We start from the raw sequence: 144179 nt of genomic DNA, 5'->3' as shown, positions 1-144179 counted from the left end.
TTGGCAAGCGTGGAGGCATCCGCACTGATATCAGGGATGCTGTTCAGCTCAAACTACTTGTTTTATGTGAAATTATCACCAAGATGATAGACACGGCTATTTGGAAGAGAAAATGTATGTGGAGAGTCAAGGCTGCCTGAAGAGAGTCTTGATGTACGGTCCCACTGTGAGAAGAAGTTTGAGGAAAAGAGGAAGACCAGTGCAATAATCCGAATGTTAACTGGGTTCGGGGTTAACAAACCATTAACTTCCCTTTTCAGGATCACTCACTTGCCTAGAAAAGACATACTCTTTCAATATTGCCCCAAAAGTTTGTGTGTTTTTGTCTTTGTGTCGTATAAGTGTTTACTTGTGTGTATGTAAGCAAACAATAAATGCTTAAAAGCCCTTTATCATTACCCTTCCTATGTAACCCTCTTATGTTAATTCAGCGTTTGATGCCATACATGTTTAGCTTAAAATACATGTATGAGGTCATACGAATCCCAAGTGGCACATCTAACTACTAATTTGATCCATGAATATGACCAGATTTTCATCAGAAATTTTGTTCAAATTAACTTATTATGAAAAATTTAATATCTGCTTGACGATCTTTGAAATTAGACACTATCAACATAAAGTATATGAAGTTTACACGTAAGAAAGTTACGCTCATAGATTTTCGTGACTATAAGACTTAAACCATGTAGCAGGTAATAAATCTCGAAGTAGAATGTTTTGTGTCAAGCTTGCTGTGTAAAGGGATTATTCGGTACAATATGACTTAGTAAGATTATTTACCCATTATCAAATTGTTGCGTTTTCTATAGCTTTGGAATATGAATAAGGTTTTCAAAGGACACTTGACGTGATTCTGACATTGGCATCCTGCCTATGACAAGAATCCATGCTTAATACATATGGTTACAAAGGGATACTTGACACAAGACTGACATTTACATCCTGCATGTGACACAGCTCAGAGTGTAATGAGTAGGGTTATACAGGATCGATCTCTACTGATCTGGTAATCAATGTGCAAAGTAGAATGTTTGTGTGAAATGAGAAATTGTAGATTTGATTAAAATGTATCTAGCAATCGGGCAAGGGAGTAAAATAGTTGTCTTCTAACATCCCATTGAAATCTGCGTGAAGGGTGAAGACACATTTTATCATTTTGTTTCGAAGTAAATATTAATTATATGTATATGAAGTATATGAACATAAAAAGCAATAAATATTAACTGTCTTGTCGTCACATCTTCAAATCACATTGTGTATTCTATTGACATTTTCCCATAAATAAAATAATTAATAATGTAAAACTAAATGTAAAACTAAACTTTCGGAACTGTATTTTTCTACCGTGTTTGGTTTGTTTCACATTTTTCTTCTTTCGTTTCATTTGTTTTTCTTTGTTTTAAGACATTAGACCTAGTGGTTATTTTCCTACATATCTGAGAGGTAATAAACCAAAACCTGAAGGGCTTGGCCAGAGAGAAAACGTAAGTAAGGGTGTATATATTTGGCAGATGATAGTTTCGAAAACGTAGTGGATCCGATATCCTTATTTGATAGGGAACACTGTGATGTTACTCCATATACCTAATACTTCAGGAATTCATAAACGTGTCAGAAAAGTATGACTTGATAATGCTTTCAGAAAAACTATCAGGTCATTTGATTTTTTAGCTTAAATTTGAATAGATGCCGTATATACCTAGCTAAATCTCGACCATCCATTCAATGGAGCAAGAGGCAGGCATGGAATCTCTCTCTCTCTCTCTCTCTCTCTCTCTCTCTCTCATGAAATCCGCATGGAATATGGCATGAAAATCATATACAGAATTGAAAACACTTAAGCAAAGCTAGAAACTACATTACAAGAAAAATATACAGGAAATTTCATCTGTGTCTAAACCATGAAAGAAAATGTGACCTTGAATTTAAATCTGCTAACGCAGAAGATTACAATAAACTTTTCAGTCTGACAGATACTATGAGAAAGATTAGAAACACTTGCGCTGTGTCCAGCAATGAAAGAAACGGTTCACTTAAAATGTAAATCTGCTAACGCAGAAGACTACTAATTTGTTCACTCAGAGACGTAATACGCGATTGTCTAAACAGAGCCCATGATACCTCAGCGGGATGTCCTTTATGAGCTTCCGACACAACTGCATCACAAGGCTGTCAATATATATTACACATCTGGAATAAAATGGCAAGTGGCCAAAGCTATGCCGGCACTCAATCCAAACAAAACCCATACTCATCCTTCCATCTATCATCCCATTGCATAACCTAGGTACATTAGAAAAACCATCGTATTAATGAAAAATGCCAGAAGTCAACTTAATCAGACTTCCAAGGTGGATTCAGATGTCAGATAGTGCAATCGACCATATGAATCATTTATTAGAGTAGCTCCCATATTGAAAGAACATATAGAAACTATAGAAACCAACTGTTCTGACTAGGAGAAAGCTTATGGCCACGTTGTTAAATTGCTAGAGTTTACCTCAAAACATGTCACTGTGGGTATGTACGTGAAATCCTCTGTTAACGTTGTCGATGTGGTTGACATGCGGGTAGTGGGGTGTGTGTATAGGCATGTAAAGGAAACTCCGGAAGCATCCAGGATGACAAATTTACGACTACGATCGGGAAATCATTAAAACTGACCAGAGGTTTAAAATATAGCACGAGAGGGGGAATACTAGGGGCTTGTATGGGAGATCTAATATGAAAAGTGCCTATTGGCTTTGCATTTGGTGGAAATGGCAACATTCTTACACGCAGTTGGCCTAACATGTGAATATATTGTTATAATGCTCGAATTGTTCCTAGATGACAGGAATACTATCCAACATACCGTGTGCATTGCCCTGCCGCGTTGTGGCTAATATACAAATATACGCTCTTTACATGTAAAACATTGTTTATGCTTCATCATGTTGGCGGAGTAAGTAAATTTACATATATTGTACGGATGCTATAAATAATTTTAACAGGGGGACCAACTCATAATAACACTGAAATGGGCGGGATTGAAAGTTCTACTAAAATTTCGTTACAGACTTAGAAGAGACTGAAAATGATATGGGATCAATTTTACTAACAGCCTAAACTAAAACAGTACCAAATGTTCAAAAATGAAAAGGACTTTATCGTCGACTGAAAGATATCTGGATTAATTTGTAAAATTTATCCAATAATAAAATTTGCACTAAATTACAAACTCGTAGTAGACACAGGCTGACAATGAAAATAGTCAGAAAAAATGTGTTGCAAACAAATTAGGCAAGAATGGCAGTAGTAATAAAATTTCGACAACGACGAGAACCAGGGCATAGTTTAGGATATATGTCAAAATCATATTTTTGCAAAGTGGCACCCATTTTCAAGTTGATGATGACTCGAGGATTGCGTGCGTTAAAAGATACAGCTTTGAAGCAAGGAAAATAAGTTTTTCAAAACGTTCTTATGAACCAACAAATTTATAAGCAATCCATCGTTGAAGCAAGATAGAATATTTGGATTCAAAGTAGGAGAGACCCTTTATGTCGCCAGTACACCCCTATATATACGCTTCACGTTTCTGGCGAAGGCATTCATGTCTCCTCCACATTGCTGCAAGGGCAAGGCAGAAAGTTACGTCGAAAATATTTCAAACTTAATAAATACATTCAAAAATGAATGATAGCAATGAACAGCAGCTGTCAGAGCATCGTGCGGTTTTGATTCCTAACTAAAAAGGAAAATGATACACCGAGATTCTTGCCAGTGTTCCAATTCAGGAGAACTCGATTTGTTTGCCATAACAACAATGATGATTTACGATGCAAGGAACCCAATGGACAGAATTACGTCCCATGTCGTCTTTGGAATCGAAGGACAAACACAAATGACACCAATCTGAATATCAATTAGTTGTACCTGACAGTCAAAGTTCTCAAAATGAACGTCGAAGAAGACAGACTTTAGGTGGGCAGTGTGCATGTTTTACGTAAAATGGGAAATAACAGCAGTAAAAGTCTGTGCCAAGTATCATCTGTGGCAAGTGAAAGTGAAACCCTGTATCACTGGTTTTAGTCGCCGATCCATAATCAAATGTTTTCCAATGACAGCTACCAAAATGTTAGCTCACCGGCATCGTCTGTAATGCAGTCATCAAGGGGGCCATCGATCAAAAGCCATTTGAGTTTTAACACTTCAACACGTCCATTATAAAAATCATTTAAGATAGCCAGACGTTGTGCACCAGATCTGATGAGTCGATCGTAACCCAGACAATGCAGTTTGTTCATTCAATGGCAACAGTAACAGCAATATCAGATACCTGAACATTTTACTGTCCAATGGACTGGGAAAGTATGGCTTCGGAATATATGGTCATGGAGATACCCGACCAGGGAGGAGTAGTCACTAATGGAGAGTGGTAGAAGAGTTCAAATGGCTTTTTCAGGGAAACAAACATCTCTAGACAAGAGATATACTAATCAAAATTATTACTGCTTTTTATTTATGTTTGTTATGCTTTGTTTATCTATGTTTACAACAAGATCTTCAATAAAACTCTAACAGCTTATGATATGTGAGTCATCATCATCATTGGCGACTCGGTCTCGAAAGACCATGCGAATAGCGCCCTTGGGGTGTTGTCTGTCTCTGTTGGCAACGTCTGCTGTGGCTGTGCAGGCCTATACGTGAGTGACAGTCCCTACTGCAGTTGGTGCAGACATACTGGGAAGTCTGCGTTACTATGGTTGTTGTTGCGTTCTTCTTTCTCTTACGTTTCTCTGCCGCCAACTGGCCTCTCCTCGCATCAGCGACTGATATGCCATTGTTTACCATCAGTCTCCAGGTGCCTCGGTCCTCAGCCAGCTCTTCCCAGCCATCGGGTGAAATGTTGCATGCCTTCATGTCCCTCTTGCACACATCTTTGAAACGGAGTGAGGGGCGTCCGACTCTTCTCATGCCAGTGACCAGCTGTCCATATAAGATGTCCTTTGGCAGCCTAACATCCTCCATGCGTCGGACGTGACCCAGCCATCGAAGGCGGCGTTTAATTAGCAGGGAGTACATGCTGGGGGTACTTGCACGCTGCAGGATCTCGCTGTGTGGAACACGGTCTTGCCAGCTGATTTTCAGGATGCGTTTTAGGCACCGTATATGGAAGGAGTTGAGCCGGCGTTCTTGCCTCATGTAGGTACTCCACGTCTCACTTCCATATAGAAGGGTGCCGAGAACGCAGGCCTGGTAGACTCGGACCTTGGTGTGCTCTGTCAGCGCGTTGTTTTCCCAAACCCTCTTTGTTAATCGAGCCATGATGGTGTTTGCCTTTCCAAGCCTTCTGTCCAGCTCCATATCAGTCGAGAGAGTGTTGCTGATGGTTGACCCTAGGTAGGTAAAGTTGTTGACTGCTTCCAGGGTGACACCGCTGATTTTGATTGAAGGGGCAATGGTGGTATCTTGCACGCTGACATTTGTTTTTTCCAAGCTGATTGTGAGACCAAACTGCGTGCAGGCAACAGCAAAACGGTCTCCCAGTCTCTGGAGGGCTTCCTCGGTGTGGGCCACAAGAGCTGCGTCATCTGCAAAAAGCATCTCCCTGATGAGCACAGCTCTCACTTTGGTCTTTGAGCGCAGTTGTGCCAGGTTGAACAGCCTCCCATCAGACCTGGTGTGTAGATATATGCCATCCATGGACGTGTCGAAGGCGTAGGACAGGAGCAGGGAGAAGAAGATCCCAAAAAGTGTTGGTGCCAGCACACAGCCCTGCTTCACACCACTGTTAATTGGGAAGGAAGTTGAGGATGATCCATCATACAGGACTGTTCCCTTCATATCTGCATGGAAAGAGATTATCATGCTGAGGAGTTTTGGGGGGCAACCGATCTTACTCAGAAGTTCAAAAAGGCCCTTCCTGCTGACCAAGTCAAAGGCCTTGGTGAGGTCGATGAACATCATGTAGAGTGGTTGACCTTGCTCTCTGCTCTTCTCTTGGAGTTGTCGTAGGGAGAAGATCATGTCTGTCGTCGACCTGCCTGCTCTGAAGCCGCACTGTGATTCCGGGTACACACGGTCTGCCAGCAACTGCAGCTTGTTGAGTATGATGCGGGCATACACTTTACCAACAATACTCAAGAGCGAGATCCCTCTGTAATTATTACAGTCACTGCGGTCGCCCTTGTTTTTGTAAAGGGTCACAATTGTGGCATCACGCATGTCTTGGGGGACTACTCCTTCCTCCCAGCAGCGGCAAAGTAGGTCGTGCAGTGGTTTAATCAATGCTGGTTTTCCACGTTTGATAGCTTCGGGCGGGATGCTGTCACTACCTGGTGCTTTGTCGTTTGGAAGGCAGTCGATTGCTTTGCTGAGCTCCTCTAAGGTTGGCACTTTGTCGAGCTCTTCCATGGTGGGCAGATTCTTTATGCTGCTGAGGGCTGCATCAGTGACTGACGTTTCTCGGGAGTATAGTTCTGAGTAGTGCTCCACCCATCTGGCCATCTGTTGCCCACGGTCTGTGATCTTCTCTCCCGTCAGGGATTTCAGGGGAGCGACCCCTTTCACTGTAGGGCCTAGAGCCTTCTTGATGCCACTGTACATGCCTTGGATGTGTCCGGACTCGGCACTGCGTTGGATTCCTTCACACAGTTGTTGCCAGTACTCGTTCGCACACTGTCTAGCAATGCGTTGGGTGTTACTTCGGGCACTTCTGAGAGCAGCAAGCGTCCGTTCATTAGGGCATTTTTTGTAAGCTATGAAGGCTTTTCGTTTCTCCTCGATTTGTGGTTCCATCCTTGATAGGTGTACATTGAACCAGTCCTGGCTGGGTCGTTCCTTCTTGCCAAACGTTGACATAGCTGTACTGTAGATGGCACCCTTCATGGCGTTCCACTTGGCTGTAGCGTCATACTCAGGCAGGTCCTGGAGAGCCTTGTTCAGGGCAGACACATACTCCTCCACCTTGGCAGGGACTGACATCTGTGCAGTGTTTATGTGAGGACGTCCTTTTGGTTTTGAGCGGTGTAGCGCGTGTGGCTGTAGTCGCACTCTGCTGCTCACAAGGGCATGGTCGGAGTCACAGTCTGCACTGTGGTAGGTTCTGGTGGAGAGGACGCTGTTAAGGGCAGAGCGCCTGGTGATGACCAAGTCGAATTGGTGCCAGTGATGAGATCTGGGGTGTTTCCATGACACTTTGTGTTGTGGCTTACACTTGAAGAAGGTGTTTGTGATGCACAGGCCATGGTAGGTGCATAGCTCCAGCAGTCTCTGGCCGTTTTCGTTGGTCTTTCCAGTGCCATGATATCCGAGGCAGGTAGGCCAGGACTCCTGGTCCGCACCTACTCTGGCATTAAAGTCGCCGAGGAGGAATAGTGGTTCATTTTTGGGGCATCCTTTGATCTGTTCGTCCAGCTGCCCATAGAACTGATCCTTCACGTCTTCTGATGACGTGAGGGTTGGGGCGTAGACACTGATGATGTTGACAGGACCTGAAGTAGTGGTGAGGCGGATGGACAAGAGACGCTCAGTGCCCCCTGTGGGAGGTTCAACCGAGGCCAGGAGATTGTTTTTGATGGCAAAGCCCACTCCGTGCTGACGGGGCTCCTCAGGTTCTCGACCCTTCCAGAAGAAGGTGTAGTTTTCCTCTCTGAGGGAGCCACTAGAGGCGAGCCTGGTTTCCTGGAGGGCAGCTATGCTGATATTTAGTCTGGTGAGTTCTCTATCAATGATGGCCGTCTTTCTGGTGTCGTCCACTTCTCTGAGGTTGTCGGAGATGCCTGTACACATGGTGCGCACATTCCAGCTTGCAAATCGAAGAGCTGGAGTCTTCTTTATTGGTTTCTTGTTTCTTTTGTCTGGTGTGGAATTACCGTCTGCTTGTCATGCTGAACAACACACTGAGCTCCAGACACCCACTGGAGCAGGCAGACGATGGCGGGTCAACACCTTATTGACCGGGGGCTGCCCGGCTTGAGGCGGGCAATAGTTGGCCAGTGGGACACGATGATCCCTCCCACCGTCAAAGCTGACCCGTGGCGCCCCTTCCCTACGCCAATCGGGTGGGACTTATAACCGGTAAACTGTCAGCTTCCGTGTTGTTTCCTCACTCAGTAGCGAGACTGGAGTGTCCTCTCCAGCGCGCAAGCCTGGGCGTGGAGTATGGAGATCCTGGGCTGCCCAGACGTCAGGATCCCCCTCTCGTCCTTGCTGGTGGGGTCCAAAGGAATGCTGAGCATGACATTTGGCACCAGTTTGGATGCAGGAGCTGCCGGAAGGAGGTTGTAGTCGACCCCCAGCCGCCTTAGGGGCTCCACTCCTGATTTTCTGTCTGGGTTTACTCCCATAGCCTTTCCTTCTCCCGAAGATATCCACAAGGCAGTGGAGCCATAATCCAATGGATGGGACTTGGTTGGTTTTGAATCAGAGTTTCCTTCTCCTAGATGAACTGCCTGACAAGGCTAACGAGCTTCATCTGCCCGGGTTTGGGGTCAGAGTTTCCCTTCTCTTAGACTGGTTGCCTGCCAAGGCTAATGAGCCCAGTCTGCCCACCCAGTTATACCGCCGGGTACTCGGTCGCGCCACACAGCAGGCTCTGTTAAAAACAGGGGGCACCGCGTGAAGGTGCTGCTGTGGACACATTAGTGTAGGAGAGGCCATATGCAAGTAACCTCCTGCCCCGCAGAGCGAGACAGTGGTCCTGCGGCGATCACTACACCTGGGAAGGAGAGGCTATGAGAGACGCTTCACTTTCCTTTGGCAAGCGGGACGTCAGGCCCAGGCCACGCACCCCCATGCGTGATATATGAGTAAAGTGTATATATTAACACACCTGCAATTTGCATGTGTGAATACATCATCCCCCATCTTTTACAACCTACACCAGCAGTATAGTAGGACACCCTACGGACAATGGAAAATCCAATCAAAAAGGTCCTGGGTAACTCAATGAACAAGGGTCATTTAACATAGGAATGTAAAGGGACAATGGATTGGGCCTGTCTACGGACAATGGGATTTACCATTACAATACCCCTTGGGCCTGTCTACGGACAAGCCTTTTCATCACACCCTGGGCCTGTCTACGACAACATTTTTAGGGACAAAAGGTTGGGCCTGTCTACGTGCAAGAGAATGAATTGAGTTTGTATAGGACCAATTGGCGGGGTGGGCAAACAAGACATATATAAAACATACAACATACATAAATAGATGGATAAACATCACACACTTATATAGCAAAGAGAATCTTCGAGGCATATGAGTGGCACTGAAAAGAGCCTTTGTTTTTATGTTAGCATCATTTTGTTAACATTGATGGCATCGCATAGGTCTTCTTCTCTTTCTGAAACTTCTTCTGACTACTGGGCCGTAGATAAGAACTCTCTTCAGACAGCCTTGTCTCTCCACATAGAGTGTTATTTTCCAAATACTCGTATCGGTGATTCGGATGACTGTCCATGATGATTTTACAGACACGGATAAGTCTGTACGGAACAGCATCGACGACATGAGGGTAGATGTTTCTACGTTTGTTTACATCTTGTAACGAGAACAGGTGAAGGAAATGAAGTGAACGGGGTTATTTATAGTGAAAGATGGGATCGAAACGGATTGAGATTTTTTTGTACCAATCCTAACACGCGTTACTAAATTCAGTCACAGTGTGGAGTCTGTCTTCTAATCCGAAGAGAGCTGCCTGTGACGTCACATTCCCTATATAGGTGCGCTAGCGTCTGTCCGCAGTGAATCAATGCGACAGAGTTATCAAACAGGACGGAAAATAAGAAGACGACGAAATGAGGTGCACCGGTCGTGGAGACGAGAAGTGATGGTATAGCAACGGCTACCAAAATCAACACAGTCTTACTTCCAGAAGAGGTAGATTTTAATTGGGATTTAGTCTTCGCAAGAATTTGTTCCGGTACCAGTACGTTTGCCATATACTCCTTCGTTACCACGCGTCAAGGATTTTAAACAGAGACAGACAGAACAATTGGAGAAATTTTTACAGCAGCAGAATGAAGCAGAACAAGCTTTTCTCCTTCAACAGCAACAGCAAGAAGAAGAAGCAAGAAGGAAACGACAGGAAGAAGCAGAAGAGACAAAACAAGGTCTAGGAGACAAGGATAACAGTGAAATTCAAACGGTGACGGTACTCTTAGATATTTTGGCAGAGTTAAGGAGTCTGAAACAAATGTATCAGACTTATTTAATACGACACAAGAGAAAAAGAGCCGAACAGCCCAACCCTGTTGCTACACCTGAGATACCACCCCTGGTGATTTCTACCAAATCATTAAAAGGAGCAAGTTCAGAAGTAGGCCTTGGCCATGGCAAAAGCTTAAGGCAGTAAAGGCGGATTACGTCCCGTTCCTGAGTTTTTGTTGTTGTTGTTTTTAAATCAAGCACCCAACAGTCCTTTTCATGGCCATCCACTTCTCTCGAAAAGAGATACCATTCATTTTGCCAAAATCAATTAAAACTCAAAATCCCTTTTTGCCCCATGATGTACGTGTGTGAATGCGTGAGTGCAGGTTCTTATTATAAAACTTTTAAACCAAGACACACTTACGTTTTCTGTCTGGTCTATTATTTAACAAATTTTACAATCCAATTCACAACTCAACACTTAAAACAGTTCATAGATTTCTTTTTTATCTTTGATCACTCTCTCTCTCTCTATTTTGTTAATTTCTTCACTTTCAAAACAAATGTATTTGCTCATCTTCTTCCTCATTTTCTCCTCGTCTTCTTTTCTTCTCTTTTTTCTCTTTCTGAACGTGTCTGTGTTCTTCCTTTGGGGAAGGTACCTTTTCTTCCTGTTCAAGACCCCTCTCTTCCTCTTACTCCTGTTTTTTCTAAAGGGCATTCTGAATACCAATGTCCGTTCTCTTGACAATGATAACATGTATCTTGCTTTTTTCACAGTCTGGACACTCTGTAGCCAAATGCCTTTTCAACTTACAGATATAGCAGGTATCTTGACTTTTATTTCGAAAGGAGGGGAGTAATCCGTCGACTTGTCTGAAGACACCTTTTGTATGACACTTCACAAAGCTTTCATCAGAAGTTCTCTCTGTGTCGGCTCTTCCATCGTTCTGGTCGGTTTGAAAGTAAATTAATACTGGGAGGGAAGACACATACCCTTGTTATAGGACAGACACTGGTCTCAGATGGATATAGGGACCCATGACGTTTAAAATGTAGTCATTTGACCTTTTGCAGTCAAAATGAAACGATAACATCATATCGTGAAGAGAGGAGAAGAAAGTAAGAGGCAGAAACGTGACTTTTCACATTGCATAGTAGCTGAAGTATTGGCTCCGATTCGTGCTAGCGATATTGAAGATGACATGAGTGAGCCAGAATCCGTAGTCAGAGAGTCTCCACCCAACCAAAGTCCACCATTAACTCCTCAAAAATACTACAACATTCGAGAGACGGAAAAGCGCTCCTCTACACAATTTAGAACTACGGCTTACACGTACATGGTGCACTTTAAAGATTCCAAGTCCGACGTACCCTTGAATAAAGCAGAATGGCTCATCACAGATGTGTTGGATATTTTGTTAACCACATTGAAACGGCAATGTGAAGCCAAAGAAGACGATCCCTTGAGACTTTCCATTCATCAGGACTGTCTAAAGTGCCCCGTTTGGATCGAGTTTAGCAGCCCAGCAGAATTGTCCAAAGTCATCAACAAGATTCAACACGTGCAACAATCTAACGACAAGTATCACATCACTGACGGAATAGCGACACTGTTCATGACCCACGTGTCTCTTCCCCAAGGGACCAGACGCACAAAAGATTTATTGGTGGACGATTTTCGAAGTACCTAAAGGAGCCTCGTCCTACTTAACAACCCTCAAGACAATATGTGTTAAGCCCGTGCCATCGTGATGGGACGAACGTATCCTGACAAGAACGACACGGTATAATGCAAAAGAGCCTAGCAAACTATTGAAAACTCGAACCGTGCCAAACAACGAAGTGAAGCAGAACTCCTGTTACAGCAAGCGGGGGTATCCAAGACACACACTGTGGCATTCATGAAATGCAAACATTGCAAGACGTCCTGGCTCCACGCTACACCTTGAAGAACACCCTCAACAAGTACGTGGACCTTTGTTGTTTCAAGGCAAAGATTTTAAGGATGGAAAATACATTCACGTCTATCATCACGATGAACATTTCGATGCCATCACCAGTATCGCCGAATTCCTGGGATGCGGTTATTACTGTGAGGAATGCGACTATGGCTATAACAATCGAGAGCAACACAAACATTGTGGATCGAAATGTAAGGAATGTTTGGCCTCTAACACGGAGGGATCGATCCTTTGAAAGAAGCCTGTACCATTGCCAAAGCGTGTTCCTTGGTGCAACAGACTCTTCAGGGCCGGATCGGACTGATCAGCCATCTCCGGACCCACCCCCGGTGAATCGATGACATTAAATGGACCTCATCGACACCGATGGACGAACATCATCATCATCCTTGGTGTACCTTCAACGATTCATGCCCAAAAACACCCTGGCTATCATCAGCCCTCACAAGATAAACTTTGTTTAACTTCAATACTCGATCAAATCCCAACGGTTGCTATATTAATTGTGCGACAAGGAAGACAATTGGATCCAACATGCCCGCAACGGAGGAGGAAAGTAATACCATCGGAACGTATTCGGTAGACGGTTGGGACTTAGAAAACCCCAAGATCGTGTACGAGTTTAATGGTTGCCTATTTCACGGATGCCTATCTGCTACCCCGAACGTGACACTTAAAATCAGTTTTTACAACGGACCATGGAAGACTAGTACCAGATCACTTGTCAGCGGCGCTTGAAGTTAGAACAGCTAGGGTACCAAGTGGTAGAAATGTGGGAACACGAGTAAGATCACCGTTTGAAAACCGATCCCGAGTTTAAACGCATCATTGAAAGTTACAAGTTGGTGGACCGACTGAACCCGTGGAACAGTTTGTACGGAGGACGGACGAATACCACTTGTTTGCTGTACCAAGTTGACGAGGAAAAAGAAAAAAAAATCAAATACATGGACTTGTGTTTGCTGTATCGTTACGTATGCAAATATTGTTACTTACCTGCAGGGCACCCTCAATTGCTGACGGAACACATCGACCTGGAAAATATTTGGCAATACGAAGGGTTCATCTAGTGCAAAGTCTTGCCTCCCACAGACTTGGGCCATCTATTTTTTTTTTACCTCACCATTGCCAAGGAAAACTGATGTTTCCCTTGTGCCGTACTTGTGCCGAAACGTGCTTTTAAGATCAGCCTCATCAGCACACACAGGAAGAACGCGCCTTGACAGGAACGAGGGTCAGCGTAGAATTGTTTAAAGCTCTGGACCAGGGATACGAATTGTTAAAAGTGTACGAAATTTAATACTTTCCCCAGACAGAAAAATACCACAAGGGTGATGAGACTCAGAACGGCAATGTTGCAGACTACGTTGATGCCTTTTTGAAACTGAAACAAGAAGCATGTGGCCCTCCTTTTTGGTGCCACTCATTCGAAAACCAAAATAAATTCGAAGAGAAATACTGGGAGCAGGAAGGCATAATTTTAAACCACGTGGAAAAAAACGAATGAAGGCGATCGTTTGCCAAAGTGATGTTAAATTGCTTGTGGAGCAAAATGGCACAACGACCTTGTTTACTCAAGACAGTGTATTCGACAGAATCTTCCCGTTACTTTCAGATGATTCACGACCAAACCAAATACACGTAACACGTGGACGTCGTTCGAGAGGATTTGATCTTGGTTAATTACGATCTAGAACTGGACTTTGTAGAAACCGACGTATTTAGAAATTTCATCAATGCAGCCTACGTAACAGCCCATGCTCGCTTAAAATTGTACAAGGCTTTAGAACTGTTAGGAGATCGCATCCTTTACTTTGACACGGACAGTTGCATCTACATTGATCGATTGGGCCAACGTCACCGAGACATCGAAGGAGACAGTTTTGGTTTTCTAATGTCGGTCCTAAACATTACGGCTAAGAATACCTGGATAAACAAGGAGAAGTGCACGCGGAGTGCAAAGTGAAAGAATTGACTCTCAATTATCGCACCAGTCAACTGGTGAACTTTGGCGTGCTGAAAAAAGCCTTGCAGTCTGGACAGGATGGAAACTTTAAAATGACCACCTTTAACCACACAAGATTGTACGTTTACCCACTAACCAAATCGTCAGTCGACCTTTGGAAAAAGTGTATCAAATCGTGTACCAGAAGAGAGTTTGACTTCCCGTACGGACACGTCGATATTGGTCAACATAGTAAAAGAGACAACGTTCAATGCCAATAGTTCATTGTAACTACCAAGACCAAGCGAGAAAGACAAATCCTTTTAAATAGATATCATTCAAGTTCGGTGATTCTCAAGTGGAGTGCGATGCTGTGTCTTGCGATAAGAGCGATGCCGTACGCTCTGACCTCAGCGACGCAGTAAAACATCATGGGAGCTTCGTTATAACTACTATTACTACTATTACCACTACTACAATATCTACCATGGAAAGTGATGTAGTGCGTGTCAAGCTTGACATATGCGAAAGTGATGCTACTCGTTATCGTGGACTCTTTACTGGTTTTCATGGTGGATGTCATTCTCCACGTGACACTATGCAGCTACCACTCTAAGGATGTTACGTAGCCCTATGTAATCTCTTTATGATTGCACCTTAATTTATATGTAAAAGACAAAGTGAAAAGTCACATAATGTTTTGGGGCCCCGAGTGGGCGAGTAGTCTAAAGCGCTCTTCGTTACGGATCACTGCCATCTCACCTCTGTCTGCGTGGATTCGAGTCTAGGATTCGGCCTGTGGGTATGTGAGAAAGCTTGCCAGTAGCTTCTCGTGGGTCGGTGGTTCTTCTCGGGGTTTTCCAGGGTTCTTCCTCCACCATTAATACTGGCCGCCATGCATAGCCTATCGTGTGATGAAATATGGCGTTAAACCCCACAACAACAAGCACCTTACCCTCATCGAAATGAACCTGTAAAAGACGAATTTTCGTTCCCTTGCGTTTGCCTGTATACTGAGACTGTAAAAGTCGATTGCAAACTTTCCAAGGAAAATGGCCTAAATATCTGGGAGGACCTTCCCCCAAAGAATTAGCCAGAGCGGGATTTATCTACTTGGGCGCAGAGGGACAAAGTCTTGTGCCTTAGTTGCGGTGGGAGCATAAAGTTTCACCTTACCTGGAACATATGATGGTCTCCCAATTGTCACTAACTACCATTAGCGGCACACTAGTCATTGAAGTGGCATACAATGTCGTTTAAGAAACCAGCTTGCCTAGGAGGTAAAACGTTGGACAACACCGAGACATGTATCTAAACACCAGTTGACAAATAATATTCAAGGATTACCAAACAAACTAGATCTACAAGGATGTTTGGAAGGGACTTGCGAGAGCAAAATCTCAATTGGTGACTGTATAACTTTTGTGTCGAGAAATTCACATGAGGAAAGTGAAAAGAGGTCAACAAATTCGTCAGATTTCTCGGGATCAGTTAAGCGTTCATCCGATTATTCCGCTTTAGTCCGTTTACATTAAAAGATTTTATTTTACATTCTTGATCATTACCATGAGTGGCAGTGGCCATAAATTACAAATAATGTCCATTACATTCGCTCTAGGAGACGATTTTAAATAAAATAATACTGACTGACATGATCACCGATACTTTACAAGAGAACATTCGTGGTTCGCCTGTGGAGTTGAGTGAACGCATTTACCGAGAGCTAATCAAAATACAAGTGAAAAGCGAAGAACAATTGCATCCTTTATATCACCGATGTTTAAACCACTGGTACCTGAATGATATAAGAAGACTGATTCAGAAGAAAGTGTTCCAGTGGTCAGACATTGTTAAACTGGACGTGGGCGAAAGGATTGGCGTGTCGTGGCTAAATCGCTATACTACAAGGTAGACGTACTGCAACGAATTCCAGAAGAAGTGTTAGAGGATTACCAAATTCTTTTACACAACTTTACACAATGTACACTTAGTTCAACAGGAAACTTCTAAACGGAGTGTGATGTGCAAGTTAGTGACTAAACCATTTATATTCACACTGGAGCACAGTCATCTCTGGGCAGAAAGTACACTTATTTCCTCCGACAAAAAAGATATAAAAACGGGATACCATGCCATGACCTTTATCAGTGGTGATTCAACAGATTTCGTGGAAGGAAATCGATGAGAGTATTCAAACGGTGAAGGATTACTAACACTTATTACATGAACTGTGTCCATTGAATTGCGGTCGTCGTGTGGTGTGTGTCTTAGTGTCTTACCTTCTGGAATTTCGTTTTCCGGCCGATTCCTTGTGGACTCTTTACGAACAGTACTTACTACCAAACAAAACATGAAAATGGTCCCTTTAAATGTCCACGAGAGACTCATTTTGTTAAAAACCTTACTTTTTCACCTGGATACTTCTCGACCTCTACGGGAAAAATGATTCGACAACTTTTAGGCACTGAAGATGTGTACGATGTTGCGTATGTAGCTTATGACTTACACCCTCATTGGACACAGGTACGTGGCTGGAAAAGTTGGGGTTTTGAGGCTTGGACCAAAGAAGTGGCCAATTATGCCCAAGAGTTGTGATTCTCAATTCAAACGTCCAGTGAAAAAAGAAATTTTTAAACCCGTGTTTGTGATAGCGTCAGAAGGAGAACCGAGCACTGAGGACAATCACTCCCTTCAGGACAGGACTGTCATAGACATTCCCGAAAGACCATTCCAGGAGGACACCTGTGTGACTGTACCCAATGAATAGACTGTAAAAGCATTACACAATGTCCCTAGGACACCTTGGTTTCCAAACCCATGTTGTACAGTGACTTGTTTATATTCCACTTTGATTGTTTTGATGTGTATTTTATCGCTGTACTTAACCATTTGACTTTTATGTATTTTTGTCTTTCATGTTGTTCCATTTCAAAATATCAATAAACTTGTCCTGATGAAGTATAAAAACTCTTGTATTGTCTGTATTCGCGTCTGATGTGACATTCACTGCACTATGGATACCTCTGCTGCTACCTCCTCCTCCACTTTCAAAGTCATCGACCAACACTAAGATCGTGATAGTAGGGAAGGGAGTTCTTGCATCTTCGCCATCCTTTTGACATGTCTATTGCCGGACCTACGGTTCAAGCAAAACTGAATTTGTCAAGCGTTTGATTGAACATTAATACCATTTGATCGATCTTTAACCTCAACGGATCGTGTGGTGTTACAAAAGAGTGGAAATCGGAGTTCAGCCTCTTGCGAGAAAGTCAAGGCGATTCCATTGTGTTTGTGGAAGGCATTCCTGGCGAAGACGACGGAGTCGTCTCTGGGCACAGTCAAACCCATCTGGTCATTTTCGACAACATGTTAGGAGAAGACGAAGAAAAATTAAACTGTGGTTTACGCGCAAAGGGAATCATCGTAATGCCAGTGTCATTCACATTATCCAAAATTTGTTTCAACAAAGTAAAGCCCATCGCACCATCAGTCTCAATGTTCATTACGTGATTTTGTTTAAAAGCCCTAGAGATAAATCGCAAGTGCAAGTCTCAGCCAAACAGTTAGGAACGCCTTGGCTAAGCCATGCGTACGACGATAACACTGAAACCCCACACGACTATTTACTATTGGATTTAAAACCCACCCACCCCGATTATTTGCGACTTCGTACCAGTCCGTTTCACCTCTGGTCCCAAGACGGAGGGCATGTCGTGTTCACGTCCTCGTCGTCGACTTAACAAATAAAATCTATAAAACCCTCGGCCACTTTGGTTCTGTCTCACACATCGTCAACATGAGGCTCCTTCAGTCTCATCTTCCCGTCAGACTGATTCGTGCTTTGTACGGCATCAGTCGCAAAAATAAATCCACAAATACGTGCTCGTGTCTTAGAAGCCAGTCTCAAAGAAGTCTTACGACGGTTTACGGTGACAACACGTCAATTACTGCAAGGCATCATTCACATTCCTCATCAAACCAAACTCTTTTTTGACAGAAACAATGTAGCCTTGACGCAACTTGCTGATCCCAGTGTTGACCCTCAAAACCAAAACGCAAATCATTTTGAAACCTGGAGGTAGCGGTTCTCTAGGAGGTGTCATTATTCGCCCCCCCCCCCCTTAAAATGGGATCCTAATGCCACCAAAGTTTTCCACAAGAAAAAAGTCACTCCCAAAAAAGCCAAACGATCCAAAAGAAGTAAAACAGCAACGGTGACAAGACCAGGTCACAGCCCCATAAAAAGAAAAGCATACACAAAAAGAAAAAGAAAAGTCCATAGAAAAGAAAATCCCACATAAAACAGTTTCTACCCGCATGAGAGACACCTCGGCCAGGATGCAACCTTGCATTCGCAAACCACGCCCTGAGGCGATGGTGACCGCGCCTCCAATAGCCACAGGTTCTTCCACTTATCCGTTAATTGTGATGCCAGCCAAACCCAATTTGACACCCGTTTTTTCCTCGTTTGATGAAACAATGGAAACACGCGTATCCAAAATCTTCTCCAGCGGTGCCCCCTCCTCCTCTTTAGCTGCATTGACAGCTGCTCACAAGTTACCTGCTCCTAAAATCAAAGTCCAAGAGAGTTTGGGCATGTTACACAGTTGACTGGATTTGTCCAAGCAAGAACTCTCCCAATCTAATCCGTTGTGAACCCCTCCACGAAGTGTGATGTCTGTCAAGTTGATTCGACGTAAGGACAATCAGTGGCGATGCATTCCAGAATAAAAAGAAAATAAGGCATAGAATGGAAATCAGTGATTTTGTGCTCCTGAACACCCAAAGATGTCACCTACCCCAGGACCCATCCCTCTTATAACCCCAAAGGAAAGAAACAGAAAAGACTTCCTCCTCGTTTAGTCAAACATGGGGACATATTGTCCGTCCTGTTCAAACCTTCTCCACTCATGCGAAACAAAAACTAATTCAAACAGTCTCCAAAGATGTCATCGATACTGTGTGCGAATGTTGCTTGAACGTCTTGAAAGGCACGATACCTTTGTCTAAGCACCAGAAAAAATGCTTAGCCAAACATCGTCACGTTCTGCACCAAATGGTTCCGAAAAAAATCCCAATTCGTCAAAAGAAAACAATGTTGGTACAACGCGGAGGAATTTCGCCCATGTTGTTAGGACCCTTGCTAAGAGGAGTATTGTGAACAATGCTGAGATGGCTCATGAGAGCAATATAAAAGGGACCTTTTTGGGTCCAAAAATCTCAGGCATGATCATTAAAAACCGATGGAAGGACGAAAACAGACCTTAGTGCCTTACAAACGATGGATGGCATGCCATAGTTGTCAAGGACAACGAATCCCCTATTTTCCTCCCAATCCTCATTTGACCGAGATGTCCCAGTTTCAACACGAATTGCGATCGTTGATGGATCGCAACGATTTGACCGAAACGGAAAAAATCGTAAAAGTATGGTCAACTATTGCAACGACTTCAACTTTTTAACCAGAAAGCTTTAGACAAAACAGCTCTGCCCACTCTAAAAGATTTCAAGACCCTGATGAGAAGTCCATCACCACCACCACCAGAGGTCAAGACAGACGCAGTGCCACGAATGTCTGAGGAAGAAGAGGTACGAGAAGTCTTTCAAATACCGTCAGCAGCTTCCATTCCTAGTAAGATTTCAGCGATTGTGTTGACCACTTTCCCCACTCCACAAAGAGAAGAATGTTAAGTTTGTGTTAAAAAGATAATATCCAGTCCTCCTTCGACAGAAGTCAATGTAAAGAAGGGAAACCAGAAGTGAAAAAAGGAAAGAAGACCAAAACCATCCCATTACCACCCACCACCAGTATCCTCGACTTCTACTCCCGTGGCACATCGGACACGTAAAGCCGTTTCCAAACCATCATCTCGCCCCATCCAAAGCAGCATCAGCGAAGAGTTGATGACTTATTAAAAAATGGAGAAGGTGTAAACCAGCATTTACTAAGATCCTTCCCATTCCCGTCACTAACACTTTACACAAACCCATTCGACGAAAATTTTCCAGAAGTCGCAACCGAGTGGCGGGCATTAATCATCAATGGCAAACTGATTTAGCCGATGTCTCACATTTGGCCACCTACAATCGTGGCTACAAATATTTTTTTGTGTCATTGACGTCTTTTCCAAACTTGCTTGGGTCGTGCCATTGACTTCCAAATCAAGCAGTGAGTTAGTGTGAGCCCTCAAACTGGTGTTGAAACAAAATGGTCGTCACCCTCTTCGATGGTAAACCGACAAAGGCACCGAATTTCTGAACCAAGCTTTCAAAAAAGAATTAAATAAACGTGACATTAAATTTTTCACCACCGAGAATCCCGAAACCAAAGGCAGCATCGTGAAACGTTTTCAACGTACCTTGAAAGAATTGATGTGGAAATATTCTGCGCATCAATACGCTCAAGTACATCGACGTCTTACCGCATGTGGTTCAAGCGTACAACCAATCGTACCATGAAAGCATTTGACGTGCCACCCAAGAAGTGACTCCCGACAACGAAGTGACCGTTTCTGCAGTGACCGTTACTTACCGAAATGGACCAACGAATTGATTCGTGTCACTGGACGAATGTGTGGCCGTTATCCTACCGTCTATAAATTGGAAGACATGAACGGGGAAGTGTTAAAAGAAACGTTTTACTTGCCCGAGTTACAACACATGACCAAAAAAGAAGAAGAAGTGTAAGACATCGAAAGCATTCTCGAACGAAGAACCCGTGAAGTGGGAAAACGCCGTGTCAAGGAAGTGAAAATGCGTTAGAAAGTATATTCTCCCAGTTTGTATTCTTGGATCGACCCTTCGCAAGAAATAGACTATGAAAAGAAATGATCATCATGCCCTTCCACACAGCCTCGGCTACCGCTACCTCTGCAGTGACCATGCCTTCACCAAGTTCTTCTCTGCAAGATCTACAAAAGCATTCATTGTGTGTGTGGTTTGGAGAACGTGTGTCTAAAATGCAAATCGTCTTTTTCTGCCAAATCTATCTGTTGTATTGTGTTATCGGTGCGGCAATTGCCAATTTGAGTTTGCAACAAAGAGAAAAACAATTGTGGACTATTTTACTGAGCATTTGCATCAGTTATCTTCTTCCCAATCCTTCCCTGAAATACTCTTCAAATGGGAACAACGAACTTCTTCCAACGTTAGTCACCACCCAACAACAACAACTAACACAGCAATCCTCTTTAGACACTCCTCTCACTTCCAGTGACCCCTCGCACAGTAGAACTCTGCAATTATCAACAATAACAACCAATTTTACATAACGCTACCCAGTGACAGTTCAATGGAGGTGTTTGCCTTTAACAATTTGTGTTGTTACACGTCCAAATTAAATCAGGCCATCCAATTAGATCACGAAGCTCATTGGGAAGTGACTTTGGTGGAAACGATTTACCCTACACAAATAAAAAACATCACTGAAAAGCAAAACACTTTCCAGGTCGAAATCCTGAACGTCCAATTGCAAGAAGAGATGAATGAAATCGGATTTTAAGGTGACACAAAGTTATCATTCATTCCATCATTCAGCATCTACACGTTGAATATTCCGACAGGCTATTATTTTAGCGATAAACATTTGGTGGACAAAGCCCTGAACATAGCCCAAAAAGTTTTAAGACTGAGTTCCATAAAGTGGATCGTTGCCTACTGATGAAATTTCGGGATACCGACACGTTGTCCATCAGGTTTAATGGTAGTTTGTTTGACGTTTTTGGTGGACATTCACAGATGGTAGCACAGAATCTGAGCCCGAAGTAATATAGATTTTTACAGGGTTTTTGGATCCCCTGTAAAACTTGACGAAGGACTCAACTTGATATTTGTGTACTCCCATGTTGTGGAGTACAACGTGGTGAGACAAACATCCGTATCGTTACAGTGTGTCATTCATTTCAAAGTGGATTCTACCATGGCCAATTACCAGGAAGGTGGAAATACTTATCACGTTCACCATGAATATGTACCTCCTCACTATTTACCCAACAGTAAGTCGTATTTCGACACTGTCAACATTACTTTAAAAGGAGATCTGGGACAAAATATTCCATTCTTCAAAGGAAAGGTCACGTCTCCATTTTCGAAAACTATTATCTAACGAGTTGTAAGTCATGTATCCAGTTTACAGAGGAGTCACTCGACAGGACGAACATGGTTTATGAGATATGTTGAAATCGGCCTTTCATTCGGTGGCCCCCGTTTTGAAACCGATGGTGACACAAGGATTGCACGGCTTGAAAGATGTTGCGTTGACACACGGTAAAGAATTTATCCAAAAAGTCATCATCGACAAACAAAACCCCAAAGAAGCTTTCTTGAGAGCAGGCAAACATGTCTTGCTTCAAATGGGCAAAGACATTTTGGGCCGACGAGAAACTCATATAAATGACCTGGATGCTGGCGAGTCAGGCATTCCTTCTTCAATGACGCCACAGCAATGACAAGGCAGAAAGAGACGACGAAGAACCCTTCCAGAGGCCTTCACACTCATAAAGCTAGAAAGACGAGGAAAAGAAGAACTGCTCGAGACTTAGACGTTTTTGATTATTAAAATAAAATCATATAAAAAGAAAGAAAGAAAGAAAGAAAGAAAGAAAGAAAGAAAGAAAGAAAGGAAGGAAGGAAGGAAGGAAGACAGACAGACAGACAGACAGACAGACAGAAAGAAAGAAAGAAAGAAAGAAAGAAAGAAAGAAAAATTATGCACCGGGAGTCTAACGCCTGTTCCAAGTCGGAACTGGCTCTGTTTGCTATGCCACCCACCATGATGACGATGCAAGAATCCCAATAGATCGAATTTCATCCCGTCTCCTCTGTCAAGGACTCATGATCAGCTCCGATCCAGTTTAAAATCAAAGATTTCATTGATCTGAATAGAGTTACTTGTACTTGAAAGTGAAAGTAATCGACGCATTGAAGGACGGTCCCGATATAAAGGACGTAGATCAAGTAGCCCCCGTCAACAATTTCATGCATTATTTGTTCAGTGGAGTGGATTTGTACTTGAATAACAAACTGGTCTGTAGCAGCATGGACACTTACCCCTACCTAGCGCACTTGGAAAATCTCTTGACGTACGGAAAAGAAGCCAAGAACACCTATCTGGATGCTTGCGTGGTATGGAAACCCGACAAGATTGACGATATTGATTTGATTACAGATAAAGAACCCAACCACAATCTGGGATTCAACGCCCGACGAAACAAAATCAAAGGACCCAACAAAGATTTAGAACTGATGCATCACTTGCCTTCAGACATTTGGTTACTAGAGAAGTATTTGCTGAATGAAGTGGATGTCTGCCTGAGACTAAAACGTAGCAGTGCCGCTTTCCATTTGATAGATGATGCTGTCTGTTACAAAATCATCATCCAAGAAGCCAGTCTCTACGTGCGACGTGTGGGAGTGTTAACTCAAGTGGGAAACCACATCAGTCACACTTTGAGCAGAACGATCGCCAAGTATCCGATACGACGCGTGGAAGTGAAAACTTTCATCATTCCCGCTGGACATCAATCCATGATCGAATATCATCTGTTCCATGAACAGTTACCCTAATGTTTGGTCATTGGTATCGTCAAAAATACAGCCTTCAAAATGAGCCTTCGAACAAAATCCTTTTGAGTTTCAGCACTACAATGCGTCCAAGATAGAAGTCAGTCGAGATGGCAAAACTTTGTGTACCAGGCCTTTCGAACCTGACTTTAGTGGCGAGAAGAAGAATTACCTGAGTTCGTACTTGTCCCTTGACGAAGCCACGAGACAGTAAGGAACCAACACCAGTCACGGCATTACGTACGAGGATTATACAGAAGGTTACACTTTGCTGGCCTTCGATTTCACCCTAGACCAAGGCAGCGAAGAGGAAGATTTCCACCCTATAAACTCCAGCCAGATTTGTGTAGAACTTCCGTTTGCAAAGCCAATACCCATAAAAACACGGTGAATTCGATCATGCCATAACAATCAACAGTTTGAAAGAAGTCATTCTAGACTATTAGAAACTATGGAAGTTTGTAATCCTTTTTTGAATAGTGGAGAATCTATGGAAAAGGAATGAGAGGATACCGTAGAAGCGAAACCCCAAGACAAAGACAAAGAGAACATAGTGATGACGTTCAGATGGCCAGAACAAGAGCAACATTTCATCTCCTGTTTCGCCAAACACCTGGCAGAACAAAATACGGAATTGATCAAGAAATACTGCTATGGATGTCACAACGATCATCCCAGTAAAATTCAACATGATAAATGTCTGATGCTGAGTCTAGAAGAAAATTGGACAAGTATCCAAACGAAGCTTGGAGTCTCATCTCGGAAGAAGCCGTGTTGCATCAGTGGTATAAAGACTTGCGTATTCATTCTTCTCCTCCATTGATGGCTCTAGAGATCCATCATATCCAAGCTCTCTTGGCTCAGAGTGCGGAGACGAAACGACGAAACTGTTACTTTTCAGACATTTTCAAGCAAAAAGTTCGGATTGAATTGATAACTTTTCATTACCTGTGAAGAAAAATAAAACTAAAAGAAACAGAAAAATAGATAACTTTATTACCGTTTGAACCACAGTTCGTACACTGCTTCTTGGAATCATGTCGTGTGTGCTAAAGATGAACTGCCTCATCGCAAGGACCATCAAGCGTATGTCCTCAACACGGACGAATGTCATCTCCTAGGAAACCACTGGGCAACCGTCTACGTTCCTAAATAAGGTTGTGTGAAGTATTTTGATTCGTATGGAATACCACCTTTGGAAGACGTCATACCTGACTTTATGAGAAGAAATGCCCGGCCAATACGATTCAATAATGTGAAACTATAAGGCACAGATTCCACGGTGTGTGGTCAATATTGTGTCATCAACGCACTCTTGGATATTCTTTAGAATATTTAGTAACTTATTTTGATCGTCCCTCTTCTAGAAAAGATGACAAAGTAGATCGATGTTTTGTGACCATTATGGTTATTTAAGAAACGTAGTGTACATCAATGGCCCAATGACTTCCATCAGTGGAAGTCTAGCTTCACTTCACAACGTTGCCAACCTTGTCAAAAATATTGTTTTATTGTTAATTGTTTTTTTCATGGTTGTTATTTGAATAAAATGTGTTTTGAAAAAATGTGTCTGTCGTTTGTTTTAAAAAATTTATGATGATACCTGCTCTTTGGCTTCTGTCTGACCCCCTCCTTCAAATCAAACTATCCTAGCGTTCCGATCCAACTAACATTGTAATGGATGTTTTCTATCGCGTCCGCGCTTGAACAATATGCATTGGGGTAGTCTCCAGTCTGACCATCCATTGTTGTCTCATCCTCCTATGAAGATATGTTCAAGACTAGCCAAGCTGAACGAAGCCAACGTGAATTTACATCGTGTCAGGCAAAGCCTGATACCGAAGCCTGAAGAAATAGAGAATGTCAGAATGTTGAAAGTGACCGAGGACCTGATAAAGAGCTCTTCAGAGAGGAACTCAAGAAAGAGAAAGAATCATGGACGAAAAAGTACAGACTTCAGAAGCAGAGAGAGCAGCAGCAGCAACAACAGCAGGAACCAGACAGAGGATTTGTCAACTGCCGTGTAGACGCGAAAGAGTTCTCCTTCTATTTCTGATGAAGCAGACCCTCTCCTGTGGGAAAGCCTGCCGCCAGACGGGGACGCAATCTTAGGCGGTACAAGATTGCCATAACTCCCTGTGCACAAAAACAGCCCTTTTCAGGGCTACCTCAATAATCTAGAAAAGAGATACAAATTCATTTGCCAATTATATGTTAGGAAGTTTTGAAAAATAGAACTGTGTCTATAAGCACTTCGTTTGTTTGACTTTATTAGAAGTTTGTCTATGAGCACTTCTTTTCCGTAGCTTGTCAAAAAATTGTTTGTAATTTGAATATTAGTTAGTGTTTGTAAGTAAAATGTGTGTGAGTGACTCTTTTAGGTCCGCGCGTTCCATGTTTTTTTTTTTTTTGTGATAATATGGGTCATATATAAAGTGAATGCGTCAGTCTGACTACCCATTGTCGACGAGACAACTAAAAGAAGATGAGCAGGTTTTCAAAATTGATCGAACTTCAAATGCACCTGGAGTATGCCAAATGCCTCATGGATGAGCTGGCCATGGAGGCAATACAGGAGGAAGCCAAGCTTAATGAAGAGGGGGAGAAGAAAAGAAAGAAAAGTAAGAAAGGACCTTACCTCATTTCATGCTGAGACCATTGTGTGAGGTGAAGCCTGAAGTGAGGACGCCTCTACAGCCAGTACCAGCACCACAGCCACAACCACTGCCACCAGTACCAAGAGCCAGACTGAAAACTGGGAGAAGGAAATAAGGAGGCCACAGAATCCACGAGTGTGGCATAGGAGAAGGGAACAAGTCTTAACTATCCCTCAAACGGAGGAATTGGACAGTGAAGCCACTTAAGTCCCGTCTGCGCTGTCAAGAACAACTGTGAACTGGGAGCAAGATTGGAGCCGCTCTTGTATCTGTGGTGCCCGGCTTGGGAGATGCCAGCATTAAGCTGTTGCAGCTGAAGTTAAAAACAACAGCCCTTCTCAGGGCTACTCAGATCTCTAGAAAAGAGCCTATTCAAGTTGCCAATTCGTGTGTATGTGGAGCATTGTGATGATAAACACTCATTCCTTTCCTGATATGTTTGTGTGTGTGTGTGTGTGTGTGTGTGTGTGTGTTTGTATGAATACACGTACGTTTGTATGGGTGGTAGACATTGTGTTTGTATGCATTCGCGTACGTGTAATAGTAGAGTGTGTGTGTGTTTTTCCATTCCCTTCTGTGTGGATAGTAGATATTGGGGTTTTTGATAGTATATTTTGGGGTTTGTATGAGTTAGCGTACGTTTGTATGGACAGTAGATATTGGTGTTCGTTTTATCTACATTCTGTGTTGGTAGTATATAATAGTTTTCTTCTTCCCTCTGTGTGGTTAGCATATTATGGTGTTTTCCTCTTCCTGTGTGTGGCTAGTATATTTTTTTGGTGGGGTCTTCTCCTTCTCGTGTGTGGATAATATAGTTTTGGTTTGTGAGCGTTCGCGTACGTTTGTGTGAATAGTATATATTGTGTTGTTTTTTTTTTCTCTCTCCCGTGTGTGGATAGTATATTTTCGGGTTTGTGAATATTATATGTTTGGTTTGTAAGCGTTTGCGTACGTTTCTGTGGATAGTAGATTATATGTCAAGTTATTGTAAGGGATGTTTTCCTTCACGTCAATGCTTCAAGTATATAAGTCATAACGGTCATCAGTCTGTCTACCCCAGCGTTAACATAGGAAGATGAATTTATTTAATGATTTAAAAGACAGTTGGTACTGGATGGTGGATGGAGCCTATGTGGTGGAAAGGCTTGAAGATGAATGTGAAAGTAGCTAGAGATCTGGTGAAAGGCATGATAGAGGAAAAAGTGGAGAAATTAAGAGGCTTTATTCAACATCAGTATGTGAGAGTTGGAACACTGAAGGAGGCACTTGATGGTGTGATGAAATCAGGTGCTATTAATAACAAATAGAGAATTGGACAGCGTGGTCTTTTGTGAAGTGGGGATTAGACCAATTAAAAAAAGATGAAGAAATGATGAGAAAGGTACTGAAAGAGGAGGTTAAGAAGATAAAAGATAATTGGGCAAAGGAGAAAAAAGACAAAGAAAACAGAAAGAGAAAAGAGGACTATGAAAGACTGAATCGAAACTGGATCAAGGTTCAGGAAAAGTTTACATTCATGGGATATCCGGACTGGATGGCAGAGAAGGAAAATAAGGGAATACTAGAGAAAGTGAGAAGATGGTGGAAGAAGTGGAGAAAATGAAAGAAGAGGAACCCAAAGGCTTATTTCAGGGCCACTGATATGCCTCAAAAATATATTTATTTCTTTGTCATATATGTGTGTGATGATCATCCATCTATTTATGTATGTTGTGTGTATTATATATATTTGTTTACCCACCCCGTCAATTGGTCCTATACAAACTGAATCCATCCCCTTGTCCTTAGACAGGCCCAACCTTTTGTCCATCAAAATCTTGTCCGTAGACAGGCCCAGGGTGTGAGGAAAAGGCATGTCCGTAGACAGGCCCAATGGTTTCGTAATGGTAATTCGCATTGTCCGTAGACACATCCAATCCATTGTCCCTATACGTTCCTATGTTAAATTCCCCATGTTAAATTCCCCTTGTGAGTAGAATTGCCCAGGACCTTTTTGACTTGGTTTTTCATTGTCCGTAGGGTGCCCCACTATACTACTCACCCCCTCTTAAAGGATCATATCTATATGTAATTATAAGTATAATGTTTGTATAAACACCCGTGCCCTTTACTATGTTTAGGTATTGAGTGTTTAATAACACTCCTACATGTTTCGTTATATAATATATATCTTGTGTGGGACAATAATGAAAAACTGGTTATAGATAATAGTGTGGGTGCGTCTGATTCTAATAAAAAGCGGATACTGGATAGTACGTGTGTGTGTGTGTGTTTGAATGTAAACAAATAGCAGGTTTGGAAGAGTAACAAAAAGTTGGTGTTTAATTGGTTTTGGATAGTTACAAAAAGTGATAGTTTAACAGTATGTTCGTTTGGTTTCGTCCCCCTTAATTTATATAACAGCTTTCGACGGATAGTAGGGTGTGTTTTGGACTGTAACCAAAAAGCGTGTGTTTCAAAGTACATAAATGGTGTATGTTGAAGAGTACTCAAAAAGTGGGTACTGGATAGTACTGGAATATTGGATGCTAATTGACAATTGAGTGTTGGATACTTTGTTCGTGTGATTGGATACTTTCACGAGCGTGATATTATGTTTGCATGTATGTAAGCATAACCTATGTATATAATCACTCCTGCTCTTTCCATCAGGTTGTATTAGTGGGTTTTGAAATGTAATCAAAACTCTACCTATAAAGAACAAATTAACATAGCATAGGATTACATACCCAGAATGGCATATTCTGATGCCAATTTTAACACTGTAACAATCTGATTCAATTTGAGATCAGCCACTTCTTACAATGTTTCATTGTAGCGTCAGTTTTAAACCTATCCACGATTTTAACATATGATTTCCCGTACGTACCCGTACTCACCCCACCCCACCCCGCATGTTAACCGACGGGCGTAAATTTAGTACCCTTACGTAACCAGTTCACCTATACAACTACTGATTCTAAAAGGTTCTGATTTTGAAAACGCCACTACCAACACAGATTTGGTAACAAACCAGAACATACACTGGTTATGCAGTTCAGAACTTTTTTAACTTCACTATGACTCGACTGTCTACGAACCAGCTCATAAGGGTTATTGTTGCTGTGTTTCTTTATTGTTTTGTACTTTTGTTTTGTTTGTTTGCTTTGCTTTGTTTGCTTTTTCGTTTCGTTTGTTGTTGTTATTTTTTTTGTGGTGGAGGGTTTATTTTTTAGTGGAACTTATAGTCGATGTACCACCAGACACAATCTTGGAAATTGTAAAAGAATACAAGTATATAACAAAGATTGACCCACTATTTAATGGACTTTATGTGTGTTTTGCTTTCTGGTTTTGTTTTTTGTGTGCATTTTATAGATTTTATAAATTTTTAATATATTTGAACTTTCTTCTTTAAGTAGGATTACACATTTACTTTTCTGTTAAAGGGTTTGGCTTTCGATTTTTAATCTTTAAAGTTTGTACCTTACATTTTGAGGTTTTGCTGAAAACTGGAAATGTATTCAAGGACTGTGCTGATGTGCATTAAATTTAACACATACATTACTAAACTTGTTTTTTTGTTCTACTGAGACGTCGTCTCTCGAGTGGTGTGCTATCTGTGCATGTCAAACTTGTTGTAATCCATACCAAAGTAAAGTCTATGTCAACAGTGCTAGGAATATGAAATAATTTCAAGTGTCTCTTTCTATTATATCAAGTTAATGCTATCTAGTAATTATATTGACCTGAACCCAACCTCACAGTGTCTCAAGTAACTGAATCAGACAGCAGAAAAATGCATTTCCAAAACATCTCTCGTGAATCTCAGAAGATCCCATATTGAAAGAAGTGCAAAGGTGTTAAGCAATTTATACCTAACTGACTGCATGAATTGGCAGAAAGCATTGTACATATCGACAAATTACATCACTCTGCACACACAAAAAAAAACAGGTCGTGCTTTCTGTTTAACCAAATGTTTACTTACATAAAGCTGTTTAAAATCTTAAACAAACACTCCGAATCAATTGCTCACATCAGATTGACATATTATACTTCGGGAGGTAAATGAGTTTTTAATGCGACTTGTATGTATGTATGTATGTATGTGTGTGTGTGTGTGTGTGTGTGTGTGTGTGTGTGTGTGTGTGTGTGTGTGTGTTTGCGTGCGTGTGTGCGTACGTGCATTTCCCCCTAACAGAATTATCTCGATTGGGCGACATAGGTGTATCTCGATTTGGAGACAAAGTCTCAATCTGGCGACATGGTGCTCAATACATATCTAGATTTGGCGACAAAGTGTAATACGATATATTATCAGTCTGTAGAACCAAAAGACCCAGTAACTAGCTAAATAAATTTAGAAGCCCCCACATAAAAATCCCATAACATATTATTCAATTTTATAAAAATATTAATAAATAATTCAATTACGAAGCACCAATCAAAAACTAAGGAAACCGCAAAATCGGATGTCCTAGATGTCCTTAACGAACCGAGTAATCAGCTAGGACTCCGGTCCTAGATGTCCTTAACGAACCGTGTAATTGGCTAGGACTCCGGTCTCTTGCTAAATAAAGTATAAATAACATTCAATCTCTAAAAACATTAATAAATAAATAAGTTAAAGAGGCAATATCTAAAAACTTATAAATAACAACGTAGGAAGCACACCCTAAACACCTCGACTAGTAATATCATAATAACCTTGAAAATCTCTCTTTTCTACTAACAACCTCTATAAACAGCATATAACACCACCACCCCTTTTAGAACATTTTGAAGCAGAAAAGAAAGCAAGAAACACCTGGCAAATGCAACAAGAAACCAGCGATGTGAAGCAACCAGGACCGTTCCCGAGTGTGTACGTGAACGCGCGTATGTAACACCTTGAAAGGTTATACTGCAAAATGGAAGACCTTAATGCCTGACTAGGTTCTTTTCCAAATTCAAGAACTATCAGCATCATTTAGGTTCAGCGCATTATGGACTGTGATTTTATGGGTATAGTCACGCCCGAGATAAATTATAAAAGGGTTGAGTTTGGCAGAATTGCAAATGTGCCACATTCAAGGACACTTTTCTTAGAATGCCGAGGGAAAATCGCTTCAGAACTAAATGTATCATCTCGACAATGACAACGTGTTCCAGCTTTGTGCCTAAGGAACGCGAAAATGAAGTGTCTGGCAGCATCCTATTCAACTAAAACAGCCAACCACGCCCTAGCAAGGTTTTCTTTGTATTTCATATTAAAATATAACATACATGCACACAAGTTAAATATAGTTACTGATTGTATTGTAATAGTTTACGATACGTTTGGTAAGGTTATCAATTTTTGTACGAATAAATAATCCCAAGAATGCAAATTCCGATACTCCCAGAGAAATCTGGGAAAATAGCAAATCAAAAGTGAGTGACCACGATCACTTAGTAGGCAATTTACTCATAGCAATAGGAAGATAGATTTAAAAATGTCCAAAATGCATCCTATTGTGTAATTCATAACTTGCCAGTTCATGACAGTCATCTGTTCATTAGGACATTAATTAAAAAGTTTCAGAGCTAAAATCAAACCAAACAATAAATCCTAAATATATTTCTTTCAAAATGTTTTTTTTTTTTTTTATAGCTGAGAGGTTCATGAAAGAAGAAGAAGATACAAGAGTTAAAATGCCAGTTTGATCTGCATATAGGCTTAGGTTCTGGAAACAAATCTATAGAAAGCTAGCAAAATCTATGAAACAATTTACACATGTGCCGGATGAAACTTGTACTAGAGCAGCAATGAAAATATGTTCAGATGAAAATGACTTTTTAAATGTCAGATATTGACACGAATGAGTACCTGACAGTATTAAGATGCACGTAAATGAAATAAACAAAACAAATTTCCGTTGTTATAGTTCCCCACTTGATCGATGAAAGAACACAAGATCAAAGACAGATACGGTGGTAGAATAATTGATGCCAATTCATTGTGGATCTATGATGGATCAGAAAACTTTAAATGACAAGAAAAATTAAACCTAGTCACTATTTCATAAGCAACGCATATTTCCTTCTCAATATATAAATAAGAACGATCATGAGCTTTATAACGGTGTTCGAAGTGGAATATTGTGTGTGTCAAGGTCAAACAGATATAGCGAAAGTCTGTAAAGAAACCAACTATGTTTCATCAAATGCAATTTAAGGGTCTAAATGTTTAGAAATTGTTTATTTAATCACAAGAAAAATTACCTGGGATAGATTTCCTAAGATTCTACAAATACAAGAGGCATCTCAACAAAACAACTACAATAAAATGCATTATCTCTGTATGGCATCACGTATGTTTGACTTAACGACGAAAGTACATTACCATACGGACACGTGTGCATATTAAATTGAAAAGAAAATTCAAATCTCATGAAAATTGTGTTTCGTTCCTTCTGTTTTAAAGTAACTATAACGTCTTTTTATATCTTTCTCACTGGCATGGCTCTTCTCAGACACATCTTCCATCGCCTATTGTCTGTCTTTGCTGTAAACTAATATGAAAAATTTATTTTTTATTTACGGAAAATGTGTTTATGTTCAGTCGCCCATACCGATATTTGAAAATGGCTGCTACTTAAAACCTAGTTTTGTAGGCTAGTTGCTTTCTTTTTAACGTCGTCAAATACAGCATTAGCTTCTTGACAGACACCAAAGTTCTACACGAATCAGTGCAAACGTATTCTTCCGCCAATAGTTCACTGAGATATTGTCGTGTGGTGAGCCTCTTACACAAATATTCATAGGTTCCTAAATCTTAATTGATATTGTTGTTGGTTTTGAATGTTTATCTGAACATCAAATGAAAAAAATATTAGCTGATTTAAAATCATTTTTACATAGTTGATTCTGTAAACTGTGATATCGTTTATAGACATTGTAAAATCACAACATTGCACAAAACCTCATATCTCTGGATCCCTATCGCCACGTTTACACACAGTATCAATACAATTGATTGAAGAAGAATCGGGTTTTATACTTGTACAATTGGTATGTGGCGCTCTGTTGGTAATTCTTTCTCCAGTGATGTAAAAATAAGTAAACCCAGTTTATCCCGGGATAATCGTGTAATACGGAGGCAAATATGCCCACCTCCTGGACTTTGTTAGTTCCTTCGATAATTTTAGAGACTTCTGCTAGTGTTTAATTAAATTTAACATCCGGGGGAAGAACACAGGGTATAATGGACAATAGTCCGTTAGTTTCTAACAGTTGATTCAAGTGGTATTTCTAATCTAATTTCCATACACAAAAAGACTTGCACGTATTTTGCCCATTACCGCATCTGATCGTAACTTTTTCAATGTATGATTCATAATGCACTGTTGCATCCTGTTTTTCTAACACATACAGATAACGACAAGTCTTTGTAGTTGGTGAAGACATTGTTGTCATTCATCTAGCGTTTTCATTTATGTATGATATGGTGATGTTTTCACAAACGTTCTACTCATTATTGTTTACCGGTGCATTGTCAGCGTTATCTTTTACTTTTATATCAGACGACATGAAAAAATAAACATTATAGTCATGATATGCTGCGCTTAAATTTGATGAATAAAATTAAAACGTTTGCTCAGGTTTAATAGTGCCTGGCGTGAATGTGATACAAATGATGTGCTTGGACTGTGTTATTAAATTCCTTATGGTATTACATAATACGGCACGTTGCCACTTGGTATGAATAAAATTATATTGCCTACAAATTGGTAACATTCATAATAACACCCATCACAAGTGCTAATGACTTGGTAGTCGTATTTTACTTCATAGACAAAAATTCAGTTACGGTTGTCTTCTTTTTGCTAGTTTTACCTTATTTTACAGCCAAGCAGATGTGTCAGTGCGAACTGACGTGTCGGTAGGATCAGATGTGTCAGTACGAGCTGATGTGTCGGTAGAATCAGATGTGTCAGTACAAGCAGATGTGTCAGTACGAGCTGATGTGTCGGCAGGATCAGATGTGTCAGTACGAGCTGATGTGTCGGTAGGATCATGTGTGACAGTACGAGCTGATGTGTCAGTACGAGTTGATGTGTCGGTAGAATCAGATGTGTCAGTTCAAGCAGATGTGTCAGTACGAGCTGATGTGTCGGTAGGATCAGATGTGTCAGTACGAGCTGATGTGTCAGGAGGATCAGATGTGTCAGTACGAGCTGATGTGTCGGTAGGATCAGATGTGTCAGTACGAGCTGATATGTCGGTAGGATCAGACGTGTCAGTAGAGTTGATGTGTCGGTAGGCTCAGATGTGTCAGTACGAACTGATGTGCCGGTAGAATCAGATGTGTCAGTACAAGCAGATGTGTCCGTACGAACTGATGTGTCGGTAGGATCAGATGTGTCAGTACGAGCTGATGTGTCGGTAGGATCCGATGTGTCAGTACGAGCTGATGTGTCGGCAGGATCAGACGTGTCAGTACGAGCTGATGTGTCGGTAGGATCAGATGTGTCAGTACGAGCTGATGTGTCAGTAGAATCAGATGTGTCAGTTCAAGCAGATGTGTCAGTACGAGCTGATGTGTCGGTAGGATCAGATGTGTCACTACGAGCTGATGTGTCGGTAGGATCAGATGTGTCAGTACGAGCTGATGTGTCAGTAGGATCAGATGTGTCAGTACGAGCTGATGTGTCGGTAGGATCAGATGTGTCAGTACGAGCTGATATGTCGGTAGGATCAGACGTGTCAGTAGAGTTGATGTGTCGGTAGGATCAGATGTGTCAGTACGAACTGATGTGCCGGTAGAATCAGATGTGTCGGTAGGATCAGATGTGTCAGTACGAGCTGATGTGTCGGTAGGATCAGATGTGTCAGTACGAGCTGATGTGTCGATAGGATCAGATGTGTCAGTACGAGCTGATGTGTCAGTAAGATCAGATGTGTCAGTACGAGCTGATGTGTCGGTAGGATCAGATGTGTCAGTACGAGCTGATATGTCGGTAGGATCAGACGTGTCATTAGAGTTGATGTGTCGGTAGGATCAGATGTGTCAGTACGAGCTGATGTGCCGGTAGAATCAGATGTGTCAGTACAAGCAGATGTGTCAGCACGAGCTGATGTGTCGGTAGGATCAGATGTGTCAGTACGAGCTGATGTGTCGGTAGGATGAGATGTGTCAGTACGAGCTGATGTGTCGGTAGGATCAGATGTGTCAGTACGAGCTGATGTGTCGGCAGGATCAGACGTGTCAGTACGAGCTGATGTGTCGGTAGGGTCAGATGTGTCAGTACGAGCTGATGTGCCGGTAGAATCAGATGTGTCAGTACAAGCAGATGTGTCAGCACGAGCTGATGTGTCGGTAGGATCAGATGTGTCAGTACGAGCTGATGTGTCGGTAGGATCAGATGTGTCACTACGAGCTGATGTGTCGGTAGGATCAGATGTGTCAGTACGAGCTGATGTGTCGGTAGGATCAGACGTGTCAGTATCAGCTGATGTGTCGGTAGGATCAGATGTGTCAGTACGAGCAGATGTGTCAGTACGAGCTGATGTGTCGGTAGGATCAGATGTGTCAGTACGAACTGATGTGTCGGTAGGATCATGTGTGTCAATACGAGCTGATGTGTCAGTACGAGCTGATGTGTCGGTAGGATCAGACGTGTCAGTACGAGCTGATGTGTCGGTAGGATCAGATGTGTCAGTACGAGCTGATGTGTCGGTAGAATCAGATGTGTCAGTTCAAGCAGATGTGTCAGTACGAGCTGATGTGTCGGTAGGATCAGATGTGTCAGTACGAGCTGATGTGTCGGTAGGATCAGATGTGTCAGTACGAGCTGATGTGTCGGTAGGATCAGATGTGTCAGTACGAGCTGATGTGTCGGTAGGATCAGATGTGTCAGTACGAGCTGATGTGTCGGCAGTATCAGATACATATAGAGCAAAAACAGCATCCAGTTTAAGATGTAGACCACCTAATAGTTACTCGTTCTGCGACCATTTTTTTTCTATCTGAGTGCAACACATTTTGAGACTGCTGAAAGTTCTTAGTGTATATCCTGGCGAGAGAAGTCCTCCTTTGCTTGTGACTCCAAAACATCATAACTAAAGATGCTTTTCATCGTGCGTCTCTCCAATATATTGTTATGCATATCGCTTGGTACGTGATTATATCTATATTTTGTGTAGTGTTCATTCTATTGTTATGTATATCGCTTGGTACGTGATTATATCTATATTTTGTGTAGTGTTCATTATATTGTTATGTATATCGCTTGGTACGTGATTATATCTATATTTTGTGTAGTGTTCATTCATTACTATAACTTGTAATGATCATCTATAGTCAACATATTACTTCTTTTTGTACACCTTTGTAAAATTCTATTTTAGGATATTAATAGTGTCAAGAGTTGTTAACGTAGGTTTTTACGAAAATAAATATAAAACTTGTTCACAACTTTGGGCTAATTTCTCACTGGTTAGTGGCATCAGGTGGGTTCTTAAAAGAATGAAAGTATTTCCCATTGGATGGGATAGGTCAAGTGTGTTCTTTGACGATGCGGGATATTTGCGAAAAGTCACGTAGCTAGTAGCATCAAACGGTGCTTTGCCTCTTTTGCTTGTGTAAAAGCATGTGGAGCTAGACGTTTTAGTCAATCGTATTTCTTATGTTCTTGATGAAACATCACTCTTCAGACGTATGTAATGGTGTGTGAAGATATTACTTAAGAGGAAACATTTGTTTAAATTATTTATTCCAGCTACAAAGTGCTCATTGGATTATAATATTATTGTTCTGGGACTATTTTGAATTATTCAAAGGAGTTCTGGACAATGCCATTTTGATACATCAGGACTGTTGAAAGACCAGTATATTCGAGGATTTGAGATTCATTCGGAACATTAGATTCTTTTGGACTTGAATATAATATTGTTTTGATTATTTTGGATTCAATAGATAATATTGTAAGCCCCTCATATTTTCATTTCATAACTTTGATAATTAATTTTTTTAAGTTTCACAACACGGTTTAGTTTTGTTTCTTTCTCTTAATTAGTTTATGACTATAGAATCGTAACAGAAATTGGAGGCTCATACGAGTTACCAAATTCTGAAATATTCCAGAAAAAAAATTGAAATTGATTTTGAACATTTAAACTAATTTCATCTCGGAAATTTCTTAAACCAGGTCATTTGATTTAAAACATCGAAGCCAGTAAGCTTTCTCAAAGTCATGTAGAATAGAGAGGGTTGATATTTTACAATAGGACCCAAGGAAGAGTTGGGGTGTTTAAAAGAAAGATAAGTCGCTGGAGCTTGCCTGTCGCTATTTTCTTTTGGACGTATAACCGTCTTTGTTAAAGAGAAAATAAAAAATATTTTTGTCAATTATTTGGTGGAAAAGAAAATGTTCGATGCAAGCGCTTTGGGATTAATGAGTAGGTCGCTATCTAGCTCTGAAATGAAATTAAAAGAGTTATATTTTATAAAGCCGACAGAACTATAATTTTTAAAGCTTCAAAGCGAAATTATGGATATTCCAAATCAGAAGGAAGTAAGAGAGAGACATATGCAAATTCAGAAAGAGAAAAGAGGAAGAGAAATTCATACTCAAATTCAGAGGAAAGAGAGAAATGCAAACGCAGAATGAAGAATGGGAAGAGTCGCAAATGTAGGTGCAAATGCAAAATGAAGAACTGGATAGTCAAATAATTTTATTTTGAAAACAAATATGAGTGACCAGAGATTCAAATTTACAACGTCCACATTCCCGCCAAAAACAATTAATTTAAAAATATCACTCTAAGTAAATATGGTTTGCTGTGTTTGCATATCAATGCGTAAGACAACACCCGTCTATACTAATAATTAGGGACATGGGATACTTTTGTTTTAATATGAGTGATCAAGAGATGGGTACTTAAGAGACATTCGGTTTAAAATTACCAAAAAAAAGTATTGGTCGATGGTTATACAGCTATTCAAACAATTTGGTGATCCTGAAACGTTTTCGTTAAGGAATTAGAAATATAAAGTAGTTGTAGTAAGCAAGTGGGCGGTTGGGCTTTCTTGTCCCCTTTAATTACTGACTAGTCTCCGTAACCTCTATCTCCCATAATTTAGCAACCAAGCGAAATACAGAATTGGGCAACAACGATATAGCGATCTCAGTGTTTCTGCTATTCTTCTTATATCCCACTCATTTGGTTGTTTAATGCCATTTCTAGAGACCTCAATCAACTCCTTCAAAATATAATTAGCTTCAATCTGATATTTTGTCATTATTTTTCACGGTCATTCTTTAATACTACAAAAAAATCTTGCATTCCGAGCTGTGATTATATACGCACCAGCTATAAGGCTTAATTATCAATCGTTTTGATACAATCTGCCTCAGTTTTAATCGCACCGCAAATAGCCTGGAAAGTTTCGATTCAGCACTGTTGGCTGTATAATTGCTGGTACAGTCTACAAATTGTGTATACGTTTATAGGCATTCGTGGATTTATCATTTACGGGCTACTCATTTCTGTATTTCGCTTGCTTGCCAAATCATGGAGGGTAGAGGTTGCGTTGACTAGTCAGGAATCAAAGGGGCAAAAAAGACAAAGCGCCCAACATTTTTATCCTACTAAGGTCAAAACCATATGAATTTTAATCTGTATATTATTAAAGAACCCTAGATTACGGTGACAATAGCAACACTGAAGAAAATTTAGTAGCATATCTTTTGAATCATTGGAGATAATTACAACCTTGACTTGAGTAAATGTTCGGGTAGAACTGTAAAATTCCCAGTGACAAAGGAGCATACATGTACTGTTGGTCCCAGGTTATTTATTTTAAAATTGTGATTTTCGGACACTTCACAGTGATTTCGAAAGAACCCGAAGTAATTTGTTCTTAGGTTTAAATTAGGATTATACAACATTTGTAATTGGTCAATAAAGTGAGCTTCCTCCATGCTATAAGATGAAAGGTCCAATACGGCAATTTTGTAATAATTTAGAAGCCATTTGTGCCCATTGCTAAAGCTCAAATTGTATGGTCAGATCAGCTCGGACTTGCGAATGAAAATGCTAAGGTTCAACTGCTACCTTCTGATCACCTCGGACTTGAAAATGCTAAGGTTCAAATTCTACCTTCTGATCACCTCGGACTTGAAAATGTGAAGGTTCAAATGATACCTTCTGATCACCTCGGACTTGAAAATGTTAAGGTTCAAATGCTACCTTCTGATCACCTCGGACTTGAAAATGTGAAGGTTCAAATGCTACCTTCTGATCGCCTTCGACTTGAAAATGTGAAGGTTCAAATGCTACCTTCTAATCACCTCGGACTTGAAAATGTAAAGGTTCAAATGCTACCTTCTGATCACCTCGGACTTGAAAATGTGAAGGTTCAACTTATACCTTCTGATCACCTCCGGACTTGAAAATGTGAAGGTTCAAATACTACCTTCTGATCACCTCGGACTTGAAAATGTGAAGGTTCAAATGCTACTTTCTGATCACCTCGGACTTGAAAATGTGAAGGTTCAAATGCTACCTTCTGATCATCTCGGACTTGAAAATGTGAAGGTTCAAATGCTACCTTCTGATCACCTCCGACTTGAAAATGTGAAGGTTCAAATGCTACCTTCTGATCACCTCCGACTTGAAAATGTGAAGGTTCAACTTATACCTTCTGATCACCTCGGACTTGAAAATGTGAAGGTTCAAATACTACCTTCTGATCACCTCGGACTTGAAAATGTGAAGGTTCAAATGTTACCTTCTGATCACCTCGGACTTGAAAATGTGAAGGTTCAAATGCTACTTTCTGATCACCTCGGACTTGAAAATGTAAAGGTTCAAATGCTACCTTCTGATCACCTCGGACTTGAAAATGTGAAGGTTCAAATGCTACCTTCTGATCGCCTCGGACTTGAAAATGTGAAGGTTCAAATGCTACCTTCTGATCACCTCGGACTTGAAAATGTAAAGGTTCAAATGCTACCTTCCGATCACCTCGGACTTGAAAATGTGAAGGTTCAAATGCTACCTTCTGATCACCTCGGCCTTGAAAATGCTAATGTTGAAATTCTACCTTCTGATCACCTCGGACTTGAAAATGTGAAGGTTCAAATGCTTCCGTCGGATGAGCCTGGACTTGCAAATGAAAGTGCGTGCCTTTAAATGCTTCCATCGGTTCAGCCCAGATAAATAGCATCTATTCAGGCAAGGAACTTTACTCCAACTGGCTTAGCACTGAAAATTATACAGATGTTGCTTTGCCGTGAAACACGAAACCAAACCCGAAAATTTTAATTATTAATAGTTTAACAATATTGATTAATAAAGGTTCAGCCCATTACATATGAAAAGGATTGTGCTACGTACCAGGCGTTATGATGTGAAACATAGGAAACACTGAAATTGGATTATCTCTCTCTCTCTCGCCCCTAAACATGATATTGCCTGAAATTGATAAATCCTATTAACAAATTAGAGTGTGCATCACCCATTACATGCCTCTTTTCAAATTTTACTTAACTTCATTGATTTTTTTATTATAATTTAAACTTGCACGCAGCTCTATAATCAGCACTCAGTTCGCGCATCCACGAGTACTGCTTTCTGTACAGGAGCAATGAATATTGTGTTGTGATTGTAATGGTATTGATAATATGTTCAATGGAGAACCCGGATGAAGCTTGATCTCGAAAAGTGCTTTCTCTATGTCGAGTCCTAATTTAAACGCGTATTATGAGTCACATAATGGGAACAATTTAATCTTCGTATTCTTTAGGGCTGGGGGGAGGGGACTTTATGCAGTGGTTTGGGTGAATCGAATCCAAACAGCAAATCACGGTATTATCTGAAGGGTTTTCAGCAATATTTTATACGTTTTCATTTAAGATCTAAACAGTGGACAGAATAGAGATTGAGCTAGTAATACCAATGGGTTTTTCAACTACCATAACTTCTTTGGCGTTTGTATTTGAGATCTTATAAACTGTTCAAGCCCCTTATTGTACTACTATTTGTAATAGAACGTATTTTGATGCCCCAGACAACTGTGTGAATTATGTATTATGTGCCTCTCGACAAATACTGAAATATGGATTGCCACCACTTCTACATCAAACAATGGAGATATGTCAATACGAAACATAATCTTAGCAATTGCCTAGACACTATGTAAGGATTGACTTTAACGTCCTCACATATCTATTTCATGACAAGATGAGTGTCGGACTTACCAGTTAAGCACAAAGGTAGGTATAATCAATCTACCAGTAACATATTTCCACATGAAGATCGATTTAAATTTACTTTTACAGGTATTTCGGCATTTAATTTTCTGACAACTCCGCTGTTTTGTCAGTTAAGACTGACCTTAGATGAATAATTGTTGCATGGACAAAACTATACATTTTTAAAACATTTTATTAGTTACTGTGAAATATTTCCTTCATTTAGTTGACATATTTCATGATCAGCCATTTCACTATTATTATAATTTTTGGCGAGGTGGGGTGAGGTCAGGAATCTATTAGAGCTGGGATTATTCCTTTTATCTTTTACCTCAAGATAAAAATATTTCAAACCAATAAAAGGGGGTAGGGGCATGCTATAGAAATACTATTTTATTTCAAGCTATTGGAGAGCAACAATTGTTATTCATATAAGAAAATGATCCCACCCCCACCCCCATCCTGAAAATTAAATGATCGGTTGCTTACCCAGTCTACCACGTACCTATTTATTATTTCTGCATACGGATCTATAGCACTGCTTTCAAATGTTTTATATATTAATGTCATTTAAGAAAAGACAAGATCTATAATTCAAAACATCTTAATAATTGTATGGGGGCACAACTTTAACAATAAAGGAAAAATGAGGCGCAATTTTTAAATCTGTATTAATCGTTGGCGTATATTTTCAATACACGTTATATTTTAAATAATTTAGTTAACATGGCGCTGATTTAGACTCTACCTGCTTTTGAGACTTTAGACTGAGCGTTATTTCGTTCGTTCGTTCGTTAGAGAGAGAGAGAGAGAGAGAGAGAGAGAGAGAGAGAGAGAGAGAGAGAGAATTAGCAATTAAGACAATGTTCATTCGCTTATCTGTTTACTTTTATTCTATTTCAAAATAACTCATGTATTTATGCACGTTCAATATGCTTCATAGATCTCAAGGTGTTATGTAAATTAGTTGATTGGATGGGTTTTGATAATTAATCTGACACTCTGATTAAAGACTCCAGGGTGTTTTTTGATAATTAACCTGACACGATGATTAAACACTCCAGCGTGTTTTGATAATTAACCTGACACGATGATTAAACACTCCAAAGTGTTTTGATAATTAACCTGATACGATGATTAAACACCCCAAGGTGTTTTGATAATTAACCTGACACGATGGTTAAACACTCAAGAGTGTTTTGATAATTAACCTGACACAATGATTAAACACTCCAGGGTGTTTTGATAATTAACCTGACACGACGATTACACACTCTAGGGTGTTTTATAATTAACCTGACACGATGATTAAACAGTCCAGGGTGTTTCGATAATTAATCTGACACGATGATTACACACTCTAGGGTGTTTTATTATTAAGCTGACACGATGATTAAACATTCCAGGGTGTTTTGATAATTGACCTGACATGATGATTAAACACTACAGGGTGTTTTGATGTCGGGGAGTATTTTCAAACGCATACACCAGTCAAAGTTGACTTTACACTTTTAGGCAAACAATAATTGCTTTAGAAATTATCAAAGTTGAAAATGGTAATGTATAGATCTTTTATTTTTAGTACAGAAAAGAAAAACAGATAATACATAAAACTGAAGAGACAAACTACCAAATGAATGAATATTGTCTGCACTTCGACGTGCAAAACTTTTTTCTCTGAGAATAAATACTATGTGCATGTTTATTTCTTTGTTGATCCCCATTTTAGTTAGAGAAAAATATAGTGTTCATGTTGTTATTAATTGAGCAGTGTGTTGTTATTGAATAAGTAATCAGGCGACATTGTCTTAGTGTGCTGTGGATATGGATTGAGCAGTGTTTTGTTGATATTGTCTGAGCAGTGTATTGTTGATATTGTCTGAGCCGTGTGTTATTGATATTGTCTGAGCCGTGTGTTGTTGATATTGTCTGATCTGTGTGTTGTTGATATCGTCTGATCAGTGTGCTGTTGATGTTGTCTGAGCAGTGTGTTGTTGATATTGTTTAAGCAGTGTACCGTTGATATTGTCTGATCATTGTGTGCTGTTGATATCGTCTGAGCAGTGTGTTGTTGATATTGACTGAGTAGTGCTTTGTTCACATTGACTAAGTTGTGTGCTGTCGATATTGACTGCGTGGTGTGATGCTGATATTGTCTGAGCCGTGTGTTGCTGATATTGTCTGAGCAGTGTGGTGTTTATATTGACTGAGCAGTGTGTTGTTGATATTGACTGAGTAGTGCGTTGTTCATGTTAACTAAGTAGTGTGCTGTCGATATTGACTGCGTAGTGTGCTCTTGATATTGACTGAGCAGCGTGATGTTGATATTATCTGTGATAAAGTTCTGAAATCTCCTTTATATTAACATATGACTAAGAATAGTGAAATATTAAAATAAAAACTTTGTCACGTTTGCCCAGCCCCAGTTAGTAAGTCGTGTATAAACAAAGGTATTATTACAAGGCATGGTTTGATGTCTGAACATAGCCGCAGGCTAGATTTAATCTCTTACGCAAACTTACCGTGACCAGAGAGAAGATCCGGCATCTTGAATAAGCAGCGTTAGATCGAGCGATCTCCCACCTATTTGTTACAGCTTTGTCCAAAGATCAAAGGATCCCGCGAGGAACGGAGTGCTTCCTAAATCAGTCCTCAGTTGGACAGACAACAAGAAGGACATTGTCCGCTAAGTCTGAACGAATCGGATCAAAGCGACATCCAATCGGAATTGAGACGGAGTGATAACAATTTTGATCTGACTTCTATCTTCTAACTATCAACCAAAAATTTAGTCTCGCCTAGGAAGATTGATGAGCAATATGGGGTCACTCCGAGAGAGCCACTCGTAATTTGGCGGTAAAACTTAGAGAGGAGACTGTAAGGAAAGACAAAGCTTTGTAACGGTCAGTAAGTTGTTTGCTTGATTTTTGCTGAATATTACGGCATTGTAATTGTAATTATGTGTAGTATGTATACGTAATTAATAGGATCGTTTAGAAAGTAGAATTACTTTTGTAGTGCTAATTTACATGCGTATTTGAGAAATGAGTTTTAGTAGTATGTAGAGAATTATATAGATTGTTAGCTTGTGGTCAGAATTAATTTTGTAATTGCTATTAGGTTACTTCGTAGTAACCTGGTGCATTTATTCTTGTCATATGTTTCATTTTACACGTGCTTGAATTGGGAATTTGGAAAATGGTTGAAGTGTGTAAGATTAGTTAATATGGATGCATGGATATTTGAATAGTTTTGTACTTTGTATGAGTTGTAATGTAAAGAAATGTATCTGGTTGCTCTGATATTGTTTAATATAATGGAATTAGGAATATGAATTGATGTGACGCAATTTATTGATGTATGTATGAGAAGTAATTGATACCGCGCTTTTATTACGCTGTTGTTTTACCATACAAGAACGTATGAGTATTTCGAAATGAAGGAATACGTGACCGAAGAAATTTAATAACCGTTATCTGATGATAGGCTGGGTGTAGTGTGAGATGAGAGGGCTAAGGAAGATATTTTGCAGTCCTTGTTTTTTCACAGGAAGCTTATTGGAGGACAGAACTTCCGGTTCAGATAAGTCCAGAGTCTCTAAGAGGGGAGTCGTAAGTGCGATTAGCAGTCAGGGTCGAAACGTCTAGTTGGTGGAGAGAGTCGAGGAGAAGGAGAAAAAGGGTTTGAGGAGGAGAAAGTGGAGTATAGAGAAATCGAGGAGGAGAAGGAATTTGGAGAAAGTCGGGAGGAATAGGAGAAGGAATTTGAGGGATAGAAGAGAAGAACACACAGATGAGTAGAATACAAGGACAGGTGGAAAGCTATCTCACACTATAAATCAAATGATGCAATAGGCTATCACAGGGTCGAGCGGAAGGAGAGGACTTGGGAAATTTTTAATCATTTGATTATTGAATTGTCATTAAATTGTTATTCGCTGAATTTCACATTTTTGCATATTCAATAATTTAACCGTCGGCACTGCTGAATGGGGGCTCGGAGCTCTTTCACTAATTTAACTTCCATCCAAAATCGAGCTTGGGTGGGACTTCTATAAAAGTTTAAATAAAATATTGAAAGCACCCCACCCCACACCTACCATAGTGACGGCATAACAACCCGTCACACCACAAACTTACTCAATCAACATTAAAATAAAGACTTGTCTCTATTAACCATACAAATGACTTGTGTCTATCAACAGTTGAATAAACCGTATTTACATGTATACAAAAATAATTTGCCACTCCGAATCATACAAAATGTGAATGGGAAAGACAAACTGTTTCAACTGAATTACGAACAACTCAGATTCAGACGAACAATGTTTAAGCCATAGACACTTTAGAGACCATGACGTAACTTCACTTCCCCCTCCCATCCGCCTTGCAAAATCCTCAATCTGAAAACTTGGTATTTTGGATTCCTTTCTTGAATGCATTCGTACCATTAGGCCCTTCCACCACCACTGCATTGCGAGGGCAGCGGGGCCAGTAGTTACGACAATGAATGGAAGAAAACGGATGCAAAAAATTAAAAGATAAAATGTAAATAATAACAGATTATGACACAATACGAGAGGTGATCATGTCCAGGACACCTGAGGTATGTATTTAAATCCACGACCACAATTTTACTTACTATAGCCTGACTTTCCGAGTGTAAAGACTTGGCATAAGTTACTATAGAATTCTTCACACGCTTCGAGCAATCCTCCGGAATCCTTATTAGGAAGAGAACTACATTATATTTATTAAACCACCCAAAACTGAAAATAGGGATTTTCCATGTCTATATGCAGGAACCATTATTTGGAAAATGCTATCAAAATCCGATTTAAATTTAATGTCTCGCCCTTTTAAAAACCCTTATGTAAATATTTTTAATCTAAATTTAAAATTTCGATATTACGTCGAGATTTCATTCAACAAATTGTCATGATATGACGCAAGAGCTTGTCTCCATGGAAACCAGCCTATAAGATGTATTGCATCGACAGCTCGTCTCCATGGAAACTGGTTAATAAGATGTATTACATTGACAGTTTGTCTCCATGGAAACTGAATTGAAATTATCATGAATATCCTTAAATAAATCCTCGCAGCAACCTAACTTTTTGTGGATATGGAACCTGGAATAAATGACATTTTCATCAGAATAAGCCTAACAAGCGAAAAGGCATCAAAAATGTCCAAGACAAAACAGACAGCTATGTGCCATTTACAACTTCCATGTTTATGTTCAGCAACAAAATGAAATAGCATGATGGTAACACTGACAAGAGAATAATAATAAAAAGCGCAAGACGAATTAATATTGTTTACTAATTTCTTTGCAAATTTTGATCTTTTTAAATTTAAAAATATTAGTCAGTTCATTTATAATGTAGCTGCCATCACACAAATTCGTACCGCAATACTCTAATACTCTCTGAGCCTCGTGAGGAGACAAATAATGTAATACCGCCACTGGGATTTCCTTACCGTAGTACAAAGATCGATAAAGATTATTTTCTGACCCGCATTTTTCCAGTTAATTTAAAATATATGCATTTTAGTTAGCAGATTCAAAAGACAATATTCATCAGGTACTACTAATTCCTCTAACTCTATACAAAGATCGTCGGGTTTAACACTCTTTTATGAAAACCTGAATAATTATCAAAGCAGAATCTAACTATATATACCGCTCGTAGAAACAGAAACAAAAAAAAAATCAAGAAAATGTTTATAATTCGTATGTGTTGGAAGCATTGTAAAATGATAGTCGAGAGCAACATTCTGTTGTTTTCAAAATACTGCGCATGAATGCGAATATGTTAATTAGGGCATTTGGGCGTCCTGTCCACCCTGAGAGAACAGGTTCTGCGCATGAGAAAATAGAAGTATAAAACCATTTGATATTACTACTGTATTATCAGATTTAATCGATAGATGTCATGTGAAAATAGCAATAAGTAATATATTGTAATCGGATAACTATCAACTTTCATCAGTTTGGAAGAGGTTCCATGTTATGCAACGTTACAATACCATACAATACTCGGTACAGTTCTGACGATGTGTGTATTGACTGAGGAGATTTCTAATTTATGGTTTTATTAGAAATGTATATTTTATAAGGTGGAAATATGATAAATATTGATATTACTAGTGCAGTGAAAAGCTAAATGGAAATATTGTGGAATAGCATGTGGACTGGTGAAATAACAACTCTGGTTGGTCAGTGCAGGGAATTTCATTTGTTACAATGTTTGATTCAACTAGGGTTGAATGGGGGTGTTTGACAAAGTTTGATGAACGCAGGTCTGGCTTAACACATTTCTGGCTGCTGTGTTCTTTGTGGTAGCTCTTGAGAGAGTCTAGATTTTTGTAGCCACTGATGTGTAAAGTTTGGATGGTTTCTGTTCTAGTTCGTTCCACGTACCATGGCAAATTTCTTCCTATCCAGGTGTTTACATTATTAGCATTTTGTTCGCTCTAGAAAGAAGAGTTTGGTACTATATTTTGCAGTATCTGATAAAATAAACCCCAAAAATAGAGCTTTTCATCGACGTTATAAGTTTTTAATAAAGGAAATACCCTGAGAGCTTCATCAAACGGTTGGACCGCTCCGGTGGCCTAGTGGTTAGAGCGTCCGCCTTGGATGCGGGAGGTCTTGGGTTAGATCCCCGGCCGAGTTATACCAAAGACTTTTAAAAATGGTACTAACAGATGCCTCGATTGGCGCTCAGCATTAAGAGGTTAGTATTAGGACTGGTCGGCCTGGTGTCAGGATAATGTGACTGAGTGGGACATCATGCTACATGTATGATGCATGATGTCCCAGTGATAGACATCACTATAAACTGCCACACTGCAGACATCTTAGCGATATGACTGAAAAAATGTTAAAGCTACGTTAAAAATCCAAATCAAACACACACACACACACACACACACACACACACATCAAACGGTTTCCAGTTTAATGATCATTTTATAGACTATGATTAAAAACATGCATTTTGTCTTTGACAACAGGATTGCGATTTCAACATGTTCTGTAACATACAGATAAATACCCATAACAACCAGTTTCTGAATGCTATGTGATATATAGGCAAATCCCCATGACGACCAGTTTCTGGTTGCTCTGTGATACACAGGCAAATTCTCACGACGACCAGTTTCTGGTTGCTCTTTGATATACAGACAAATCCTCATTACGACCAGTTTCTGGTTGCTCTGTAATATAAAAGCAAATCCTCATGACGACCAGTTTCTGATTGCTCTGTGATATACAGGCAAATCCCCATGACGACTAGTTTCTGGTTGCTCTGTGATACACAGGCAAATTCTCATGACGACCAGTTTCTGGTTGCTCTGTGATATACATTCAAGTCTCCATGACGACCAGTTTCTGGTTGCTCTGTGATACACAGGCAAATTCCCATGACGACCAGTTTATGGTGCTCTGTGATATACAGGCAAATCCTCACAACAAAAAGCTTCTGGTTGTTTAGTGATATACAAGCAAATCCTCATACCGAAAGTTTCTGAAATAATATTAGCAATAATACTTTTGAACATAGCTAATGCCCTCACCCCTCCACCCTGTTTTGATTGACAACACAAGACTTAAATTAAATTTCAACTCCAAACCACACTTAAATAATTCCGATGTCCTGAACTTATTGTTTCAATGACCAGTCTTACATGACTAACTACTCACATCTGCTGAATAAAAATAGGCATAACCTTAAAACAAAAGACACAGAACGGGATACACTGTATGAAAGATATCAATAATCTTAAAACAAAAGAACAGAACGGAATACACTATGTGAAAAATTGCTTAATTTTAAAACAAAGGAATAAAATGGAAGACGCTGTGTCAATAATATGCTTCACCTTAAAACAAAAGACAAAGAACGGAAGACACCGTGTGAAAAATTGCAGAATCTTAAAAACAAACAACACAGTACGGAATATACTGTATGAAAGATATCAATAATTTTAAAACATAAGACACAGAACGGACGACACTGTGTAAACGTTATTTTATGTTATTTAATATAAAACGCTCCAAAGGGTTCAAGCAGAATAAGTGTGAATAGCTCGCAAAGAACACTACCTTTCAACTAGAACATATTTAACTAGATTTTCTTGTTCAATGACAATGACGGTACCGATTATAAATTTCTTTATCACACTCAGGTTGCAATAAGCAGCATGTAAAATATAAGTATTTCACGTTGCATGCGTGTACATTAGCTAAGGTCGATATGCTGTTTCTCACAGCGACCGCAATTTAACTCAGATTGACAGCAATATCGCAGTCAGTACTCCAGTTTAGTACGAACAAGTTCAAACACATAAATGTTGATATAATTGTAAAGACAGGATATAAATCATAATTAATGGAACACAAACTGATCTATAGTTAATTCATTACGTTACAATGACTAATCGTTGGTGCTTTTCTCTTTTTAAAATAATGGAAAGAAGAGAAAACATATCGAGTAAAGATGATTTGAAATTGATGAAATTTTTATAAAAGAATATCATAAATTTTATGAAGTTGTCTTAAAGCGCCAGATTGCTCTGGACTCAATAATTCTTTAAAATTTGGTCCATTTGGTGTGGTTATGGGAGTGTTTGGGTAGTGGTAGTTTTCTTTGTTCCCTGCAAAAGATAAATTCAAGGATATAATGAATTTCATCACCCATCAGCAAAAAGTGCACAATCTTTCAAGTCTATTCACATTTTCCCATCTTCCCTTCTCTATGGGTAAACAATGATTACGTATTCGAAATTTTATTATGTTTGTCTCAGATGTTTTTGATAAGGTTTTTTTTTTTAAACAAAGTTCTCATTATCATTCCGTTTTTAAAATTATATATGCATGGGATATTGTCTAGTTATTAATGGACGATTCCCATGTCTATATAAACTGTTCGTGAAGTCTTCCCATTAAGTCTTCCCATTAAGGCTATATTTAACAACGATGTGTTGGGAATATTTTGATTAACCCAAATAAATTGAACCCCGTTTCCGATGAGATGTTATAAATACTCTCTATCTGTTTATATCTGCCCAGACCATTATTATATTCCTGCAGGAAACTCAGATAGGTTATATAAGGCAGTTTCATTTATTTACCATTAATGAGATTGACCTAACAGTCAGCCATTTCTGATTTTCATTTGTGTATGTAGAGGGGTTCAACCCAGCTCTCAATAAAGCATATATGTTTGTGTGAATTGTTTAACTTTTAGCACATATTTTGGAAATTCATAATGAAAGCGTTTCAATCGTCATCTAATTTTTAAACCCCAGAATTGTACGAACTGGAACTATTTCCATATCAAAATGATCAAGATGACAGTCAGTGGGCAAATTAAAGATTTAATATTCATTTCTTAACAAGGTACATAGCTTTACTAGCGTGACTAATTAGATTCTTCATTGCCAATAAAGGTCTACCATTCTTCGTTAGAGTCAATATTTATAATTTCTGACAATTTCAAGTTCCGAATTCAATACCCAAACAGTATTGACGATTTAAGAGTCATTCGTCCAAAGACAAATTAAAAGGCTGGAACGCACTGTGATTCTTTGTGACAATACCATTTAAAAGGGTTATACTTCCTGTATTATCAAACACCGTTTACTCAAGAATGTTAAAAGGTTCTTTTCTATTATAATATAATAGGTACAGGAATGATGACAGACACCGTTTAGAAAGGAGGTTTGATAATAAGTCACGTAAACCTCTTTCACGACTAACTAAAATACTGTTAGTTAAGAGGACACAAAATTGATTTAGATTTTAAACCTTGGAATTTAAATTACAATGATGCATCAGGTAAATAATCAAGTTATTAAAAGTCATTCCGCCGACCTAGGTAATTGTACTGCTTTATACCATTTACACGAAACAAGGTCAACTTTCTGACAAGTGTTGATTATGCTAAGCTTGAAGTTAACTGACATGATTTGTAGATATATGACATAAAAAGTCCGAATGAAAACAAACTCAGCTATTTGTTTCAATTTTAGAGCTTCACAAAGGAAAAAAGTCCTTGTTTAGAACAACTTAAGACCCGAATACATATTATAGTTATATTCATGCCTGCGTCTAATTGGGATAAGTGACAATTTTATATTCAAGCTCCCTTCTAAGGGTGATAGGTGACAATAGTTTGGTATCCTGGATTAATAATTATATTTTTCAATGTTTGACCTGAAATGGATATTCGTACTTAATAACGTAAACATGTTCACCATTCAGATCTTAATTCAGTGTGTGTGTGTGTGTGTGTGTGTGTGTGTGTGTGTGTGTGTGTGTGTGTGTGATTTCGATTTTTAACGTAACATATAATTCAGAATACATACTCCATACTGGCAAAATATAGCCCTCCCTATTTTCTTCCCTCCATCGCCTTGTCGCAAGGTCTACACTTACTTTTCTTCATAGAGCACATTTTCTTAATATTGCAGACACATTCCTGTCATCTATAGTGCATGCCAGAGCTGTAAACATTCTTATGCAGTGTAGAAGATGATCATGAACAAAACAATAACTATTTCCGTTAGGAGGTAATTGGTATTGCGTGCCTTGTATGACAGCCATTTAAATGTTCGGCACTGCTTCTAAATCAACATTAACAAGCTTTTTTTTTACAGTTGGGGTAAAATCGATACAAAAAATTACAATCATACGAAGTACCTGGATACACCGTCACTAATCTTTCTTATCTGAGTTAGATAAATCCCTGTACTTCTAGAAAGCCATGTAAGAAGGTAAGAATACAACTTATTCATGTATTAAAATTGCCTTTCGAAATAATTCTGCCCTCAGTTAATTAGAATTAATTTTAATCTGCAATAATTAAAATGGTGTTGTTCCTAGCCGACTCATTTATAGTGTCCCTACTAAACACTTTTAGGGAACAAGTGGTCTTTGTTAAATACTTTCTTTATATATATAGATGTAACTATGTGTATACTACATTGGTGTATAATACACTGCTTGGACTCTGATAATTCTTAATCTTCATCGTTCAAACATTTTAACCACATGCATCTGAGCTAAGAATTGAATGAAACAAGACATTTTCACTTTTGCTTAGAATGTTCCATACTGATATTTTACTACTAATGATAATAGTTACATTTACATCATTATGTTTCTTATCATCATCGTCGTAGTGATCATGACTATTATTATTATTAGTAGTAGTAGTAGTAGTAGTAGTAGTATGATTGTTGTTGTGTTGTTGTTGCTGTTGTTATCGTCATCATCGAAAAACATTAAAACCTCACGTATTTTTAGTTATTTTTATAGTTAACACAATGCACGTTTTGGGGTCTACTATTTTGTTCATATAATCAGTTCTTGTCACGCTATGTTTGTGTTTGAGTAAACTTACAAACTGTTGAATTTTTTTTATATTTTGCGTTTTGTTTCACCGATTATTCTAATTTAGAAATCAAGCCGAGAGAAATCTCAAACAGGAATGAGCTGACCAATATCTAGACTACATAAGGCTTTCTTCTTTTCTTAGAATTACGATATCGCGCGCGTGTGCGTGGGTGGGGGTGTATGTAAAACACCGGAGTGCCTTTGCACAAATGTCATCAGTACTGGGGTGGGGGTGGGATCTAATTACAATAAATTTAGTCCTTGTCATACACTACACCGAGTCAACAACCTTCATTGTCAAATCAATATGTAGAAATGTGTGGAAATGTACAACAAACTTCATTGTCAAATCACTATAAAGAAACGTGTGGAAATTTACAGCAATCATCGTCGTCAAATCTGTATAAAGAAAGGTTTGGAAATGTACAGCAACATTGATTGTCAAACCAACATAATGAAAGGTGTGGAAATGTAACACAAGTATCACTGTCAAATCGATATAAGAAATGTATGGACATATAAAAAAAGCATCATTGTTAAATCAATATAAAGAAAGTTGTGGAAATGTACAACAAGCATCATTGTCAAATCAATATACAGAAAGGCGTGGAAATGCACAACAAATTTAATTAGATAAATATTAACGAAAGTTAATTAACGGTTGAAGAAATACTAAGTGTACAGGCAGAAATTTAAGTATGTACCGATATATTGCAAAGCATGAATCTGAGCACCGATTTCTGCATTCGGTTATTAACATACGGCAATAAAAGTAAAATAATTTTTTTGTAGTTTAAGTGCCAAAATGTCTTTGTCTGGAATGGTATTTGCGTGTGAAATTACGTGTATATATATGACAACAGGCAAAATAGTTACTTGATATCATGACATACGGGATATCATAAAATAGTTACTAGATATCATAACAGCTTCTGGATAAAAAAAAAATAGTTACTTGATATTTTACCAAGACAATATTTTTTTTTTCTTCAAAATTATAATAAGTTGGATTTTAAACCTCATTGTCACTTAAAAAGTACGCTTAATAGTGTACGAGCTGCCTATTAAAATTTACAGGGACCTGATGTGGATTTTACCAATTTTGCCATCAAAGCGGATTTGACTGAGTGGGTTGAAGTTGACTTCGACCCGGGCGAGCTTTTCATTTTCTAAGATCAAATTGGGAAATATAAAACACCAAGAGTAGCCGTTCAAGGTGTTATTTTAAAGCTGTGAGGTGGCATCGGGAGAAACCCGGCAGATACCAACTAAATCGGTAAATCAGAGACTCTGATATCTCCATGGTTTTTATTAATTGCTATACTGATATCTCCATGGCTTTTTTAATTGCTATATTTATATTTCCATGGCTTTTAATAATTGTTATACTGATATCTCCATGACTTTCATTAATTGCTATATTGATATCTCCATGGCTTTTATTAATTGCTATACTGATATCTCCATGGCTTTTATTAATTGCTATATTGATATCTCCATGGCTTTTATTAATTGCTATACTGATATCTCCATGGCTTTTATTAATTGCTATATTGATATCTCCACGGCTTTTATTAATTGCTACATTGATATTTCCATGGCTTTTATTAATTGTTATACTGATATCTCCATGGCTTTTATTAATTGCTACATTGATATTTCCTGGGCTGCGGAGAAACATTATGTAAATACACAGATTGCAGAGTTTCCCTCACCACCACGCCTATTAACTTCAAGGTGACTTATTCAGTGGAATATTTAGCGAAGAATGGTCTGAAATGTATGATGATGATGATGATGAAGTACATGGTCGACTTCTTTTCATTACTGTCTGAGATGATATTGATATACCTAGTTGTAACAGCGTAAAGGTACATGGATCGTATTTATGATAAACGGACATTGACACCTGTAGAGTGTAATAGCAATAGTTTAAGTGGATCTGCATCATATATTAAAATAACACCTATTACAGAAGACAAAACTAGATAATATGTTATACATACGGTATCAGTATCATTAGTCACCCGAGATGAAATACAGTTCGTAGGACTTATTGTCTGTCCAAAAGGGGACTTAACTGCCCTAGGTGTTTGTGTTTAAAATTTAACAAATTCGTCATTATATATAAGTGATCGATTCCGAACACGGTGATGAGTTTACGGAATGTATCAACGTTGTATTGGAGAGACAAAGCGGATGCTAACATTGATAGTAATTTCATTTCACGTGTCGAAGAATATCTTCTTCAAAATGATGGTGTTAACGTACCCGTATGCTCAAACATAATCTTGTTAAGGGTCAAATAGAAATCAACATTTGGAACCAATCGGATCTACAAATTCCAACTCAAAGCTAGTTTGCAATGATTGCAACTGCAACGCGAACACGCTCACGTACGATCTTAGGTTGCAGTCAGGTGTAAAAGAACGCAGGGATTGTTTCTACAATGATGAAGTGGAGTTTACTAATAATTTAACCCGCTAGCATTCCCGTTAAGTTTGTTGAACAAACATTGACTCAACCCAAGAAAAGAAAAATCTCTATTGTTATTAAAAACGGACGCAAAAGTCCGTGTAAAAGTTCTTGGAAGAAAATAAGAACGGTCGTGTCTGGCACCAGTCAACTGAGTCAACGGAGCTATCAGTTCAGTATTAAGTGAACGTGGTGCTAGGTCCCCAGAACGAACAATTGCAGGAGACTTAAATGTTCTCCATATTCATACTTTCTATGATTGTATGACATTTGTACAAGTAAAAATGGGTAATTAGTTGGAAGTGCGTGTGCGTGTTGCATCTGAACCAGGCAAACTTATCGAGCAGTTTTACTTCGCGATCGTATCATTAATAGAAGAACTGATACACCATCAAAATTACTGACACGAGGAAACAATAGTTGAAGCAGAACAACAGATGCTAGATGTTATGGCCACAAAAACTATTTTACTCGCGAAATATAAAAACTTGTGTAGATACTTTTTGCGGGATCAACGCCACGACCACTGTTGAGTTTGCTGTTCCTGGAACTTTGACCACAACAACCATCAAACGTACAACGATCGAATTTTTTGCCAAGACAGCTGGTAGAATAATCTCGCTACGATTGCATTCGTGAATACGTCTGTATTCAGTATGTATCGCAGTACAAAGCAGTCTCAGTACAGTCAGAAAGGACTCACGGTACTAATTCAATTCCCATAGTAAACTTATGCAAACACCATGATATTAAAAATTTCAATAACTTAAAAGTTTGCGTGCTCATGATCGAACCTGTATTTATCAGTATAGATGAAACTTGGATGGCAGCTTCTGTGTTGAGGAAAGGATATGAGCCGCGGCATTTTCTGGACAAGCATGTGTTTGAAAAATATGCTTTCAATTCCGCACCAAAGAGTCAGGAGCTAATTTTGGTAATGAGTGTTCCAAACTCAAGACTGATGAAGGACTCAAAATTTCATCAATAAAACGTCTCTATTTTTATTTCACTTACAACTAGGATAAGCTCTGAAAAGATTCTTTTTCCTAACACATAACTTACATTATTAACCAATCCTGGTCAGCCAAACCCATATATACTCTATTTTATGTTCACTCATTTTCAGGCTGGTTCCCATTTTTCCATATCCTTAGTACCGTGTGTCCGGAAACTGCACTCGGCGGCTGTCGAGGATAAAACGATTACTCTGGCTAAATTCGAAATGAAGCTGGTCGAACGAGAAAGCACCAGCGACTCCGTACACAGATTACATTACGGGGCGTTAACGACCCAAAACAATAACTGATTTACAGGCAGTCTGCCAGCACGTTTACTAGTGTTAGCAACGGCTATATTGAGGCGCATCGTGAGAACTTCACTTATGGGGCTACACTCATATGGCTGATAAGTAGTGGCTTGTTTGGTTACTTTTCCTGGTCAAGGTTTTCTACACAACGTGACTTTCCTCTCACATTGAGCTCCTCTTGGTAACTTTTCTTGGCTGGCTCGTGTATGTGATGTTATGACAAAGGTATGGTGCGGGAGGGGTGTGAAGGCGTTGTGTGATGTTATGACAAAGTTATGGGGAGGGAGGGGTGTGAAGGCGTTCACCTAGATCAGTAACAAAATCCAATGTCCCGCTCCCACTGCAATGACAAGCGTGGATTACTACTCACTGATTAGCAAAATGTCTTCTACAACCACACGTGTTTGTAATTCACGATTAAAACGGTTTTCTCGAAACAGTGAAGAATAGTAAATTTTGCTTGTCCCAGTACCCCTAGGGCAATCGATTATAATTATGGTCGTCAACATTTTCATAGTAATGCTGAAAACAAAAAAAGATTCAAGAAGGAGGGGCAAGGAAAATTCAACAGCCAATCAAGTACAGTGGGCAAGCTTGATTAGACACGATGAATGAAAGGGATACAGATTATCTGCTTAAGTTATGAGAGTCTGAATAACGCATTCATATATTGATTTCCCAGAATACACGCGGATTTTGTTGACCAGTTCAGATAGAAGTTTGATATGACTCTTTTTAACATAGAAAGAAGGGAGTAAATTTGAAACGAATATGAAGAGATGAAACAAGGAGAAACCATAATGGACTTCACTTAAAAGGAATGTAAAGAGATGAGACAAGGAGAAACCATAATGGGTTTCACTTAAAAGAAATGTGAAGAGATGAGACAAGGAGCAACCATAATGGTCTTCACTTCAAAGGAATGTAAAGAGATGGAAAAAGGAGTAACCACAATAGGCTTCACTTAAAAGTAATGTAAAGATATGGAAAAAGGAGAAACCATAATGGGCTTCACTTAAAAGGAATGTAAAGAGATGAGACAAGGAGAAACCATAATGGGTTTCACTTAAAAGGAATGTAAAGAGATGAGACAAGGAGAAACCATAATGGACTTCACTTAAAAGGAATGTAAAGAGATGAGACAAGGAGAAACCATAATGGGTTTCACTTAAAAGGAATGTAAAGAGATGAGACAAGGAGAAACCATGATGGACTTCACTTAAAAGGAATGTAAAGAGATGAGACAAGGAGAAACCATAATGGGCTTCACTTCAAAGGAATGTAAAAAGATGAGACAAGGAGAAACCATAATGGGCTTCACTTGAAAGGAATGTAAAGAGATGAGACAAGGAGAAACCATAATGGGTTTAACTTAAAAGGAATGTAAAGAGATGAGATAATGAGAAACCATAATGGACTTCACTTAAAAGGAATGTAAAGAGATGGAACAAGGAGAAACCATAATGGGCTTCACTTAAAAGGAATGAAAAGAGATGGAAAAAGGAGTAACTATAATGCACTTCACTGACGTACCAGCAAATATATATTGCGTAAATAGAATTTCATGTTTTACATTTTGTCTCGCATTTCATAAGATCATACTTTATATAGTCGTCAACTTTGACAAAATACCCTACACTGGCTATCCATTCGATCCAGAATCAAACACAAAATTTGTCGTCTGTGCTACGTTTCAATGTCGGACTCTAGTCCAACATACCTATCCGACCTCACCCATGTGTACACACCAGCAAGATACTTACGTTCCTCTTCTGACAGTCGTATACTCATTATTCCCACTATGAAAACAAAGTCATATGGACAGCGTTCTTTTGCATACCAGGGCCCAGCAACGTAGAATGAATTGCCCACTGAACTTAGACACAAAGACACAGTGATCACATTCAAGAGGGCTCTCAAAAACTCACTTATTTCGACTGCAAGAACAAACTTAAAGACCTAATAATGTTTCCTACCTTAAATATTCTCAGCATGTTTTTTTTAATAATGTTTTCTAATTTCATGGTGTTTGTTTTTGTAATCATATCATTATATGTTTTTTTTATCTTATAGGTGTTGTCTAATGTTGTAAAGCGCTTAGAGCTTCTAAAGATTAGGCGCTATACAAAGTCCTCATTATTATTATTATTATTATTATTATTATTATATGATCGTATTTCATTCTTGCTGATTCCACAAAATCATTCGGTTTAAACCCATTTGTAGCTGACTTGAATCACCTTTGTAGAAGAATTTAACAATGTATCTATCTTACATTGTCATAAAAATGTGAATGAATGTTTTGTATAAAGTTAATGTGAATGAATGTTTTGCATAAAGTTAATGTGAATGAATGTTTTGTATAAAGTTAATGTGAATGAATGTTTTGCATAAAGTTAATGTGAATGAATGTTTTGCATAAAGTTAATGTGAATGAATGTTTTGCATAAAGTTAATGTGAATGAATGTTTTGTATAAAGTTAATGTGAATGAATGTTTTGCATAAAGTTAATGTGAATGAATGTTTTGTATAAAGTTAATGTGAATGAATGTTTTGTATAAAGTTAATGTGAATGAATGTTTTGTATAAAGTTAATGTGAATGAATGTTTTGCATAAAGTTAATGTGAATGAATGTTTTGTATAAAGTTAATGTGAATGAATGTTTTGTATAAAGTTAATGTGAATGAATGTTTTGCATAAAGTTAATGTGAATGAATGTTTTGCATAAAGTTAATGTGAATGAATGTTTTGTATAAAGTTAATGTGAATGAATGTTTTGTATAAAGTTAATGTGAATGAATGTTTTGTATAAAGTTAATGTGAATGAATGTTTTGTATAAAGTTAATGTGAATGAATGTTTTGCATAAAGTTAATGTGAATGAATGTTTTGTATAAAGTTAATGTGAATGAATGTTTTGCATAAAGTTAATGTGAATGAATGTTTTGCATAAAGTTAATGTGAATGAATGCTTTGCATAAAAGGATGAAGGAAACGTTATATATTTAAAGTATAGATACACATAACCTCAAGATATGTTTCGGCATAGATCCATAAAACTTAAAGGCCGACCACTACAAGTTTGCCCCCCACCCCCCGAAAAAATAATTCTGGGGGTGCCCCCGCCAACATCCAAACCAAGTAAATAGATTTAAACATAGACCTGAATATACCAGAAACTACGTGTACATCATCAAAACTTATAATGCACGTATTGCGATATATTTATTGGAAATACTCTCCTGGCGTTTGGACGTTATCGATGAAAAAATTAACTATTCACCTGTTTTCTTTACTAAAGTCATATAATATCCTTGACCGATCTTCCAATTCACTTATTGTATCACAGAAGTAAGAATAATGCATTGGATAGACAATGTAATAATTTCACAATAGTTAATTGAAGTGAAAAGATAAAATTAGTTTGAAAAAATTGTATTCCTCGTTACATACTCCATACAAAGTAGAGGTTTTATTTCGTCTGATATATTGTCATGAGTACTAAATCTAAGGGCTTTAGCAGGCAGTAAATCTCACTGTAATGCGTTTTGTGACAAACTTGATTTATATCACTATAGCATTTCACAATATTAACCATGAACTTTAGTCCCAATATCAGTTTATTGGTTTTCTTACATCGTTAGTCCCAATATCAGTATATTGCATTACTTACATCGTTAGTCCCAATATCAGTATATTGCATTATTTACAATGTCCTTTTTTCGCTTTCAATGCCTTTGTTAGCGTGTAATTTACGTGACATATTATATTTACCCTTAGATACGTTACTGAGAGGTAGGGAAAGCAAACAACTTTTAAATTGGTTTAATATACAACAGCTCCTCTATAGTTTTCTCTGTTTGTAGAATAAGGCCCACGCAACCGCTCCGGTGGCCTAGTGATTAAAGCGTCCGCCTCGGATGCGGGAGGTCGTGGGTTCGATCCCCTCCAGAGTCATACCAAAGACTTATAAAAATGGTACTAACAGCTGATTCGCTTGGCGCTCAAAATTAAGAGCTTAGAGTTAGGACTGGTCGGCCTGGTGTCGAGATAATGTGACTGGTAGGGACACCATGCTACATGTCTGCGGCATGATGCTCCAGTGCTCGACATCACTATAAACTGTCACACTGCAGACATCGGAGCGATATGTCTGAAAAATTGTTAAAGCTACGCGAAAAATCCGAATCACACACACACACACACACATATCCCCCTACGTGTTATCTAGTATGATTACCACTTTATAACATGAACAATATACCCACGTTTTACCCAGTGCAATGACCACCTATCTATTTATAAAAGGAACACCATCCCAATGTTGCATCAAGTACGATGATCACCTAATCTTCCAATCTGTTTATAATATGAACAAAATCACAACGTTTTATCCAGTACGATGACCACCTAAGCTTTCTATTTGCAATATAGTCCTTTAAGCCTTGAGGAGGAAATTATTGAAAGTAAACATTATATATATATATATATATATATATATATATATATATATATATATATATATATATATATATATATATATATATATATATATATATATATATATATATATATATATATATATATATATATATATATATATATAATACAAATCATATGCGAATAACAGTCCTTTCAAGTTCACTGGATCTAGCAAGGGATCGCGTGTGTCAGGGATTGATTAAGATAAACGAAATAAACTGACAACGAACAGTGCACAATTAATATTTAATGTGCCTGGGCGATTTCGACTCTTTAATGAGTCTTTTTCAAAAGCAAATACAAAACATTAATAAACAAATAAAACAGAAAAACGGTTATGTTTGCAAAACAGTACATGGCTGTTTCTACCGGAATTAAACCTTTCAATTTATTATGTTTCAGCTAGTTTATTTCAACGTGTTGCGGATACAGGGAAATATTTTTATTGACCTAGAAATCGATGAGCCATAACGACAGCTATTCTTTTATATAGATTTATGTAAACGCAAATTATATCCCGGATATTTCATTGTTATAGTAGATTATAGGCTTATAAGCAAATTTAGAGAATTATTTAAACGAAAATGTGTCGGCCGCACAAGATAATTTTATTTGTGCATGTTTTCTTTTTCTAGTCTTCTTGAATTAAACCGCTTGGTTTCAAAGTTCTAAGGCGGCGTATCCAGTAAGATTCCTTTTCTTTTCTGTTTTGGGAACTCCAGTTGGGCTTACGAGCAAATGCAGTAAGTGTAATATCACTGAAAGTGTGGCCAGGGTAGAAGAAGCCTTCTGCGACTGGGCTTCTGTACAGCTTCTTTGTAATCCAATCAGATCTATGAAGGTTGATCGTTTTGTGTAGCTTTTCAGGTTCTCCAACATACTGAAGGCTACAGATCTTACATGCGATGAGATAAATTATATTCTCTTTTTGGCACGTTCTGTTTGGACCATATATATTTACGTGTTATATATATATATATATATATATATATATATATATATATATATATATATATATATATATATATATATATATATATATATATATATATATATAACACGTAAAATCCATTGCTATCTTTAGAGGAAACTGATTTTATTTACCTAAATAGACTATATTTACTTTTCGTGAAAGCTTATGGGTGTATGTGGAGACAAAAGGCATTTGTTTGCAATTTGTTGTCATTCTTGTCATCGAAAAATACACTTGCCAGTTATTGACTTTAAAGTTGAAAGATCTCACTGGGCTATAGTATGTCGAGTACATAAATATAACATTAATGGGCGAGTCACAGTACAATGGAGGGTAATATTCATTGCAATTTCAATCTATTTGTTCGATCTTAACACTTTGGTGACAAATCAATGGACGGTCCACTTCCATTAAGTACTTTACTGAAGCCATTATAATTCGATGGCAATCTTCTTCTCGTTGATTCAAAGCAAGGCATGCCTAATTGAAATGAATTGGCAGAAAATATGGCAAATTTAGCTGGCGTAGTTATAAAGCCTGAACAATCATCCACCGGTGAACTTGCTCTTAGCTATCATTTGGCCACTCGTCATTTTTTAATCGGATGTTTGTTTAAAGTGTCAATCAAACACTTCAATGCAATTTCATATTTCAATTCCAACCATAAATTCAACAAGCGAGTGGTTATCGTCACCTCGTTCACTTGGGAAATAAGCCATTCATTCGTAGTGTGTCTAGTAGATAGGAGTAAAAGTAATGCCCGTGTAAAAATATGTCAAATCAAAGTTGTATTGAAAACGTCAATACATAAGATCAATCGTAAGACAATTGCCAGAAATCGATGGATAGTCCACTATCATTTGTCAAAACCCCTTTATTCCCATTTACATCAAAATATGGATCTATTTTTATGCTGTCGTAAAATTAAAATTATGATCAAAGTTTATAAGTAATATTGACAAAGCCATCAGTCCGCATTATGAAAGAAAGCCATCTTGGCAACTATCTTTTATAAATGTTCGATTCTTGTGAAAGAGACGACATTAAACTGCGTAGTTTTTGATGACTCGAAGAAATGTATATCACAAGTTTTAGTAATCTTAACAACATGGCATGCCAAGGACATATTTGTATATCAGAAAACCAGAAGAAAAAAATATCGACAAAGAAAGAAACGTTTCACATAGTCATAAAATACCGTTTACACTTAAATGCACATCCTTTTAATGTTCACACAAACACGTACACATTAAATATTATATATATATATATATATATATATATATATATATATATATATATATATATATATATATATATATATATATATATATATATATATATATATATATATATATATATATATATATATATATATATATATATATATATGTGTGTGTGTGTGTGTGTGTGTGTCTGTGTGTGTGTGTCTGTGTGTGTGTCTGTGTGTGTGTGTGTGTCTGTGTGTGTCTGTGTGTGTGTGTCTGTGTGTGTCTGTGTGTGTGTGTCTGTGTGTGTGTGTGTGTGTGTGTGTCTGTGTGTGTGTGTGCTTAATCTCGCACTTATTCCACGTGCAGGCATTGAATAGTCTGGTAGATTGTTCAGTAAGACATTGCCCTTAACTGTAATTATAGATTCCAAGCTTGCAAAGAATGACTGAGCATAGCGTTCACACGAAACACCAACTTGTCCTGAAATTTTGTCATCTGTTCTTGACAATTGCTGTCGAAATTTACAGCTGTAGCTGGTGAAATATAGAGCTGTAATTTATGATATTTACAGCCCAAGTACACAGTGTTAAGACCAAGCGCATACTGTTAAGCTGCAATTTATGAAAATTACAGCTGTAACTGATGACATGTACAGCTGTAACTCAAGATATGTACAGCTATGATTGATGAAATATATCGTGGCAACATTAAAATATAAAGCTGTAACTGATGCATTGTACAGCTGAAACTGATTTGTTGTGACAGTTATTATATTAGCAAAACCTATACGTCTTAGGAAACCAAAACAGCCAGTAGTCTATGTGGCATAACTTATCAAAACACGAAGTTATTATTCTACGTAAGATGTCTTAGCAAAGAATAGATTTTTTAGTCTATATAATATGTCTTAATAAGGCATGGAGTTTTTAATCTATGTAATATATCTTAATAAAGCACGGAGTTTTTAGTCTATGTAATATGTCATCATAAAGCATGGAGCTTTTAGTCTGTGTAAATATGTCTTCATAAAGTACAGGAGTTTTTAGTCTATGTAATATGTCTTCATAAAGCACAGAGCTTTTAGTCTATGTAATATGTCTTCATACAGTACAGGAGTTTTTAGTCTATGTAATATGTCATCATAAAGCATGGAGCTTTTAGTCTGTGTAATATGTCTTCATAAAGTACAGGAGTTTTTAGTCTATGTAATATGTCTTCATAAAGTACAGGAGGTTTTAGTCTATGTAATATGTCTTCATAAAGTACAGGAGTTTTTAGTCTATGTAATATGTCATCATAAAGCAGGGAGCTTTTAGTCTGTGTAATATGTCTTCATAGACTACAGGAGTTTTTAGTCCATGTAATATGTCATCATAAAGCATGGAGATTTTAGTCTGTGTAATATGTCTTCATAAAGTACAGGAGGTTTTAGTCTATGTAATATGTCTTCATAAAGTACAGGAGTTTTCAGTCTATGTAATATGTCTTCATAAAGCACAGAGCTTTTAGTTTATGTAATATGTCTCCATAAAGTACAGGAGTTTTTAGTCTATGTAATATGTCTTCATAAAGTACAGGAGTTTTTAGTCTATGTAATATGTCTTCACAAAGCACAGAGCTTTTAGTCTATGTAATATATCTTCGTAAAGTACAGGAGTTTTTAGTCTGTGTAATATGTCTTCATAAATCATGGAGCTTTTAGTCTATGTAATATGTCATCATAAAGCATGGAGATTTTAGTCTGTGTAATATGTCTTCATAAAGTACAGGAGTTTTTAGTCTATGTAATATGTCTTCATAAAGTACAGGAGTTTTTAGTCTATGTAATATGTCATCATAAAGCATGGAGCTTTTAGTCTATGTAATATGTCTTCATAAAGTACAGGAGTTTTTAGTCTATGTAACATGTCTTCATAAAGTACAGGAGGTTTTAGTCTATATAATATGTCTTCATAAAGTACAGGAGTTTTTAGTCTATGTAATATGTCTTCATAAAGTACAGGAGTTTTTAGTCCATGTAACATGTCTTCATAAAGTACAGGAGTTTTTAGTCTATGTAATATGTCTTCATAAAGCATGGAGCTTTTAGTCTATGTAATATGTCTTCATAAAGTACAGGAGGTTTTAGTCTATGTAATATGTCTTCATAAAGCACAGAGCTTTTAGTCTATGTAATACGTCTTCATAAAATACAGGAGTTTTTAATCTATGTAATATGTCTTTATAAAGTACAGGAGTTTTTAGTCTATATAATGTCATCATAAAGCATGGAGCTTTTAGTCTGTGTAATATGTCTTCATAAAGTACAGGAGTTTTTAGTCTATGTAATATGTCTTCATAAAGTACAGGAGTTTTTAGTCTATGTAACATGTCTTCATAAAGTACAGGAGGTTTTAGTCTATGTAATATGTCTTCATAAAGTACAGGAGTTTTTAGTCTATGTAATATGTCTTCATAGAGTACAGGAGTTTTTAGTCCATGTAACATGTCTTCATAAAATACAGGAGTTTTTAGTCTATGTAATATGTCTTCATAAAGCATGGAGCTTTTAGTCTATGTAATATGTCTTCATAAAGTACAGGAGGTTTTAGTCTATGTAATATGTCTTCATAAAGCACAGAGCTTTTAGTCTATGTAATACGTCTTCATAAAGTACAGGAGTTTTTAGTCTATGTAATATGTCTTCATAAAGTACAGGAGTTTTTAGTCTATATAATGTCATCATAAAGCATGGAGCTTTTAGTCTGTGTAATATGTCTTCATAAAGTACAGGAGTTTTTAGTCTATGTAATATGTCATCATAAAGTACAGGAGTTTTTAGTCTATGTAATATGTCATCATAAGGCATGGAGATTTTAGTCTGTGTAATATGTCTTCATAAAGTACAGAAGGTTTTAGTCTATGTAATATGTCTTCATAAAGTACAGGAGTTTTTAGTCTATGTAATATGTCTTCATAAAGCACAGAGCTTTAAGTTTATGTAATATGTCTTCATAAAGTACAGGAGTTTTTAGTCTATGTAATATGTCTTCATAAAGGACAGAGCTTTTAGTCTATGTAATATATCTTCATAAAGTACAGGAGTTTTTAGTCTATGTAATATGTCTACATAAATCATGGAGCTTTTAGTCTATGTAATATGTCATCATAAAGCATGGAGGTTTTAGTCTGTGTAATATGTCTTCATAAAGCATGGAGGTTTTAGTCTATGTAATATGTCTTCATAAAGTACAGGAGTTTTTAGTCTATGTAATATGTCTTCATAAAGTACAGGAGTTTTTAGTCTCTGTAATATGTCATCATAAAGCATGGAGCTTTTAGTCTATGTAATATGTCTTCATAAAGTACAGGAGATTTTAATCAATGTAACATGTCTTCATAAAGTACAGGAGTTTTTAGTCTATGTAATATGTCATCATAAATCAGGGAGCTTTTAATCTGTGTAATATGTCTTCATAAAGTACAGGAGGTTTTAGTCTATGTAATATGTCATCATAAAGCATGGAGCTTTTAGTTTATGTAATATGTCTTCATAAAGTACAGGAGTTTTTAGTCCATGTAATATGTCATCATAAAGCATGGAGCTTTTAGTCTACGTAATATGTCTTCATAAAGCATGGAGCTTTTAGTCTATGTAATATGTCATCATAAAGCATGGAGTTTTTAGTCTGTGTAATATGTCTTCATAAAGCATGGAGATTTTAGTCTGTGTAATATGTCTTCATAAAATACAGGAGTTTTTAGACTATGTAATATGTCTTCATAAAGCACAGAGCTTTTAGTCTATGTAATATGTCTTCATACAGTACAGGAGTTTTTAGTCTATGTAATATGTCATCATAAAGCATGGAGCTTTTAGTCTGTGTAATATGTCTTCATAAAGTACAGGAGTTTTTAGTCTATGTAATATGTCTTCATAAAGTACAGGAGTTTTTAGTCTATGTAATATGTCATCATAAAGCAGGGAGCTTTTAGTCTGTGTAATATGTCTTCATAGGGTACAGGAGTTTTTAGTCCATGTAATATGTCATCATAAAGCAGGGAGCTTTTAGTCTGTGTAATATGTCTTCATAAAGTACAGGAGGTTTTAGTCTATGTAATATGTCTTCATAAAGTACAGGAGTTTTCAGTCTATGTAATATGTCTTCATAAAGCACAGAGCTTTTAGTTTATGGAATATGTCTCCATAAAGTACAGGAGTTTTTAGTCTATGTAATGTGTCTTCACAAAGCACAGGGCTTTTAGTCTATGTAATATATCTTCGTAAAGTACAGGAGTTTTTAGTCTGTGTAATATGTCTTCATAAATCATGGAGCTTTTAGTCTATGTAATATGTCATCATAAAGCATGGAGATTTTAGTCTGTGTAATATGTCTTCATAAAGTACAGGAGTTTTTAGTCTATGTAATATGTCTTCATAAAGTACAGGAGTTTTTAGTCTATGTAATATGTCATCATAAAGCATGGAGCTTTTAGTCTATGTAATATGTCTTCATAAAGTACAGGAGTTTTTAGTCTATGTAACATGTCTTCATAAAGTACAGGAGGTTTTAGTCCATGTAACATGTCTTCATAAAGTACAGGAGTTTTTAGTCTATGTAATATGTCTTCATAAAGCATGGAGCTTTTAGTCTATGTAATATGTCTTCATAAAGTACAGGAGGTTTTAGTCTATGTAATATGTCTTCATAAAGCACAGAGCTTTTAGTCTATGTAATACGTCTTCATAAAATACAGGAGTTTTTAGTCTATGTAATATGTCTTTATAAAGTACAGGAGTTTTTAGTCTATATAATGTCATCATAAAGCATGGAGCTTTTAGTCTGTGTAATATGTCTTCATAAAGTACAGGAGTTTTTAGTCTATGTAATATGTCTTCATAAAGTACAGGAGTTTTTAGTCTATGTAATATGTCATCATAAGGCATGGAGATTTTAGTCTGTGTAATATGTCTTCATAAAGTACAGAAGGTTTTAGTCTATGTAATATGTCTTCATAAAGTACAGGAGTTTTTAGTCTATGTAATATGTCTTCATAAAGCACAGAGCTTTAAGTTTATGTAATATGTCTTCATAAAGTACAGGAGTTTTTAGTCTATGTAATATGTCTTCATAAAGTACAGGAGGTTTTAGTCTATGTAATATGTCTTCATAAAGCACAGAGCTTTTAGTCTATGTAATATATCTTCATAAAGTACAGGAGTTTTTAGTCTATGTAATATGTCTACATAAATCATGGAGCTTTTAGTCTATGTAATATGTCATCATAAAGCATGGAGCTTTTAGTCTGTGTAATATGTCTTCATAAAGCATGGAGCTTTTAGTCTATGTAATATGTCTTCATAAAGTACAGGAGTTTTTAGTCTATGTAATATGTCTTCATAAAGTACAGGAGTTTTTAGTCTCTGTAATATGTCATCATAAAGCATGGAGCTTTTAGTCTATGTAATATGTCTTCATAAGGTACAGGAGTTTTTAGTCTATGTAACATGTCTTCATAAAGTACAGGAGTTTTTAGTCTATGTAATATGTCATCATAAATCAGGGAGCTTTTAATCTGTGTAATATGTCTTCATAAAGTACAGGAGTTTTTAGTCTATGTAATATGTCATCATAAAGCATGGAGCTTTTAGTCTATGTAATATGTCTTCATAAAGTACAGGAGTTTTTAGTCTATGTAATATGTCATCATAAAGCATGGAGCTTTTAGTCTACGTAATATGTCTTCATAAAGCATGGAGGTTTTAGTCTATGTAATATGTCATCATAAAGCATGGAGTTTTTAGTCTGTGTAATATGTCTTCATAAAGCATGGAGATTTTAGTCTGTGTAATATGTCTTCATAAAATACAGGAGTTTTTAGACTATGTAATATGTCTTCATACAGCATGGAGCTTTTAGTCTATGTAATATGTCGTCATAAAGCATGGAGATTTTAGTCTGTGTAATATGTCATCATAAAGCATGGAGATTTTAGTCTGTGTAATATGTCTTCATAAAGTACAGGAGTTTTTAGTCTATGTAATATGTCTTCATAAAGTACAGGAGGTTTTAGTCTATGTAATATGTCTTCATAAAGCACAGAGCTTTTAGTCTATGTAATATATCTTCATAAAGTACAGGAGTTTTTAGTCTATGTAATATGTCTACATAAATCATGGAGCTTTTAGTCTATGTAATATATCATCATAAAGCATGGAGCTTTTAGTCTGTGTAATATGTCTTCATAAAGCATGGAGCTTTTAGTCTATGTAATATGTCTTCATAAAGTACAGGAGTTTTTAGTCTATGTAATATGTCTTCATAAAGTACAGGAGTTTTTAGTCTATGTAATATGTCATCATAAAGCATGTAGCTTTTAGTCTATGTAATATGTCTTCATAAAGTACAGGAGTTTTTAGTCTATGTAACATGTCTTCATAAAGTACAGGAGTTTTTAGTCTATGTAATATGTCATCATAAATCAGGGAGCTTTTAATCTGTGTAATATGTCTTCATAAAGTACAGGAGTTTTTAGTCTATGTAATATGTCATCATAAAGCATGGAGCTTTTAGTCTACGTAAGATGTCTTCATAAAGCATGGAGCTTTTAGTCTATGTGATATGTCATCATAAAGCATGGAGTTTTAGTCTGTGTAATATGTCTTCATAAAGCATGGAGATTTTAGTCTGTGTAATATGTCTTCATAAAATACAGGAGTTTTTAGACTATGTAATATGTCTTCATACAGCATGGAGCTTTTAGTCTATGTAATATGTCATCATAAAGCATGGAGATTTTAGTCTGTGTAATATGTCATCATAAAGCATGGAGATTTTAGTCTGTGTAATATGTCTTCATAAAGTACAGGAGTTTTTAGTCTATGTAATATGTCTTCATAAAGTACAGGAGCTTTTAGTCTATGTAATATGTCTTCATAAAGCACAGAGTTTTAGTCTATGTAATATGTCATCATAAAGCATGGAGATTTTAGTCTGTGTAATATGTCATCATAAAGAATGGAGCTTTTAGTCTGTGTAATATGTCATCATAAAGCATGGAGATTTTAGTCTGTGTAATATGTCTTCATAAAGTACACGAGGTTTCAGTCTATGTAATATGTCTTCATACAGTACAGGAGTTTTTAGTCTATGTAATATGTCATCATAAAGCATGGAGATTTTAGTCTGTGTAATATGTCTTCATAAAGTACAGGAGGTTTCAGTCTATGTAATATGTCTTCATAAAGTACAGGAGTTTTTAGTCTATGTAATATGTCTTCATAAAGTACAGGAGTTTTTAGTCTATGTAATATGTCTTCATAAAGTACAGGAGTTTTTAGTCTATGTAATATGTCTTCACAAAGCACGGAGTTTTTAGTCTATGTGATATGTCTTCACAAAGCTCGGAGTTTTTAGTCTATGTGATATGTCTTAACAAAGCACAGAGTTTTTAGTCTGTAATATGTCTTCGTAAAGTACAGGAGTTTTAAATCTATGTGATATGTCTTAACAAAGCATGGAGTTTTTAGTCTATGTAATATTCTTCATAAAGTACATGAGTTTTTAGTCTCTGTAATATGTCTTCACAAAGCACGCAGGTTTTAGTCTATGTGATATGTCTTAACAAAGAATGGAGTTATTTGCCTGCAGGGTTTGTCTAAACAACCATAAAGCTATTAGTCTTTGTGGTAAGTGTTTAATGCAGTTATTAGTGTACATACTACTTCTTAACAGCCATAGCGTTCTTTGTGTACATAGTTTGTCTTAACAACCACACGGTTATTAATGTATGTATTATTCTTAACAACCATGAAGTTGGGGTTAGATTGTGACGATGACACGGAAAAACAATTTAGTGAATTAGATGTTTATTTACAATGTTATTGAAAAATGAATGAATCTGACACCAAACTTATGCGCATAAAATCCAACAATGGATTTAGCAAAATATTGCGCAACGAATTAAGCAACTGATCAAAGGAAATTATATTGTTCCGAACTAGGACTAATCAGAACATTTATCTTAAATGATTAATCCTAGAATAATCAACGGATAGAAACAAATATGATATATGGATCTCTCACCGTAGATGACCGATGTTCTATAATTCAAATACAAAAATGAACAATGTTTCCTCTATCACGAAGGGTATCAAAGTATATGATTTACACAACAATGAATAAAGGGTGAGTAAAGTATAGATTTCGTACAAATATATGAATAAGTATTTAGTAAAGGATCCTATCACTCGTAGCGTCCAGTTGATGATCGCGATGTATATTAGGTTTCACCTCTCTCGTCAAATGGTTAAGGATCTGATACGCAGTCGCTGCGCCTCCGAGACTGCCAAAAAATCTCTAAGGAGCTTTCCCTCCCCCAAAATTCGCTGCAGACCCATTAGTCGCGAAGCTTTAGCCCTTCACCACGAAAACCACTATCGTCCTTCGAGCGAACGTCACCACCGATAGCAGCACACAAGTTATATGAAACCCCACTGAGCCCTATGACACATAATTCAAGATAGCTCTGCGGCTGAAGATTATTCCCGTAAAGTGGACAGCTTCCTGTGAAAACTTATTTTGCGTTATGATAATACTGTCTGACTTGACTCTATAAGTACCCTGGCTATAGTGCAATCTACAGCCATAGAGCTTAAGATAATCGATTTTCCCACTGCAAGCACTTTGCTCGTGCAGCATTGGATGAAGCGACCTAAGCGTTTTGAAATAACTTATGACTTAGATAAACCACTCGTGTGTAATGCTGTTAGCGAAAACAAAAAGCTAGGATATTTATTTCAAGTATAATGCATAAGCATTCAGTATACACCAATTCGCGACAAGTTAAAAGTATAGGTGGATTGTCTTAACAACCATACCGTTATTAGTCTATTTAGTATATATTTATAACCATAGAGTTATAAATATATGTGGTATGTCTTAATAACCATATCGTTATTAGTCCATGCGGTATATCTTAACAACCACAGCGTTATTTGTAAATGTGGTATGTCTTAACAGCCAGAGGGTTATTAGTCTATGTGGTGTATGTATGTTCAATGTGCATTATGTAGTTGACTTTTGCCATAATTGAGGAAAGGAGTAGAGGCCAAACTTACACTAATGTCATTTTTTATTCCTGTTTTAACGTCTGTCTAGTGGAATAAGTCTTTTAGTTTGATTCTGTTATAATATGAGAGGATTTATTTATTTAAATTATTCATTGGAATTACAAAATGCTTATTAACGTTTGGATTAAAACACTATTGTGGGATTAATGCAAATTCATTAGATGAGAATTTGGATTATATCATTGGGATACATCAAGGCTGTTTGCACATCAGCACATTTACGACTATTTGCACATCAGCACATTCAAGATCCAAAAATATTCTGAACACCACTGGAATTCATTCAAAGCACTCTATGCATGTGTACTTATGATAGAACTTTCAGAAATATTTGGATTTAATACAAAATACTTTAAGTTCTCTTTAAATTTTCACTTTGTATTCGATAGAAATAAATTATTTGCTGAATTTTACTAAAGTTGATTTTTTTCATTTTTTGTCTGTTACTTAATTTAAAACCATACAGTCCTAACGGTAGTGCGCCTTAAAAACAATAATTTTTAGTCTATGTGGTATGCAGTAACATTCATAGCGTTATTAGTGCATCTTAACTATATAGTTATTTGTGTACGTAACTCTATAAGTCTATGTCGCATATCTTTACAACCATATCGTTGTTAGTCTATGTGGTATTCCTTACCAACCATAATGCAATTCGTTTATTTAGTGTATCTTAACAACCCCAGAATTCTTAGTCTATCAGTCCATCAGTCTTATTAGTTTATGTAGTATATATATATATATATATATATATATATATATATATATATATATATATATATATATATATATATATATATATATATATATATATATATATATATATATATATATATATATATATAGTATTGTTTGTTAGGGTTTCGTTCTCCATAATAATGTTGTATTTTGGACTTGATCTTGTCCAAAGTCAAGTTTATTATCTACCTGACACTAACTTTTATTTGGGCAAACAATTATCACATAGCTAATATTTTTAGTAGAGTGTGGTTCAAATATTAGGATCATTATCAGTAAAAGTAAACATATTTATTTGGGTCTGGGTCTAGGACATTGATATTCACAATATAAATACCTAGCCTACCTGATGTTTACCACATCCGTTTGAGAAGTTTAGTATCAGATTTTATCATTTAGACAACCCAGCGTGTTTTGGAATGGACAATTCCATTAAGTTATAGTATTTCCAGAAAATGCTACTTGTGATATAGGTAAAGTAGGGCTTTATAATCGTGTTTATTTAGAAATTACTCATTCTTGCTTAGACACAATTAGGCAGAATATGTCTTATGCTTGTGTTTAGTATTTCATTTGGATGGAATTTATTTATTCAATTTCTTTTCACTGGAAATACAAAGTGCTCTCAAATACTATTCTTGGGCAGAAATATTAATTTAGAATTTAGTGAATTCAGACAAGAACATCTTGAATTATATTAATAGTGAATAAATTGAAGACTGTTAGTACATTAACAAACTTCATGTTACTGGTACACTAGAGCATTCAAGACTACAGGCACATCAGCGCCTTCAGCGCTGAATGTTATTTCGAGCACCACTGGAATTTAATTAGAACTTTATTCATTAGCATTGGCGATAGAACTCTTTGAACTGTTTGGGAATTAATTCTCAATACTGTAAGTCCATTTTAAATTTTCACTTTGTATTTCTAGGGAAATAAAATATTTGTTGAATTTTACCAAGCTTATTGGATTTTACTCCTTTCTATTACTTAGCTTAAGATCATAGATTCATAATACATGGGCCTGTGAATATCATGAAAATATGCATGGGCCTGTTAATATCATGAAAATATACATGGGCCTGTGAATATCATGAAAATGTACACGGGCCTGTGAATATTATGAAAATGTACACGGGCCTGTTAATATCATGAAAATGTACATGGGCCTGTTAATATCATGAAAATGTACATGGGCCTGTTAATATCATGAAAATGTACACGGGCCTGTGAATATCATGAAAATGTACACGGGCCTGTGAATATTATGAAAATGTACATGGGCCTGTGAATATCATGAAAATGTACACGGGCCTGTGAATATCATGAAAATGTACACGGGCCTGTGAATATTATGAAAATGTACACGGGCCTGTTAATATCATGAAAATGTACATAGGCCTGTGAATATCATGAAAATGTACATGGGCCTGTTAATATCATGAAAATGTACATGGGCCTGTTAATATCATGAAAATGTACACGGGCCTGTTAATATCATGAAAATGTACACGGGCATGTGAATATCATGAAAATGTACACGGGCCTGTGAATATTATGAAAATGTACATGGGCCTGTGAATATCATGAAAATGTACACGGGCCTGTGAATATCATGAAAATGTACACGGGCCTGTGAATATTATGAAAATGTACACGGGCCTGTTAATATCATGAAAATGTACACGGGCCTGTGAATATCATGAAAATGTACACGGGCCTGTTAATATCATGAAAATGTACACGGGCCTGTTAATATCATGAAAATGTACACGGGTCTGTGAATATCATGAAAATGTACATGGGCCTGTTAATATCATGAAAATGTACATGGGCCTGTGAATATCATGAAAATGTACACGGGCCTGTGAATGTCATGAAAATGTACACGGGCCTGTGAATATTATGAAAATGTACATGGGCCTGTGAATATCATGAAAATGTACACGGGCCTGTGAATATCATGAAAATGTACACGGGCCTGTGAATATTATGAAAATGTACACGGGCCTGTTAATATCATGAAAATGTACATGGGCCTGTGAATATCATGAAAATGTACACGAGCCTGTTAATATCATGAAAATGTACATGGGCCTGTTAATATCATGAAAATGTACAAGGGCCTGTTAATATCATAAAAATGTACACGGGCCTGTGAATATCATGAAAATGTACATGGGCCTGTTAATATCATGAAAATGTACATGGGCCTGTTAATATCATGAAAATGTACATGGGCCTGTGAATGTCATGAAAATGTTCGTCGGTTAATAGCAGCAAAACTGGTTCTTACTCTGCTTTATAGCAAAATAACACTATATTTTACACATTATATTATATGAAAAATTAAGTTATCTTTAGATGAAAGAAAACAAAACAGATCAGCTGGAAAGAAATTCGCAGTACCCGGCCCCAAAAATTACCGAAAGGTGCAATTCAGCTCTTGTCTTGGAATCTGTACCTTTTAAATAAATCTACTGCATATTCATGCTAATAAAACTAAAGCAAATGCAACCATGCAGTGCGATGACAAATAGATAAACATGTACTTTACACACCCTTACTGCCATATAAGACAAAGAATAATGCAGATCAAAATCACCTACCGTGTTGCCTTGAAATAGTGATATAGTTACACCATGAGGGTCATTACAATATCAGTGTTATATGACCTTGACCTTGACATTAATATATGCAATAGATTTATTTAAAAGTTACAGATTCCAAGACAAGAGTTGAATTACACCTTTCGGTTATTTAAAGTCACAAATATCATTGTGATGGCAACTAAAACCCAGGGTCTTGAAACCCTAATGTGAACATTTAATTATTGCCTAAAACACACAAGTTTTATCTAGAAAGAGTCTCTTGCAGGACCTATCTAAGTCCAAAACTTCATGCCATTTTTAATTCCAAATAGAATGAAAATATGCACAGGACTTTCTTTATGAAGTAATACAAACAAAGACCAAACACTCTTTAGAAATCTGAACGATTTAACAACAATACCGGAATCAGTCACATGCATTAAATGGAATCATGATGCCAATCACAAAGTCAAATGATGAGAAAGGACAGTAATCATATTCTCTAGTTAGTCGAAAACTGCATCTACAAAAAAAAAATCATATGCAGCATATCACATTACAAAATATACTGGATCCACAAAAAATCTTAAACACGTTTTCAGTTAATCCTTCCAAATGAGGTGCCATTTGAACCCTGTTACACTCCCCCATATAAAACTTTCTTGGAAGTGGGACCCACCCGTTTTTTAATCCTACAAGTACCGGAGACTTAACGCCAAATGAGCACAGCTCTTTAAAAAGCCAAATCCTTCTGAACCTAACACTAACACACTGGTCCCTTAAGCCCAACAGACCTACAGTAAAGCCCTAACTAACATACCTAAGTAGTCACTACCATACGCAAACCTAAGCGCATATGATAAATAAGGGCAAATCACGCAGCGGAGTTATCGGAAATAAACAGTAACGCGAAATCATGAAACATACAAAAAGTATCCAGTGTTTTTCTAATCTACTTGTAAGCTGTGCCTTGTTGCTGCCTAAATCCGGATTTCCTAACTGTAAATATAAATGTTTAATGGGCACTGCATTTCCCTACCTATCTCCCACCCACCCCCTGCCTCCCAGAACGTTACCTCCACCCACAAGTAACCATCACCCCCACTGTCTCCACCCCCACTCCTTCCTGATGTACCCTTTCAATAACCTATTTTTCCAGACACCTAATCTTAAATACCCATTTTTGGAGTCCCTACAAAATTTCTTTAAAATAAACACCCCGGGCAGTTCCAATCATTGAATAAAAAGGTAAGATGTAATAACTGATTTAGGGAGTATATCGCCATGTCATGGGTATTAGCCCAAACTTGCTGACAATAGGCAATACACATGGGATAATTCAGTTGTGACTTACTAACAGAACGTTTTGCAAATTGGGAGGGGGGATAAGGACATGACAAAGAAATAAATCAGTACCTAATGGAAGCGCTATGTCCGGGAAAACAGTACACAATCAGGAAAAAATATTCTTTGACTATCCATTTGGTAAATCTGCCTATACCCTACAAACCTAAAAGATGCACTGTAGAAAAACCAATCTTCAGTGCCTGCCCCAAAGTGCATATACGTCAATATACATGCTGACTGACCAGGTTTTACCTGTTCAATTTTGCATTTAAAATAATCTGAATACATGCCGAAATGTTAACTTTTAAAATCTGTGCTTGAATAATAAACCCAAATAATTGCATATGACATGTTTTATTTAAAAGCAAAAGTGCAGAGACATCTCTTACTTAATTGGAATTTTGAACTGGTGCATCCTTAAATTTTCTTCTTTCTTTTTTAGTGTATAGTTTATCTTTTACTGACTCTGGTAAGATGGCTCTATATAGCCCTAACCAATCTGGAATATTCATCAATTTTAATATGACAAAGAAATAATGCCATAGCTAGCCGAGTTACTATATACAAAATATACCAAAAGATAAGTGTCAATGCAAACGCCAACAAAACGTCATGTCACATCAGTTGTAGTCATAGACTTTGACCTTTTACCTCTTGGCCCAAAATCAATAGCAATAGCATTTTCACTTACCCCAAGTGCAAGGTATGCAAAATTTGGTTCACGTATGTCATGGACAACCAACAGATGGATGAATGAACATCAGAAAAGACTGCTTTATCCTGCAGACTTATTTACATAATACATACATATAAATATACAAATAAAGCATAAATGCACATGTGAAAATATCATACACTATAAAAATAGAATCACATACATATTCATCATTCAAACAAATAAATAACATTAAAGCTAAAGCGAAAACTAAAGGCAACCATACAACACAAAGGCAAATAGATAAACGTACATGTACACACCACTCCTAGCATACAAGACCTAAATAATAATATGGCTCAAATCAATGATTGCAATACAATATTGTCTTCTGTGTGACCTTGACATTGATAAATTTCACCTTGTGAATGACTACAATAGCAGTGTTATATGACCTTTTGACCTTGACATCAATGTATGCAATACAAGTGTCCACAAGGCATAGATTTCAAGAGCAAGTATTGAATCACACCTTATCAATCATATCAAGTGATGAATATACTTGTGATGGTGACTAAAATCCAGAGTCTAGAAACCATAGTGTGCATTTAATTAATACCAAAATACACGCCAGTTTTATCTAGAACAAGTTTCTTGCAAGACCTACATTAGGTCCAAACCATCATGCCATTTTTAATTCCAAGTAGAATCAAAATATGCACTGGATGTTATCCTACAAAATATAGAAAACAAAGGCCAAAGACTCTTTATAGAGATTTGAAAGACAATGCTAACCATTTTCCATTGATAAAAGATTTGGATCCATGCCAAAATGTTAACAGTTAAAACCTGTGCTTGAAAAATAATCCAGTAATTACATATGACATGTTTTATTTCAATGCCAAAGTGCAGAGACGACTCGCTTGTTTAATTTGAATTTTGAACTGGTGCAAACTAAAGTTCTATTGTTCCTTTTCGACTTTAGAGTTCCATCTTTTACTGACTCTGGAAAGATGACCCTAACTAGCGCTGCCATAACCAATTTGGAATAGCCATCACTTTGACAACAAAATATTGCCATGAACCTCTGGCCCAAAATCAATAGCACAACAAATGGACGGATGGATGGATGGATGAGCATCAGAAAATATTACCTTATCCAGCAGACCTACTAACAAAATCTGAACCTTACTGTAGGAGAATTTGGTATGTGTATTACCGTGGAACTTCGATACTTTCCTTACTGTCTGGAACTACCAAAGTACTGGTACAATGAAAAGTGCCGTGCTACCAGCAGAACAAATACCCGAGTAAACTTCCATATCATTAATAACGCCTAGCGCTACTGCGTGATATGTCTTCACAACCATAGCGTTATTAGACCATTTGGTATGTCTCAGGGGTATTATTATATGTGTTATGTATTAACAACAATAACACTGTTAGAGGATGTGGTATGTCTTAACAACAATAGTATATGTTAAGTATGTTTTAAAATCATAGTGTTATTAGTCTCTAAGTCATGTCTTAGAGGCATTCGTCTATTCTCTATGTCTTGTTTTGTATATTTAACCTTTCTCAATGATTGTAGGATGTAATGGTCATTTCTAAACAACATACTACCTAAATAATGCTTGCCTATGATTGTAGATTATACTTTAAGATAATGATCATTTGTAAACGTGTTTACTTAGATTTTAAGTTCAGGGTCTTAGTTTTCATCTTGGAAATTTGATGGTCTACATGATTTTACTTAGGTTGTTTGCCCAAATTTAAGTAAACAGAACTGACCGTAAGTACATAGACTCAAGGAATTGTTTATTAAATTATTAATTTGAATTACAAAGTTCTCATTGACAATTTGGACTAAAACATTATTTTGGGATAAGTGTGAATTCATTCAAAGACATTCTGGATTATACAATTGTAATACGTCAAGACTATTAGTATATCAGCATATAAAATATTACTGGTACATCATAACATTCAAGACCTGGAATTCATTCGGAACACTACTTTTGGACATGTGATGGAACTTTAACGATTATTTGGGATTAAATTCACAATACTGTAAATTCCTTTTAAATTTTCACTTTGCATTCTATGAAAACAAATTATTTAAAGAATTTTACTAACTTGTTCTTTTTCTTCTGTTACTTAGTTTAAGACCATAGTGTCGTAACAGTCATAACAACCACAACCCTCTCAGTCTGTGGGGAATATCTTCACAACCATGGTCATTTGTATATGTGGTATGCATTAACAAATCATGTAGTTATTACTCAATGTGATATATTTTACCAGCCATAGCGCTATTAGTCTATGAAGTTTATCTCACCAAAACATGGATTTGCTATGTGGTATGCATTAACAAATCATGTAGCTATTACTCAGTGTGATACATTTTACCAGCCATAGCGCTATTAGCCTATGAAGTTTATCTCACCAAAACATGGATTTGCTATGTGGTATGCATTACAAATCATGTAGTTATTACTCAGTATGATACATTTTACCAGCCATAGCGCTATTAGTCTATGAAGTTTATCTCACCAAAACATGGATTTGTTAACAGATGTGTAGAGCAAAGTAAGGTGTATGAAATTTATAGCATGTTTCTGCGGCCTAGTCCAAATGTATGCTAAAAACTGATATTTTCTTTGATGCTAACACCGTTAAGTTCAAAATAATAAATGAATGGTGGTGGGAAGCTTTAAAGGCCTTGAGGGGGGAGGAGGAAATGACAGATAACAAAGATATGTACAGCCTCATATTTCTTTAAAATTACATTTAATCGATTTAGACGTCTTTGGATTCTACATTGTGCTTTCTTTCGACAAAATTAACGGACCATTTACAGCCAACGGAATGAACGAATGATTTAATGGATTGCTTCGACTTGACCGCCATCTTTAGATTGCACAAGATGAATGATGCATTCAAAGGTGTGCAGGCAAACCCTTTCTTAATTCACGATACATATTTATATTTATTTTTATACTGACACGAGAGATGGAAAATAAAATGTTCACAACATTTCATCTTTAATAAGGTCTTTCTCAGGGTACAATTAAGAATATGGAAAACTAGTTCGGATGTTAGAAGTAAATTAGACATAAATGGTATGTCCCCCTTTTTGACATGTAATTAATTCTTCTACATAAATGCTAAGTCCTCCTTTTTAGACATGTAGTTAACTATTCTTTATAGATAAGTCCCCCTTTTAGACAACTAATTCTTCTACATTGTAGTTAATTATTCCACATATGTACTATGTCCTCCTTTTGTACATGTAGTTAATGAAGTGATTCTTTGTGTGTGTATGTGTGTTGTTGTATGATCTACATAGTCCTTTGAGTAAGACATTTATACTGTTAGCAGTAGCTGTGTTGGTGCTGGAAGTGTTGGGCATAGTAATGGAAGCAGTAGATGTAGAGGTGGTGGGAGTGTTCGGAGTATAAAAAGATGTTCTAGCTGTGGTGGTTGAAGTGTTGGGAGTACAAATACAAGTAGTAACTGTGCTGACTGTGGATGTGTTGGGAGTAGACGTGGAAATGGCAGCTGTAGTGGTGGTAAAATACCGGGAGTAGAAATAAAAGTAGCAGCTTCAACGGTGGTGGAAGTGTTAGGAGTAGAAATATGATGTTCAGTAACGGGGGTGGTTGTGGTGGTAAAATTGTTCGGAGTAGAGACGGGTGCAATAGCCGTGCTGCCCGCATAAGTGTTAAATGTAGGATGGAAGCTGTCGCCGTGGGGGTGGTGGAAGTGTCAGAAGTAGAAATGGAAGCAGTAGCTGAGGTGATGATGGAAGTGTTAGCAGTAGCCGTGGTAGTGGTGGAAGGTGATGATGGAAGTGTTAGCAGTAGCCGTGGTATTGGTGGAAGGTGATGATGGAAGTGTTAGCAGTAGCCGTGGTAGTGGTGGAAGGTGTTGGAAGTGGAAGTGTTAGCAGTAGCCGTGGTAGTGGTGGAAGGTGTTGGAAGTGGAAGTGTTAGCAGTAGCCGTGGTATTGGTGGAAGGTGTTGGAAGTGGAAGTGTTAGCAGTAGCCGTGGTAGTGGTGGAAGGTGTTGGAAGTGGAAGTGTTAGCAGTAGCCGTGGTAGTGGTGGAAGGTGTTGGAAGTGGAAGTGTTAGCAGTAGCCGTGGTAGTGGTGGAAGGTGTTGGAAGTGGAAGTGTTAGCAGTAGCCGTGGTAGTGGTGGAAGGTGTTGGAAGTGGAAGTGTTAGCAGTAGCCGTGGTAGTGGTGGAAGGTGTTGGAAGTGGAAGTGTTAGCAGTAGCCGTGGTAGTGGTGGAAGGTGTTGGAAGTGGAAGTGTTAGCAGTATCCGTGGTAGTGGTGGAAGGTGTTGGAAGTGGAAGTGTTAGCTGTAGCCGTGGTAGTGGTGGAAGGTGTTGGAAGTGGAAGTGTTAGCAGTAGCCGTGGTAGTGGTGGAAGGTGTTGGAAGTGGAAGTGTTAGCAGTAGCCGTGGTAGTGGTGGAAGGTGTTGGAAGTGGAAGTGTTAGCAGTAGCCGTGGTAGTGGTGGAAGGTGTTGGAAGTGGAAGTGTTAGCAGTAGCCGTGGTATTGGTGGAGGGTGTTGGAAGTGGAAGTGTTAGCAGTAGCCGTGGTAGTGGTGGAAGGTGTTGGAAGTGGAAGTGTTAGCAGTAGCCGTGGTAGTGGTGGAAGGTGTTGGAAGTGGAAGTGTTAGCAGTAGCCGTGGTAGTGGTGGAAGGTGTTGGAAGTGGAAGTGTTAGCAGTAGCCGTGGTAGTGGTGGAAGGTGTTGGAAGTGGAAGTGTTAGCAGTAGCCGTGGTAGTGGTGGAAGGTGTTGGAAGTGGAAGTGTTAGCAGTAGCTGTGGCGGTGGTAGAAGTGTTTGAAGTGAAAATGGGGGTAGTATTATATTCAGCGGCAACGTACTTCCCCCTTTGAATAAAAATGTGTTGGCTACTAGCTTTCTAAATATCTTTGAAATTTCACGAAAAAGATCAGATAAATTCATATGCCATATTAGAGTGATTTAATTGATATAGTATGCTAACGTTAAAATGTGAATGCATCCAGAGTGATTTCATTGATATAGTATGCTCACGTTAAAATGTGGATGCATCCAGAGTGATTTCATTGATATAGTATTCTCACGTTAAAATGTGAATGCATCCAGAGTGATTTCATTGATATCAACGTTAAAATGTGAATGCATCCAGAGTGATTTCATTGATATTAACGTTAAAATGTGAATGCATCCAGAGTGATTTCATTGATATTAACGTTAAAATGTGAATGCATCCAGAGTGATTTCATTGATATAGTATGCATACGTTAAAATGTGAATGCATCCAGAGAAACAATTGTTTATCTTCGCACGCATTTGCGTGATTTATGTTATACATGGTTGGGATACATCATTATATTAATACCGATGTTTGCTTTATCGCTTTGTTTCGGTTTTGTAAAGAGGTATGGCTTGTAGTGGTGGCGGCAGGGGTGGTGTCTGTGAGGTATTTTGCGTTGTTTTGAGTTTTCTAATAGTAGTAGTAATATGATAATTTTGGCAAATTTCTTGCTGTTCATAGACATGGGTATGTTCAAGAGCTATGATTATGCATACCGGTCATCACAACTCGTCATTTGTTCCCCTCATCTACTTCACCCCATTATAAACGTTTTGACGTTATTCCCCTCAGGAGCAATCATTTGCACTCTCCTCTTATTGTCGGTTCCTTTTATGACAGATCACAAATTTGTGTCTGATATTTTATCCAATAGCAAAACCCTTCTAGCACTGGTTGCTTTGAAAGATATCAATAAGACGTACCTTGTACGACTTTTTAACTGATATACTACGCGCTTCTTGATAAACACTGATTTAACTTGGAATGTTGAAGCTTCTACGACTTACAACAGCCAAAGTAAGTCAATAGGAAAGATAATCGTATAGCACATCAAGGTACGACTTGAGGATTGTCTGTAATCGTCATAACACGAGGCCAGTCGGAATTAAATATCACAAAAGAAGGTAAGGACTGATCGATCTGCCAGCGGTTAATTTTTGTTTACATTCACTTGAAAGTACATCCAATTTTATATCAATGCGATTTACATTAGAAATATTACGGCTTCCAGTGTTCAGTCTAGGCATGTAAAGAGAAGGGTAAGACGTCCTGCCCACAATAATGCTTGACCGCGACTATTTCTGGCCTTCGATTTGCGTCCACCCTTTATCTTGCTGCCCCGTCTTTTTCTGGTAACAACCATCTTTTACATCGGATGTATTCTCCTTACCGTACCGTGTTACTAACAGTGTCCAGTCCGAACAGATTTACTAGTATATGCTAGGCTAATATGGCGCGCACTAATGAAATGATTTCCTAACAGCGACTAAAAGAAGAGTTTGCAGAATTCTTATTTTAAATACAAAAACATACTTTATTTATTGAGATTGGAATAAAAAAAAATATCTGCTTTTCTGGTAAGAAACGTCATGCGATAGTAAGTAATTTAGAGGCAGAACATTTACAAAGTAGGCGGCAGTAGTAGTAGATGACATCGACAATTATCTGGTTTCGTTCGTACAAATAAAAAAGTAACGGGGAACTCGATTTTATATAAAAATAAAATATCTTTAGATAGTTCTATTCATGTCATATCAGGTCAAGTTTTTCATACATCTCAACATATTAAAAGTACCTGAATTCACATTAAAGCTCTTTTAAAATTTCAGTGATTATTAAAAGTTTGGAGGGGATGTAAACAGTTGCTTACTTATGATGTAATGTATGATATAATCCAATCTGATTGTATACAGAAGCAGTAAATGTCGATAATTTTATGCAAACTTTATTTTTACTTTTGTAACGTTGTTAATAAGAGCTGCATGATACAAGTTTAAAGAGGCAGATAATGATAGCTGAATATGCCAGAACAACGACAAAAACGTTTATATTTTATTAATAATTTCACTTGTTTCTGTTCCTTTTTTATAAGTACTGCACCATAGAGAATTAAACTGGAACAATGTAAACTTGTACCTATTTTTTAATGATTAAGCCATCGATTTATCTCGCCGTTTTCTTTGTTTCTTTGTTGTTGGTTTAATTTTTTTTTTCGGAAAATAATTTTAGAATTATTGAAGAATCGTGGAGAAAAGTGTCCCAAATAATTTCATTAAAGTGATTGGGCTCAAACTAAATTACTTAATACAACCAGATTAATTAATACAACCAGATTACTTAATACAACCAGATTACTTAATACAAACAGATTAATTAATATAACTATATTACTTAATATAACCAGATTACTTTATACAACCAGATTACTTAATGCAACCAGATAACTTAGTACAAACAGATTAATTAATACAACTATATTACTTAATATAACCAGATTACTTAATACAACCAGATTACTTAATACAACTAGATTACTTAATACAACTAGATTACTTAAGACAACCAGATTAATTAATACAATTAGATTACTTAATACAACCAGATAACTTAATACAACCAGATAACTTAATGCAACGAGATTACTTAATTCTACCAGATTACTTAGTACAACCAGATTACTTAATACAACCAGACTACTTAATACAACCAGATAACTTAATACAACCAGATAACTTGATACAACCAGATTACTTAATACTACCAGATTACTTAGTACAACCAGATTACTAAATACAACCAGATTACTTAATACAACCAGATAACTTAACACAACCAGATTAATTGATACAACTAGATTACTTAATACAACTAGATTACTTAATACATCCAGATTACTTAATACAACCAGATTATTTAATACAACCAGATTATTTAATACAACCAGATAACTTAATACAACCAGATTAATTAATACAACTAGATTACTTAATACAACTAGATTACTTAATACAACCAGATTACTTAATACAACCAGATAACTTAATACAACCAGATTAATTAATACAACTAGATTACTTAATACAACTAGATTACTTAATACAACCAGATTACTTAATACAACCAGATAACTTAATACAACCAGATTAATTAATACAACTAGATTACTTAATACAACTAGATTACTAAATACAACCAGATTACTTAATACAACCAGATAACTTAATACAACCAGATTAATTAATACAACTAGATTACTTAATACAACTAGATTACTTAATACATCCAGATTACTTAATACAACCAGATTATTTAATACAACCAGATTATTTAATACAACCAGATAACATAATACAACCAGATTAATTAATACAACTAGATTACTTGATACAACCAGATAACTTAATACAACCAGATTACTTAACACTACCAGATTACTTAGTACAACCAGATTACTTAATACAACCAGATTACTTAATACAACTAGATTACTTAAGACAACTAGATTATTTAAGACAACTAGATTGCTTAACACAACTAGTTTACTTAATACAACCAGATTACTTAATACAACCAGATAACTTAATACAACCAGATTAATTAATACAACTAGATTACTTGATACAACCAGATAACTTAATACAACCAGATTACTTAACACTACCAGATTTTTTAGTACAACCAGATTACTAAATACAACCAGATTACTTAATACAACCAGATAACTTAATACAACCAGATTAATTAATACAACTAGATTACTTAATACAACTAGATTACTTAATACAACCAGATTACTTAATACAACCAGATTATTTAATACAACCAGATTACTTAATACAACCAGATAACTTAATACAACCAGATTAATCAATACAACTAGATTACTTGATACAACCAGATAACTTAATACAACCAGATTACTTAACACTACCAGATTACTTAGTACAACCAGATTACTTAATACAACTAGATTACTTAATACAACTAGATTACTTAAGACAACTAGATTATTTAAGACAACTAGATTGCTTAACACAGCTAGTTTACTTAATACAACCAGATTACTTAATACAACCAGACAACTTAATACAACCAGATTAATTAATACAACTAGATTACTTGATACAACCAGATAACTTAATACAACCAGATTACTTAACACTACCAGATTACTTAGTACAACCAGATTACTAAATACAACCAGATTACTTAATACAACCAGATAACTTAATACAACCAGATTAATTAATACAACTAGATTACTTAATACAACTAGATTACTTAATACAACCAGATTACTTAATACAACCAGATTATTTAATACAACCAGATTACTTAATACAACCAGATAACTTAATACAACCAGATTAATCAATACAACTAGATTACTTGATACAACCAGATAACTTAATACAACCAGATTACTTAACACTACCAGATTACTTAGTACAACCAGATTACTTAATACAACCAGATTACTTAATACAACTAGATTACTTAAGACAACTAGATTATTGACGACAACTAGATTGCTTAACACAACTTGATTACTTAATACAATTATATTACTTAATACAACTAGATTACTTGATACAACTAGATTCCTTAATACAATCAAATAACTTAATACAACTAGATTACTTAATACAACTGGATTACTTAATACAACCAGATTAGATAATACAACCAGATTACTTAATACAACTAGATCACTTGATACAACCATATTACTTAATACAACCATATTACTTAATACAAACAGATTATTTAATACAACTATATTACTTAATACAACTAGATTACTTAATACAACTAGATTACTTAATACAACTAGATTACTTAATACAACTAGACTACTTAATACAACTGGATTACATAATACAACTGGATTACTTAATACATCCAGATTACATAATACAACCAGATTGCTTAACACAACTGGATTACTTAATACAACCAGATTACTTAATATAACTAGATTACGTAATACAACTAGATTACTTAATACAACCAAATTATTTAACACAACTAGATTACTTAATACAATTATATTACTTAATACAACTAGATTACTTGATACAACTAGATTACTTAACACAACCAAATAACTTAATACAATTAGATTACTTAATACAACTGGATTACTTAATACAGCCAGATTAGATAATGCAACCAGATTACTTAATACAAACAGATTAATTAAGATAACTATATTACTTAATACAACCATATTACTTAATACAACTAGATAACTTAATACAACCATATTACTTAATACAAACATATTACTTAATACAACTAGATTACTTAATACAACTAGATTACTTAATACAACTAGATTACTTGATACAACTAGATTACTTAATACAACTAGATTACTTAATACAACTGGATTACATAATACAACTGGATTACTTAATACATCCAGATTACATAATACAACCAGATTACTTAACACAACTGGATTACTTAATACAAACAGATTACTTAATATAACTAGATTACTTAATACAACTAGATTACTAAATATAACCAAACTTGAGAACGATACCGAATAATTAAAATTAAATACTTAACAGTACCAGATTACTTAGTACAACCAGATTACTTAATACAACCAGATTACTTAATACAACATGATTACTTAAGACAATTAGATTATTTAAGACAACTAGCTTGCTTAACACAACTAGTTTACTTAATACAACTAGATTACTTAGTACAAATAGATTACTTAATACAACTAGATTACTTATTACAACTAGATTACTTAGTACAACTAGATTACTTAATACAACCAGATTACTTATTACAACTAGATTACTTAATACAACTAGATTACTTAATACAACCAGATTACATAATACAGCTGGATTACTTAATACAACCAGATTACTTAATACAACCAGATTACATAATATAACTAGATTACGTAATACAACTAGATTACGTAATACAACTAGATTAATTAATACAACTAGATTACTAAAAACAACTGGATTAATTGATACAACCAGATTACATAATACAACTGGATTACTTAATACAACCAGATTACATAATATAACTAGATTACGTAATACAACTAGATTACGTAATACAACTGGATTACTTAATACAACTAGACTACTTAATACAACTGGATTACTTAATGCAACTAGATTACTTAATATAACTGGATTACTTAATACAACCAGATTACTTAATACAACTAGATTACGTAATACAACTGGATTACTTAATACAACTAGATTACTTAATACAACTGGATTACTTAATACAACTAGATTACTTAATACAACTGGATTACTTAATACAACCAGATTACCTAATACAACTGGATTGCTTAATACAACTGGTTTACTTAATACAACCAGATTATTTAATACAACTGGATTACTTAATACAACCAGATTACTTAATACAACTGGATTACTTAATACAACTGGATTACTTAATACAACTAGATTACTTAATACAACCAAACTAGAGAACGATACCGAATAATTAAAATCTGTTCAAAGGCTTTATGCAAAACAATTTTCCGATTTTTAGCTGTAGATCATGGTGCCGAAGGCTGGGTGTTCTAAATATTGTTATGAATCTATGTCCTGAACAATGTAACAGAAACAAGAAACACCACCAAATTTAGTAAATTTCAACAAAATAATTTATTTCCCTAAAATACAAAGTGATAATTTTAAAGGCATAGTATTGTGAATTAAATCCCAAATAATCCGAATATTCTATCACAAGTCCAAAAATATAGACTGTTCCCAATGAACTCCAATAACCTTGAATGTCTTGATGTACAATGAGTCTTAACTGTCTTGCTGTACCACAATGATAAAATCCAGAATGTCTTTGAATGAGTTATCAATATTGCCAAAATAGTGTTTTAGTCTAAAACGCTAATGAGCACTTTGTAATTTCAATTAATAATTTACATAAATAATTTCTCTCAAGTTATATATGAACACAAGTATACACTCACTAATCGTAGATTCACATCGACCGCTATCAAACAAGAATGAGTGTTTATTTACCAAATGTCTTTTGCACAAACTGTCATATAACCTATGAAGCATCATAATGTACTGGGAAACTAATAATTTCCAATGGGAAAATTCTCTAACTCGTAAAGAAGGACAAGATTTAAACTCAAATTCCAGTAAACTTCTTGTTTACTTCTTAGAATCATGACAAAGATTAGGCAGGCATAACCCTCGATCATGAAAAATAGCAGGTACAAAAAAAATATACATAACAATATTAGTACCTTGTTTCAGGTTTGTTCTAATTTTATAATCCAGTTTCAGCGGTTTAATGCATTACAGTTACAAACTTGTGGTTTTATAAAATGTGGCCGAACAAGGTTCTAACCAGGTTCTAACTTAGAGCACATGGAATGCAACGAAGCGAGTTCTTATGGTCACGCATATTATATGCACTGTGGTTAGGCCGAAAAACATAAACATTAGTTTTGGGTGTCCAACTTCCGGTTTCTCTAATGATCGACATTCAATCAAAAACCAAGGCTGAGAATATACATTCGTCGAAGAATGTAATATTTCACGCAACTCGGTAGCTTGTCCGAATGCAAACACCTCCATGACGTCACACAATAGTAATTGTACGTAATATAAATATTGTATGTAACTGTCAATTAAACAAGTGACCACCAATCAGCTGGTGATATTTCTAGATTAACTCTTCCATTAATACCTTCTGGTGTCGCTTTGTTGATGTCGTTGTTGTCGGGTTTAACACCATTTTTCAGCACAATATGGGCTAAACATGGCGACGAGTATAAATAGTGGAGGAAGAACCCGGGAAAACCCCGGAAAGAACCACCGACCCATGACAAGCTACCATCAAGTTTTCTCACGTACCCACATTGGCCGAACCCGAGGCTCGAACCCAGGCAGACAGAGGTCAGATGGTAGTGATCCGTAACGGTGAGCGCTTTAGACCACTCGGCCACTCGGGGCCCCTATGGTGTCGCGATCAACAATTTAAATTAAACAGAGCTTGTACGGCTGTCATCCTGGTTTGTGATTCAAACGTAAATTCGTCTTTTTTAGTGCATAATGAAAATTTTGTATCCGAACTGTGTGCAAAGCTGACTTCGCTCATGATTCAGAAAAGTGTGAGCGACCCCGTATTGGGCGTAAACTTGTGAGAATATTACGTGTAATTTCGAACGAAAAATATTGCTCTATATAAAGTCCTATTCTAGTCTATTGAAAAAATGTTTCAAGTTAAAGCAATGTAATTAAGTCAGATGGTTATTGATTTGTTTTTTTTTCCACTGAGCTAGACATGTTTTGCAGCTGTCCAGCTGCAGACTGGTTTCTTATTAAACATTAATGTCTTGCAGTTGTCCCGATAAAGAATAGTTTATTACTGGACTATACGTGCCTTGTAGTTGTCCAAATACAGGCTAGTCTCTTATCGGACTATACGTGTCTTGCAGTTGTCCAGACACAGGCTAGTCTCTTACTGGACTAAACATGTCTTGCAGTTGTCAAGATACAGACTAGTTTTTTACACAGACTATGCATGTCTTGCAACTGTCCAGATAAAGATTAGTCTCTTACCGGACTATATATGTCTTGCAGTTGCCCAGATACAGACTAGAGATACAGAAGAAATTTTGTTACCAGACTATGCATATCTAGCAGTTGTCCAGATATAGAAAAGTTTCTTACCGCATAAATTCCACGCCTAGATTTCCTCGCCAGCGTGGGATCGATCTATGTACGAATTGCCATCTTCACGGTGACAATCACTACACCGGCGTGCGTGTATATGTGTGTGTGTGTGTGTGTGTGTGTGTGTGTGTGTGTGTGTGTGTGTGTGTGTAAGAGAGAGAGAATGATAGAGGCGAAAGAGAGGAGAATAATGTGTTTAAGATCTTACACCTAAATAATATTAATTTTAGGTTTCTCTTTAGTATTATCAACATTACAGGTCATACTGCCCACTAACTGAAAACTCATGTTTTGTAATCAGTCATCTAGTTGTTTGGATATATTGGATTTGTTAAATTTTGTCATACAAAATATTAATCTGACGACCTTTTCATTTAGAGAGATTGCAAATCCATCGAATTGCACCTGCAATTTAAATAACATACTTACAAGCATTTTAGGAACAAGAAAAGCAGCACAGCCTTGTTATGTTTAGGTAGGTATGAAAGATCGTCATAAACTAATATATGAAATGAACATATCATCCTGTCGTTTGCATGACGTCTGATGCAGGTGATAACGTTACAGTGAATACGCTTGATACCGTCATAGCCAACAAGACTGATCATTGAATCAGGATATGAACATTTAGGCCAATTTTTAACACAATAACCATCGTTTATTATCTAATGAATCCAGTCTTATTCTCATTTATTTGCCAATATATGGCTGAATATTTACTCAGTCGTTATTGCACGGTAATGAGAAAAAAGCAAAGGTAAAATGTAGTATAGAGAATGGCAAAGTGGCGTCACAATGGTGCAAGACCGTTAACGTTATATCCTATTCGTCGACTAACGAATGAAATGGATATTTTCACTTTTGTATGAATGGGTACAGTAACCTAGTTCTAATCTAGTTTCTGCTAAACCCTATCTACAGGTATAGCCCTATAAATGTCAACTTTTTTCACGCAACACACGGTACACATCCTTCAAATTCTTGTTCTAATTTACAGACTTCATAAAAAATATCATAATACTATTATATAGTAATTATGTCAATTGTTGTTTTCTTAGCAGAAACAATTTACATGTCTCCTGCTTGACAATCATGAGTGTAAGACTGGCCATTATATTCTTCATCCTTGGTATAATTCACGTTTTCTATTGGATTCACTAGCTATCTTTGGTATAACTGTCATTTTCTATTGGATTCACTAGTCATCTTTGGTATAACTGACATTTTCTATTGGATTCACTAGTTATCTTTGGTATAACTGACTTTTTCTATTGGATTCACTAGTTATCTTTGGTATAACTGACATTTCTATTGGATTCACTAGTCATCTTTGGTATAACTGACATTTTCTATTGGATTCACTAGTTATCTTTGGTATAACTGACATTTGCTATCGGATTAACTAGTTATCTTTGGTATAACTGACATTTTCTATTGGATTCACTAGTCATCTTTGGTATAACTGACATTTTCTATTGGATTCACTAGTTATCTTTGGTATAACTGACGTTTTCTATTGGATTCCCTAGTTACCTTTGGTATAGTTGACATTTTCTATTGGATTACTTTGGTTGTCAACTGTTAACCTTTAATTGCAGCTTCAGTAGTCAATACGCAAGCAATTGTAATACCACTCTTGTTCTTGTTGTCATGGGTTTCACGCCATTTCTCAGTGCAATGTAGGCTATAAATGGCTGCCAGTATAACTGGTGGAGAAAGAACCCAGAAAAACTCGGTAAGAAATACCTACCAACGGGAAGCTACTGGCAAGTTTCTTTTTTACATTGGCCTCGCCAGAGATTTGAACCCACGCAAACAGAAGCCAGTTGGCAGTCTTGTATTTCCTTGGATAGATCGCCTATTCTATTCTAAACAACGTTTTTTTTAAAGATATTCTTTAAGATGATGTCTGGAGATCTGACTGCAGACTGGAAGTTTAAGTTCTCAAGAAAGTCTTCCCTGTTTAACCAATTAACATCCGCCTGTTGAACATTAAGTACCTGGAAGTTAGCATATCATTTTACGTCTTCAGTTCTGTTGTTTTTATTTATTCTGTTTTCCAATGTCACGTGTTCTTTGAAGAATCTTCACGAAGTTAATTTTTAACAGATTGGTGGTCTTCCTTTGAATAGAGCATAATCAATAAACAGGGTTTGCACATTAACTTGCTGAATATATTATTCTATGCTTTATTTCTCTCTTTATTTCTTCCCTTTGATTTCTTCAAATTTAATGAATAATCTGTACTATTCTAAAATATTTACATAGAAAAAGCTGCTAATCTGATCAGTGGAGCTCTTCTGATTTTTTTGTGTAGATCCCATTCTCATTTAGTGTAGCTGTCGAATAGATAGAGTTCAATAAATCTTTATCATATAAGAGCAAAAAGAAGAAAAGAGAAAAACTCCCAACTTCAAACAAAGAGAACAACATTCAAAAACCCCAAACTGTTATCATATATATATATATATATATATATATATATATATATATATATATATATATATATATATATATATATATATATATATAGTTATATATATATATTGTTTCATCCTCAGATATAAGAGAAAATAAATAATACAATTTCGTTATAAAAAGCTGTCATCTTTGACTTTTTCCAACTATATACCAGACATTAAATACGTCTAAGTGTTGTCGTCGATACATCACAGACCCTATATACGCCTTAGAGCTGTATTTGATGACTCATATACCCTATATTCGCCTTGGTGCTGTCTTTGATGACTCATATACCTTATATACGCTTTAGTGCTGTCTTTGATGATTCATACACCCTATACACGACTTAGTGCTGACTTTGATGACTCATACACCCTATATACGCCTTAGTGCTGACTTTGATGACTCTTATACCCTATATACGCCTTAGTGCTGTCTTTGATGACTCATATACCCTATATACGCCTTAGTGCTGTCTTTGATGACTCATATACCCCATATACGCCATAGTGCTGACTTCGATGATTCATATACCCCATATACGCCTTAGTGCTGACTTTGATGATTCATATACCCTATATACGCCTTTGTGCTGTCTTTGATGACTCATATACCGTAAATACGCATTAGTGATATCTTTGTACCATCGCAAGCCCTACATGTGTACCTTAGTACTATCATCGTGCCTTCACAGACCCTAAATACACCTTAGTGCTGTCTTCGTACAATTTCAGGCGTAAATACGCCTTAGCGTTGTTTTCGATTAATCAAAGGCCCTCAATACAACTTAGTGCTGCCTTCGATGAATCAAAAACCCTAAATACACTTTAGTGTCGTCTTCGTACCATCGCAGACCTTATATACATATTAGTGCTGTCTTCGATTAATCAATGACATTAAATACGCTTTAGTGTTGTCTTCGTACCATTACCGACCCTAAATACACATTAGTGCTGTCTTCGATTAACCATAGACCGTAAATACACTTTAGTGCTGTCTTCGATGAAGCACATACCTAAATACACTTTAGTCATGTCTTCGTACCATCACAGACCCTACGTATATACCTTAGCGATGTCTTCGATTTAATCACAGAGGTTAAATTAGCCGATGTGATGTCGTCGATGAATTACAGTCCCAAATTACACTTTATTGCTGCCTTCGATGAATTACTGTCCCTAAAAACAATTAAGTGATGTATTCATAATATCACAGACCCTAAATACACCTTAGTGCTGTCATCAATAAATCACAGTACCTAAATAAGTTTTCGTGCTATCATCCAAAAATCACAGTACCTAAATACACCTCCTTAGTGCTGTCTTCGATGAATCAAGGTACCTAATTACACTTTAGTGCTGTCATCAATAAATCACAGTACCTAAATACGCCTTAGTGCTGTCTTCGATGAATCACAGACCTAAATATGCTTTAGTGCTCTCATCGATGAATCACAGTACGTAAATACACCTTAGTAATGTCTTCGATGAATTACAGTCCCTAAAAACACCTTAGTGATGTATTCATACTATCACAGACCCTAAATACACCGTAGTGCTATCATCGATGAATCACAGTATCTAAATACGCTTTCGTGCTGTCATCCATTAATCACAATACCTAAATACACGTCCTTAGTGATGTCTTCGATGAATCAATACCTAAATACGCCTTAGTACTTTAATCGATGAATCGACCTAAATACGCTTTAGTGCTGTCATCGATGAATCACTGTACGAAATACACCTTAGTGCTGTCTTCGATGAATCACAGTACCTAGATACACCTTAGTGCTGTCATTGATGAATCATAGTACCTAAATACGCCTTAGTGCTGTATTCTATGAATCACATACCTAAATAAGCCACAGTGCTGTCATCCATGAATCACAGACCTAATATGCCTTGGTGATGTCATCCACGAATCACAGTACCTAAATACACCTTAGTGCTGTCATCCACGAATCACAGTATCTAAATGCACCTTAGTGTTCGATGAATCACTGATCCGAGATATACCATAGTGCTGTCTTCAGTTAATGCACCTAAGTTGTTTTTCCATGAATCAGAGACCGTAAATACACATTAATTCTATCTTCGATAAATCACAGACCCTAATGCACCTTACTGTTGTCATCAATGAATCGATTTAAATAGAGTATTAAAGTGCCATTTTTGGTTAATATGACGTTTCGGCTGTAGATAACAGAACTAAATCAAACATTCTGTGCTCTTTGAAATGATTGATTGATCAAATATTGCGATAGTACTCTGATATTGCCAGGCGACATCGGTGAAAATGGCACTTAGATTTAATATGATATTAGTACTTTGAAATATAATATTGAGAGAGAGAGAGAGAGAGAGAGATGGACACATGCGCCAATTTATAGAAGCACAACTGCTTCGAAAGAAAAACGGATTACTGTTTATACAGGAATAAAGTAACATGTAATTCCTTACGAAAAACACTGGAACACACACTCCGATTTTCTTTGGAAATTCAGTGCGGCTCATTCATTCTTCTACCCTCATAAGAAAAGACAGAAAGCTGTTTCGCAATATCACGTGATGCTATCACAATTTATGTTCTTATTGAAACTGGAGACATGCCCATTTTCCACCAAATATCCAGAACGAAAACTAGAAAAACGCAAGGATACTCACACACTGATAACGAAAGCTGCGTGAAAATTATCGTTTCTCTCAAGACAATGAAGATTAAAAATAAGCGAACAAACAATTGTATGTGTCTGTCCTCATTATTCTGACGTTATTTATTACACGTGCGTGTGTTTGTAAAGTGGAAACTGACTAGTTATACATGTATATCCATATATGTATTATATGTTCGTATATCCGGTGGGTTGGGGGTTGGGGGAGTTTGTTCTTTTGGGAGTTTTATTTGTTGTTGTTGTTTGTTTTTTTGGGGGTTTTTTTACGTGTGACTGAATTTGTTTCTATTGATTTAATTCTCAAGTACGCAGCAATTTTAAAATATTGACCATTCTTAATTAGAAGTTATGTGCCATCGATTTTAAAGTGAAATTTTAGTTATGTATTTAACATCTTTGGTATTTTATGAATAAATGAATGTCTTTATAAACATTTAACTCCGATTATAACAAGCATCATTTTCTTTTGGCTGGTGTCAACTATATCAAGCGGCAGTGTGGACAAGCGAAAGTGTAGATCAGACTTTTATTTCACGTGCTCATAAGCATACAGTATTTTGATGTTGTCAGTAAGTTGATAAGTTATAAGTCAGTCTGTGGACTAATTTTTTCTCATGGTAAATAACACCATCGGGCGGGGAGTTGTTGGGAGCGAACTGGGGCACATAGTTTTTCCCAAACAATGACAACGTTGAAATGAACGAAGCTGAATTCCATACTACTAAAAAAAGCCTGGAGAACAGTTGTTAAAGGTTAATGGTGAGAAAAATAATCATACGACATTACGTTACACAAACAACGTAAGTGACATAATCATACGACATTAACGTCACACAGGCAACTTAAGTGACATAATCATATGACATTACGTTACACAAACAACGTAAGTGACATAATCATACGACATTACGTTACACAAACAACGTAAGTGACATAATCATACGACATTACGTTACACAAACAATGTAAGTGACATAATCATACGATATTACGTTACACAAACAACGTAAGTGACATAATCATACGACATTACGTTACACAAACAACGTAAGTGACATAATCATACGACATTACGTTACACAAACAACGTAAGTGACATAATCATACGACATTAACGTCACACAGGCAACTTAAGTGACATAATCATATGACATTACGTTACACGGACAACGTAAGTGACATAATCATATGACTTTACCGTCACACAGACAACGTAAGTTATATAATCATACGACATTACGTTACACAAACAACGTAAGTGACATAATCATACGACATTAACGTCACACAGGCAACTTAAGTGACATAATCATATGACATTACGTTACACGGACAACGTAAGTGACATAATCATATGACTTTACCGTCACACAGACAACGTAAGTTACATAATCATACGACATTACATTCACACAGACAAGGTAAGTAATGTAAATGACATAATCATACGACATCACCGTCACACAGACAACGTAAGTTACATAATCATACGACATTACCGTCACACAGACAACGTAAGTAACATAATCATACGACATTACCGTCACACAGACAACGTAAGTTACATAATCATGCGACATTACCGTCGCACAGACAACGTAAGTGATTTTAAAAATATGTTTGCCTATTCTTCTAGCGGCATATATTTTTACAAATATATAACTTACTCCATCTAGTGATTTTGTAAGGATAAAAACACCATGTTTTTTTTCTTGTCAAAGCTTAGACAATATTTTGATTGTAATACTCCGAGCTGTATTCATATCCTAAATATATGATTCACGCTAAACTCATATTTTCTGTACAACAAAGGAAGTAAGTGTGTTTGTCAAATCTGTATGGGTCAACGAACGATAAAAAAAGTAAAGTGATTTTTTTTCCGAGTCCTTGACAGTTGATAAATGGATTACATACCAACATGGTTCAATATACACATAGGAGATCTACAGTCTATAACGTTAAGTTAAACGTTCAATATAGACTTAGGTATTCTCTAGTCTGCAACGTTAAGTCAATTGTTGAATATAGACTTGGGTAATCTACAGTCTACAACGTTAAGTGTGTGTGTGTGTGTGTGTGTGTGTGTGTGTGTGTGTGTGTGATTTTTTTTAACGTAGCTTTAACAATTTTTCAGTCATGTCGCTACAATGTCTACAGTGTGACAGTTTATAGTGATGTTTAGCAAGCACTGAGGCATCATGCCGCAGACATGTAGCATGATGTCCCACCTAGTCACATTATCCTGACACCAGGCCGACCAGTCCTAACACTAACCTCTTAATGCTAAGCGCCAAGCGAGGCATCTGTTAGTACCATTTTTAAAAGTCTTTGGTATGACTCAGCCAGGGTTCGAACCCACGACCTCCAGCATCCGAGGCGGACGCTCTACCACTATGCCACCGGAGCGGTCTCAACGTTAAGACAATTGTTCAATATAGACTTGGGTAATCTACAGTCTACAATGTTAAGTCAATTGTTTAATATAGACTTGGGTAATCTACAGTCTACAACGTTAAGTCAATTGTTGAATGCAGACGGGGGTAATCTACAGTCTACAACGTTAAATCAATTGTTGAATGCAGACTTGGGTAATCTACAGTCTACAACGTTAAGTCAATTGTTGAATACAGACTTGGGTAATCTACAGTCTACAATGTTAAATCAGTTGTTGAATATAGACTTGGGTAATATACAGTCTACAACGTTAAGTCAATTGCTGAATATAGACTTTGGCAATCTACAGTTTGCAAAGTGAAGCCAGATGTTGAATAAAGACTTGGGTAATATACAGCCCACATTGTAGATATTCCAGTAAAAATGAATAAATAGTAATTTCAAGCTGTAATGTAGATACATCACGGAGCAACAAAAAATATATGCTGAAATGCATTCTGCACGGAAGTGCACGCTGAACACATACGACACTGAAATGCACGAAAATAATGTGCAACAGATGAAAGATCACCGACATATATTGCGAATTATCCAGAAAAGGTGGGATATAGAATTCAGCAAAAACAATTATTTACATTTAAAGTTGAAGAGAAATGATCTTTTCGAAGGCCAAATGTCATATATAAGTACCATTCAATCTGTAACCTACATCACATGTACATAAAAAAATTTAAACAGCATTGCAAAACTTCCATTACGGGATAATTACTTGGTGTATATATATATATATATATATATATATATATATATATATATATATATATATATATATATATATATATATATATATATATATATATATATATATATATATTGTACCTACCCACAACACCCGTTTAGACAAACCACCCATACAGACTATCTGAAAAGACAGTTCACTTGGCAAACAGTAATTATCTGTGAAGTGAGACGTCCTCTGTCGAAAGAAAGGGTCTTTATTCATTATGATTAATTGTGTATTATGCTTTTCCAACCCAAGTTCCCTACTGAGCTTAGGATAACATCATGCTCAAGTTAAAGTGAGGTCAAATTACCATTGGCATTGTCTTCTAAAATAGTTTGATAATAACGGTTTATAAACTTGCAGACTTTATAGATATCTCGATATTCACTTTGAGAAAAGATATTCATTTGCAGACATTTAAAACCTTGTTTTCCCAGGCTCACCGTCCATTAGTCGAGACACATTTGATATAGTTCCACGAATCGTTTTAAAAAGTAAAACTTAATGGTTTAAGATCACTTGTATATATATATATATATATATATATATATATATATATATATATATATATATATATATATATATATATATATATATATATATATATATATATATATATATATATATATATATATATATATATATGTTCATCTTCATAAGCTATAGATAGGAGAATAGATTGGAAACAGTTTTGTCCCAAAGAAATTGGTATTACAGATTAGGAAAAAAGGAAAATAACACCCCACGCCCGGAAAAAAAAATTGGGGTTAGGAGGATCCAAGAAGAAAACGACATTTCCAACGTTCTTATCACCAGATTTTTTTCGTGACCAAATCTTTTGAGGAAAATATCAAACTAAATTTAGTTCGACTTGATGCTTAGCATTTGGCCAACTGTCAATTACAATCGTAGACAAGGAAAATATTTTAGTTCTTCTTGACGCTTAACATTGGACCAACTGTCAATTAAATCTGAGACAAGGATAAATGTTTAGTTTGACTTGATGCTTAACATTGGGCCAACTGTCAATTACAATCGTAGACAAGGATAACTGTTTAGTTTGACTTGATGCCTCGCATTGGACCAACTGTCAATTGAAATCTGAGACAAGGATAAATGTTTAGTTTGACTTGATGCCTCGCATTGGACCAACTGTCAATTGAAATCTGAGACAAGGATAAATGTTTAGTTTGACTTGATGCCTCGCATTGGACCAACTGTCAATTGAAATCTGAGACAAGGATAAATGTTTAGTTTGACTTGATGCCTAGCATTGGACCAACTGTCAATTGAAATCTGAGACAGGATAAATGTTTAGTTCGATTTGATGCTTAGCATTGGGTCCAATAAACACTGAAATCTTAGACAAGGATAATATTATAGCTCGACTTTGACGCATAGCATTGTATCAAGAATAACCTTTCAGTTCGACTTCATGCTTTGCATTGGACCAACTGTCAATTGAAATTTTAGACAAGGATAAATGTTTAGTTTGACTATATGCCTAGCATTGGACCAACTGTCAATTGAAATTTTAGACAAGGATAAATGTTTAGTTTGACTTGATGTCTAGCATTGGACCAACTGTCAACTGAAATTTTAGACAAGGAGAAATGTTTAGTTTGACTATATGCCTAGCACTGGACCAACTGTCAATTGAAATCTTAGACAAGGATAAATGTTTAGTTTGACTTGATGCCTAGCATTGGACCAACTGTCAATTGAAATCTTAGACAAGGATAAATGTTTAGTTCGATTTGATGCTTAGTATTGGATTTCATAGTTATCATTGGATCAACTGTCAATTGAAATCTTATACAAAGATAAGAACTTTCAGTTCGATTTCATAGTTATCATTGGATCAACTGTCAATTGAAATCTTATACAAAGATAAGAACTTTCAGTTCGATTTCATAGTTATCATTGGATCAACTGTCAATTGAAATCTTATACAAAGATAATATTTTAATTCAATTTGATGCATAACATCCATAAGTGGTAGATTCCTTTTGTTTATCTGTGATGTGACAACAAATATTGTATCGATAGACGTCTAATGACTGCAGATATGGAAAATCATTAGAATGCGTGTGGTTTTCCTTGTATGTATGTATGCATGTATGTATGCATGTATGTATGTATGTATGTAGGTAGGTAGGTAGGCAGGCAGGCAGGCAGGCAGGCATGTATGTATGTATGTATGTACGAAGTTGTATCTCATCCATTAGAACCAGTTTTGTTGCTCCACCGACTTTGAACTCTGCCATTTGGTAAGTAAATCCTTATTTTTTTTTTCCTATCAGTTCTATAGCATTATCATTACGATGTTTGTATCAATAACATTAAAAACTGAACTACTTTCTTCGGCGGTTTTAAAAGGGATTGGTCCGTACAGCACGTGCATGCAACAAAAGACGGAATTGTTATAAAAGGGTTCGGTCCGTGTAGTCCATACATGCAACACAATACGAGATTGTTACAAAAGGGAAGGGTCTGTGTCCTCCATACATACAACATAATATGGGATTGTTACAAAACGGAACGGCCTGTGTAGTCCACACATACAACACAATATGAGATTGTTACAAAAGGGAACGGTCTGTGTATTCCATACATAAAACACAATATGGGATTGTTACAAAAGGGAACGGTATTTGTATTCCATACATGCAAATACGAGATTGTTCCAAAAGGGATCGGTCTGTGTAGTCCATACATGCAACACAATACGAGACTGTTACAAAAGGGAACGGTCTGTGTATTCAATACATACAGTACAAGGCGGGAATGTTACAAAAGAGATCGGTCTAAGTAGTCCAGACATGCAACAACACAGGCATGTTACAAAAAGGACCGGTCCAAATAGTCCAGACATGCAACACAGTAGGGATTGTTACAAATGGGATCGGTTTGTGTATTACATACATGCAACACAATAGGGAATTATTATAAAAGGGGTTGGTCTGTGTAATCCAAAACGCAGCACAAGACAAAATTGTTATAAAAGGGATCGGTCTGTGTAATCCATACTCGCAACACAAGATGAGATTGTTAGTTGAGAATGATTCAGTTAACAATTCGGATATCAGAATGCTTAGAATGAAAGGAGTCTTTAACACTTGTATTGTCTATTCGTCCCCAGTGGCACGTAAACAACACCAGTGAGTACTTGATCAAAGGTCATCCTCGTTTAACTTTACATTTCAGTCATTTTTGTAACCAAAGTATACTTTTTATGCGTGTTTACATAAGTAGAAATGTGAATTTATACATGCAATTGCAAGCTCGTGCATGCAACAATGTATATGAAACTGATTAACAACAAATAAAATGACAGAGAGCGAGAGAGATAACGTTATAGTGTAAATGTTTTCGCTCGATTACACACAAAAAAACCTGAATACGGCCTTGACAACAATATTTTCTATTACAACAGAGATTTCCGGATATTGACTAAATTAATATTGATGCGATTATATATAAAGGAATATGTTTAGATGAATCGTATTTGACAGAGTTAGTGCTAATTATCATAGTTGGTTGTGGGTTTCATTCTAATTACCCTCCCTATTTGAGTGATTTCACGTTAATTACTCTAATTACCCTCCCTATTGTACTGATTTCACGTTAATTACCCTAATTACCCTACGGATAATGGAAAGCTTCACTTCAGATTAACTAAATCTGCCTCTCTTATCCAAATGTCTAATATATGCCTGACTTTGTAGATGAGAAGAGGATAATTTATTTGATGACTGATATCTGATCTATTTAGGATAAAGCATGTAGAGATTCGCTTTTGCGATGCCAGTTTCGCCCTCAACGATATGCCATAGGAAGTAGAAGCTTTTTGCAATGCCAGTTCCACCCATGACGACGTACCATATGGAAGCAAAGGTTTCTGCTGTTAGTCTTTTTTTTAACGAGTTTAGCAAACAATACGTAACATAAACGATTGTGTTGGTGATGTAGTTTCATGATTTCAATACGATTTTTTTTAATTTTAAAAATATATTAGCTTTTTCAGATCATGTTGACGGACGGGCTGACCTCATTACTGAAAACAGATCCCTACTGCGTCATAAAATATTCTTCTCATATTTTCTGTAATATTTTGCGAATCCCTTTAAACAATAAAGTAAAAACAATAGGAGTTTCTATAAGAAATGTGCAGATTGCTATTTGTGATAATGGCCCTGCCAGTGATGCGATAACGCCATCTGGGGACCGTTTGCTTTACTGCTAACCAGAGGCAAAGTTCTGCACCTGAGTATTTCATCCGGACCGAAAGTTGTTGTCAAACGTATGGCCGATGTGCACTAATTTACTTTTAAATTATTAGGGTGAACGTCAACAAAGTATATGACGTTAAGGCAAGAATGTTGCTCAAATATGGGATTTAGATATCAGGAGCTGAAGTTTTCCAGAGCTAGTAATAGCGTAAAACTACATATGAAAGCAGTAGCGTATGTAGCAATACTAACTGCAACAACTGCATGGGCAATAGCGGCAGAAGCAAGTCTGTTAAGGTGAGGATGATCTGTGAAGAAGTGGGTCTGTTAATGAAGGGCGGATCTGAGAGGAAGTGGGTCTGTTAATGAGGAGCGGATCTGGGAGGAAGTGGGTCTGTTAATGAGGAGCGGATCTGGGAGGAAGTGGATCTGTTAATAATGGGCGGATCTGGGAAGAAGTGGGTCTATTATTGAGAGACGGATCTAGGAAGAAATGGGTCTGTTAATGAAGGACAGACCTTGGAGGAAGTGGGTCTGTTAATGAGGATCGGATCTGGGATAGTTTATAGCTTTTAAGTCTTCATGGTATTTTTAAATGTATTCGACAAAGTGAATATAATTGTATTTAATGATCGATTAATTATATGTTGAAATTAGCATGATTTAATTAATTCATTTGTGTCTTTATTTACCAGTATAAATAACTAAATTTTGCTACTACTTCAGTGGTATTTTCACAAAAACGTATAAGAATTAGTGCGCGAAAAAAGTGAACTAAAGTGAAGATAAGAAAATTAGTACTTGTCTTAGCTAACGTGATTGACGTGACGCAAGGGCAAGAATATAAAAAGAAATTAAATTTCATTTGAAGGCAATATGATACATTTAGCTAATCAATTAAAAAAAATTAAAATCTATGAATAAAAAATGAGAAATTGTTTATTCATTGCTTTGCTGCCTCGGGATACAATATATTTTAAAACAAAAAAATTAATAAAATTTACGAAACTACACGGGGAAAAGCGTAAATTATAACAAAAATGAAATTATAGGGAACTCATTTCACCAAATAACTCTAGTGATTGTACAAAAAAAAAAATCCAGTAAATGTATACGAATACAGCTTAGTACCGAACACTGGGCGATATCAGAACCGTAATGGCGAAATGTCACTTGATACGAACATGGCCATGCCCACGAAAAACCATAACGGAAAGGTCTAAAACTAGAAACAAAACCTCACGAAAAACCATAACGGAAAGGTCTAAAACTAGAAACCAAACCTCACAAAAAACCATAACGGAAAGGTCTAAAACTAGAAACCAAACCTCACGAAAAAGATTAAATAAATTCGTGTGCCAAAATAAAATGATTTTATTTATGCAATATATAATCAATACAATATTATTTAAAAAAGCATTTATTTGTTGGGGTTGTATTGGGTGGTGGTCTATTTTTGGCAGGGGCGGGGGTCCTTTAAATTATGTATATTTGGGACAAATCACGATACTATCACGTACTTCCTTCTTCTTCCTCTTGATAAGGGACTTAAGGATATGGGACGAAAAGCTCCATTCTTGACAAGCACAGACTGGATCTCTTCATTGTTAATATAATCAGCATTAGTTAGGTCTCGGGTTCGAATCCTACTATCGGATCAACCCGGGCCATCAACCGTGCTGTCTCTTTGGACAAGGCACTTTACTCCAATTACTTCTGTACGATATAACATACTTGTGTTGATGTGCTGTGAAACACCAAATCAATCCCCCTTAATCTGACAGCCTGTTCATCAGCTCCCCTTGATGTGTGACTTCTTTTCCACCAGAAGTATTCAAACTGGATTTTATATCTATATCTTGGCATCCGTCCGTCTACGGGAGACGATGGCGTAGCTCCAAAGTAAGCTTTTGTCTATCCTTCTTTCTAGCTCTCTTTTCAGCTTGTTTTATTCTTCTCTCTTCCTCTGCGTTTTGAACTCCCTGCCTGACAGCTGGACGCCAGCTGGAACGGTTGTTTGCACAGCTCTCCCAGTCGTTGACATTGATGTTTGCCGTCTTCATATCATTCTTGCAAACATCTTTGTAGCGCAGATGTTGTCGTCCAGTTGGTCGTGCACCTTCTGCTAACTCCCCATATAACAGGTCCTTGGGAATGCGACCTGGGTCCATTCTTTTGATATGGCCAAGCCAGCGAAGGCGCCTCTCGCTGAGAATGGAGAACATGCTGTTCATGTTGGCGCGTTCTAGAACCTCTGTGTTGGGTACTTTGTCCTGCCACTGGATGTGCAGAATGCGCCGCAGACATCTCAGGTGGAAGCTGTTGAGTTTCCTCTCGTGTCTATAATGGATACATTAAATTTTGAATAGGGGTGTACCCCTGGATCCCTAAAGGGTACCCATTTATGTGCGATAGTATTTTAAACCCCCTTACCCATTCATGTACTAAAGTGTATGTCAATGTTTTCATTTAGACTCATTTACTCAAATAAAATAAATATGAATTGTTGTTCTAAAATTTAGTCCTAAAATAATCTAACCAAAGTATATTCAGTCATGACTATTGAATGCTATACAACATAAATGTAATTTTATTTTTATAAAAAAAAATTCCATATGAAAATTATTAATCGTTGTGGACTTTTACGATGGTGATCAATTATTAAATTGGATCAAGAAAAGATGACGTAGGGTATATCATTACAAATAACAGGGCAGTATGAATTGCTGCCTTCATTGTGACATCACAGCGCGATATATACAGTCCGGTATGTACTGGATCACACCTTTTGGCTTACCTCGCCCAAAACTATCAACGTCATTTAACATTAATTTTGCCGTACATATTTTCGGGACGTGTAAATAATGACCTTCCAAAGGAACATGGATGAATAAAGAACCAAATAAAGTGAATGTCTGCCATTTAATGGCATGTTTATCAAATCCTAAAATATGATACCCGATAGTGAAATAGTCGGTTCTGAACGACTACATAACCTGTATGAGTTTTGCTATAGTCAATTACTTTATGCTGATAACAGGACATGACGAACCTGGTTGACCGTAATATGCCGATTCTAATCAAAAAAACAATCCATTACATAGTGAGTTTACCCAAATAGGACAAACTCATAATACGAAGGCAAGGGTGCATACTAGAGATTCGTACGTGCTGATTGGTATACAATTAAGAATACTTCATATGAGGAGTTTTCCCAATTGGGTAAAACCATATTACGAAGGCAAGGGTGCATGCTAGAGACTTGTGCGTGTAAATTTGTATGCAGTGTCAAAGAGCTTATATTGCTATTTACATAAGGAGTTATCGACTTGAAGAATCATGTTCGACGATATAAGTGCTATATTTGCGGGATGTCTAGTGATAATATATTGGTCTGTCATTGATTAACGGCGTATCTGCTGCTTCAACAGTCAGCGTAGGTCAATAACGACGATAATCATTTAAGTCTTCTAGATAGGGCTTGAGGATTTCCTACAACTTACTTATGTATCTCAGTTCTTCTAACAAAGGGTGTTGTGCCTAACAATCACACAAGAAGGTAAGGACTGATTTTATTCCCAGTAGTTTATTTGTTCGTTCCTTTGTTTGTTTGATTTTAATTCGCATACAATTACCACGGAATTTCATTTTTGCTATCTAACTTGAAAATATTCATTCGCACTGTTTTCCAGCAATTTGATTTATTTAAGTGAACAATGAATAGATTTCTGCTATGTACATAAATGATAGGACATTTCAATAATGCCTATGAATCATAGAGAAAGTAATCCCAATTGCGACATGTAACCCATTAAGTTGAACGTCAGAGCCGCAGAAACATCATTATGAAAAAATTATTCTGTAGTACTTCTCTGTGTAGTAAAATATAAACTATCTCATTTTAATCTTAAGTTTGTGATTACATTACATCATATATTTCTATAATTCAATCTCCATAAAGATTTTTTTACTTTATGCCTAAAACATTTTTGTACCAAAGAATAATATCTGCGTCACAATTTTTATTTCTTTTTCTACAAGTTCTCGTACTGAAATTCGTTAACTATTCTCAAATTGGCAACAATAATAGCGTGGAAGGACATTGCCTCCAGCCAGGTCCTAACCCCTATATTGAATACATTTCTTTGATAGTAACAAAAGCATGTTATAAGGTTAAGCTTTTCTTAGATATTCATAAAACTGAAATATTTTTACAGGAGTGTTTGTTGTTTTAAGCCAACAATATGCTATCGGTATTTGACGCCCTAGTGTCTCTCCACTCAACAAGTAGATTGTGGTATAATTACCGTATCTATGGGTCAAACTCCACGCGATGTTTACAGATAAACTTGTTTCTTTACAACCTAGAACCCCTTTTACATCTTCCCAAATAGTTTTAATTTTAGAAGTAACATCGTTTCAAAAGATAAAGAACGTATACATTTAAATAACGGCGACTTTCGAATACATTTCTTAAATATCAAATACTTTTTAACGATTTGGTGTATTTCACTGGAATTAACTATTTGTAAAAACTTGAATCGAACAAAACGACTGGCCAAGCTTAAAGACATCTTGATTATATCGCGCAGTGTTATATTGAAATAGCATAACAATGGTAAAATAGACTGCATCCAAGTCAACAACATGTAATTAAAGCAAAAAAGATTGCGGAAGAAACCGAGTTTTTGCTAAGCCGTATTTTTAATAAGTAACCCTAATCTAATTTAGTCCTATGTAACCACAGTACCAATACTTTTTCTAGGCTTTTTACAGTAGTCACATACTACGCACATAATTTGTATCGTAAGTCTATTAAGTTGGTCTTCGTAAAGGAAACAGTGTGAACGTCTCCTTTATTTGTATTCAAAGGTTGATGATTAAGCAAGGATTGGGAATCGAATTGTCTTCAGACAAAGCCTCCACAAAAGTCAGTGAATAGCATAATTAATTTCATTATTTACAATTGTAAATTTTTTGACGTACAGGAAACAAATCAATTATTGGAAACAATGATTTGTGTAAGTGTGCATGTATACGAGTTTCATTCTTGAAACAATTTATCACGTTAAAGTTGTTGTTGTTGTTGTTGGGTTTAGCGCCATTTTTCAGCACACGATAGGCTATACATGGCGTCCAGTATTAATGGTGGGGGAAGAACCCGGGAAAACCCCGGAAAGAACCACCGACCCACGAGAAGTCAAATTTTAGCGCCAACTGTCAACGTGTTGACTTTGAAGAACATGACTATGTTATTTCCTGCGTTTCGTTTTCAAGACCGCATACAAAAATATCAGTGAACAGGTAGGATGTCTGATGCTTAATACAAAGTTTAAAGATTGATTGCAAACAAGATATCATATTTCCTTTCTTTCTCTATCGCTTACATTATGTAATGTGGACTTCTGCGACGACCTGTAGACTTCGGCAATGGCCTTTATACTTCAGCAATAACCAATAGACTTCGGCAATGACCTATAAACTTCAGAAATGGCATTTAGACTTCAGCAATGACATGTAGAACAGCAATGACCTATATACTTCAGCAATAACCTATAGACTTCATCAATGACATGTAGAACAGCAATGACCTATATACTTCAGTAATAACCTATAGACTTCGGCAATGACCTATAGACTTCAGCAATGACATGTAGAACAGCAATGACCTATATACTTCAGCAATAACCTATAGACTTCGGCAATGACCTATAGACTTCAGAAATGACACGTAGACTTCAGTGATAACATGTAGACCAGCAATGAACTATAGACTTCAGAAATGGCATGTAGACTTCGGCAATGACCTATATCACTGGTCAACAGTGAAATCATTACTGACTTGAAAAGGCCCTAATCTGTAGTATTTTGGTGTGCCGAACACGAATATAACCGTGAAAAATTTGTATTGGCTCTCGTTTTGAAGATATTCATATACCTCATTTTCTATGTTTCACTGTGTAAATTTCTCCAGTAGGACTGCAGCAACATCTGGAATAATGATGTAACATTGCATAATACCATCATGCTCACATCATTCACAGTTGATTGCATCATTTTCTGATGCAATGCAATAATAATGCCATGCGGCTGCTGAAGTAAGTTGACGTCAGCAGTGTACTATACATGTGTAGGCCTATTATACTAATGCCAGGCGGCTGCTGAAGCTGACGTAAGCAGTGTACTATATAAAGCCCAATCAGATAGGTTCAGCATTTAAAATATTTTAGACGTTGTGCGAGACAGTTCAAGCTACTGTTACATAAAACTTATTATTTTATCCATTTACGTACAATAAAGAACAGTAATGCCTCGAAAGTGTGTTAATACCACGGACAATTTTTGCTATATTTGTGGGGAAGTGACATTTGCCAACCAGAAGAAAAGTATCAATTCTCAAGTGAAGAAGGCATATCATCTTTACTTCGGATGCAAGGTTGGTGACCAAGACAAGCCTTGGGCTCCGCATATATGCTGTGCTACATGTACAACACAGTTTTCACAGTGGTTGAATTGCAAAAGGTCATCAATGCCGTTTGCAGTCCCAATGGTGTGGAGAGAGCCAAGCAACCACCAAAATGACTGTTACTTCTGCTTGGTTCCTCCTCTTTCCGGCGGAATAACGAAGCGAAAGAAGTCGAGAATAGTCTACCCAAACATTCCGTCTGCATTGAGACCAGTTCCACATGGTGAGGGACTTCCTATTCCAGAACCTCCAGCAGAATATTCTCTTGATTCATCTGACGAAGACAAAGGTGAGTCGACCTGTTCTTCTCCTGGTCCATCAGCATGCAGTGATCCAGATTTTCACTGTGGTGCATCATCAACCCCACACAGAATAACACAGGAAGAACTAAATGACCTGATTCGTGATTTGGACTTATCAAAGAACATGGCAGAAATTGCTAGGATCAAGACTCCAACAATGGAATCTATAGAAGAAGATGTCACAATTACTGCATATCGAAAGCGCCACCAGCAATTGGAGCCTTTCTTCAGAAAGGAAAGTAATCTGATATTCTGTTCCGATATTGAGGGCCTCATGAATGCTTTAAAAATCACTCATGACCCACAAGAATGGAGACTATTTGTGGACTCTTCGAAACTGAGTCTCAAGGCTGTGCTTTTGCACAATGGAAACATTCTTCCATCTATTCCAGTAGCGTATGCTGTCCACATGAAAGAGACATACGATAACTTAAGGCAGCTACTGAATTCCATTGAGTATAACAAGTACAGCTGGCACCTCTGTGGTGATTTGAAGGTAGTTGCCCTTTTAATGGGACTGCAGCAAGGATATACAAAATACATGTGTTTCTTATGCGAGTGGGATAGCCGAGCAAGGGAAATGCACTACATGAGGAAGGAATGGACTCACAGGCAGAATGTAGCCATTGGAGAGAAGAATATCCAACACCCAGCTCTGGTTGAGGCTCAGAAAATCTTGCTACCACCCCTTCACATCAAACTAGGTTTGATGAAGAACTTCGTGAAAGCCATTGACCGGACTTTGCCAGCATTCCGATACCTGCATGAAAAATTCCCTCGACTCAGCGAAGCAAAGATTAAAGAGGGAGTTTTTGTGGGTCCTCAGATTCGAGAGCTTTTCAAAGATGACCGGTTCAACAACTTGCTGGAAGGTGACGCGAAACAAGCATGGAATGCTTTTCGCCTAGTTTCTACAAACTTCCTCGGAAATGTTAGGGCAGAAAACTATAAGGAACTAGTAGAAGACATGTTGATGAAGTATAAGAAACTTGGCTGCAATATGTCTCTAAAGATTCACTTCCTTCATTCCCATTTGGATTTCTTTCCTAGCAACTGTGGTATTGTTAGTGATGAACACGGCGAACGTTTTCATCAAGATATCGCAACAATGGAACAAAGATACCAGGGAAAATGGTCCACTACAATGCTGGCTGACTACTGCTGGACACTCCTCAGAGATGCTCCCGAACAGCTGTACAAGAGACAGGCGAAGAAATCTAAGATGTAGTCAATGACTTGATTTTTTATAGGTAGGCTATTACAGTTGACCTTTTACTATTGGAATGCATTTCGTTATGTAAACATTAATTTCTTGCAGATTACAAAAAAACTAGAGCCAATTTTGCAATTTGACTGTCATATTCGTGTTCAGCACATAAAAATTGATAAGAATTGACTAATTTTATTTCAGTAACATGACTTTTGTAAAAATTTGTTGTCCAGTGTATACTTCAGCAATAACCTATAGGCTTCGGCAATGACCTATAGACTTCAGATATGACATGGAGACTTCAGAAATTACATGTAGACTTCAGTAATGACATGTAGACCAGCAATGACCTATAGACTTCAGAAATGACCTGTAGACTTCAGTAATGACAATTAGACCAGCAATGACCTACAGACTTCAGAAATGACATGTAGACTTCAGAAATGACATGTAGATTTCAGTAATGACATGTAGACCAGCAATGACCTATAGACTTCAGCAATGCCCTATAGACTTCAGCAATGACCTATAGACTTCAGAAATGACATGTAGACTTCAACAATGACATGTAGACTTCAGCAATGTGGATGTATGATGATAGTATTCAGAAAATCCGATATTTTTCGGTTGCATGAATGCTAAACAATTAGAAAGTTAACACAGCGAACTTTAAACGGTGTTTTACAACGAATGCATTCGTTCATAAATTAAATCCTTTAGACAGAAATTAACATATATGAAAATAAACTGATTGTTTGGTATCTGATTTGGGCCTAGTTTCCAGTATACTTTCAATAACCATCACAGGCTTAAAATATACCTTATTACACTCTTAAATGAGTAGATTGTTTTGAAAACAGCTGTCTGATGAAATAGTCCAATAGTAAGTCCTAATATTACAGTAGATGGTGTTATGACGTAAACTGGGCCTCAGCCTTACATGGTGTTATGGAGTAAACTGGGCCTCAGCCATAGATGATGTTATGGCGTAAACTGGGCCTCGGCCTTATATTGTGTTATGACGTATAATGGGCCTCAGTCATATATTGTGTTATGACGTAAAATGAGCCTCAGCCTTATATTGTGTTATGGCGTAAAATGAGCCTCAGCCATATAGGTGTTATGGCGCAAACTGGGCATCTGCAATACATGGTGTTTTTGACGTAAACTGAGCCTCAGCTATAGATGGTGTTATGGCGTAAAATGGGTCTGAGCCATAGATAATGTAGTGGCGCAAACTGGGCCTCATCCATAGATGTTGTTATGGCGTAAACTGTGCCTCAGCCTTATATTGTGCTATGACGTAAAATATGCATCATCCTTATATTGTGTTATGGCATAAAATGGGCCTCAGCCATAGATAATGTTATGGCGCAAACTGGGCCTCAGCCATAGATAATGTTATGGCGTAAACTGGGCCTCAGCCTTATATTATGACGTAAAACGGGCCTCATCCTTATATTGTGTTATGACGTAAAATATGCATCATCCTTATATTGTGTTATGGCGTAAAATGGGCCTCAGCCATAGATATGGTGTTATGGCGTAAACTGGGCCTCTGCAATACATGGCGTTTTGGCGTAAACTGAGCCTCAGCCATAGATGGTGTTGTGGCGTAAAATGGGACTCAGCAATAGATAGTGTTATGGCACAACTAGGCCTCAGCCTTATATTGTGTTATGACGTAAAATGGGCCTCGGCCTTATATGGTGTTATGGCGTAAAATAAGCCTCAGCCATAGATGGTGTTACGGCTTAAAATAGGCATCAGTCATATATGGTGTTTAGGCGTAAACTGGGCCACAGACTTCAGGTAATAAAGAACAAATACTTTCTGTAATGGCATTGTGTGAGAGAGAGAGAGAGAGAGAGAGAGAGAGAGAGAGAGAGAGAGAGAGAGAGAGAACTTCAAAAAGACCGAACAATATACAATTTGACATTCATGGGTAATAAGACATAGATCCACTTTATTCTTTTTCGTGATGGGAGTGGACTGTGACATGAGTAATTCATGTATGTGTTCTCCTAGACAAATAAACAGTTATTATAAGAAACCGGAAATATGCAACTTCAGTCAGTTTTGTAAAGTGTAGCATTTTTCATGTTAATTTCCAATTCAGATTAAAGACATGCCTACATTCTACAAAATATAAGCCAAATTCAATGACAAAGGAAGGTTAACGAAAATTGAGGCTTATCTCATAAAAAGAAGAAGAAAAAAAAAACAGAAAAGAAAATCGAAGATGAAAATAAGAAATGAACTTACAGTGATATGTACTTAAAAATCCGATGGCAATAAACTGACGTTGTTGAGGCGGAAGACCGTATTGAAGTCTTGCGAAGTTCCACATGCATGTACTGGAATGATAATGCATGACCTGCATCTATCTATCTATCTATCTATCTATATATCTATCTATCTATCTATCTATCTATCTATCTATCTATCTATCTATCATCTGTGTGTATGTATGTATGTATGTATGGATGGATGGATGGATGGATGTATGGATGTATGCATGTAGTTGTTGTTGTTTTAGGGTTTAACGCCATTTTTCAGCACAAGATAGGCTATACATGGTGGCCAGTATTAATGGTGGAAGAAGAACCCGGGAAAACCCCGGAAAGAACCACCGACCCACGAGAAGCTACCGGCAAGCTTTCTCACATATCCACATTGGCTGAGCCCGAGACTCGAACCTATGCAGACAGAGGTGAGATGGCAGTGATCCGTGACGGAGAGCGCTTTAGACCACTCGGCCACTCGGGGCCCCTGTATGTATGTATATGTATGTGCTTGAATGTTTGTTTGTCCGTCCAACTGTCTGTCGTTTTGCCAGATTTGATCCTCCTCTACAATTACATTTGAAAACATCAACCATCAGATATTTATTGATAGGGAAAGTGGCACATGTTGGTGGGGAAATATTGGTCTTTTATAAATATGTTTATGATGATATGTGTGTGTCAGAATTTCAGCTAACTGTAGTAAAAACCTGACACTTGAAACTGTATAATAAACAGTTATTTTAACATTAATGTAGAAGTTTGTGAATTAAAGTCCACGAAAAATCTAATAAATTCTAATATGATGTGGCGTTTTAATTGTATTGAAGCACATGTTGACATGTGGGGGGGGGTCGTATTTTTAACACTATGGATTTAAATAAAGGGTTGACCTAGCTATTTTCGATGGATTGCACACGACTGAAACAAATGATGCAGATATGTATACCACGCCAAAAATACAAAGGACAAAAGAAATATACCTAAAAAGTTTGTAGAGTTTAATCCTGAAAGGAATAGCTTACCGCGTTATAAACAATATGCTTAAAATGTGACTTTTCAACTCATATTTTAATTAAAAATCATTTGAATTTTTTCCACGTCTTTCGTATCATATTGGTATGACACATTCTTACATTATTTGGTATGAAATTTGAAATTGTAAGTAACCTTCTATGCATGAATCAGTATTCTTCAATATTATTAAACAAATGAGGAATTCAAAACATTTAATTGACATAACTGCTATAGCACACAAAATACACTTTACTTTCTAAATATAATTTTATAAAAGTATTTACTCAGTCAGACTGACTGGATCACTGTCGGCTATATTGTTCATCCGGGGTGGAAAATAACGTGCTTCACGAGAGCCTTACTTTTTCCTACTTTAACGTTATAAATTTGTTGTACAAAAAACGCTTTGTACTGTTTTCACCGTAATATGAATGAGTCAATATAAAATTTACTGAAGGAATGTATCTGACTGCGCATCAGTCTATATAGAACTTAATTTAAGTCGTCGATAATTATTAAATTCATACCATTACCGATTGTTGTTTTAATTCCTTTTCAAATCTAAATCAAGAGTCTCTCTGGTTGCAATAAAGTATCTATAAAAATATTCGAATTAATTTAAAGTAATGAAATTATAAAATTTTGCACGTCTCCCAAAGTGGTTCAGTCTGTCAAATTGCATGAAATTATAACATGTTTCCTGTTTCCCAAAGTGACTATGTCAATTACATTGTATGAAATTATCAAATGTCGCGTGGTTCCCAAAATGGCTATGTCAGTTAAATTGCATGAAATTTCGTAAAATGCCGCGTGTTTCCCAGAATGGCTGTGTCAATTAAATTGCATGGCATGAGCTGCTGCAGATTTCTAAAAAAAACAAAAAGAACATGTGGATTAGGACTGTCGAAAAAATAAATGGCAAAATTGCAATCCAAGACACGCTGCACCGCCTCTCCCTCCCCATCCCTACACTAACCATATTGTAAGTTCGGGGATGCGGGATGTAGAATAGTCATGACGACTACTCAAGCTTGTCACCAGGGACGATTTAAGGTGGCAGCGACCAGCTGAAAGGTTGTGGGTTCGAATCCTACTATCTAATCAGTGGTGGTCTGTTCTTGGGTGTGTACTTTATTCCAGTTGCCTTGCCACTAAATGACCTATATGTTTTATTATTCCGTTAAACACCTAATGAAACCCAACCAAAATGTTTGGACGAGAAATTTAAACTCAAGATCAGACGCTCCAAGATTGGACACAATACTTAAGGCATACCAACGTCATGAAAATTTTACAGCCGAGTAGAATTATCCATGTGTTTTTTTTTTTTTATAATCTGAAAGTTCTGTGAGTCATGTTAAATTCTTATTAAGATTATAGACTGTAGAAGATATGGGTCTTCCAAATGTACACACGTAGATAATGTGATATGTGCAATGCACAGCAAGCACAGCAATGGTTTCCAACTGAAAAGTGTTCTGTAAGGAAACGCACTAACATGATGCACGTCAAATTGGAACTTGTTGACGTTCCCGACGGACTAGCGATATCGAGTGTTACAGCTTTAAATCTACATATAATGTAGATGAGAAGAACTCTTTGGCAAAGGTCAGAAATATTAATTAGGCAAAGTCGGGTCAGTAAGGTACATTACATTTATAAACAATCAATATGCAAATCTCTATTGACAAACCTATTTTGCACCGTTAGCACTATTTTAGAAAGACTAGAGGTGTACAGACTCCGCCCCATTTAGACACCAACTTTTAGAAAGTCTCGCTATTTACAGACTCCACACTATTTAAACAAACCCTCTTTAAGAAAGACTATCTGTGAATAGACTACACCCGTTTGAAATAAACCATCTCTAAAAAAAAGACTATCTGAGTACAGGCTACACACCTTTCAGACAAAACGTCTTTAAGAAAGATTAATATTTTACAGACGACAACCCGATTAGACAAACCATCTTTAAGAAAGACTGTTTACAGACTACACCCCTTTTCGACAAACCATCTTTAAGAAAGATTATCTGTTTACAGACTACACGCCTTTTAGACAAACCATCTCTACATTCAGATCACGTTTGAATAAAGAACCCATGCAAATCCATATCACATGCAAAATAAGATTACATCTATAAATAGTTAATGTCCTTAATAGTTAATGTCCTTGTAGGTGTAAAGTGATATGGAAGTTTTGTAGAATGTTTTCAGACTTCTATATTTTATTACCGAAGAGACGATAACCACGTGTTCAATTTATAGTGAGAACAAGTTAATAATTTTAGCTGAGGAACTTGTTCCAAACAGCGATTTTATATATTTTAAATTTCAGATCTGATAAAAATATATTCATTTTTGACAACCTCCTTTCAATAGATTTGTCTGTCTCTTCTTTTCTTTGTCTCACACATTTTAGTCGAATAACGCTGTTGTTAGGTTCTGTGTAACTCTTTCAATCTGCTTAAAAATATATATAAACTTGATCAAGATTTAAACGTACATATTGCATAGTTCAGAAAGCAAATCGGAAAGATTTTTTTTATTCCCGAAAGTAATCGACATTATGAATTAAACATAAGCGAAAAGATCGAACAATGATTTACATATCAAGGTAGATCACTGAGGCGACCAAAATGCTGAAATCTTTAAAAGGCATATTTCAGCTATTTGTATTATATGCATTCCTTGCATCGACTGAAAATATATTTGATTTGATTAACAATACGGGTTGATGTTAATCGCTATTTGATAGGTATGATTGACAATACGAGTTGATGTCAGTCGCTAGTTGATTTATTTGCTTTGAATCAACTATTGTTTTAAGTTTCAAACAAATACTTGAGAGTAATCTTGTACTTGAACTTGAATCATAACCTTGACAGTCGAGTGTTTTAGCCCACCACTTCAGCGAAGAGCGAAAATATTGCCATTGTTCTCGTGCGTCAGTCTCGCCTTACATCGGGCCACCCGTCTGTAACAAAGCGCCCCCCCCCCCCACATATACACCACTTGGATGATTTTCGAAAAAACATTGTATGCTAAATGTGTAGTTAGTACAGATAAGAAATAAAATAAATTTCATTTTTCTCTAACTGATTTAATGGAAAACTTCATCAGTAAGTTGTCAAAAAGGGGAATTTCAAGAATATAGTTCGTCATCACTTCTCCTCCCACACCATTCGCATTTTCTTATTGAACCTATACATACTAAATTTGTTGGTAGGTGCCCAACAGGGTTTTACTATTTTCCTCTGACCAATTGGTTTCTGTGTTGTTTTTATAATCTTTCAAAACCTATGAAATGGGGTGTTTTGGGCATTTGTTTCTTTGAACTTCTACTTTGACACTGCTCAGAGGACTATTTCCATGGAGCTTGGTATCGTACCGCGTATTTTTGAAAATACAGCGATAATACTACTGTATACCGAAATTATCTTAGGGACCAACAATGTAAATTTCTGGGGGAGGAGCCTGGTTATTCGTTATTACTTTTCCGATTCTCATATAGCTGGAATAGATGTCTTGCTCTGATTTAAAGGAATCTAACACTATATTACACAAATTAAATTATTTTAAAAATAATTATCTCGAGGATAAAGAAATAAAAATTACTCGGCAGGAAAAACATCGTAGCCCCACCCCCCGACCCCTCCGCCGAAAATTAAATGGTCATTACCTTATAGTAGATGACTTACGCTATGTGGATGTTAATTGTCATTTGTCATCCAAAAACTGTACGTAAAGTTAGATAATTAAGCTTTGTGGATGTTATTTGTCATGTAATTTGTCATCTAAAAACTGTACGTTAAGTTAGATAATTAAGCTTACACAATAGCTGACACCCTGAAATAGACATTGTACTGACATTAAAAGGTTTGTTGCTAAAAATAGGAAATATTGACACCGAATCCTACAATTTACCAGTTACACTATTGATATAATAGGCAGGCAGGGAAAATTAGTGGGATGATAATAACACCCATGGCAAGATGTTTATCAGAGAGAGCCAGTAAACAGAGCACTCATACTCAGGAAGCGAGAAAATATTACGTAAAATTTCAAATAGAAAAAAATGCTCTGCTGAAAGTCCCACTCTTACCACGGAACGTATGTACTTAATACATAAACATACCCTAGTATTCAACGAAATAATATTACATTTTATATCTATTTTACTTATAAAATTTTCCAAAAGTTGCATTTGGACCGAATATCTTTCACAAAATTCCTGAGATGCGAGAGGTCGCGGGTTCGAATCCTGGTCGAGTCATACCAAGACTTATAAAAATGGTACTAGCAGCTGCCTCACTTGGCTCTCAGCATTATTAAGATATGACCCCAATTGTTAAAGCTAAGTTTAAAGGCCAAAACTCACATCTGCTAAGCATAACAGTGGCTCAACATACAAGCATAAATTAGTCAACTTCAATATTAAAACTGCAATCTCTTTTTATTTATTTACTGAGCATACACAAATTGATGGTAATCATAATTTTACAGATTTTTTTTAAAGTGGATCGTAACTTGTGCGGTTTAGTGTTGGAAACTAGCGAATGTGGCTTACACTCTACTGTGTATCAAACCTCCAAACTTTTGTAATGTTGTATATTAACTAGGGGCACCTGCTAGCTAATATCAATTCATTTCAAAGTGGTTGTTTTGGGGTCTTGAGTCAAAACTAATTATATACAAACATACACAGTTATTGTCATTGTAGGCTTAACGCCATTTTTCAGCATGACAGGCTATACATGGCGGCAAGTATATCTAGCGGAGGAAGAAACCGGTAAAATACCGAGAAAAACCACCTTTCCTACTCGCAAGCATTTTGACACACCGACCATGGCCACACCTGATACTCGAACCTACGTAGACAGAGGTAAGCTCTCAGTGATGTAAAGGCGAACGCTTTATACCACTCGGCCACCCGGGAAGTTGCCCGGCCTGCAGCCTCTATGGGTAGCTCTTATCACAGTCTGAATTACGTCCTGAATTCTAATAGGAAATCAGATAGGAGTAGAATTCTTAAACGTGATAGTGTGTATAGTTTGAATTACCTCATGAACTTCAAGCGTTCAACCCCTCCATTACGGTTGAATTAAAACACGTTAAATGAGTGCAGGCAACAATTCACATAACTAGCCGTAAGAAAATGAAATTAATTATCTCTGAGGACGGCCTAAATGCATAAACTAAAGGAGGACTGTGCTAGGATTGACCGATAAGGGCTAAGCGATGACCTGTTACACCTCTCTGGATTCAACTTTTTTGACCCAGATCTCGTGATAATATCCCTATTTACAGGTATTTATATACACACCACACACACACACTGTATGTTACGACTATATTTTTCCAAATAAAATTTGAGGTCTTGTAATGGCTTTCTGTTGTAAGCTTAAGATTTTAGCCTATCGGCCTAGTGTCGTGGCATCTTGGTGCTGGTCGACCTGAACCAGCATTTTAACCGGGGGGGGGGGGGGGGGGGGGCACAAAATTCAAGGTATGACCAAGCTTTCAGGTGACGTGAATATTGTTGTCAGGCTTATAATAATAATAACAATAATAACAATAATAATAATAATAATAATAATAATAATAATAATAATAATAATAATAATAAAAGAAGAAAGAACCAACTTTTGACATCAGCATCGATATTTGTTTCTTAATCGTAGTTATACAAAAAGAAATTTTTTGTATCATGCTATTGTTGTGTTTTCCTGATTTCATCTAACTGCTACAGAGTGAATAGGAAATCAGGGTTAAAATATAGTGTATATCCCATGACAGGACTAACTGCTACAGAGTGAATAGGAAACCAGGGTTAAAATATAGTGTATATCTCATGATAGGATTAACTGCAACAGAGTGAATAGGGAACCAGGGTTAAAATATAATGTATATCCCATGATATGACAACCTGCTACAGAAGGAATAGGGAACCAGGGTTACAGGGTTAAAATATAGTGTATATCATATGACAGGACAAAAAGACAGAGGAGTGCTTTTCGATTTTGTTCTTGTTATCGTTGTTGTTTGCTTGTTTGTTTCAAAAAGTAGTTATCGGTAAATACAAATATAGTCCAAATCTGAAGAACAAAATCGGGATGAGCTTATGAAGTATCATCGTCGGAAAATACCGCAATCACCGTCTGCACTCTTTGCATATTTCTGCCCTTTGTAATTTGATAACCTCTTGAAATGTGATTTCTGCATCATGGATTATGACTCACAAAACGCTCAACATAAATATGTACGTGCACGTACGACTCATTACTCAAATTTGAAAATCATTACTTGCGATATTATATTATATGTGTGAAATTGTTTAAGATACAGAAAACAAAGTAAGTAGTTACTTTTTAATTTTGTTGGTTCTATTTCAATTGTATGCACACTGTTTTTGATCTTTTCCCTTCTGCTTTCCTTATTTTTTTTCTTCATTCCTACTTTTATTTCATGTTTGAGTCATCGCTAAAAATGTGTTTCCCGACTCAATGTCCCTGAGTACAGTTCCTCAAGATATAGTGTCCTTATATCATGGGTTCTTCAGAATATAGTGTCTTTATACCCTGGGTTCAGAAGCGCTGCTCTTACCCAGTATATTTACAAGAACCTTGCACCGATTTGTACTGTAAATTATTGACATGACTCAATGGATGTTATATGACGCACTTGGCCTGTTATACAAATATGCCTATCAAGAGGGGCATCGCTTATACTTCAAAGTTGTCAGGGTAGATAGATGAAACTGATAGGCTTGTAAAATACCTGAATCAGAGATATAAGATTTGGGGATTTTTCAAAATTTATTTCATTCCAAGACGCTACTAAGGTATTTGGGAATACACAAGATAAAATATTGAACAAAGAACGACGAATCAACGGAAACATTGGAAAGTTTGAAGACAGACAAACAAAGACATATACCTACAATATATTGATGTATATTCTGTAGAAGGGGGGCAGACTACTGACATTTTGAGAAAATGATTGTACAGAATTTAGAAAAGCTTTTAAGTGTATAGTTGTTATCACAGTTCATTACGTTATACCAGTCTTCAACATTTGTTCTTTGGTAGTATTCATGGAACAGAAATAGTTTCTTCAACACTGTGCAAACTTTACATTTGAATTATAATGGAATTCATTGATCTGCACACAGGTCACACATATGATAACTTCTATCAACACTATTAAAAGGATCCAACCTCAACAGAACGATTATAATGAAAACATTTAAAATAGAGTGATTCTACAAGTCTGGGTGGTAGAAAGGTAATGTATCCTTCCTAACAATGTCTAAACGTAAGTTTTATCCACACTTATATGAGGCAAAAACCTCAATTTCCCATCGTTGCTTGAATGCATCTGTCTGATTGTTATTGTTCACAGACTGAGCTATACTGCTTTGTATTGACCAAATGACAGATTAATAGACTGAGCTGTAAAATTGACTGATTAAACAATTGATATACAAGACTGAGCTATATTCTATGACAGATCATACGACTGAGCTATATTCTATGACAGATCATACGACTGAGCTATATGCTATGACAGATCATACTACCGAGCTATATTATGTAACAGAACAAACGACTGAACTATATTATATGACAGATCATACGACTGAGTTATATTCTATGACAGATCATACGACTGAGCTATGTTCTATGACAGATCAAACGACTGAGCTATATTATGTAACAGATCATACGACTGAGCTATATTATGTAACAGACCATACGACTGAGCTATATTCTATGACAGATCATACGACTGAGCTATATTCTATGACAGATCATACGACTGAGCTATATTATGTAACAGAGCATACGACTGAGCTATATTATGTAACAGATCATACGACTGAGCTATATTATGTAACGGATCATACGACTGAGCTATATTATGTAACAGAGCATACGACTGAGCTATATTATGTAACAGAGCATACGACTGAGCTATATTATGTAACAGAGCATACGACTGAGCTATATTATGTAACAGATCATACGACTGAGCTATATTATGTAACAGATCATACGACTGAGCTATATTATGTAACGGATCATACGACTGAGCTATATTATGTAACAGAGCATACGACTGAGCTATATAGTCTTGTCTGAATTCACTATAATTCCAAATTAATGTTCCAGTCTAAGATATTATTGATGAGCACATTGTATTTACAGTGAATAATGATTTGAATAAATAATTCCACTCACATCAAAAACTGAACACAACAATAAGACTGATTCTGCTTCAAGATTTCAAGGCAAGAATGAGTAATTTTTCAAGTAAGCACTATAATGTAAGAAGCTAAGACACAAAAATAAAACAAGAATGATGGTCTAATGTTCATTTCTAGAACCTTCTAAGTTGTCAACGAGATTATGTCTGTTACGAAAATTGTAATAGAGAACATGGCACACTTAAGGTACACCGTGTTTTTCCATGGGAACATTCCAATATATTTGACTCAGATTAAAATAAACATGTTTAGCTCCATTCCTAATGATCCCACTATTTAATCTATACTCAAAGAGAAGTAGTAGCAATGTATTATGTTGTTTATAAAATCAATGTCCCTAGTCAGGTACACAGTCAATTAAAAAATATACACAACATATACTTATTAAGAAAAGTTAACAAATAATACAAATCATATATATATATATATATATATATATATATATATATATATATATATATATATATATATATATATATATATATATATATATTATTTTTTATTATCATTTTTTATTTATTTCCATAGATGACATATATTTCATGCCAAGAAAGCTTTAAAACATCATTGATTTTAAATGTACACTGGATGATTTGGCCATAATAAATGTGGGTACTAACATACATATATTCCAGTCATATACACTGGAGCAAAACCTGTGTCAATTGTCTCTCAAAAGTTATAAAAACTTGTTTTATGAAAACATTGAAATTATGTTGTTGTGTGTGATAGTTATCATTCTTTTATAAACTAGGTCATATTTTTTATTTTGGAATTAACACCACATTATTAATTTGTAATGTCATAATACTGAAACTGTTAAAGCTGTGTAAAGTTGCACAATCGCTCTCTCGTCACCTTAGATCGGATTTTATCTCCTGCTTACTCGAGCCAAAGACAAAAAGCACTACTTGAAGATAAACTTAGCTTTTCAACTCTTGACATAATCCTTATGCTTAGTTTGTTTGGATAACAGTTATAAATCCCATTTTCTTTTAGACACTATAAAGTAGACGGAATGACTAGATACCTGGTGTAAATCCCATTTTCTTTTAGACACTATAAAGTAGACGGAATGACCAGATACCTGGTGTAAATCCCATTTTCTTTTAGACACAAGAAAACGGAAGGAGTGACCAAACAAAATGGAAGACAATACATGTTAACACATTTTCTTGGAAGCTATATTCTGCACATACGTTGTTTTAGTGTACATACGTTGTTTTAGTGTACATACGTTACTTTAGTATCATTTTTGCTGCAGACATTTCTACGTAACTTTAAAAACGATCTACCATCCCAAGACTCTTTGCTAACTGTGAAAACTACGTACCGCGTGACAATAAATCCAGTTACCAAATTTGAGACTAACAGAGCACATGTCCCAGATTTGCTGTGAATAAGAAAGAAATGATCTCTATAACACTTTAAATCTGGCATAAACCTGCTTTCAAGTTTCAAAAACGGATTAAATGTTAAACCTAGACTCTGCAACGTAACAAAATATTACATGAAAATAATGATACATTTTATTCAGATATGATTATACCATCATAGCAAACTTTGGGATGAACAGCTTCTGAGAGTTTAATCCAAACTACAATATTCCATATATACGCATGATAAAGGAAACGCGCGTGTGTGTGTGTGTGCGTGTGCGTGCGCGTGTTGATATTCAACACTACCAGAATTTCCTGTGGGGAAAATTTTGTACTTGGGGAAATTAATCTTTGAGCGATTTACCCGGGTTAGGAAAAATGCAACTCTCCAATAAGTTTCCCCAGAGGACAAATATACTCAAGAGCAGAATTTTTAGGGGAAAGGTCCACTCTTGGGTCATTTTTCCGGAGGAAAAGTCCATTCTTGGACCATTTTATAAGGGAGAAAATCAGTTAGAGGGAATAACTACCCAGCGAAACCCGCCTCGTTGATCGAATTTTTTTATATTCACAATATTTCGAAATTTTTCAATTAGGAATGTGAGAGAGACCAGAGATTGAGAGACAGACAAACAAGCGTATGGAGAGAAAAACTGGTTCGACATTAAAAACGCCAGGAACATAATAAAATAGACTTTGATCAGTGAAGAAAAGATATCCATTTTCTTTGCGATTCATTGTGGTTTTAATATCAAAGCCTAGAAAATACTGTAATGATAATTGAGCCGTCTCAAGCATACACAGTTTTATGAATTAAACTAGATGTATTTGGCTAGACTGTATGGTAGGAAATCTTTCCTTGCATCGAAATGCACTGTGTACGGATTTTGTGTCTGACCTGTCATTGATTGCTATAATGGAGAAACATGAAACCGGACAGAACCTCGGTCAATTATAACCAGGATTTGCTGTGTCATATTTTGGTCGAAATAGCTATGGAATTCTTGACTTAGACAAGTATTTCGTTTCATTATACTGTAAACAGCTCACTTCAAAGGTCCGAGTCCGAATATTTTGTCACTCAAACATGCTGATATATATTATTTTATTGTTCCATACTTGAAAAATGATGTCATTCCAATGAAAATTCAATAGCTCGACAGGTAAATATTGTAAATAGCACAAATATTGCTCTGTTGCTTTTCTTGCCATTAATTATAGATATGATAGGTTTCTGTTTCGTCCTTAGTACCTTCCACGTGGTATAAATTGTTTATCAGGATCGCTGGTTTCAATCTAGCCGGTAATAACAATATTTCTAAATTTTATGTGGGCTCTAATCAATTTGTTGTACGTGATGGCCCATAAATCAAGTCCCTGTATATAATTACAGAGATTCAATGGAATACAGCTTCTTGTTTATCGGCATTATGGAACAAATCTGTATGATTTATGTGAAATAATTAGATCTTACGTACAGGTAATATTTTCTCAGTAGTGATTACTGGCATTTGAGTACAACCTATAATCAGCATCTATTATCACAAATATTAACAAAGTCATCACATCGCTCATGCAACACCCACGTTATACTTATTCAAGTGTGCAAAATGTCAGTCCAAAATGAATGACTTTATGTCCGTAAGAAAAATGTTGGCATTTCTAGAAAGAATGGTTCATCATAATGCTGTACAAATTTTGACCAACGGATAGAGAACTAAGTTTTACACAATGGTGTGTATGGAAAACCGTTTTCAATGTAGTTTTAGAACACAGTGGTGTGTTTGGAAAACCGTTTTCAATGTAGTTTTAGAACACAATGGTCTTAAAAATAGATGACGTTGTACAACTGTGTACATTATAAACAGTTTTTCTAGCAAGTCACGTGCACTCAGGTCACCCGTTAGTAGTCTCCCTTACTTATACCTCTTACTGCCGTATATATCTGATCATCTATAGAATTTACTAAAATATTTCAGTGATACTTTTTATGTCTACTTTAGACTGAGTTTTATCTCGCTTTCTGTTCTTACTAATAGATGACGTTTTTTTTCTTCTTCTCCTTACCAATAGATGACGATTAATAGATGACGATGTCATAGGCATCAATAGTGTAGTCACAGATCTTTAGCACTAAGCTAAATCAGTATAGTCACATATCTTTAGCACTTAGGTAACTTCAACTTGTGTAGAAAGACAACCCAAGAAGAAAAACCAAGCTCTGTAGTTAGGTATAAGGCAAGTGAAATTCAAAACAAGTCAGGTAAAGGTAAACTGTGACCTTTGATAAGCCATTTGTATACATCTGTGAATAATTCATTTAGTGGCGAGATTACGTGGATTACGCACAAAAGTTTGCGAAAGTGAACAGAAGCTGTTTTTCTGCACACATTGTTTGCAGATAAAATGCATTTTGTCAGTCTGATCAGCCTCGATAAGAATTCACAAAAAAAGTACGGAGGCCTAAAAAAGCCATCAGCAGTAGTCAATAATAAAAATAATGACGCAATTGAAAATGTATTTTGGTAATAATTATGCTATTGTACTTGTAGTTTAACGAGACATTTCTCAACTCCATACGTGATGACGATTCTCAAAGTGAACAATCTCAAATATTTTCATATTCTCTACTCGTATATCATTATTCACATAGTGTATGTATGTATGTATGTATGTATGTATGTATGTATCTATGTATCTATCTATCTATCTATCTATCTATCTATCAGGTAAAATCCTCTGGTCTCAAATTTAAATCTCTAACGGCTTTCTTTAGTATCATTGTAATGGGTTCAAGGTCGAATGTACAATGTGTAATTAAGTGGTCAGGTATTTCCCATTATGTTTCTTTCATACAAGAAAGTAGGTGGGAACCATCCACAAAATGCAAAGAATATTTTAATAATATGATGTCACAAGACATTAACTGTCACTGAAACACTGGCGGAAAAGCAAACGGGTCTTGATTGTAAGAGAGGTGTAGCATGTTTACTGTTGCATAAGAAATACACAATGTAAAGAACAAGAATATTCTGTACTGTCTTCAGTATTACACTATAGAGACTTATAGTACTGTCTTCAGTATTACACTATAGAGACTTATAGTACTGTCTTCAATATTACACTATAGAGACTTATAGTACTGTCTTCAATACTACACTATAGAGACTTATAGTACTGTCTTCAGTATTACACTATAGAGACTTATAGTACTGTCTTCAATACTACACTATAGAGACTTATAGTACTGTCTTCAGTATTACACTATAGAGACTTATAGTACTGTCTTCAGTATTACACTATAGAGACTTATAGTACTGTCTTCAGTATTACACTATAGAGACTTATAGTACTGTCTTCAATACTACACTATAGAGACTTATAGTACTGTCTTCAGTATTACACTATAGAGACTTATAGTACTGTCTTCAGTATTACACTATAGAGACTTATAGTACTGTCTTCAGTATTACACTATAGAGACTTATAGTACTGTCTTCAGTATTACACTATAGAGACTTATAGTACTGTCTTCAATATTACACTATAGAGACTTATAGTACTGTCTTCAGTATTACACTATAGAGACTTATAGTACTGTCTTCAGTATTACACGATAGATACATGCAGTACTGTCTTCAATATTACACTATAGAGACTTATAGTACTGTCTTCAATATTACACTATAGAGACTTATAGTACTGTCTTCAAAATTACACTATAGAGACTTATAGTACTGTCTTCAATATTACACTATAGAGACTTATAGTACTGTCTTCAGTATTACACGATAGATACATGCAGTACTGTCTTCAATATTACACTATAGAGACTTATAGTACTGTCTTCAATATTACACTATAGAGACTTATAGTACTGTCTTCAAAATTACACTATAGAGACTTATAGTACTGTCTTCAATATTACACTATAGAGACTTATAGTACTGTCTTCAATATTACACTATAGAGACTTATAGTACTGTCTTCAGTATTACATTATAGATACATGCAGTACTGTCTTCAATATTACACTATAGATACATGCAGTACTGTCTTCAATATTACACTATAGAGATTTATAGTACTGTCTTCAGTATTACACTATAGAGACTTATAGTACTGTCTTCAATATTACACTATAGAGACTTATAGTACTGTCTTCAGTATTACATTATAGATACATGCAGTACTGTCTTCAATATTACACTATAGATACATGCAGTACTGTCTTCAATATTACACTATAGAGATTTATAGTACTGTCTTCAGTATTACACTATAGAGACTTATAGTACTGTCTTCAATATTACACTATAGAGACTTATAGTACTGTCTTCAGTATTACATTATAGATACATGCAGTACTGTCTTCAATATTACACTATAGATACATGCAGTACTGTCTTCAATATTACACTATAGAGATTTATAGTACTGTCTTCAGTATTACACTATAGAGACTTATAGTACTGTCTTCAATATTACACTATAGAGACTTATAGTACTGTCTTCAGTATTACACTATAGAGACTTATAGTACTGTCTTCAAAATTACACTATAGAGACTTATAGTACTGTCTTCAATATTACACTATAGAGACTTATAGTACTGTCTTCAATACTACACTATAGAGACTTATAGTACTGTCTTCAATATTACACTATAGAGACTTATAGTACTGTCTTCAATATTACACTATAGAGACTTATAGTACTGTCTTCAGTCTTACACTATAGAGACTTATAGTACTGTCTTCAGTATTACACTATAGAGACTTATAGTACTGTCTTCAGTATTACACTATAGAAACTTATAGTACTGTCTTCAATACTACACTATAGAGACATGCAGTACGGTCTTCAATACTACACTGGAGACATGCAGTACTGTCTTCAATACTACACTATAGAGACTTATAGTACTGTCTTCAATATTACACTATAGAGACTTATAGTACTGTCTTCAATATTACACTATAGAGACTTATAGTACTGTCTTCAGTATTACACTATAGAGACTTATAGTACTGTCTTCAGTATTACACTATAGAGACTTATAGTACTGTCTTCAGTATTACACTATAGAAACTTATAGTACTGTCTTCAATACTACACTATAGAGACATGCAGTACGGTCTTCAATATTACACTATAGAGACTTATAGTACTGTCTTCAGTCTTACACTATAGAGACTTATAGTACTGTCTTCAATATTACACTATAGAGACTTATAGTACTGTCTTCTGTATTACACTATAGAGACTTATAGTACTGTCTTCAATATTACACTATAGAGACTTATAGTACTGTCTTCAGTATTACACTATAGAGACTTATAGTACTGTCTTCAATATTACACTATAGAGACTTATAGTACTGTCTTCAATACTACACTATAGAGACTTATAGTACTGTCTTCAATATTACACTATAGAGACTTATAGTACTGTCTTCAATATTACACTATAGACACTTATAGTACTGTCTTCAGTCTTACACTATAGAGACTTATAGTACTGTCTTCAGTATTACACTATAGAGACTTATAGTACTGTCTTCAATATTACACTATAGATACATGCAGTACTGTCTTCAATATTACACTATAGAGACTTATAGTACTGTCTTCAGTATTACACTATAGAGACTTATAGTACTGTCTTCAGTATTACACTATAGAGATTTATAGTACTGTCTTCAATATTACACTATGGATACATGCAGTACGGTCTTCAATACTACACTATGGAGACATGCAGTACTGTCTTCAGTACTACACTATGGAGACTTGCGCCATAAGCCACAATATGTAAGTGACTGAGATAACCACTGTCAATCTATTCATGCAGTTAGTCACCCTGATAATACCATGTTAAACATGTGACGAACATTGTCACTTGCAGTTTATCTGTAATCCCCCATTCCATTGGAAATAGCCCAAATTCATAGTTTGGAAACTATTTCAAATGCCATCTTATTGTTACTATTATTATTATTATTAGTAGTAGTAGTAGTAGTAGTAGTATTCATACTAAGCATTAAAAGAAAATGTTGTGGTAGTAATATTACTGGAAATTGCGACAAGTGTAACTTTCTGGTAATTAGCCAGATTACATTCACTTGTAAGCGATTGTGACCTCTTTATGAAAACATTCAGATCTAAAGGATATTGCGGTAACACACCTACTTTACATATTGGTGCTAATTGGCTCCATTCCAAGATCCAGCAAGAGGGAGGATAGAGTGCTTTCCCGTATAAATTAATGCTGGGCACATGGCAGTTCATGTAATTACCACAGAGGGACATATAAACATAAATAATATGCTAGAGTACATATCATTTGTAGCACATCGCCTCTGTCAAGTCAATATTTGTATAGGTGGCCCACGTAGACTATCAGGTACTCACTTATTTCGACTGCAAGAACAAACTTAAAGACCTAATAATGTTTCCTACCTTAAATATTTTCAACATGTTTTTTATGTTTTCCAATTTCATGGTGTTTGTTTTTTGTAATCATTCATTATATATGTTTTTTTATGTTATAGGCGTTGTCTAATGTTGTAAAGCGCTTAGAGCTTCTAAAGATTAGGCGCTATACAAAGTCCTCATTATTATTATTATTATTATTATTATTATTAAAACGCCTCCTTATATCCTGCGTTCTAACACATCTCATATCTTTGCAAATCACTACACTGTACGTCTAACTTACCTAGTGTTCAAATGTCGCGCACAAAATAATATAAAAAAACTGTTAATAAAAAAAAATTATTACTAAAATGCCACTAACATAAACATAATTAAATGTACAAATAAGTTTCAACTCCTTTCTCTAGTCGTCGCTTTTTCTACACACTGTACAATTATCTGCAGAAAACACGCATCGATGTATGCATGTATATATATCATAACGGCCGTCACTGATCGTGTTGAGCTAAACTTAGTTAAATAGGTACGATTAGTGACCATCCTATCATCCGACACACCTGATTGGACTACCTACTTCTATAGCCGCTCATATATCTCACCTATCAGTCAGCAATATTCTTAAACTTTGTGATTTTATTTTCCTCTATTGAATCACACTCTTGCCTTGCATGTATCATCTTCTCACCCACCAGCGGAAACATATCCTACAATTACAACAGTTTTCAACCCCACAAGCCAAATTCGAATCTATATCCATTTGTGCACAAATATAAGGTATATTTATGATATTTATCTAATGTTAAATATTTTTCATTATCTTTACACGGGTGTTAAGAAAGGACTGCTAATACTTGAAGATATAAAGATCAGAGAATTAAATTATCTACATGTCTACATGCGGTGAAAGGAGAGATGGGCAATAAGGGAAATGTAAACAAAAATAAGTCATTTGATATTACGTCTTTCTATCAACAGTCTCTCTCTCTCTCTCTCTCTCTCTCTCTCTCTCTCTCTCTCTCTCTCTCTCGTTTGATCAACATCGGGTTACAGATATGCATGAAGTTTGACTCTCAATCATGAGACTGTACTGACTGGAAGCGATCTGGTTACAGATATGCATGTAGTATGACCCAGTCGTGGACTGTACTGACTGGAAGCCATCGGGTTACAGATATGTATGCAACATGGCTCTGCTTAGGACTGTACTGACTGCAAGAAGACAAATATGAGAGCCTGCATTACAATCCATCTGTCTGTCTATCTATCTATCTATCTATCTATCTATCTGTGTCTGTCGATCGATCGATCGATCGATCGATCGAGAGAGAGAGAGAGAGAGAGAGAGAGAGAGAGAATTATAAATATACACCAGACAGAACGGAAAGTGATATCCCTGGATTCATATAGAAGAATGCTTGATAATAGTAGGCAGAATTATTATTTTAATACAAATAATACTATCATACAGGTTAGAGAATTTGTATTTCGTACTCTACGGAGATTCGAACCCAGGTCCGCTGCACACACGAGTCCATATTCCCACACCACGACTAAGCACGCATCACCAAACAATGATGTTACACAATCAGTGCTATATGCACTCGTGTGTAGCAGACACACTCGCATGACGACCTAGTAATTAATTATCATGTATTTACACAGTCATTCCGGATTCTTATGAAAGAAATCAAGGTATATATATATATATATATATATATATATATATATATATATATATATATATATATATATATATATATATATATATATATATATATATGTGTGTGTGTGTGTGTGTGTGTGTGTGTCCGACAGAATTAAGGAAAATGACCGTGTCTACCTTTAATTTATACGAAGAAAATGTCATAAAACGTGTAGATGTGGATAGTGTAGGAGCTCTGCAACACAGAAACTGGCTTCAACGAAGACTATGAATTTGTGAGAACATTTAAATTTTAATCTGAAATGCTTGCTACATGTTCAACTATATATCAGACTGATCTAACAAATCCTTATCACAGCACCCCTTTAGTTGCTTTTATATATTGGGAGATCGATCGTTGGTAAGATACACAGTAATATAATTGGGCCATGAAGCAGCTAACAAGTTAACAACAGTTCCTAATGTGATATTTTTTATTCATTTGGGTTTCTTTTTATTTATTTATTTATTTATTTATTTATTTATTTATTTATTTGTATAGTTAAAGTTCTCAGACGAAGAAATGGAAAAGTTTAAAAATCATCATGTACTGCATTTTGTAGTTACGCATGACTGTGAGTACGAAAATGCATGACTGAGTACTCAGAGTTTCAATTGCAAAAATAAATAAATCAAATAAACAAGGCAATGCTCTTATGGTAGTGAAATACTCGATGAAACTACTGGGAACGAGACAATAAAACATATAGACGTTAAGTCTATTTTGAGAACAATCAAGTTCGCTGATGTGGCGAGAAAGAAAAAAATATAACATAAACTAAGTGGTTGGAATGTGTCATTTTGCAGACCAAAAGAGCGTTGACGAGAAAATTAAACGTGACTGTATATGTACATATCGCAGCTATTGTGAACGAAATCAAAATGCTTAAATGATTTCTAAACAAAGAACTCCAACATTTTCTTCCGGATTTACTTTTCTGTTATGTACATTATAAATTATTTATCAACCTTTTTCTCGAACGTAAAGATCACAGTAAGTCATGAATAAATTCTTTTCAAAGGTTCTTATACACAGTTTAACATGACGAAGGTTGATATCATACAAGTATGCAATGAACAGATCTTTTAATCCAAAACGATCTTAAGGTTGTATTACAATTGTTTATTTTAGGGTCGTCTCAACAAACTTTGGCGTGACAATATAGAAGACTCCCGGCCCGTGGACATATGACAAGGGGATTTCTCGCTGGATTTTAATTTAAGAAGCATCCGTCCGGCCTGCGAAGTATTGATTCAGGATTATTACAGGAGTTTATGGAAGGATCTCTTCTGATGACTTCTGAAACTAGGAAAAATTAATTAGAATTCCTCCAACACCCGCAAAGGTTATCAACAAGACTTCACCATGAAACACCTAGAGACATATTTAGAAGAGTCAGTGTTCAAATGGGCCCGGACTGAGATGCAAAAGGTAATCTCTCTCTCTCTCTCTCTCTCTCTCTCTCTCTCTCTCTCTCTCTTTCTTTCTCTCTCTCTCTCTCTCTCTCTCTCCCGTTATGTATATCTAATTTGTAACATTTGTTCATTTTTCTTTTTGATTATATATTATATATATTTTTATTTTGTACTGCGCCTTGTCTGAATCTAGTTCACTATGTACTTGACCAGGGACATTTATTTTGTAAACAACATAGTGCATACTAGTATTTCTCTTAGAGCATAGGTTAAATATTCAGAACATTATATTTGGAGGTCAAAATATTTATTTTGGTCTGGGTCTAGACTTTATTCGTTTATAACTTTATATGTGCCGTTCATCCGAGATATATTATTGTGTCTTATTTATTTACATAATGTTGCTTACTTGACAAATTACTCATTCACGCCTTAACATCTTGAAAAACGTATGTGTTATTGTTCTATTCAGTTTTTCATTTGGATTGCTTTATTTATTAAAATTGTATTCACTGGAAATACAAAGTGCTTATCAATAAATATTCTCCGACAAAAATATTAATTTGGCATTTTAGTGAATTCCGAAAAGAACATTTTGGATTACTTTATTATTGTATTGTGATGCATCAAAATACTCTTAGCCCATTGCCACACCCCAGGCCACTACATGCATATGAACACATTCACAATACTTTACGTTCTTTTTAATGTTTACTTTGTACTTTAGGGAAATACATTATTTGTTAAATTTTTACAAAACTTGTTTGTTTGCGCTCTTTTCTGTCACTTAGTTTAAGACCATAGATTCGTAACTATATATATATATATATATATATATATATATATATATATATATATATATATATATATATATATATATATATATATATATATAGTCTTAAAAGAAAGGAAAATTGTTAGAAGACAGCGTCCTCTGTCTACACACAGTTTGAGATACCACACTTTGGCAGTTATGGACTTTATGGTTTTTTTTATCTCTCATATTCATATAATAAATGTTAGCTATATAGAACAATGTTGTGTCAGCACGCACAATTTAAATAGAACAGTTTGACCGACAATATTGGACATTCATACGTGAGCTATGGGAACAGTATCGGACAAGGATACATTTGTTTTGTTTGTTTGTTTTGCTTTTTGTTGTTTGGGATGGGGGTTGGGGTGTTAAGGAAGTTTAGTTATATCCTTTCTCCTTTCCTCGTTCTATGCATGCGGTTATGGGGATAAGGTTGATCGACCTAATCACGCAAAACAACAGTTTTGAAGCAAAATGTTTGTTCTAAAATTTCCCCCCCCAAAATTGATCACATTTGCTACTTGCCCTTCTCAAGCCAGATAGGGACATTCTAGTGCATGCGCACATTCATCCAACACAGTATATGTTTGATTCGACATTAAGTAGGGGGAGCTCACTAAAAATCTATCGCTTTGACATTTTGTATTTTAAGGTAAGCAGCTGAATTTATGAGTGACGCACATGCAATACAGATTTAATGCATGCTGTCGATAATGAAATGTTTAGGTTTGTTCAACGATCATAATTACATTAGCATGCTGTCGATAATGACAGATTTATTCAACGATCATAAATACATTAGCATGCTGTCGATAATGACATAGGTTTATTCAACGATCATAATTACATCAGCATGCTGTCGATAATGACATAGTTAGATTTATTCAACGATCATAATTACATCAGCATGCTGTCGATAATGACATGGGTTTATTCAACGATCATAATTACATTAGCATGCTGTCGATAATGATATAGGTTTATTCAATGATTATAATTACATCAGCATGCTGTCGATAATGACATAGGTTTATTCAACGATCATAATTACATTAGCATGCTGTCGATAATGACATGGGTTTATTCAACGATCATAATTACATCAGCATGCTGTCAATAATGACATAGTTTGGTTTATTCAATAATAATGACGTCCTTAGGCTTACATTAGCATGCTGTCGATAATGACATAGGTTTATTCAACGATCATAATTACATCAGCATGCTGTCGATAATGATATAGTTAGGTTTATTCACGATCATAATTACATCAGCGTACTGTCGATAATGACATAGGTTTATTCAACGATCATAATTACATTAGCATGCTGTCGATAATGACATAGTTAGATTTATTCAACGATCATAATTACATCAGCATGCTCTCGATAATGACATAGGTTTATTCAACGATCATAATTACATTAACATGCTGTCGATAATGACATGGTTAAATTTATTCAACAATAATGACGTCCTTAGGCTTACATTAGCATGCTGTCGATAATGACATAGGTTTATTCAACGATCATAATTACATTAACATGATGTCGATAATGCTATAGATAGGTTTATTCAACGATCATAATTGCATTAGCATGCTGTCGATAATGACATAGTTAGGTTTATTTAACGATCACAGTTACATTGGTAACGTACACCAGAACCTCTTGGGTGTGCAGATTCATCGGAGTCCACTGAATACTGTGGTTTGTGAAATTCCAAGTGATTGTTGACCTATGTTATCAAGTTACCGCTAGATGGCATGTTTGTCGTTGGATGGTACTGCTAACTATCGGGAAAATAAGGTCACAATGATGACAGACACTTTTGTATATACATTCAGGAAATGTTATGAGTGTGTTCACATTTGAACATTTGAAATCACCAGATGCACCATGTACATATAAAGAGAAATGGCATACGTGTGCTTTGGTAGTCCGTGTTGCCTCTCGATCTTTCCTACCCCTTATGGATTCATTGTGAAACAGATGTTGCAATTGTTACGTTACGTGAATACAAATAAATATGTCGATATTGTTACTACGTCGGGCCTTGCTTTTGGCGGTGTTGGTAGAGGGGTGGGGACATGTTTCTCAATCAAATGTTTTCAAATCTCCAGATAATATTTCTCAAGCTCTTTGGGGCTGGAAAGGTGTCCCACAATAATATAAGGTCCCCGTTCCTATCCCCGGGAATAAAATGGTCGGTCCCATATCTTTAATGTTCAAACGGCTAAAATCAATTTTATTAATTCAGGGGTATCTTTATCAAGATATAGTTAAAGTGTTGCTTGGAATAACCTATTCAACTCTTTCTTGCAGGAAACACTGATGGCGAGGTCATCATATGCTCGAATCGCTGGACTTCAGAGCGAGATCAGCCGAGTGACTGTCACGCGCGTTGCCGGAAGTGAACTCGAGTACAAGCGCGTGATCAACATGCATCGCAAGGATATGATTGTCAATGTGAACAATATTCGTCGTGAACAAGCGCAGATGAAAAAGTGTCTAGCTCGCTACTCGAAGAAATTAAGACAATCCAAAAAGGAGAGAGAAAAACGAGAAAGAGACCAAATGAGACGAGACAACGTAAGAAAACATTTGGAAGATTTGACCATGAGTATCCATTTTGACGGCCCAATACCTAGTAAAATATTATCTGAATCAGCAATACAAAGCGATCATGAGGATTCTCCTACGGACGAGTCATGTCCACTTCTCGGGGAAAAGCCTGTATATCTGCAAACTGGACATATAGACAGCCATGACGTCAAAGAGGAGAATGACGTAAATACCTCTACCCAAGAAAGTGAAGCAGACGATAAACAGCATGATAGGGAAAAACAAGAGCGCAAACGATCTGTGTATTCGCCAGTCTTGCCTGTGATCTCTGAAGATGAGAAAGAGAGAGAGGGAGAAGATTCCGAACAGGATGAGGAACGAGATGTTCCTAGAACTGAGAACAGTTCTGCTCCCGATTCCTCCAAGTCATTTGGAAACTTCTCAAACTCAGATCTCGCGCTATCAACAACACCTTTCAGGCCAGGCAGAACAAAGAAACCAGCCGTGTCCTTTTCCGACTTAATAAAGCTGCGCTATACCTCCAACACAAAGAAATTATTTGATCTTGTGCACATACTTGCTAGAAAACATGGAATTGAGGAACCAAAGACACATATCCCCGACCCACGGGACAGTGTAGTACTCCGAGGAAGTACTAACGAGGCTCTCTCAGACTCCGTGCGGCGAACCGCCTCTGTACTGTATGCCATGAAATATGGGTATGCCGTGGATCAGGCAGAGGAATTACCACCTTCTTCCTCCCCTACCAAACAGGGAGAAGTCGATAATGATTCTGACAAAGAGATTGAAGAGGATGCGGAACAACTTCATCAAATTAGCATTCAAAATGGGCAGCGTCGCTATTCCAGATCTCCACGCAACATAGAACTACCTGTCTTAATGCAGCCTGTGTCATCTGAAGTATCTCCTCGACCACCACGTAGAAATTCCACCTTGCCGCTCTTAGCCGAAAAGTACACCAGGATTCGTCAGACACAGCAGAACCAGCAAGATCAGACAGTAGACAGTGACTCTTCCCCAAGATACCTCTCAGTTCCAAAACCGTCGTCGTCCAAATCAACTAAATCCTTGCCACCAATACTGAGGCACGAAAATGAAAAGGGAAAGAACACTGTGTCCTGGACGCATGCCTTTGGGCTTTTAAAGGCCATACACAGTCTGGACGGGTTGACCTGACAGGCAGCTAAATACGCTGACATGGTGCCAGAAAATGAATTTTTTAACTACTCAGAATGGTCGTGATGAAAACGTTCCAATAACTGGGTGACCTGATAGACATTGTTAGGACGACGAAATTCGCGAAAGGGCTCATGTTAAGTTGAACAAAATTGTGAACCTTCGAAATGTTTATTTACTTGCTGCATGTGACAAGTCACCTTATGCCAGTGTAAAAATAATCTTGTACTGACATGATAACCAGTGTGTTTTGTAGACAGGACTTACAACAGATGTGGTTGAGTTATATTACCCGTCCTGTTCTGATGCAAGTGTATTTGAACAGCGACATTTATACTTTAAGACCTAGATCTGTGTTATTTTGCCATACAGATTCCAGAAAATATAGATGTTTGTATATGTAGAACAACTAAACCAGTGATTCGTCATGAAAAGTTCTGAAAGGAAATGGTACGACGATTCATTGCAGTTAAAATCGGGTATTATCAAATTCAACTTCCTCCTGGGCTATATCGATTTCCTAAATCACTGAACATTTTAAGTCTCTGAATGCAATTATCGTTCAGCTGTTTTACGGCTGTAATGTGAAGCCATGCAGCAGTGCGGATTTTACTATACTCAAACCAATTACTCTATTCTCTTCTATTTATAAATCTTGTATAAGGCTACTAGAACATTAAAAAAAATTAACAATCATAAGACCAGCGCTACTGAGGAATGATTAGACCACTCAAGATGAATTGGTACTTCATTATTGTTTCTGAAGAAAAAAAAAACATTTTCTCCGACTCAACATTGTAGATTGAAAATAGTCGTATAGTATTTAGATCATGTATCTGTCTCGACATTTAGAACTGCAATAAATTTACATCGGCGTCAACTGGCGATAACAGTTCCAATTACTTTATATTTTAAAAAAAAAACAAACAGCGGCATCAGCTGACGATATCAGTTCAAATTACTTTGTATTTATAAAATATTGGCATCAACTGGCGATATCAGTTCAAATTAATTTATATTTATAAAACATCGGCATCAGCTGGCAATAACAGTTCCAATTACTTTGTATTTATAAAACATCGGCATCAGCTGGCGATATCACTTCCAATTACTTTTGTATTTATAAAACTTACTAAAAAAGCAGCATTTAATAAGCACTATACTTGAATGCGGGCAATGGAAATATTTGCCTAACCCATCAATATTATTTGCAGCACAGGTGATGATTGTAAATCATCAAATGAACATCTACAGAGCTGTGGTAATGCCTAATGGTCTAGTGGGTTTGGTTCCTGTAAGTTTTGCACGGCTCAGATCCGCAAGAACTTGCAACCATTGTTACGACTCTATGGTCTTAAAGAAAGTAACAGAAACAAAGCAAATCCAATACGTTTAGTACAATTCAACAAATAATTTAATTCCCTAAGTTTTAAAATAAAACTGTTTAGAGGAACTTGCAGTATTGTGAATAAAATCCTAATTAATCCTAAAGGTTCTAGCACAAGCCCAAACATGTGCTGATGTACCAATAGTTTGAATGTGCCGAACTGCAAAGTCTTGCTGTATCACAATGATGTAAACAAGACTGTCTGAATGAACTAACAATAATCATAAAGTATGGTTGTTGTCCAAACAGTTACATGAGAATTTTGCAATTCCAAGGAATAATTTAAATAAATGATTCCTCTCAAGTTAAATCTTAACACAACCGTAAATACTTATGCACAATGACAAAAAAGTAACAACAGGAATGGCAATATGAATAAATAATTGGTCACTTATTTTGAAATATGTTTTTTTATATCCCCAATGCTCTATGAAGAGCACCATTTGAAGGATACGGTCTAACCTCTGTTGTCGTAATGGCCTTAATGTTCGTAAGGGTTTTAAAGGTCGGGTAAAACAGTCTTCGCTGTGAACTGTGTTCGAGTTTTTTAGTACCGGGGGACTAAAAATCATCTCGGGAGAAGAGAGATGTATCTTGAACTGCTGGGGAGGGAAATTAAGCAGCAAAATCAAAGCTTGGATTTTTGCTAAACTTTATGCCAAAATTGTATTTATTAATTATGTTTCCATGTGTTTGAAATTAAGTTTATTTTTTATGAATCAGACATACGTAGCAGATAAATATATATGGAAATAGTTCTACTTTAATACAAGTGCAAAACAGGATATATATATATATATATATATATATATATATATATATATATATATATATATATATATATATATATATATTGAAACGTTCCTTACTTAAAACAAAATTAAGACTATTATACTGACGAACCTATATACCTATACGAGCCTCCTTTAACAAGAAAAAAACAAATTTAATCAAAACAAATTAACGGTAATTCAAATTCAAGTTAGATTATATAAGTATAATTTAACAGGTGTATCCAATTTGGATTTATCACATTATCATGGCGTGAGGTGAAAGAGTGCAATAGCCACGACTAATTGCATCACCTTCATTCACTTTGACCGTACATCAACGTATCCTAGTTCATCCATCCAACTCTAGGTTCTGCCCCTTCCTGGACTTCCTGGTCCTTTTACTCTGACCTCGTCCTTCTTTCTTTCTTTTCCGTACTCCTGTCTTCGGACTGTCTCCTCCTTATCTCCGAAAGCTGGTCCTTAAAGGACAAATTCACCCCATAATACTGTATACATATTATTAAATGTACATACGATTCCCTTAAAGGTATTCAGATCCTGTGGCTTTCCACACACCGAGTACATTCTGACTTAGTACGGTGGGACACATTGACCTCGCTTTCCAACGGCAAGTCTTGAATTACCTTGTGACTACTAAGTATAACCATATTAATTTACATATGCTACTACATGTTCGATCACTATAGCATGAAATTCAAAAGAAATGTAACTCACGGCATTCCTTAACTACAAGATTATCCAAGCATTACACAATCAGATAGAATTAGGTAATTATCGTTAACTCACGATGATCTGTATCATCCTAACAAAAAGGAAAGTCATTTCACATAACCATATGAAATCTTACACATATGAACATTTGGATCGCATGCAATAAATTCTACCAATGAACTAATAACTCTATAATTAGAAAGGTAAATTGCATAACAATTCTATCATCAACACTTTCAATGAAATTGAATAAAATATATTGCATAATAACTCTAGCATCCATAACACTGAATAAAGTAAGTTGCATAACAACTCTAAAATCAACACATCTCCATGAATTGAATAAATGATACATAGTATATAAACCTAGTCATAGCAAACACATTTGCATAAAACAAGCAATCAAATAATACAATATTACGTGAAACTAAAATTGCGTATCACTTCGCTGTATTTTCAGGACTTTCGCGTTCTAGCACTAATCATGCCTCTCCTTATACACAACGATCACTTGTCCCTTTCTTGTTTCACGAAGAAAGCACTAATCTTTAGGCTTCCAATGAGTCGAGACAATGTTTCCTCTTGTAGGAAATATCCAGACTAAAGAATTTACACTAGGGTCGTCAGTTTAAAGTCAGACTGCTATAAAGTGTACGCCCTAACTTATTCTACCCAATAGTAGGCAAGGGTCTCTAATCTTTTCCCAAGAAATAATTTCTTTCAGCGGTTATGGTTGGTAGTTCAAATGTTTACTTCTAAAGACTATTTAAGATACCCCGGTCAATTTCACTGGTTCGGAAATATTGTTCCTTTGAAGCTTACACTGACTTGGGGAGAGATGAACGACGAAAGTTTGAAGTGACCATTCACAAAGACTTCTCTGGCTTAACTGTGATGACTTTAATTGCTAAATGCATTAAACTTTAAAATTTTATGTACTTCAAAATTCGACACTTCACTATATATATATATATATATATATATATATATATATATATATATATATATATATATATATATATATATATATATATATATATATATATATATATATATATTACTGTGGCAAAGTTCACTATTTGCTTGAAATATCCTGTGGCACTTAACCATATTTAAAGAAGTTTATATTTTCATGTGAAACAAAAACCGATAATTTAACAATGCGACACCTCAATTAAGCCTGAACAAATGTCAGTTACGAACCGGAATAAGTAGAGTATATACGTTTTGTATTCAACAAAAGGTTTCTTAATATATAGTAATACGTGAAAACTAATTTTTCCTAGTAAAATATGCTTCTTCGAGAATACTTACCCAATCATAACACCTTAGGAAAACTACTGCTACCTCGCAAATCCAGCCTTCCATGAGCTACCTTTTAGCCAAAGGGAGCTAAACGTTGTCTGCCGACATATGTGGCGGTCGGGTCAAGTGGTCTTCTCTTAAGTATAAGACTTTGCGACAAAGTATAAGTGTGAAGGGGCAAATTTCTGGCGATCTAACAAGAATACATTAGTTCAGACCAGATAACCATTAATTAGATTTATGGAGACAGGCGCGTATCATATCGCCATACCACAATGTCTGGTAATGTCTTTTAGAGGGAGGATTTTATTCTTAATTAAGCATTTGTTTATACAGCAGCCAGACGGACTATTAGGGACACGGTAAACTTCATTTTCATGGTAAAGTTGTCACAACTGAGAAATCGCAGAAACTCTGTTACTCAAACTACCAGGGTCAAGCTGACCCTGACTTTGGCGCCTCTGAAAAAGGCGGCAGAGATATTTGATTCTGATTGGTTACGTTAAATAAGGGGCGTGTTTCCCACACAAAATTTTCTAGGTTTTAAAATTGCCACATCGGAAATTTTAATCAGACTAAGCTTTTCTCGAAGAGAAATCAGAGTAAGCTCCGTGAGATTTGCAAGAAATTCCTTGTAAAAGAACTGTTGTCCAAAGAGGACTGTTGTCGAAAGGAACCGACGAAATAATTTGCCGATTAGAGGGATGAACATTGAAAGCAAAGGGAGAAAATAGCTCCTGAGACGTATTATTCTGTGACGTATGATGTGACGTTACCCCAAGACGTATAATCCTGCGACGTATCAATTCTGAGATGTATACTGAAAAGTATAGAGAGAAGTGCAGTGGGACGTACAATCATGTGACGTAATCCTGCGACCTATTAATTTCTGAAACGTATTCTGAGAGTATCCTAAGACAGGTCGTGGAAAGTATCATCCTGAGATCCAAGGGCCTGAACAGCTACAGTGGAAGCAGAACAAACTGAGGACGAGCAGGTTATGCAATCGTACAAGACGT

At 36.5% G+C, this 144179-nt stretch overlaps 1 protein-coding gene across 4 annotated transcripts; it reads left to right on the top strand.

The window, feature by feature from the left end:
* Positions 1-41160: 41160 nt before the first annotated feature.
* On the top strand, positions 41161-140744 carry LOC149800703 (uncharacterized). 4 transcript variants are annotated; one of them, XM_089954742.1, is made up of 3 exons: positions 41161-41491; positions 134102-134401; positions 137527-140744. In XM_089954742.1, exons 2-3 carry the CDS (start codon positions 134336-134338, stop codon positions 138961-138963), a joined length of 1503 nt encoding a protein of 500 aa, XP_089810868.1. In that variant the 5' UTR covers positions 41161-41491; positions 134102-134335; the 3' UTR covers positions 138964-140744. The 4 variants fall into 4 exon arrangements, with proteins under 4 accessions (XP_089810868.1, XP_089810869.1, XP_089810866.1 ...); XM_089954743.1 differs by lacking the exon at positions 41161-41491 and adding an exon at positions 83748-83766; XM_089954740.1 differs by lacking the exon at positions 41161-41491 and adding an exon at positions 107092-107462.
* Positions 140745-144179: the final 3435 nt, after the last annotated feature.

Source organism: Sinohyriopsis cumingii, chromosome 4 (assembly GCF_028554795.1).
Source record: "Sinohyriopsis cumingii isolate HCF-2022 chromosome 4, ASM2855479v2, whole genome shotgun sequence".
Lineage (NCBI taxonomy): Eukaryota > Metazoa > Mollusca > Bivalvia > Unionida > Unionidae > Sinohyriopsis > Sinohyriopsis cumingii.
This window is presented reverse-complemented; position numbering and strand designations above follow the sequence as displayed.

Excerpts from the sequence above, each read along its gene's own strand:
- LOC149800703 (XM_089954742.1), top strand. The coding sequence starts at position 134,336 with ATGAAACACCTAGAGACATATTTAGAAGAGTCAGTGTTCAAATGGGCC. Across the intron at positions 134,402-137,526 it reads CCCGGACTGAGATGCAAAAG|GAAACACTGATGGCGAGGTC; the intron begins GTAATCTCTCTC and ends TCTTTCTTGCAG.